Source organism: Microcaecilia unicolor, chromosome 4 (assembly GCF_901765095.1).
Source record: "Microcaecilia unicolor chromosome 4, aMicUni1.1, whole genome shotgun sequence".
Lineage (NCBI taxonomy): Eukaryota > Metazoa > Chordata > Amphibia > Gymnophiona > Siphonopidae > Microcaecilia > Microcaecilia unicolor.
The window spans coordinates 4831984-4976162 of NC_044034.1; the positions used below are offsets into that span (position 1 = coordinate 4831984).

At 46.9% G+C, this 144179-nt stretch overlaps 4 protein-coding genes across 11 annotated transcripts in view; all 4 read left to right on the forward strand.

Moving 5' to 3' along the window:
- LOC115468250 (E3 ubiquitin-protein ligase TRIM39-like) overlaps window positions 1-4045 on the forward strand; it is a 340997-nt gene extending 336952 nt beyond the window's left edge. For both annotated transcript variants that reach the window (XM_030199798.1, XM_030199799.1), the window contains exon 8: window positions 3417-4045. In XM_030199798.1, coding sequence (XP_030055658.1) covers window positions 3417-3943 — 527 coding nt within the window. In that variant the 3' untranslated portion in view covers window positions 3944-4045. The remainder of the gene's footprint in view (window positions 1-3416) is intronic.
- Window positions 1-21954, forward strand: part of LOC115468254 (E3 ubiquitin-protein ligase TRIM39-like) — an 872633-nt gene extending 850679 nt beyond the window's left edge. Inside the window, exon 9 of the transcript XR_003941838.1 lies at window positions 21659-21954. The gene's annotated coding sequence lies outside the window, so the exon portion shown is untranslated. The remainder of the gene's footprint in view (window positions 1-21658) is intronic.
- Window positions 21955-44260: 22306 nt separating this feature from the next.
- LOC115468251 (E3 ubiquitin-protein ligase TRIM39-like) lies at window positions 44261-97073 on the forward strand. Of its 3 annotated transcripts, none has more exons than XM_030199801.1 (8): window positions 44261-44710; window positions 46444-46539; window positions 53156-53386; window positions 54252-54274; window positions 59165-59274; window positions 68817-68840; window positions 69872-69901; window positions 96426-97073. In XM_030199801.1, exons 1-8 carry the CDS (start codon window positions 44297-44299, stop codon window positions 96950-96952), a joined length of 1455 nt encoding a protein of 484 aa, XP_030055661.1. In that variant the 5' UTR covers window positions 44261-44296; the 3' UTR covers window positions 96953-97073. The 3 variants fall into 3 exon arrangements, with proteins under 3 accessions (XP_030055661.1, XP_030055662.1, XP_030055660.1); XM_030199800.1 differs by lacking the exon at window positions 68817-68840 and adding an exon at window positions 68514-68519 and having other exon boundaries at window positions 44265-44710; window positions 96426-97072; XM_030199802.1 differs by lacking the exon at window positions 68817-68840.
- Window positions 97074-127953: 30880 nt separating this feature from the next.
- The window catches only part of LOC115468248 (E3 ubiquitin-protein ligase TRIM39-like), an 85426-nt gene continuing 69200 nt past the window's right edge, over window positions 127954-144179 (forward strand). For all 5 annotated transcript variants that reach the window (XM_030199796.1, XM_030199794.1, XM_030199793.1 and 2 more), the window contains exons 1-5: window positions 127954-128399; window positions 130137-130232; window positions 136964-137194; window positions 138060-138082; window positions 142900-143009. In XM_030199796.1, coding sequence (XP_030055656.1) covers window positions 127986-128399; window positions 130137-130232; window positions 136964-137194; window positions 138060-138082; window positions 142900-143009 — 874 coding nt within the window. In that variant the 5' untranslated portion in view covers window positions 127954-127985. The remainder of the gene's footprint in view (window positions 128400-130136; window positions 130233-136963; window positions 137195-138059; window positions 138083-142899; window positions 143010-144179) is intronic.

The window sequence follows — 144179 nt, forward strand, 5'->3', positions numbered from 1 at the left end:
TGGTTAATGTCATTGGAAATTTCCTTTAAATCTTGTTTGAATGGGATGTAGATCGTTACATCGTCTGCATATATGTATGGGTTGAGGTTTTGGTTTGATAGTAGTTTGGCTAAGGGTATCATCATTAAGTTGAATAGAGTGGGTGAGAGGGGGGATCCCTATGGGACTCCGCATTCAGGTATCCATGTGGTTGAAGTAGTCGAGTTAGATGTCACTTGGTATGATCATGTGGTTAGGAAACCCTTAAACCAATTGAGAACGTTACCTCCAATTCTGAAGTACTCAAGGATATGTAGTAATATTCCATGATTAACCATGTCGAAAGCGCTTGACATGTTGAATTGTAGGAGTAGTATGTTTTTTCCAGTTGCAATCGTTTGTTTGAATTTAGTCATAAGTGTAGTTAGTACTGTTTCAGTACTATGGTTAGACCTAAATCCTGACTGGGAGTCGTGGAGTATTGAGAATTTATTTAAATAGTTTGTGAGTTGTTTGGTCACCATTCCTTCCTTTAGTTTGGTTAATAAGGGAATGGATGCTACTGGTCTGTAGTTGGTTAGTTCACTGGCGTTTTTCTTTGGGTCTTTGGGTATGGGGGTGAGTAGAATGTTTCCTTTCTCCTTCGGGAAGATTCCATTTTGTAACATGTAATTCAGGTGTTTCGTTATGTCTATTATAAATTGTTGGGGAGCAGATGTCATAAGGTTGTTTGGACATATGTCTAGTTTGCAATGAGATTTGGCAAATCTTTTGAGCGTTTGAGAGATGATATCCTCTGATAGTGCTTCGAAGTTAGTCCATGTTCTGTCTGCTAGGGTATATGCCAGGGTCTGGGTCTAGACAGTCAAGGAGTTCAGCATAGTCAATACTACTGGCAGGTATCTTAAGTCGCAATTGTACGATTTTCTCATTGAAGTATTTCGCGAGATTGTCTGCTCCTGGTGTGTCTTTGCTGTTAGTTGTGATTGGTGTAATATCTATTAGTTTATTCACAAGCTGGAAGAGTTTATGTGTGTCCTTGTAGTTTGGTCCAATTACAGATTTGTAATATAGTCTTTTAGTTTGTCTTATGGTATATTTGTATTTCCTTTGGAGTTGTTTCCAGGTGTTAAGTGTGCGTTCATCTTTCTTTTTATTCCATGCACGTTCTAACCTTCTGACTTGTGTTTTAAGTTTTTTCAGTTCTTCATTGAACCATGGTATTGAATTCTTTCTGTGTGAGGTTCTAGTTTGGGTTGGAGCAATATTGTCTAATATGGATCTGCATCTCTCATCCCATTCTAGGAGGAATTGGTTTGTATCTGTTTTTATTGTCCATCCGTTATAGTAGATCTGTTGCCAGAATATTACTGGGTCTATTTTTCCTCTCATGCTATAGGTTTTTCGTTCTAGTTTGTTCGTTGAGTTTTTCGTTCGCCATTGGAGGGAAATGTTTGCTTTGTAGTGGTCAGACCACGGTGCGGGTGTCCATTTTGTGTCTGTTAGTGTAAGGTTTGAATTGAGATCGAATTTGTATGTGACGATGTCTAGTGTGTGTCCTTTGATGTGAGTTGGTTCCGTGTTTGTCCTGTGAAGATCCCATAGTTGTAGGAACTCTTATTCCTAATTCTAACATTTCTTTAACCTGTTTAATAATTTCTACTACTACTACTTAACATTTCTAGAGCGCTACTAGGGTTACGCAGCGCTGTACAAATTAACAAATAAGGATGGTCCCTGCTCAGAAGAGCTTACAATCTAAAGGATGAAATGTCAAGTTGGGGTAGTTGAGATTTCCTGAGAAGAGGTGTAGTGATTAGGTGCCGAAGGCGACATTGAAGAGGTGGGCTTTGAGCAATGATTTGAAGATGGGTAGGGAGGGGGCCCGGCGTATGGGCTCAGGGAGTTTGTTCCAAGCATGGGGTGAGGCGAGGCATTAAGGGCGAAGCCTAGAGTTGGCGGTGGTGGAGAAGGGTACTGAAAGGAGGGATTTGTCTTGAGAGCGGAGGTTACGGGTAGGGACGTAAGGGGAGATGAGGGTAGAGAGGTAAGGAGGGGCTGCAGATCGAGTGCATTTGTAGGTGAGTAGGAGAAGCTTGAACTGTATTCGGTATCTGATCGGAAGCCAGTGAAGTGACTTGAGGAGAGGGGTGATATGAGTATATCGGTTAAGGTGGAAGATAAGACGTGCGGCAGAGTTCTGAATGGACTGAAGGGGGGATAGATGGCTAAGTGGGAGGCCGGTGAGGAGTAGGTTGCAGTAGTCAAGGCGAGAGGTAATGAGAGAGTGGATGAGAGTTCGGGCGGTGTGCTTGGAGAGGAAGGGGCGAATTTTGCTAATGTTATAGAGGAAGAAGCGACAGGTCTTGGCTATCTGCTGGATATGCGCAGAGAAGGAGAGGGAGGAGTCGAAGATGACACCGAGGTTGCGGGCAGATGAGACGGGGTATCCTCACTGGTATCCGGTAGGGCCGTTGCCTGACTCTTTTCCCTGGCTCAGTAAAAATGTTGTGGGTGAATATATGTGTTTCCCCGGGCCTAGGGTTTAGGACATGCGGGAACTCCTCTAGAAAGCGCTCTACTAACTTCCTCTGCTCAGGCCTTAGGTCCTTCCCAATCACTGGTCGCCCTACCTCTAGGACCTCACTCACCTGGGGTCCCAACTCTTCCTCCAGGGTTACTGTCAGCCCCTTCCGTTCTATCCACGGACGCAGAACGCTTATATGGTAGGTCTGTACCCTCCCATTCTCATGTTTCACTCTATATGTCCAAGGACCCACCTTACCTATGATTTCACAGGGTCCCTTCCACTGGGAGGAGAATTTATGAGGATCTGAGGGCATGTTTGAAAATATAAGTGAGATTAAATAAAAATGCCACCAAGAATAAAGAATGACAAGGAGGATGCAGCAGCTCATATTTGCTTTGTTTTGAGAGTACAAGGATGATGGCTGAGTGGGGGAAGGGAAACAGATTAACCTAATTGGCTTCAATGTTTTGACGTCATCCCATGTCCTGAGTCAAATCTATGAGGCAGGAAAGTGACAATATCCAATAGCAGAGCTCCTGTCATAGAAAAAGTGATTGACTGAAGAACCAGCAAATGAGGGTTAGAGGTAGGTGCAGGAGCAGCCAATGAGGGTTAGAGCTGGGTGTGTGAGGAGCCAATGAAGGTTAGAGCTGGGAGTGTGAGGAGCCAATGAGGGTTAGCAGTGGGTGTGTGAGGAGCCAATGAGGGTTACCGGTGGGTGTGTGAGGAGCCAATGAAGGCTAGAGCTGGGAGTGTGAGGAGCAAATGAGGGTTAGCGGTAGGTGCAGGAGCAGCCAATGAAGGTTAGAGCCGGGTGTGTGAGGAGCCAATGAGGGTTAGCGGTGGGTGTGTGATAAGCTAATGAGAAGTGTTTGCTCATGTTTATTAATGTGTCTCCTCTCTGCAGTAAATGTGACTCTGGATCCTGAAACTGCTCATCCTAATCTCGTTCTGTCTGAAGATGGGAAAAGTGTCAGAAGGGGAAACACAGGACAGAAAGTGCCGGACACTCCTCAGAGATTTGATCTTTATCCCTGTGTGCTGGGGAGTGAGGGCTTCACCTCAGGGAGACATTACTGGGAGGTGGAGGTGGGGGGTATCGTTGGCTGTATATTAGGAGTGTGTAAAGACTCTGTGAGGAGGAAGGGGAGGATCACAGTGTCACCTGGGGAAGGATTCTGGACAGTGAGGCTGTGGAAGGAACAGAGATGCTCTGCCCTCACCTCCCCTCAGACCCAGCTCCCCCTAAGTGAGATCCCCCGGGCAGTGGGGATTCTGCTGGACTATGAGGCAGGAAAGGTCTCGTTTTATGATGTAGATAATAAATCTCATCTCTTCACCTTCACTGACTCCTTCACAGGTAAACTCCGACCTTTCTTCTGGACTGATTCTGATTTTCCTCTGAGAATCCGCCAGGTACCAGCCTGGAATTAAACAGCAGGACTCAGGATTAACATTCCTAGACTCTCTCTCTCTCTACTTGACAATTTGTAGTTATGTTACCAAACTCTTATGTACAAATAAATCTGGGAAGCTCTGCTGCTCTTCCTTATGATTTCATAAAATCCAGCTTCTGTCCTGATTTATTTCCTGAGGGCCCCTTTTACTAAGCTACGTAAGCGTCTACGCACGCACTACGTGCACCAAAATGGACTTACCACACAACTACCGTGTGGCGCTTGCAGTAATTTCATTTTTGGCGTGCAGCAGTTTTGATTTTTTTCTTCTTGCGCTGAAAAATAATTCTGCACGTGCCCCAAACCCAAGCCTACAGTACCACAGGCCACTTTTTACCGCAGATTAGTAAAAGGACCCCTTAATCTGAAGTCTCTGGCAGGATTGTGAGAGGTGGAAGATTTTTCAGATTTGTGTTAAACATGTTCAAATCGATCACTGCCACAGAAATAGTCAAGTTTGAGGATTTCTTTCTTTCCTGTACAGATGGAAACCAGAAAACTTTCAGAGTTTAAAACATGAAATTATCTATATAATAATTTGTACCTCAAGGTTCACTGACTGGCTGAGTTCGTAACATCCTGACGTTAGCTCGCCTCCAGCATTCCCTTCCCTCTCACAGTCCCACCCTTGCACAAAGACAAAATGACATCAGAGGAGGGTGGGACACTAAGAGGGAACGCTGAAGGCGAGCTAACGTCAGGATGTTACGAACCCAAGTGAAGGCAATAGAACGCTGGAGGCGACATAAGCCCAACCTGCCTGCAGGGAACGCTGGAGGCGACACGAAACCAACCTGCCTGCCGCCGCTGCGGTCTGAGGTAAGATGGACGGCTTACAGGCAGGGCAGCAGGAAGGACAGAGTCACTGGCTATGTAGGGGAGGGCAGGGTAGAAGCGAATCAATGGATATCAATGGGATGGGAGGCGAGGGGAGAATCACGTGGGAGGGGAGGGCAGGGGAGAGGAGATTCACTGGACATGGAGGGGAGGCCAAAATCACAGGACACGGAGAGGAGGGGAGGGCAGGGCAAAGGAGAGTCGCTGCACATAGATGGGAGGGGAGGGAAGAATTGCTGGATATGGAGGGGAGGGCAGGGGAGAGAGGAGAAGAAGAGGGACAGTCCAATGCACTGTACATCAGAAGCGATGAGAGGACAGGGCAGAGGCAAATCGCTGGATATCGATGAGATGGCAGGCAAGGGGAGAATCACGGATGGGAGGGCAGGGCAGAGGAGAATCACTGGACACAGATGGGATGGGAAGGGAGGGAAAAATCACTGGATATGCAGGGGAGGACAGGGGACAGATGAGAAGCAGAGGGACACTCCAACGTACTGTACATCACAAAAAAAAAAAACACTTCCAACACCATAGAGAAAACAATCCACATCCCCTACCCACACAGCATATTCCTCATTCTACACTCTTCCCAATTATTCCTTATCATCATAACACATTTGTCCTAATGGTTCCCTTAAAAACATAATCACCATTACATGATAACCTTGCTAGTGCCCGTTTCATTTTTATGAAACGAGCTTTGTTGCACTAGTAGTATAATATGAGGGACAGAGATTGGATCAGAACCTGTGAATGTCAGGTTTCAATTTAACAGTGAGAGTGACAGAGATGGGATTAGAGCTCATGAATGCGAGGAGAGACCTCAGTGGCACAGTGAGACTGGCAGAGATGGGTTTAGAGCCTATAAATGTAAAGAGGGGTTTCAATGGCATAGTGAAAGCAACAGATGGAATAAGATGTTGTGAATAAATAGTGAATAACATGAAAACCTACAGCTGGGGAATCAATAATCATGAGGTATATTAAGTAAGACAGTAAGCTACTACTACTACTACTACTTAACATTTCTAAAGCGCTACTAGGGTTACGCAGCGCTGTACAGTTTAACAGAGAAAGACAGTCCCTGCTCAAACAGCTTACAATCTAATAGACAAAAATAAAGTAAGCAAATCAAATCAATTAATGTGAACGGGAAGGAAGAGAGGAGGGTAGGTGGAGGCGAGTGGTTACAAGTGGTTATGAGTCAAAAGCAATGTTAAAGAGGTGGGCTTTCAGTCTAGATTTAAAGGTGGCCAAGGATGGGGCAAGACGTAGGGGCTCAGGAAGTTTATTCCAGGCGTAGGGTGCAGCGAGACAGAAGGCGCGAAGTCTGGAGTTGGCAGTAGTGGAGAAGGGAACAGATAAGAAGGATTTATCCATGGAGCGGAGTGCACGGGAAGGGGTGTAGGGAAGGACGAGTGTGGAGAGATACTGGGGAGCAGCAGAGTGAGTACATTTATAGGTTAGTAGAAGAAGTTTGAACAGGATGCGAAAACGGATAGGGACTCATTATACTTAGTTCTATGTATTGTGAGGGGTCTGAAGGGAGACTAGTTCCGGTAGGATCAAAACAGGGACAGGGAAGACATTTTCCCTTTAGATGTAATGACACTCCTACGCTAACTCCTTCTAGACAAAAAGTTCGCCCTCTAGTGGCCAAAGCGCCAGTGAAACCACTAGTTAGAGAAAGGAACTACCATCCCCAGAAACCACTGGGACACCAACAGGACTCTGAGGAAATGGAGGGAGGAATGAATGATTGGGAAATGAGCTCTGATCAAGGGAATGAGTAGCAGCTGGGGGAACCCGGGGTGGAGGAGGACATGGAATGGGAAGTAGGGGAAGGAGAGAGTGCATGGAGATCTCAGGTCTTGCTCAGACTCCAGGAGGAAAGGTAAAGGCTTTTGTAGCGTCAGTATGGCCTAAATTGTGGACGGATGGTGAAGAGAAAATAACGCAGTGGGGAAGGAACTGGTGGAGAAAGCTAACCCATTAACTATCTGAGAATAGAAGATAGTGCTGGTGAGGGTTATGCTATAAGTGGGAACAAGACAAGGATTTAATGCTTGTTGGTGTTCTGAATTAAGACTGAACTGTGTTGAGAAGGTGAATGTGAAAACCTGAACTGACTCTGTCATTGTTGGTAATGAAACAAAGTTAAGACTAAGGCTGTATTCAAAGGGTTCTGAGAAAATAAAACCCTGTGTTTTCAAGAACTATGAGAATGCTGAGAGTTTGTGTGACACTGTCGTGAACTGACCAAAAGGCTCAGGTCAGCCGGAGGGCGGCCAGACCGGGGCAAGTACCAGACAGAGGAGAAGTGGATTGGATCACATAACTGAAAGAGAGACAGCTAAGCTAAACAGGGCTAGCTCTGGCCCCACGTGGAAGGAGGACCCAGGTTACAGTATTCTGTCTTTTATGATCTGTCATAAATACTGATGGTCAGCAGTGGGTTCAGATCCTGGGGAACTGGGTTCAATTCCTTCTGCAGCTCTGTTGGCCCAGGTACAATATATAACTTAGATTGTGATCCCACTAGGGACAGTGCAAAGTACCTGCAATAGAAATTGTAAATCCCGTGGAGCAGGGGCATAGCTACGGGTGGGCCTGGGTGGGCCCAGGCCCACCCAATCACAGCTCAGGCCCGCCCAGTTTTCCCTACTCCTCCAACCAACCAGTGCACAGCCTTTCAGTCCTGCCATGGCAGCGTACCCGACAGGAAAACAGCACCGTCTCCCCGCTCCCGCCACAGACTGCAGTGATGCTGCGGCCACCATCACTCCCAGTCCCGAGCACCGCGAGCGCCAGCTTCCTCCTCCTGCACCGCATGGCCCAGAGCTGCAGCTCCTCCTCCCCGGTCAACCCCCGATGTCGCCTCCTCTCGGATCAAGGCCCTCACTGCTCCCATCTTTCTCTTCTTCCAGCATTGCAGCGCCATTGCTCCCCCCTCCCGAGTTCTCCAATCCCCAAGCCGCCGGCAGCAACGAGAAAGCAGTACACACGCTGCTTTAGACCTGCCAAAGAAACCTTTCTCTCTGCTTCAACTTCCTGTTCCCGTGTAGGAGGGAAACTGTAGGAGAGAGAAAGGCTTCCGGGTTAGGTCTAAAGCAGCATGTGTACTGCTTTCTTGTTGAAGCTGCTGGCGACTCGAGGGATTGGAAGACGTGGGGGGGGGGGGGGGTGCGATACCGGGCGCCACGGGGCTGGAAGGACAGAGAACTCGAAGACTCCAGTGCGGCGGTGGTGGTGGTGGCTGTGGGGGGGGGGGGGGGGTGCTGGAAGGAAAGCAAGAGAGAGACAGAGACAGGGGTGAGACCGGCTGGCGAAGGGTAAAAAAAAAATGAGACCACCGGGGGTGGGGGATGGGAAGAGAGTAAGAGTGAGATGGAGGAGTACAAGATGGGACTAAGGGGTGTGAGAGAAGGGAGAGGGAGCAGAAGATGGATGTGACTAGGGGTGTGGGGGGAAGGGGAACAGAGCAGATGAGTGGGACTTGGGGATTGAATGGAAAGGATGACAAGAGGAGAGACAAGAAATGGAAAAGCCAGCCTGGAAAAGAATTTAGAAGACTGACACATGGAAAGTGGAAGAGCAAGTGCTCAGACAACAAAGGTAGAAAAGAAAAAGATATTTTTATTTAATATTGTTTAAAGATTGAGATGTGCTTTGTGAAATGTACCTTTTTAAAAAATGTAAAATGTTTATTATTTTTTTAGTTTTGTATTTTGCAGAGTACAGGAGAAAAAAAACCCATGTATGTTTCTCTGTTACCCGTATTGCCCTGCTTGTAGAGACTGGCTTTCTTGGGTGGAGGGAAGGGGGGGGGGGTGTCTCCATTTCAGTTTTTGTCTGAATGTTTTTTGTGAGTGTAATGTTGGTGGTGGGCTTCTGGTTGGGGATGGGCTCTTTACTGCCTAGGGGAAAAAAGGTATATTTAACCTTTTTTACCTAGCCAGTGAAGAGCCCACCCCCACCCAGTAACTCACCAATAATGTTGGGGTAGGCTCATTGCACAAGTTAAAAAAACAAACAAACCTCTTTTTAAAAATTTTATGTTGGTGGGTTTTGGGGTAGGTATGGCCTCTGCAGTGCCCAGGTTTAAAATTTAAAAAAAAAACCCTTTATATTTAATGTAGGCAGGTTCCTGGATAGGGGTGATATTAAAAAACAAAAAGTTTTATATTTAATGCTGGTGTGCTTCAGGGTTGGGAGGGGGGTGCCAGACTATGGGGGATGGGTAGGGGATAGGACAGGACTGACGCTAAACTATAGGGAGGGGTGCGGGTTAGGGTGGGGCTGATGCATAGCAATGGGATGGATGATGAGGAAGGGAAGGGCTGATGCTGGGCTATGGGTGGGTGGGGGGGTAGAGAAGAGAAGGGCTGATGCCGGGCTATGGGACTGGATGGAGGGGTAGAGAAGCAAAGTTTGAAGGATAATATCATTGCTGTAATTATACCGTAGGATCCTGTCATGTGTGTTGAGATGTTTGCTGTTATAGTAGACTTACGCCTGGTCAAGGTTAAGATGTGGGATAATGTAACCATGTTTAAAAATATTGGTTTTTCCATATGTTGATGCAGGGCAGATGTTGGGCATACTACTTATTAATCCATCATCAAGTGCATTGTAATGCATTATTTTGTAACAAGAAACATTACTCATACCTACATACACAGTGCCCACCCATATTAGCTCTGGGCCCACCCAAAATGTTAGGTCTGGCTACGCCACTGCCGTGGAGGGGCATAATCGAAAGGGACGTCAAAGTTTTGATGAGGACATCCTCGCAAAACGTCCCCATCCAGGGTCGGGGAAACCTGTATTTTCAAAACAAGATGGATATCCATCTTTCTTTTCGAAAATACGGTAAGGGACACCCAAATCCTGAAATTTGGTCGTCCCTAGACTTGGTCGTTTCTGATTTTCGGTGATAATGGAAGCCAAGGATGTCCATCTCAGAAATGACCAAATCCAAGCCATTTGGTCATGGGAGGAGCCAGCATTCGTAGTGCACTGGTCCCCCTGACATGTCAGGACACCAACAGGGCACCCTAGGGGGCACTGCAGTGGACTTAATAAATTGCTCCCAGGTACATAGCTCCCTTACCTTGTGTGCTGAGCCCACCAAACTCCCCCCAAAACCCACTACCCCCAGCTGTACACCTCTACAATAGCCCTGATGGGTGAAGGGGGGCACCTAGATATGGGTAGAGTGGGTTTGGGGGGCGGTTTGGAGGGCTCCCATTTACCAGCACAAGTGTAACAGATGGGGGGGGGATGGGCCTGGGTCCACCTGCCTGAAGTCCACTGCACCCCCTAATAACTGCTCCAGTGACCTGCATACTGCTGCCAGGGAGGTGGGTATGACATTTGAGGGTGAAAATAAACAGTTGTGAAACGGCATATTTTGTGGTGGGAGGGGGTTTGTGACCACTGGGGGAGTCAGGGGAGGTCATCCCCGATTCCCTCCAGTGGTCATCTGGTCATTTAGGGCACTTTTTGGGGCCTTATTCGTGGAAAAACAGGGTCCAGGAAAAGTGCCCTAAATTCTCGCTAAAAAACGCATATTTTTCTTCCATTATCGGCGAAAGGTGCCCATCTCTGATCGCCCGATAACCACGCCCCAGTTCCACCTTCACCACGCCTTCGACACGCCCCCATCAACTTTGTCCACATCCGCGACAGAGTGCAGTTGAAAACGTCCAAATTCGGCTTTCCATTATACCGCTTTATTCGTTTTTGTGAGATAAACGTCTATCTCCCGATTTGGGTCGCAATAAAGGCGTTTTTCTTTTTTCAATTATAAGCTGGATAGCCAATTAACTGTGAATAACTGGAAGAACATTTTTAAGCTAGTGTGAGATAATGTCTGGAAGTAGACTTACTGCATATGATGAATTTAAGACAGATATTTAATGTGCACTAAATGCAAAGAAACCCATTATATTCCTCATTTTTAGCGCACGTTAAATCTGCTAGTAAAAGGGCCCTTAATAAGCTGAAGTTAACTGGGTGCCGGTCTGAATATCGATCAGCTCCCGGTTAAGTTCCGGATAACAGTTGAGACCCGAATACTCAATGCTAGGAGCCGTGCATGACCTGGCATTGAAAATCTGGGGTCAGTTCATCCCACAGCTTAGAGTGGCTCAGATGCCACTTACCAATATCAGGCAGATAGATTTTTTACCTCTTTTAGTCATGGATTCATTGCACTTTTGATGGCAACTTCTATGTGGCCTGCAAGCTGATAGACTTTCCATGTTCTTCAACAGGCCTCCTAGTGCCCAGGAAGTCCAGGGGAGGGGAGCAGAGTTGGCTTTGGTGGGTACAAAGAGGGACATTTTCAATATGACGTCTAAATCTGTCTTTAGACCTTTTGCTAAAAATGTTCAAAAATCAATTGGCCATTTTTGAACCTGAAAAATGTCTCTTTTTGTTTTGAAAATGGCTATTTCCTAGATGTTTTCTGGATGTTTTGTGCTTGGTGCATCTATCTTTTTCGACCATTAAAAAAAGAAATAGTTCAAGTGAAAAATGCAAAAAATCTAGTCGTCGGGATGTAGAAGGAGCCACACAGACATCCCAGCAGAGCAGTGGGACACCCTATGGGGTGCTGCAGTGACTTCACATAAAAGCTCTCAAGGATACATCTCACCTTTGCTACTACTAATACTAATTTTGTTTTGTTATATTTGTACCCTGCGCTTTCCCACTCATGGCAGGCTCAATGCGGCTTACATGGGGCAATGGAGGGTTAAGGCGACCCTCAGGGGGAGGAATGCTGGCTTTGGCCTAACCCCTGGTAAGCCTTTCCTCAGCTGAGAGGTGCCCACCTCTACCACCGGCTGCCTTTCAGGTGCTGTGGAGGACTTGCAGCTCATCTGCATATCCTACAGCCTTCTCCGGGGTGACACCCAGGTTCACTCCGATCCACTCAGGGCCTCCACTCTAGGTGCGCATTTTTCTCTTTACATCTAATCTTTTTCCAGTTGCCAAAGTACCTTAATCGTTTATGGCCCCTATTCACATTCTCTTCCTAGCTCTGTCCCTTCCTAATCTTTTCCCTCACCCCCTACCTCTCTCCGCTACAGGAACTCACTTCCCATCCATTGACTTCATCACCTCACCTTCTCTCCTACCCTCTTCCTCCCTCTTGGCTTTTAATCTCCGTCTCTTTCTTCCCTCCATTTTGCCTTCCCATTCCACCTAAATACCTCTCGCCTTCGACGCCTTCGTGGCCACACCTCTCCTACTCTCCTCCGCTCTCTTTTACTCCTTCTCTTACTCTCAGCTGGTGACATCAATCCCAATCCTGGCCCTCTTCACCAACTATTATCCAAACTCTACAGATCTCACCATGACCTCTCTAACCTCATCTCTATTCCTCTACTCCCCTCTCTCATCCTTGGTGACTTTAATATTCCTGCTAATGATCCCTCCAACTCTTATATTTCCAAGTTACTCGCTTTAACTTCGTCCTTTAATCTCCAACTATGCTCCACCTCCCCCACTCATCAAAATGGTCACTGTCTTGATCTCATCTTCTCCTCCAACTGTTCACCTTCTAGTTTCCTTGCCTCTGATCATCCCTCCTCTGATCACCATCTTATAACTTTCACACTTAAATCTCCTCCCTCCCAGTCCCGTCCTATCCTATCTAATTTATCTAGGAATCTTCACGATATTGACCCTTCATCTCTATCCTCCCATGTTTCAAACCTCCTCTCTACTGTGGCACCATCCACGTCTGTCAACGAGGCTGTTTCTTCTTACAACAATACTCTATCCTCTGCCTTAGACACTCTTGCACCTTTGATGACCCGCCCTGTAAGGCGTACAAAACCCCAACCTTGGCTGACTTCTAATATCCGCTACCTACGTTCCTGTACCCGCTCTGCCGAACGCCTCTGGCGGAAATCTCGGGCCCTTGCTGATTTCTTACACTTTAAGTTTATGCTGACCTCCTTCCAATCTGCTCTTTTACGTGCCAAACAGGATTACTATATCCAACTGACCAACTCTCTTGGCTCTAATCCTCGACTTCTCTTCACCACATTGAACTCTCTCCTCAAGGTGCCCCCTCCCCCAACTCCCCCTTCATTATCTCCTCAGACCCTTGCTGAATTCTTTCACAACAAGGTTCAAAAGATAAACCTTGCTTTCTCTACCTCACCAGCTCTCCCTCCATTAGTCCGTTCCCCTCTCTCTCCTTCCCCTCATTCCCTTTCCTCCTTTCCTGAAGTTACTATTGAGGAAACTACACTTCTCCTTTCTTCCTCAAAATGTACCACCTGTTCCTCTGATCCCATTCCCACCCACCTTCTTAATGCCATCTCTCCTACTCTTATTCCTTTTATCTGTCACATTCTCAACCTCTCACTTTCCACTGCGACTGTCCCTGCTGCCTTTAAACATGCTGTGGTCACACCTCTCCTTAAGAAGCCTTCACTCGACCCTACTTGTCCCTCTAATTACCGACCCATCTCCCTCCTTCCTTTTCTCTCCAAATTACTTGAGCGTGCTGTTCACCGCCGCTGCCTTGATTTTCTCTCCTCACATGCTATTCTTGACCCATTACAATCTGGTTTTCGCCCTCTCCACTCAACCGAAACTGCGCTTACTAAAGTCTCCAATGACCTATTACTGGCTAAATCCAGAGGTCAATATTCCATCCTCATTCTTCTTGATCTTTCCGCTGCTTTTGACACTGTCGATCACAGCATACTTCTCGATACCCTGTCCTCACTTGGATTCCAGGGCTCTGTCCTTTCCTGGTTCTCTTCCTACCTCTCCCTCCGCACCTTTAGTGTTCACTCTGGTGGATCCTCTTCTACTTCTATCCCTCTGCCTGTCGGCGTACCTCAGGGTTCTGTTCTTGGTCCCCTCCTCTTTTCTATCTACACTTCTTCCCTTGGTTCATTAATCTCATCCCATGGCTTTTCCTACCATCTCTATGCTGATGACTCCCAAATCTACCTTTCTACCCCTGATATCTCACCTTGCATCCAAACCAAAGTTTCAGCGTGCTTGTCTGACATTGCTGCCTGGATGTCTCAACGCCACCTGAAATTAAATATGACCAAAACCGAGCTTCTCATTTTCCCCCCCAAACCCACCTCCCCGCTCCCCCCGTTTTCTATTTTTGTTGATGGCTCTCTCATTCTCCCTGTCTCCTCAGCTCGAAACCTTGGGGTCATCTTTGACTCTTCTCTCTCCTTCTCTGCTCATATCCAGCAGACCGCCAAGACCTGTTGTTTCTTTCTTTACAACATCCGTAAAATCCGCCCCTTTCTTTCCGAGCACTCTACCAAAACCCTCATCCACACCCTTGTCACCTCTCGTTTAGACTACTGCAATCTGCTTCTTGCTGGCAGTCACCTCTCCCCTCTCCAGTCGGTTCAAAACTCTGCTGCCCGTCTCATCTTCCGCCAGGGTCGCTTTACTCATACTACCCCTCTCCTCAAGACCCTTCACTGGCTCCCTATCCGTTTTCGCATCCTGTTCAAACTTCTTCTACTAACCTATAAATGTATTCACTCTGCTGCTCCCCAGTATCTCTCCACACTCGTCCTTCCCTACACCCCTTCCCGTGCACTCCGCTCCATGGATAAATCCTTCTGTTCCCTTCTCCACTACTGCCAACTCCAGACTTCGCGCCTTCTGTCTCGCTGCACCCTACGCCTGGAATAAACTTCCTGAGCCCCTACGTCTTGCCCCATCCTTGGCCACCTTTAAATCTAGACTGAAAGCCCACCTCTTTAACATTGCTTTTGACACGTAACCACTTGTAACCACTTGCCTCCACCTACCCTCCTCTCTTCCTTCCCGTTCACATTAATTGATTTGATTTGCTTACTTTATTTATTTTTTGTCTATTAGATTGTAAGCTCTTTGAGCAGGGACTGTCTTTCTTCTATGTTTGTGCAGCGCTGCGTATGCCTTGTAGCGCTATAGAAATGCTAAATAGTAGTAGTAGTAGTAAGTGACTTGCCCAGAGTCACAAGGAGCTGCCTGTGCCTGAAGTGGGAATCAAACTCAGTTCCCCAGGACCAAAGTCCACCACCCTAACCACTAGGCCACTTTTCCACTGTTGCTACTATTTGAGATTCTACACGGAATGTTGCTATTCCACTAGCAACATTCCATGTAGAAGTCGGCCCTTGCAGATCACCAATGTGGCCGCGCAGGCTTCTGCTTCTGTGAGTCTGACGTCCTGTGAGTCTGACGTCCTGTTGCTAGTGGAATAGCAACATTCCATGTAGAATCTCCAATAGTAGCAACATTCCATGTAGAATCTCCAATAGTATCTATTTTATTTTTGTTACATTTGTACCCTGCGCTTTCCCACTCATGGCAGATTCAATGCGGCTTACATAATATATACAGGTACTTATTTGTACCTGGGGCAATGGATTTCTATAGTGCTACAAGATGTGGTCAGTGCTGTACACATTATATACAGGTACTTTCTCTGCTCCTGGAGGGTTCACAATCTAAGTTTTTGAACCTGGGGTAATGGATGGTGGAGGCTTAAGTGACTTGCCGAAGGTCACAAGGAGCTACACTGGGAATTGAACCCAGGTTGCCAGGATCAAGGCCTGCTGCACACTAACCATTAGGCTACTTCTAAGTGTCACCCCCTTGTATTATATAGTGAGCCCTCCAAACCCCACCAAAAACCTACTGTACCCAACTGTACCCCACTACAACAGCTGTTATGGCTGCAGGTATGACTTATGTGTGGGTACAGTAGGTGTTTGGTGGGTTTTGGAGTGATCACACTTTCCACAACAAGAGAGGGATATGGGCCTGGGTCCCCTTCTCTACTCCTGTTCTAATAGGACTAGCCATAACATCTGTCATAGAGGCTGGTATGTACTGTTTCTTTCACATCTTGGTGGGATGGGAGGGGGTCAGTTGCCACTGGGGAAGTAAGAGGGGGTGTCATTCCTTTATTCCTTCACATCTTTGTGGGATGGGAGGGGGTCAGTTGCCACTGGGGAAGTAAGGGGGTGCATTCCTTTATTCCTCCAGTGGTTATCTGGTCATTTAGGGCACTTATTCATTCTAAAAACAGGTCTCGCTCCAAACATCTTAGTCCTGGAGGTTTTTGTTTTGTTCCATTATGGCTGAAAAACATCCAAGTCTTAGGAACACTCAAATCCCGCCCTTAACACACCCGCTTGAGATTTTGACACACTTCAGGTGAACAGCATAGGAAAACGCCTGGAAAATGTGTTTTGAAAATACTGATTTGGACGTTTTTGTGAGAATAACATCCCAATGCTGTTTTATGACATTTTTTAGATGTTTTTTTGAAAATGAGCCCCAAAGTGTCCATCTCAAAGCACATGTTCCAGTGCATTTTCACCCTTCCTCTGCCCATGGCAATGGTGGGGCCAGATAAAATGACCAGTATTGTACCTTTTAGAGCATGGGAACCTTTACTCACAAGAAGGTCAATTTTTATCCTTGTAAAATCTTTTGAAAACGGATCCCTTAGGGACTACAGATACCAGAACCTACCGAGGACTGTCACTGAGGCCAGCATTGTAATCTGTAAATGCCGACCTGTCGCCATTATCCCTTGTGCTTCCTCATAATCCACAGAACCTGTGACCTCTCCCACCCTACTCAGACCAGTCTCTTCTCCACATGCACAGAAACAAAATGATTGAAATTCCCCTTTACTAGACACAGTAGAGGATTTGCTGAATTCTGGGGGTGCTCAAGAATCCACTGCACCCACAGTTGGCACCTATGAAGCAATGCAGCTCTACCCCCCCCCCCCCCCACCCCCAGTACCTGCCTGAGACCCTTCCTATAAATGCCATTGTCAAAAACTTATTTTTTGTGTCACCATCACCACCTCAAACCAACACCCACATAGCTCCTGATGTGCCCCTTGCTAGCCACGGTCATAAGCTGTACCACAGTGGTAATTTTAATTACAAAAAAAATGTACCGGGGAGGGACAGCAGTGACTTCCATCTCCCACTATAGCTGCATTGTTGGGGAAAAGGAAAGAAGTTAAAAAAAATCCAGGTTGATGTAACTTGCCATAACCTGGCAGAAATCACCACTGCTGAAATGGTCTCTGTGGCACCCCCCTCTCCCCCCCCCCCCCATCTCATGCCATCCTATAGAATTCCCTCTGTTATTTGAATCTGCCACATCGTGACACAGCCTACCTCTGCACAGACTTGATCTTCCCAGGGCCAGTGCAAGAGTACCAGGTGCCCGAGACAAACCTTCAGCCTTGTGTCCTCTTCAATTAGCTTTAAGCTTCTTACCCCTGTCCCCCCAAGAACAATCATGACATTGGCATTTCAGCCCCTTCTCCAGCTCACACACCTAAGTGCCCTCCTCACACATATTGGATCCAGAGGCGTAGCCAGGTTTTGATCCCAGGGGGAGCAGACTTTTATAAAATAGGCACCATTTGGTATCAGCTAGACAGCAGTGTCTGTGTTGTTGTTCAGGGGCTGTAGCGGGTAATGATTAATAAATTTTGTTTGATTAGACCTCCATAGAAAATAATGGCAAATTACAATTTCCCCAAAATTTTACTACCAAAACTTTAACCAAACAAGACCAAATTTTCCATGCGCTCCCAAGACTATGTTTTCAGATTTTAAAATTCCTATATTTAAACAGCGTAATTTAATGTTTCTCAAATAAACTCAATTTAAAATCCCAAACTTTCCCAAAATCTTTATAGAAAATTAAAGCACATTTTCCCCGAACACATTCTATCAAATATATTAAAAATAGACCATCCCAGACCCTCAAAATCCCCTAAAACATGAACTTCTGGTTTTCACTACTTTAAACATTTTTTTAAAACAAAATCACCCCCCCCCCAGCTCACCTAAAGAGGTTCTCAGGACCCCATAACCAAAAATAGAATTTAAATTAAATTAACCCCTTAGGTCCCAGCGAAAACACTCCAAAAAGCATAATTTAAAAACAAGCAAACCATTATCCCTTACCTATGTCCTCAGAGGCTCCCCATGCGGCGACCACCTTTTGTCCGTGTTATAAATAGCCCCCAGATAACCTGAGAACTTATACAAAAAGAACTCATGAAACCAGATTTGGTGAAACAAGTCTTAATTAATTTATTATTTCAAAATACTACTACTACTTAACGTTTCTAAAGCGCTACTAGGGTTACGCAGCGCTGTACAGTTTAACAGAGAAGGACAGTCCCTGCTCAAGGAGCTTACAATCTAAAGGACAAGTGTACAGTCAGTCAAGTAGGGGCAGTCTAGATTTCCTGAATAGTAGAGGCATAAGGGTTAGGTGCCGAAGGCGACATTGAAGAGGTGGGCTTTGAGCAAAGATTTGAAGATGGGTGTTTCTAGAAGCAATAGGCATATCCCTCCTTAATGTTTACAGGTTTTATACCCTTTCTTTTTGGTTACATTAAGTATCTGCCCCTAAGTTTCTCATTGGATATTGATCACATTTACCAACCCCTAATACATCATTGTTAATTATCATATGACAGTCCTGTAAAAATTTTCCATCACGCAAGCAGCTGAGCCTCTATCCATTGTTAGTTCTGCTTGGTTTGCATTTTCTTATCTTTAAACCTTTATGTGAGAGCTTTGCATGTTTCACCTCTCCATTTGTCCATAGTTTCACAGTTTCATGGTCTCAAGCTTAGATACAGGGCTGGTCTTAGGGAGAGGCGACCGAGGCGGCCGCATAGGGCCCCGCGTGGCGCGCCTGAACTCTGCCTCTCCCTGCTCGCTCGGAGTCGCCGTCAGCCACAACAACCACCAACCAACCGCGTCAAATCATCATGATCTGATGATCCCGCTGCTCGCTCCGGACCGTGATCATCGCTCGCTCCCGCCCCCCCCCCCCGACAGCTCCCCCCCCCCAGTCCCAGCCTGGGACAACGACGACGTCAACGACAGAGTTGCAAGCAACTTGCAGCGGCCCGCCCCGACCCAACAGACAGACAGTTGCAGCAGCCACAGGCAGCACAACGGCTTCGCTCACCCAGCTGTTCCCTTCCGCCTTCCCGCTCAATGTCCCGCATTCTGATGATGAGATACGTCCTGTTTGCGCGAGGGCGGGCGGGAGTCATTGAGCGGGAAGGAGCTGGAGAGTGTGGTCGGACTGAGCGGAGGTGAGCAGCCTGCAGCCATCGGGAAAAGGAACTGGAGCCAGGGAGCGTCGTGGTCTGGTCGGAGGCAGAGAGCGGAGGTGAGCAGCCATCCAAATTGGCTATGTGTCTTCAGTAAAAATAATAATGCTTGCTGTAGTCAGTGTTAACCCAAGTTTGCCTAACCAGGTTCAAGCATTGCAGCAAATCAGACTATGTGCCAGAAAAGCTGTGGCTCCTTCCTGCTTTCAGTGAATTTGACCAGTCATTGCACAGGTGCCCAGGGTAGAAATTTATTCTAGGATTGATTGATTCTAGGACATCTGACAGGCTGATCCAGGACTTGGTGGGTTAATTTCACTGCATCACTGGACAGAATTGTCTTGCTTTTTTGCTTTTATTAAGAAACAGGAATTACAAATCCATAGTTACTACATTAGGAAAAAAACAGGAGTGCAGTCAATTCTTCTGCCTTAACCTACCTAAAAGCCAGTCTTAGGTCACAACAGATTCTCCTAACGAGCCAGAATTTGCGAGAAAGAAAAACACACCCTGTTAAGCCTAAAGGTAAATAATAAGCACCTCTTGAAACTCATAAAACTTGTCTGTCGCTTGTCTAATTTAATAACAAGAAATTGCTATGCTATCAAGTGTAGATATTTGAAAAAACAGTCCCAAAGGAGACATGAGAAAATTATTTATTCGCTGAGAGAGTGGTTAATATGCTTGGTGGAGACTTGGAGTAACCAACTAGGAATCGAAAAATAATTTTCTTGTAGAAATATCTAATCTATGAGACTCCCCTGAACACCCCTGAACAAAACTATAAAATGTGGTACATATGCCAATTACTCGAATTGTTATAAATATTGTGATAGGTATAGAAGCCCTCAGTTAAAACCATGGCATCTAGCCCTCGGAAAATAGAGCAATGCCAATGAATATTGCCTCAATATCAGGAGAAACCTACTTGTAGAGGAAACACCAACCTGAACCATGTCCTAGACATAGATGGGCAGTGGACAGAGTGTACACTCTGACTCATGAAGGCACAAACCACTTCTCTTAGCCAATAAAAAAAAATTGATAGTGCTGCGTAGACAATCAAAATGATTATTAGCAAATCTTATTCTCCTTAATTGGACTGACCAGGGAAAAGGAGCTGGAGCGTCGTGGTCGGAGCGGAGGTGAGCAGCCATCCAAGGGAAAAGGAGCTGCTGGAGCGTCATGGTCGGAGGGAGGTGAGCAGGCAGAGGCAGCCATCATCGCTGGTGCCAGCAGGCAGCAGCAGTGCCGTGCCCATCCCATGCGTGCGAGTCGACTTAAAATAAAGATAACGGTCGTGTGGAGCGCCTGCCACCTCAGCCTGGCCTGGAGCAAGTTTGTGCATGCTGAGTCTGACTTCTTGAGATAATTTTCCAGTTCAGTATTTTGCCTTCATATCTGTTGTGTCATGTGTTTTTCATGTGTGATCAAGGTGCAGTGTTCTGCAGCGTGTAGTATTTGCAGCTCTTTTTTTGTCTTGTCTTTTTTTCCACTAAGTTGTGTACTGGTGTTTTAGAGCCCGGTGTTGCCTTTCCATGCATAAAGGTTGTAGCTCGTCCTGTCCTTGGAATTTGTGTTGTGCTGTTATGGTTTGTTAAGGTTATGAGTGTGTTTTTGCACAAGTTTCTATATAGTGTTTTGCAGTGGAGAGATTGTGTGTTGGCCTTACTAAGGTGGCACCAAAACATCAGAAAGGGTGTAGAGCCTAAATCATGACACACTACCTCTAAAAGGGTGTTTTGTGGCTCTACATGAGAATTGTGATATTATGATCCCTTGCTAGCTTCATATTGTTGACGGTCTGCATTTTCAGTCTATCTGTAATATAGCTGATTTATGGAAACATTTGGTACTGTAAATGTTTTGTGGTTTTGTCTTTAATGGGAACCTTGCACTTACCTCTTTTTTGGCTACTTGCCTCTCTGGTTTGATGGGTTACAGAGTAATAGGGGAATTTGAAAGTACTGAATCTTTTCTTAATATTTTTCCTTTATTCTCCTTTGTTATGAGAATTGGAACTACTAATTGTAGTGGTCTTGAACTGAATTATTTCTGGAGAGGGGAGGTTTCATGATAGCATTGTGCTTATTATTTCAATCAGTTTTTTTGTACAAGTTTAGCTTCATTTGTCTTTATTAGAAATTTCATAAATAAAATTTTTTTCTAAAAATGGAATAATCTTATCAATGGGGCGGAGCTACGGTGGGGCGGGAATAGGATGGGGCCCCACCAAATTGGTCTGCATAGGGCCCCGCACTTGCTAAGACCGGCCCTGCTTAGATACCTTGTTATTTCAGATCTTTGGGCTTCTTATCCCCTTCTCTCTCTCCCTGTCTCAGCACTTTTATCACTTTGCACACATTACTTTAAACCAACAGAGTTCCTTTTGTTAATGATTTGAGAAAGCTATAATATGGTGATTTCTGTTAGAAAGGGCCTACGGTAGTTATACTTCCATCCCTAAAGAGTTCCTTTCTACCAGGTCATAAGTTATTTTTGCAATTATGTTAAATGAAAAAGCAATATATTTACACCTTTCTCACAGTCCGGTTCCGAACGGACCCCCGACGACTCGAAACAGCCCAAAACTCCTAGAACTCTAGCTGGGCAGCTCAAAAATCAAGTTCCTGGCTTTGTTTGGGCCTACTTTTGCTGGCTCTGCTGGTATTTTGCGTGTGAGAGGTGGAAGATTTTACAGATTTGTGTTAAACGTGTTCAAAGAAATCATTCTTACAGAAATATTAAACTTTTAGGATTTCTTTCTTTCCTTTATAGAAATGAAGCTTATTTCTTTCTATCCCAGTGGATTAATATAGAAGCCAAAACACTTTCACAGTTTCAAACATGAGAGTATAATATGAGGAACAGAGATGGAGTCAGAGTCTGTGAATGTGAGGAGAGGTCTCAGTTTAACAGTGAGAAAAGTAAAGGAGCCTTCAAAAGCAGGACAAATCCTTTAAGTGTCTTGTATATCAATCTTTTTTTTGTTGTTGTTACATTTGTACCCCGCGCTTTCCCACTCATAGCAGGTTCAATGCGGCTTACATATTATATACAGGTACTTATTTGTACCTGGGGCAATGGAGGGTTAAGTGACTTGCTCAGAGTCACAAGGAGCTGCCTGTGCCTGCAGTGGGAATCGAACCCAGTTCCCCAGGACCAAAGTCCACCACACTAACCACTAGGCCACTCCTCCACTGTTGCTACTATTTGAGATTCCACTAGCAACATTCCATGTAGAAGTCAGCCCTTGCGGATCACCAATGTGGCTGCGCAGGCTTCTGCTTCAGTGAGTCTGACGTCCTGCACGTACGTGCAGGACGTCAGACTCACAGAAACAGAAGCCTACGCAGCCTTCTACATGGAATGTTGCTAGTGGAATAGCAACATTCCATGTAGAATCTCCAATAGTATCTATTTTATTTTTCTTACATTTGTACCCTGCGCTTTCCCACTCATGGCAGGCTCAATGCGGCTTACATGGGGCAATGGAGGGTTAAGTGACTTGCCCAGAGTCACAAGGAGCTGCCTGTGCCTGAAGTGGGAATCAAACTCAGTTCCTCAGTTCCCCAGGACCAAAGTCCACCACCCTAACCACTAGGCCACTCCTCCACTGTTGCTACTATTTGAAATTCTTCATGGAATGTTGCTATTCCACTAGCAACATTCCATGTAGAAGTCGGCCCTTGCAGATCACCAATATGGCCGCGCAGGCTTCTGTGAGTCTGACGTCCTGCACGTCAGACTCACAGAAACAGAAGCCTGCACAGCCATCTACATGGAATGTTGCTAGCAACATTCCATGTAGAATGTCGCTAGCAACATTCCATGTAGAATGTCCAATAGTATCTATTTTATTTTTGTTACATTTGCACCCTGCGCTTTCCCACTCATGGCAGGCTCAATGCGGCTTACATGGGGCAATGGAGGGTTACGTGACTTGCCCAAAGTCACAAGGAGCTGCCTGTGCCTGAAATGGGAATCGAACTCAGTTCCTCAGGACCAAGGTCCACCACCCTAACCACTAGGCCACTCCTCCACTGTTGCTACTATTTGAGATTCTACATGGAATGTTGCTATTCCATTAGCAACATTCCATGTAGAAGTCGGCCCTTGCAGATCACCAATGTGGCCGCGCAGGCTTCTGCCTCTGTGAGTCTGACGTCCTGCACATACGTGCGTGCAGGACGTCAGACTCACAGAAACAGAAGCCTGCGCAGCCTTCTACATGGAATGTTGCTAGTGGAATAGCAACATTCCATGTAGAATCTCCAATAGTAGCAACATTCCATGTAGAATCTCCAATAGTATCTATTTTATTTTTGTTACATTTGTACCCTGCGCTTTCCCACTCATGGCAGGCTCAATGCGGCTTACATGGGGCAATGGAGGGTTAAGTGACTTGCCCAGAGTCACAAGGAGCTGCCTGTGCCTGAAGTGGGAATCAAACTCAGTTCCCCAGGACCAGAGTCCACCACTCTAACCACTAGGCCACTCCTCCACTGTTGCTACTATTTGAGATTCTACATGGAATGTTGCTATGGGATTAGAGCCTATGACTGTAAAGAGGGGTTTCAGTGTCGTGGAGGGGCATAATCAAACGTGGGCGGCCATTTCTAAGGGCGACCATCTCTAACGACGGTGCCGCAAAGGGGTGGGGCAACCCATATTATCGAAACAAGACGGGCAGTCTCAGTTTTTGGCGATAATGAAAACCGAGTAGGCTCATCTCAAAATCGACCAAATCCAAGGCATTTGGTCATAGGAGGAGCCAGCATTCGTAGTGCACTGGTCCACCTCACATGCCAGGACACCAACTGGGCACCCTAGGGGGTAATGCAGTGGACTTCAAGCCCAGCACTCTGTCTCCGACAGCGGCCAATCCAGGCCCCAAGAACCTGGCAAAAAACCCAAAATGTAATAACGATCAATGGACTTTTCTTTCAGAAATCTGTCCAGACCCCCTTTAAACTCAGCAAGACCAGCTGCCGTCACTGTCGTTTATTATTATTATTTATTGCATTTGTACCCCACATTATCCCACCTTTTTGCAGGCTCAATATGGCTTACAGAGTGAGGTTATGATAAAATCAATACATGATTTAAAAACAGTTGATCATAAGCTGATGTAAAAGAGGTAGTAGATGGGCGGATGTTGGGTAGGTTGTGTGCGAAGTATTTTAGGTGTGTTCAGGTGATTTGGGAATGAATTATATCATTGAGGGTGACTTTTGTAGGCTTTGTTAAAGAGGTGTGTTTTCAGAGCTTTGCGGAAGCTGGTTAGCTTGGGTAGCGCATTCCAGAACTGTGTGCTTTTGTATGCAAAGGTCCTAGCATAAGCCTGTTTGTATTTCACTCCTTTGCAGCTGGGGAAATTCAGATTAAGGAATTTGCGGGCTGATCTTACATTCTTAAACAGTGACAATATGAATATTCAAAATAAAAGCTATTTTTCATTTGATTTTCTGTTTGCCGCTTTTTCATACTTCCACAGATTTTTCCTGGGAGTTCATCCCACAGTTTAGAGCGTCTGAATATCGGGCAGATAGATTTTAAGCTCTTTTGGTCAGGGATTCATTGTACTTTTGGAGGTAACTTCTATGGGGTCTGCAAGCTAACTTTCAAAAGAAAACTTCTGATAGACTTTCCATGTTCATCAACAGGCCTCCCAGTGCCCAGGAGGTCCAGGGGAGGGGAGCAGGGTTGGCTTTGGTGGGATCTGGGAACTAATCTGATGATGCAGCCAGCCTGCCTGTGTTTCCACCCCCACCCCTCTCACCCCCAGGGTCGGTGGGGTAAACACTGTCTTCTTCCTTTCGCTTCCCCACAGCCAGCTGAGAAAGAGATCACTGCAGAGGGTAAAGTTTCTGAATGTCCAGATGCCCTGACTACCACCATCTTCATTTCCCTCTGTGTCAAACACAGTTTAATAATAAATTATCATCTATTAATCTGAAATCAGACCATAAACTATTCTCAAAAGGAGCCGAATCAGCAATCAACTAATGTGATACTTTGAAGCAGGCAACCTGCACCTTTCATGCAAAGTAATTGGCTAAGAAAACCAGAGGACTAACACCCTTTGAGTCCCTAGTTATAGACTTCACAGAAATGCCCAGGAGCGGTAGGCTCCGACACCTCTTGGTCATGGTCTGCACTTTCTCTGGGTGGGTGGAAGCATACCCTACAGTCACAGAAGTAGCTCGAGCCCTCCTTAGGGATGTCATCCCCAGGTATGGACTGCCCCTTGCCATAGGCTCAGATAATGGTCCCGCCTTTGTTGAAGCCACACTTCAGGCCCTGTCCCGCGCATTGCGCATTACCTGGAAATTGCATTGTGCCTACTGTCCCCAGAGTTCAGGGCAGGTTGAGCGGGCAAACAGAACCTTGAAAAATAGCCTAGCAAAGATTTGTCAGGAAACCCAACTGAAATGGCCACAGGCACTGCCACTAGCCCTCTTCCGCCTCCGATGCACCCCAACTAAAGGAACGGCCCTCTCTCCCTTTGAAATTGTGTATGGGAAGCCCCCAGCCATTTTGCAGGGAATTAAGGGAGACATAGGGACTTTAGGGTCTGCCCAGGTGCAGGAGCAGGTAGCCCTCTTGGGCCGGATAATTTCTGAGCTTCAGTCTTATGTGAGAGAAATAAACCCTGTCCCCTTTCAGGCTCAGGTACATTCCTTCCTGCCAGGGGATAGAGTTTGGGTGAAAGACTGGAGGCTCCAGCCTTTGGGGCCCCGGTGGAAAGGACCTTTTACTGTTTTGCTTTCTACCCCTACAGCTGTGAAGGTCGCAGGGATAACTCCATGGGTCCATTGGTCTCGAATCAAGTCTGCTGACCAGACTGAGCCCAGCACGGATCAGACGGAGCCTAAACAGTGGAGAGCAGAAAGTGATCCCGCGGAGCCATTGAAGCTGCGCTTGACCCGAACCAAAGAATCTACTAGCTGAAAAGAAGGGTCAACTGCATACCGCAGGAGCTGCTGGACTTCGGCTTCATACTGAGACTCTTTCTTGCCTGATTCTGGCTTTCCTGGAATTTGAGAGCTTGATCCTTGTCAGTTGAGGTTCTATCCCAACTGGTATAAGAACTCAAAGACTGAGAACATTATATTAGAGTAATCTGTGACTAGCACAGACTGTTGGAATATTATTGTTTGATTAGTTTGCTGTATTTGTTTTAGATTAGGAAGAAAACTATAATCCCCAGAGTTTGAGTTGTGAGACTTATCTCTGCATAAGCTGATTTTAGTCTCAAAGGGGGGAATGAGGCAGCTTGGGCAAAAGAAATCAGATTAATTTGGTTCAGTCCTGCAAGTGATGGAAGAATGCCATCTGGTTTTAATTTACTCAAGAAGTCTAACTTTTGCTAGACTAAGAGGTTAGAAAGGTCAGTGAGAAATGAAACTCTCTTTGTCCCTTTTTGAGTGATGGGTATTATTTACCACATCTGGATACCATTATGAGCCAGGCATATTGCAGTTTTAAAATTAGGCTAATGCTGTCTAGAAGAAGATAGGGTAGGTTTAAATAATTCTAGATATTCTAGATGAGTTAGATTTGTCTTATAAGGAATTCTGATTTCTGCTTATTTTAGAATATGTTTTATTCTGTGTAATTAATAAGTTCTATTTCTATATAGAATATCTTTTCAATTCAGTGTTACTTTTCAAGTGAAGCTTTGTCTGCAGTTTTAAGAGGTCATCATCTGGTTTGAATTATCCACAGTCCTAGCGAGTTCTGTGTAGGAAGCTAATAGGTGAAAGAGGTCAGGGAAAGTCTTGATTAATTATAGGTAAGTGAAGGACTGGTTTTCTGAAAGTAATAAATGTAAGACTGGCCCCTTAGCCCCTCAATGAACCTAAGTTATGAAGTTAGCTGAGAATTTAATAATAATAAAATGCAAGAGATAGATGCCACAATGTCTAGTGTGAGAGGCCCCAGGTCATAGGTCAGTTTAGGAAATATCAAACCTATGTAACTGATATTTTTAAGTAATGTGTAAGTAATAATTGGTTCGAGGCAGGGTAATCAATCTATTCTTTACCATCTGGTGAGAAAGGGGGGCTAGAGAGGTGTAAGACCCTATATAACTGAGAGCAGAAGCAGCTTACGTTAGAAGAGAGACAACAGAAGAAGAGAAGGAGCTGAGACGAGAGAGAGAGAAGAGAGAGCTGAGAAAGAGAAGAAGAGACCTAGTGCTGATGTCCTACTTTGTTTGCTGGCAAATAAAGAAGACTTCTCTCTCATTCTGGTGTGTGGTGTTTGACTCTTGAAGTACCACAGATTCTGCTAACAATAGTGGTAATTCCTGCAACAATTCTTGGTGTCAGAAGTGGGATCCCGGACCCTGCATCAATTTCTGGCACCCAACTGCTTGAGGAATACTGGCCGGGTATGTATTCTGTATTCTGTATTGTAATCCTAGCTAGGAAACTGTAAACCAGCCCCTCAAAAGTTGAGGGAAGGGGAGTCTGATCAACTCTCAGCGAAGGCCTTAGTACCTTCTAGTCTACTGGGGATTAGTAGGGAAACCGCCAGAGCTTACCTGTATCTGAGAAATCTGAAATTGTTGGGTGGGATTTTTTGTACAGTATGTGTGTGATGAATGAATGTTAAATGAGTGTGGACTTCTTATAGCTGCGGTTCCAGTTAACGCGAGTTCAACTGGCCAGCGACGGAAGGAAGCGATTGTTGTTTGTTTACCTTTTTGTCTCTGGATCTGTGGACCCCTTACCACATTTCCAAAAATTCCCTTCCTTTCTGTGTGTTGTAACTGTAAGCATTATGGGAGGGACATCATCTAGACAAATTGATACTCCCCTAGATTGTATGCTTAAGAATTTTAAGAAAGGATTTTTACTTAATGATTATGGACAGACTTTAAGCTTAAGTACTCTAAGAACCTTGTGTGAAGTTGAGTGGCCATCTATGGGAGCGGGGTGGCCCCCTAGTGGCAGCTTAGATATTGAAGTAATCCGGAAGGTCTACAGCATAGTTGTAGGAGAACCAGAATATCTTGAACAACTCCCCTATATAGATTCCTGGGACAGCCTTGTGACTGACCCTCCCTCTTGGTCGAAAACTTATATGGGATCCCCGGTGAAGTTCATGTTGGGCCGCGTTCAAAGAAAGATTATTAGAAAATCTAAACTGGAGGAGGGAAAGAGCCCCAGGAAGCCTACCACCCAATCGGTGGCTTCCGCCCCTACTCTGTCCGAGAAACCCATACTCTCTGATGACCCCTCAGATCTTGAGCCACCACCTTATGGCCCATTGTTGGGGTTCCGTTCCACCCCCAGAGATCCACGGCGTCCAGCCCAAGCCTCACCAGTACAGGCTTCTCCGGATAGTTCCTCCCCTTCTGTGCAAACCCCGCTACATCCTAGGTTGGACTTTTCAACTAGTATCTACCCTCCTCTACCACATTCTCCCCTGCTAACCTCCCAAGACCCGCTTTGGGCTCCACCCCCTGACTCCTCAACTCCCGACAGCCCAGCCTTTCCCTCTAGTACCCCTACCCACTCATCAGGGGCCCAGCATCCCTTTCAATGGACTGAATCACCTGTGATCACCTCTCAGTCTATGAGTACCCCTCCCCATCCCTCAGGGGTTCAACACGCCTCCCCTGAATGGGTTAGACCTGTTGCAATCACCTTCGAGCATGATAAGAGGGTAGCTCCTAGCTCTACCTCAGGTTCCATTCCCACCTCCTCGCGAGCTCTGCCACTCCGCCAGGTAACCACCACTCGACCGGATCCTAATAATCAGGGTCAGGCACAGGCCTACCAGTATGTACCCTTCACAACCACCGATCTCCTGAATTGGAAGACGCATTACTCCTCTTATACTGAAAAGCCTCAGGCAGTGGTGGACCTAGTGGCTAGTATTATGGCCACCCATAACCCAACTTGGACTGATTGTCAACAACTTCTCCTGACCCTCTTCACAACTGAGGAGAGGCGGAAGATTTTACAAAATGCTGAGGCCATCACGCGAGCGCGTGCCCCTGAGGGGATACAGGACCCAGAGGAATGGGTTAGAACTCGGTTCCCTCGCGCAGCTCCAGCTTGGGATCCAAATAATGGGCAGCACTATGAACTGTTGTCTGGCTATTGCCGGGACTTGCTGGAAGGTATGAAGAAAGGCATAAAGAGGCCCATTAATCTGGCAAAGGTCTCTGAAATTCTCCAAGGGGCAACTGAATCCCCTGGGGCCTTTTTAGAGCGACTAATTGAAGCCTACAGAACATACACCCCATTTGATCCTGAGGCACTAGAAAACCAGAGAATGGTGAATAGTGCATTGGTGGCCCAGAGTATGCCAGATATCCGGAAGAAGCTGCAGCGTCAGGAGGGATTCGCAGGGATGAATACCACCCAGCTAATTGAGATCGCAACAAAGGTTTTCGTTAATAGGGATCAGGAGATGCGCCGAGAGGCTGACCGGAAGATGCAGAAGAAGGCCGACCTTTTGGCGGCAGCCATTACTAACTCCACCCTTAACCGAGGTCGACCTCTAGCCAATGGGAAGCCAAAGTGGGACCCCGGACCGCCAGCCAGGCCCCGAGATTCCTTCAATCAATCCCGGCCACAAGGGGAAAATCCCAGACCACGATTGGAGAGGGATCAGTGCGCCTACTGCAAGGAAAGAGGGCACTGGAAAGATGAATGCCCCCAGAGGCGCCAGGGACTGAGAAGGGGACCAGGAGATCGAGGAAGCCGAGGCAGAGTTCGAGAGGGAAGGTATGAGCCTTCTGAATCTGACATCATTGGGATAGCCGAGATGGCAGAATGGGATGAAAGGACAGACCGGGTTCCTACAAACTGGGCTCCAAGGAACCCATGGTCAAGTTAACCATAGGGAGCCGCTCAATTCCATTCATGATTGATACAGGAGCTGAACATTCTGTTGTGACGGAGTGATTAGCGCCTGTGTCTGGAAAACCTGTCCGAATGGTGGGAGCCACGGGGGTGCAGAACCGGAGGCCCTTCCTGATGACCCGTAGATGCCAATTAGGCTCACACACAGTCACTCATGAATTCCTGTATATGCCAGACTGTCCAATCCCTTTGTTAGGCCGGGACCTGCTGTCCAAGCTTAGGGCCCAAATTTCCTTTGACTCAGATGGCCAGACTTCAGTCTCCTTTCGGCCCCCGACATCCAGCCCTAAGGGCATATTGAGTTTCTGCTGCCCCCTTGAAGAAGAATGGCGGCTGCATCAGTCGCATGGCCAAGTTGACCTACCCCTGGCCGACAGCTTCCAGGTCAATGGGGTATGGGCAGAAGATAATCCCCCAGGGTTGGCCCGAAATATTCCCCCTGTTCATGTAGACTTACTTCCAAGTGCCCGGCCAATCCATCTTCGCCAATACCCAATTCCCCGAAAGGCTCTGGAAGGGATTCAAGCACATCTGAATCGTCTGTTATCCCATGGAATTATTCGACCTTGTCAGTCTCCATGGAATACGCCACTGTTGCCAGTCCAGAAGCCAGGGACTGAGGACTACCGGCCAGTCCAAGACTTACGAGTGGTCAACAAATCCACTATTTCATTACACCCTGTAGTGCCTAATCCATATGTCCTGCTTGGATTGATACCTTCTGGAGCTACCCATTTCACGACACTGGACCTAAAAGATGCCTTCTTTTGTATTCGGGTGGCCCCCGCCAGTCAACTGTTTTTCGCCTTTCAATGGGAAAACCCAGTAACAGGACGGAAGCTTCAGTATACATGGACCCGCCTGCCACAGGGGTTCAAGAACTCCCCCACCATTTTTGGGACTGCCCTAGGACAAGACCTTAAGACTTTTAAATCTGAGCCTTCCAGGCGAGTTTTACTCCAGTATGTAGATGACCTCCTGATTGCAGCAGTGACCCAGGAAGAGTGTTTCGAGGCTACCAGAGAATTGCTGGAGCTACTCTTGGATGCGGGCTATAAGGTCTCACGCTCGAAGGCCCCTCTGTCAGTCAGAAGTGAAGTATCTGGGCTTCTGCATTTCCCAGGGAAGTCGGAGACTGGATGTTAGTAGGAAGCAAGCGGTTGCTGCAATTCCCCAACCCAAGTCCAGAAGGGAAGTTAGGGAATTTCTGGGAGCAGCCGGATTCTGCAGAATTTGGATTCCGAATTTTGCACTGATGGCGAAACCCCTTTACCAGGCCACAAAGGGGGGTGAAAAGGAACCATTTGAATGGGGACCTATTGCTCAACAATCCTTCATCGCCATAAAGAAAGCCCTACTCCAAGCCCCTGCGTTAGGCCTTCCTGATGTGGAGAAACCTTTCTCACTGTATGTCCACGAGCGACAGGGGGTTGCTCTGGGTGTGCTGACCCAGATGATGGGATCCTGGCAGAGGCCTGTTGCATACCTGTCTAAACAGCTGGATGGAGTGGCTAAAGGATGGCCAGCCTGCCTGAGGGCCATTGCAGCAACAGCCTTACTGGTCCAGGAAGCTGATAAGTTGACCTTTGGGCAAGAACTGGTTGTTAAAGTCCCCCACGCAGTTCTCACCCTCATGGAGTACAAGGGCAACCACTGGTTTACAAATAGCCGCATGGTTAAGTACCAAGCCAGCTTATGTGAGAATCCACGGATACACCTGGAAACAGTGGCTACATTCAATCCCGCCACACTTTTGCCAGCATCTGAGGGACCACCGGATCATGACTGTATCCAAACCATGGATGAAGTGTACTCCAGTCGACCAGATCTTAAAGATGTTCCTTGGAGGGACCCAGATGTAATTTATTTCACAGATTGAAGCAGTTACGTGGAGAACTCTAAGCGATTGGCAGGCTATGCTATGGTGACAGAGGACAAGGTGATAGAAGCAAGGGCCCTGCCCCAAGGAACTTCAGCCCAGAAAGCAGAACTTGTGGCCCTCATACGAGCTCTGGAGCTAGCAGCAGGACTGGTGACCAACATTTATACTGATTCCAAGTATGCCTTCACAACTCTACACGCTCATGGAGCTTTGTATAAGGAAAAGGGACTCATAAATGCCGCAGGCCAACCTGTTAAGTATGGACCTGAAATACTTCAGTTGCTAGAGGCTGTTTGGGCACCTAAGAAGGTAGCTGTCATTCACTGCAGGGGACACCAAAGGACAGATACTCCAGTGGCCCGAGGGAATCGCCATGCTGATCGGGTGGCCAAGGAAGCTGCTCGAGGACCCCCAGCAGGTACTGTGACCCCCCTGTTTCAAATTTGACTGCAAGAATGGACGCCTATATACACCCAAACGGAAGAGAAATGGGCTCAAGAAGAAGGTGCAGTAAGGAGACCTGATGGCTGGTTACATCTCCCTGATACCAGAGTTCTGGTGCCACGCCACCTAGCTTGGCCGGTAGTGTCTCAAGCTCATGACCTATCACACTTAGGGAAAACAGCACTAGCCCGCCTACTCAGTCGAGTAGTGGTCTTGGAAGGATTGGATAGTCTGGTTGCCACTGCCTCTGCCCGATGTACTCTCTGTGCCCAGAATAATGCTCGTCAGGGACCCCGTATTCCACCAGGAGTTCAGTCTAGAGGACTAACACCCTTTGAGTCCCTAGTCATAGACTTCACAGAAATGCCCAGGAGCGGTAGGCTCCGATACCTCTTGGTCATGGTCTGCACTTTCTCTGGGTGGGTGGAAGCATACCCTACAGTCACTGAGAAAGCCACAGAAGTAGCTCGAGCCCTCCTTAGGGATGTCATCCCCAGGTATGGACTGCCCCTTGCCATAGGTTCAGATAATGGTCCCGCCTTTGTTGAAGCCACACTTCAGGCCCTGTCCCGCGTTACCTGGAAATTGCATTGTGCTTATCGTCCCCAGAGCTCAGGGCAGGTTGAGCGGGCAAACAGAACCTTGAAAAATAGCCTAGCAAAGATTTGTCAGGAAACCCAACTGAAATGGCCACAGGCACTGCCACTAGCCCTCTTCCGCCTCCGATGCACCCCAACTAAAGGAACGGCCCTCTCTCCCTTTGAAATTGTGTATGGGAAGCCCCCAGCCATTTTGCAGGGAATTAAGGGAGACATAGGGACTTTAGGGTCTGCCCAGGTGCAGGAGCAGGTAGCCCTCTTGGGCCGGATAATTTCTGAGCTTCAGTCTTATGTGAGAGAAATAAACCCTGTCCCCTTTCAGGCTCAGGTACATTCCTTCCTGCCAGGGGATAGAGTTTGGGTGAAAGACTGGAGGCTCCAGCCTTTGGGGCCCCGGTGGAAAGGACCTTTTACTGTTTTGCTTTCTACCCCTACAGCTGTGAAGGTCGCAGGGATAACTCCATGGGTCCATTGGTCTCGAATCAAGTCTGCTGACCAGACTGAGCCCAGCACGGATCAGACGGAGCCTAAACAGTGGAGAGCAGAAAGTGATCCCGCGGAGCCATTGAAGCTGCGCTTGACCCGAACCAAAGAATCTACTAGCTGAAAAGAAGGGTCAACTGCATACCGCAGGAGCTGCTGGACTTCGGCTTCATACTGAGACTCTTTCTTGCCTGATTCTGGCTTTCCTGGAATTTGAGAGCTTGATCCTTGTCAGTTGAGGTTCTATCCCAACTGGTATAAGAACTCAAAGACTGAGAACATTATATTAGAGTAATCTGTGACTAGCACAGACTGTTGGAATATTATTGTTTGATTAGTTTGCTGTATTTGTTTTAGATTAGGAAGAAAACTATAATCCCCAGAGTTTGAGTTGTGAGACTTATCTCTGCATAAGCTGATTTTAGTCTCAAAGGGGGGAATGAGGCAGCTTGGGCAAAAGAAATCAGATTAATTTGGTTCAGTCCTGCAAGTGATGGAAGAATGCCATCTGGTTTTAATTTACTCAAGAAGTCTAACTTTTGCTAGACTAAGAGGTTAGAAAGGTCAGTGAGAAATGAAACTCTCTTTGTCCCTTTTTGAGTGATGGGTATTATTTACCACATCTGGATACCATTATGAGCCAGGCATATTGCAGTTTTAAAATTAGGCTAATGCTGTCTAGAAGAAGATAGGGTAGGTTTAAATAATTCTAGATATTCTAGATGAGTTAGATTTGTCTTATAAGGAATTCTGATTTCTGCTTATTTTAGAATATGTTTTATTCTGTGTAATTAATAAGTTCTATTTCTATATAGAATATCTTTTCAATTCAGTGTTACTTTTCAAGTGAAGCTTTGTCTGCAGTTTTAAGAGGTCATCATCTGGTTTGAATTATCCACAGTCCTAGCGAGTTCTGTGTAGGAAGCTAATAGGTGAAAGAGGTCAGGGAAAGTCTTGATTAATTATAGGTAAGTGAAGGACTGGTTTTCTGAAAGTAATAAATGTAAGACTGGCCCCTTAGCCCCTCAATGAACCTAAGTTATGAAGTTAGCTGAGAATTTAATAATAATAAAATGCAAGAGATAGGTGCCACAATGTCTAGTGTGAGAGGCCCCAGGTCATAGGTCAGTTTAGGAAATATCAAACCTATGTAACTGATATTTTTAAGTAATGTGTAAGTAATAATTGGTTCAAGGCAGGGTAATCAATCTATTCTTTACCATCTGGTGAGAAAGGGGGGCTAGAGAGGTGTAAGACCCTATATAACTGAGAGCAGAAGCAGCTTACGTTAGAAGAGAGACAACAGAAGAAGAGAAGGAGCTGAGACGAGAGAGAGAAGAGAGAGCTGAGAAAGAGAAGAAGAGACCTAGTGCTGATGTCCTACTTTGTTTCCTGGCAAATAAAGCGAATGCTACATACCTGTAGAAGGTATTCTCCGAGGACAGCAGGCTGATTGTTCTCACTGATGGGTTGACGTCCTCGGCAGCCCCCTCCATCGGAATCTTTTCTAGCAAAGTCCTTTGCTAGTCCTCGCGCGCCCATGCGCACCGCGCATGCGCGGCCGTCTTCCCGCCCGAAACCGGCTCGAGCCGGCCAGTCTTATATGTAGCAATATAGAATACAAGGGAAGACACAACTCCAAAGGGGAGGCGGGCGGGTTTGTGAGAACAATCAGCCTGCTGTCCTCGGAGAATACCTTCTACAGGTATGTAGCATTCGCTTTCTCCGAGGACAAGCAGGCTGCTTGTTCTCACTGATGGGGTATCCCTAGCCCCCAGGCTCACTCAAAACAACAACCATGGTCAATTGGGCCTCGCAACGGCGAGGACATAACTGAGATTGACCTAAAAAATTTACCAACTAACTGAGAGTGCAGCCTGGAACAGAACAAACAGGGCCCTCGGGGGGTGGAGTTGGATCCTAAAGCCCAAACAGGTTCTGAAGAACTGACTGCCCGAACCGACTGTCGCGTCGGGTATCCTGCTGCAGGCAGTAATGAGATGTGAATGTGTGGACAGATGACCACGTCGCAGCTTTGCAAATTTCCTCCATGGTGGCTGACTTCAAGTGGGCTACCGACGCAGCCATGGCTCTAACATTATGAGTCGTGACATGACCCTCAAGAGCCAGCCCAGCCTGGGCGTAAGTGAAGGAAATGCAATCTGCTAGCCAATTGGATATGGTGCGTTTCCCTACAGCCACTCCCCTCTCGTTGGGATCAAAAGAAACAAACAATTGGGCGGACTGTCTGTGGGGCTGTGTCCGCTCCAGATAGAAGGCCAATGCTCTCTTGCAGTCCAATGTGTGCAGCTGACGTTCAGCAGGGCAGGAATGAGGACGGGGAAAGAATGTTGGCAAGACAATTGACTGGTTCAGATGGAACTCCGACACAACCTTTGGCAGAAACTTAGGGTGAGTGCGGAGGACTACTCTGTTATGATGAAATTTGGTGTAAGGGGCCTGGGCTACCAGGGCCTGAAGCTCACTGACTCTACGAGCTGAAGTAACTGCCACCAAGAAAATGACCTTCCAGGTCAAGTACTTCAGATGGCAGGAATTCAGTGGCTCAAAAGGAGGTTTCATCAGCTGGGTGAGAACGACATTGAGATCCCATGACACTGCAGGAGGCTTGACAGGGGGCTTTGACAAAAGCAAACCTCTCATGAAGCGAACAACTAAAGGCTGTCCTGAGATCGGCTTACCTTCCACACGGTAATGGTATGCACTGATCGCACTAAGGTGAACCCTTACAGAGTTGGTCTTGAGACCAGACTCAGACAAGTGCAGAAGGTATTCAAGCAGGGTCTGTGTAGGACAAGAGCGAGGATCTAGGGCCTTGCTGTCACACCAGACGGCAAACCTCCTCCATTGAAAGAAGTAACTCCTCTTAGTGGATTCTTTCCTGGAAGCAAGCAAGATGCGGGAGACACCCTCTGACAGACCCAAAGAGGCAAAGTCTACGCTCTCAACATCCAGGCCGTGAGAGCCAGAGACTGGAGGTTGGGATGCAGAAGAGCCCCTTCGTCCTGTGTGATGAGGGTCGGAAAACACTCCAATCTCCACGGTTCTTCGGAGGACAACTCTAGAAGAAGAGGGAACCAGATCTGACGCGGCCAAAAAGGAGCAATCAGAATCATGGTGCCTCGGTCCTGCTTGAGTTTCAACAAAGTCTTCCCCACCAGAGGTATGGGAGGATAAGCATACAGCAGACCCTCCCCCCAGTCCAGCAGGAAGGCATCCGATGCCAGTCTGCCGTGGGCCTGAAGCCTGGAACAGAACTGAGGGACTTTGTGGTTCACTCGAGATGCGAAGAGATCCACCAAGGGGGTGCCCCACGCCTGGAAGATCTGTCGCACTACTTTGGAACTGAGCGACCACTCGTGAGGTTGCATGATCCTGCTCAATCTGTCGGCCAGACTGTTGTTTACGCCTGCCAGGTATGTGGCTTGGAGCACCATGCCGTGACGGCGAGCCCAGAGCCACATGCTGACGGCTTCCTGACACAGGGGGCGAGAACCGGTGCCCCCCTGCTTGTTGACGTAGTACATGGCAACCTGGTTGTCTGTCTGAATTTGGATAATTTGGTGGGACAGCCGATCTCTGAAAGCCTTCAGAGCGTTCCAGATCGCTCGCAACTCCAGAAGATTGATCTGCAGATCGCGTTCCTGGAGGGACCACAATCCTTGGGTGTGAAGCCCATCGACATGAGCTCCCCATCCCAGGAGAGACGCATCCGTGGTCAGCACTTTTTGTGGCTGAGGAATTTGGAAAGGACGTCCCAGAGTCAAATTGGACCAAATCGTCCACCAATACAGGGATTTGAGAAAACTCGTGGACAGGTGGATCACGTCCTCTAGACCCCCAGCAGCCTGATACCACTGGGAGGCTAGGGTCCATTGAGCAGATCTCATGTGAAGGCGGGCCATGGGAGTCACATGAACTGTGGAGGCCATGTGGCCCAGCAATCTCAACATCTGCCAAGCTGTGATCTGCTGAGACGCTTGCACCCGCGAGACGAGGGACAACAAGTTGTTGGCCCTCGTCTCTGGAAGATAGGCGCGAGCCGTCCGAGAATCCAGCAGAGCTCCTATGAATTCGAGTTTCTGCGCTGGGAGAAGATGGGACTTTGGATAATTTATCACAAACCCCAGTAGCTCCAGGAGGCGAATAGTCATCTGCATGGACTGCAGGGCTCCTGCCTCGGATGTGTTCTTCACCAGCCAATCGTTGAGATATGGGAACACGTGCACCCCCAGCCTGCGAAGTGCTGCTGCTACCACAGCTAGGCACTTTGTGAACACCCTGGGCGCAGAGGCGAGCCCAAAGGGTAGCACACAGTACTGGAAGTGACGCATGCCCAACTGAAATCGCAGATACTGTCTGTGAGCTGGCAGTATCGGGATGTGAGTGTAGGCATCCTTCAAGTCCAGAGAGCATAGCCAATCGTTTTGCTGAATCATGGGGAGAAGGGTGCCCAGGGAAAGCATCCTGAACTTTTCTTTTACGAGATATTTGTTCAGGGCCCTTAGGTCTAGGATGGGACGCATCCCCCCTGTTTTCTTTTCCACAAGGAAGTACCTGGAATAGAATCCCAGCCCTTCTTGCCCGGATGGCACGGGCTCGACCGCATTGGCGCTGAGAAGGGCGGAGAGTTCCTCTGTAAGTACCTGCTTGTGCTGGAAGCTGTAAGACTGAGCTCCCGGTGGACAATTTGGAGGTTTTGAGACGAAATTGAGGGTGTATCCTTGCCGGACTATTTGAAGAACCCACTGGTCGGAGGTTATGAGAGGCCACCTTTGGTGAAAAGCTGTCAACCTCCCCCCGACTGGTAGGTCGCCCGGCACTGATACTTGTACTGCGGCTATGCTCTGCTGGAGCCAGTCAAAAGCTCGCCCCTTGCTTTTGCTGGGGAGCCGCGGGGGCTTGCTGTGGCGCACGCTGCTGACGAGAGCGAGCGCGCTGGGGCTTAGCCTGGGCCGCAGGCTGTCGGGAAGGAGGATTGTACCTACGCTTACCAGAAGCATAGGGACCAGTCTTCCTTCCCCCGAAAAATCTTCTACCTGTAGAGGTAGATGCTGAAGGCTGCCGGCGGGAGAATTTGTCGAATGCGGTGTCCCGCTGGTGGAGATGCTCTACCACCTGCTCGACCTTTTCTCCAAAAATGTTGTCCGCACGGCAAGGCGAGTCCGCAATCCGCTGCTGGAGTCTATTCTCCAGGTCGGCGGCACGCAGCCATGAGAGCCTGCGCATCACCACACCTTGAGCAGCGGCCCTGGACGCAACATCAAAAGTGTCATACACTCCTCTGGCCAGGAATTTTCTGCACGCCTTCAGCTGCCTGACCACCTCCTGAAAAGGCTTGGCTTGCTCAGGGGGAAGAGCATCAACCAAGCCCGCCAACTGCCGCACATTGTTCCGCATATGTATGCTCGTGTAGAGCTGGTAAGACTGGATCTTGGCCACGAGCATAGAAGAATGGTAGGCCTTCCTCCCAAAGGAGTCTAAGGTTCTAGGGTCTTTGCCCGGGGGCGCCGAAGCATGCTCCCTAGAACTCTTAGCCTTCTTCAGGGCCAAATCCACAACTCCAGAGTCATGAGGCAACTGAGTGCGCATCAGCTCTGGGTCCCCATGGATCCGGTACTGGGACTCAATTTTCTTGGGAATGTGGGGATTACTTAGTGGTTTGGTCCAGTTCGCCAGCAATGTCTTTTTGAGGACATGATGCATGGGTACTGTGGACGCTTCCTTAGGTGGAGAAGGATAGTCCAGGAGCTCAAACATTTCAGCCCTGGGCTCGTCCTCCACAACCACCGGGAAGGGGATGGCCGTAGACATCTCCCGGACAAAGGAAGCGAAAGACAGACTCTCAGGAGGAGAAAGCTGCCTTTCAGGAGAGGGAGTGGGATCAGAAGGAAGACCCTCAGACTCCTCGTCAGAGAAATATCTGGGGTCTTCTTCTTCCTCCCACGAGGCCTCACCCTCGGTGTCAGACACAAGTTCACGAACCTGTGTCTGCAACCTCGCCCGGCTCGACTCCGTGGAGCCACGTCCACGATGGGGGCGTCGAGAGGTAGACTCCCTCGCCCGCATCGGCGAAGCTCCCTCCGCCGACGTAGTCGGGGAGCCTTCCTGGGAGGTGGCCGCAGTCGGCACCGCACGCGGTACCGATGTCGGGGACCTCAACCTGGGCGATGGGCCAGCCGGCGCCGCGCTCGACGGTACCGGAGGCGCAAGCACCGCCGGTACCGGAGGGGTAGGGCGCAACAGCTCTCCCAGAATCTCTGGGAGAACGGCCCGGAGGCTCTCGTTTAGAGCGGCTGAAGAGAAAGGCTGAGAGGTCGATGCAGGCGTCGACGTCAGAACCTGTTCCGGGCGAGGAGGCTGTTCCGGGCTGTCCAGAGTGGAGCGCATCGACACCTCCTGAACAGAGGGTGAGCGGTCCTCTCGGTGCCGATGCCTGCTGGGTGCCGAATCCCTCGGCGACCCAGAGCTCTCGGTGCCGACGTGGGGAGGAGACCGGTGTCGATGCTTCTTCGACTTCTTTCGAAGCATGTCACCGGAGCTCCCCGGCACCGACGAGGAGGACGTAGAATCCATCCGTCGCTTCCTCGGGGCCGAGACCGAAGAGGGTCGATCTCGGGGCGGCTGTACCGCAGGAGCCCTCAGGGTAGGCGGAGACACACCCGAAGGCTCACCGCCACCAGCAGGGGAATGGACAGCCCTCACCTGCACTCCTGACGATGCACCTCCGTCCGACGACATCAGCAGACGAAGCCTCGGTACCACCGATGTCGATGCAGTCGCCCGATGCCTCGGCGCCGATGCAGAGGTCCGATGCCTCGATGCAGTCGATGAAGTGGCAGCCAAGGGCGATGGTCCGGACGCTGTCGACGTCGATGCACTCGATGCCTCCGGTGCCGATGTCGACGAAGAGCCCGAGAACAAAGAGTTCCACTGGGCCAATCTCGCTACCTGAGTCCGCCTTTGTAAGAGGGAACACAGACTGCAGTTCTGGGGGTGGTGCTGGGCCCCTAGACACTGAAGGCACGCAGAGTGCCTATCAGTGAGCGAGATTACCCGGGCGCACTGGGTGCACTTCTTGAAGCCGCTGGAAGGCTTCGATGTCATGGGCGGAAAAATCACGCCGGCGAAATCAAAAGCCGAAATGGCGAAAATGTAGCACCAAAATTTAGAGGGAGAAAAATCTCGACCGAGGCCAAAATGAGGCCTACCCCGACAACGAAAGAAAACTTACGGGGCGAAAACACAGAAAATACGGGAAAGGCAGAAAACCCGAACGGGTCTTCCGGAGGAATTCCGGAGCGCTTCCCAACTTTTTCCGAAGAAAAAAATACAAAGAACACGTCGAACGGACGCGCGAGGTCGACTCTCCGGGGCACGAACGGCGATACACGACCGTACCGAGCGCGGACGAAAGAAGACTGGCCGGCTCGAGCCGGTTTCGGGCGGGAAGACGGCCGCGCATGCGCGGTGCGCATGGGCGTGCGAGGACTAGCAAAGGACTTTGCTAGAAAAGATTCCGATGGAGGGGGCTGCCGAGGACGTCAACCCATCAGTGAGAACAAGCAGCCTGCTTGTCCTCGGAGAAAGAAGACTTCTCTCTCATTCTGGTGTGTGGTGTTTGACTCTTGAAGTACCACAGATTCTGCTAACAATAGTGGTAATTCCTGCAACAGTAGAAGGATCTTGGGCCAGATCTTGTACAATGCTAAAATGTTCATGTGAGCGGTTTATAGAATTTAGCAGCCACTGGGAATAAAACAGCTTTCCCTTGCCTCCAGAAAGAATAATAGGAGCAAGTCATAGAACTTCTCAAGACCACACTGATAATGACTCAATAATTGGAGAATCCTTCAACTCTGGTATTATAAACACCAGATCTGATGTCTGGCTCTTCTCATGACTTGGGACCTGGACAGTTTGATGGAACCCTAATAAGGACATTGCAAATAGGAAACATCTGGGACATATTATAAACCGCTTCGAATTTCAATGAGAAATTGTACTAATTTAGTTATCAAAGTTATATAAAACAACATTTAATTATCTTGAGCTATGTTGATGTTACTGACATTTTAGTGTTACTACCTAGCGATTTTTGCACGTTAAAAATGTTTGAGATAAAACACAATAAACAATACAAATACATTCAAACAATAGAATTAACGATCTGTCAGAATTTTGCAGTCACACTGAGAAAATTTCTTCACAATACTGAGCTTCTAGTTCTTGAGATGATTCGCAGCCATTATCGCCTTTGCCCTGAAGCTTAGTTCACACAGAGGGGCATAATCGAAAGGGACGCCCAAGTTTTCCTGGGGACGTCCTCGCAGGAAGGGGCGGGAAAACCCGTATTATCGAAATAAGATGGGCGTCCATCTTTCGTTTCGATAATATGGTCGGGGACGCCCAAATCTTGAAATTTAGGTCGACCTTAGAGATGGTCGTCCCTAGACTTGGTCATTTCTGATTTTCGGCAATAATGGAAACAGAGGGCACCCATCTCAGAAACGACCAAATCCAAGCCATTTGGTCATGGGAGGAGTCAGCATTTGTAGTGCACTGGTCCCCCTGACATGCCAGGACACCAACCGGGCACCCTAGGGCGCACTGCAGTGGACTTCACAAATTACTCCCAAGTGCATAGCTCCCTTACCTTGTGTGCTGAGCCCCCTAAAACCCACTCCCCACAGCTGTACACCACTACCATAGCCCTTATGGGTGAAGGGGGCACCTAGATGTGGGTACAGTGGGTTTCTGGTGGGTTCTGGAGGGCTCACATTTACCACCACAAGTGTAACAGGTGGGAGGATGGGCCTGGGTCCGTCTTCCTGAAGTGCACTGCACCCACTAAAACTGCTCCAGGGACCTGCATACTGCTGTGATGGACCTGAGTATGACATTTGAGGCTGGCACAAAATATTTTTAAAGTTGTTTTTTGAGGGTGGGAGGGGGTTAGTGACCATTGGGGGAGTAAGGGGAGGTCATCCCTGATTCCCTCTGGTGGTCATCTGGTCAGTTCAGGCACCTTTTTGAGGCTTGGTCGTAAGAAAAAAGGGACCAAGTAAAGTCGGCCAAGTGCTCGTCAGGGACACCCTTCTTTTTTTCCAATATGGGTCGAGGACGCCCATGTGTTAGGCACGCCCAAGTCCCGCCTTCGCTATGCCTCCGACACGCCCCCAGGATCTTTGGTTGTCCCCGCGACGGAAAGCAGTTGGGGACGCCCAAAATCAGCTTTCGATTATGCCGATTTAGGGAACCCTGTGAAAATGATGCCCATCTTCCGATTTGTGTCGAAAGATGGGCGCCTTTCTCTTTCGAAAATAAGCCTCACAGTGTCTGGATTCTCATTTTGTCCGTTACCGACACCTTGCCTGTGATTGCCAATCTGAAATGTTTTTAAATAAATTATCTGTAACTTATCTTATTATCAAATATAAATTATTCAAATTCAAAAATACAAATTATTCAAATTTAAATGATTGTTTACAAAATTGTACAGCACTATGATATCATTAACAGTAAGCTGGTACCCTGGGGGAGGGGGTTTCCAAATAAAGCGAGGTTACTAACCTGTAGCAGGTATTCTCCGAGGACAGCAGGCTGATTGTTCTCACGATTGGGTGACGTCCACGGCAGCCCCAGGATCGGAAGATCTTCCTAGCAACAGAAGTTTGCTAGCTCTCGCATGTCCCGCGCGAATTGCGCATGCACGACCGTCTTCCCGCCCGTAACACGAGCGTGCTCCTCAGTCAAGTAGAAAGCAAAGACAAGGGAAGACACAACTCCAAAGGGGAGGTGGGCCGGTTTGTGAGAACAATCAACCTGTTCTCCTTGGAGAATACCTGCTACAGATTAGTAACCTCGCTTTCTCTGAGGACAAGCAGGCTGCTTGTTCTCACGATTGGGGTATCCCTAGCCCCCAGGCTTACTCAAAACAACAAACATTGGTCAATTGGGCCTCGCAACGGCGAGGACATAACTGAGATTGACCTAAACAAGTACAAGTAACTGAGAGTGCAGCCTGGAACAGAATAAAAATAGGCCTAGGGGGGGTTGTCCAGGTTTGAGCCGACCTCCTGGAGCCAGTCCCAGTGGTCCTTCCGTATGGCCCGGGCTCTTTTTTTCAGCTCCTCAACCTGTAAAGCAAACATAAAATGGAAATAATACAGATTGTTAAAGAAAAAATAAGAAACAGAAAAGAATATTATAACATACATGTGTCTGACAAACGTACATATGTAATTATGTATAAACCATGCACTGGCACTGTCATGCTCCCTTGCTCCACCTCTACATTCTACCGGTAAATGATTTGGTCTAACCATCGGTATTGTTAGTGCATTCCGAATCGCCCCCATATTACAATGGTAGTTACTCTTTTGTATTCCGTTTTCGTTAGCTGCTTGCTTCGTCGGAAAAAGGCCTTTAATGCATGCAACGGTTAGGAATTTCCTACGTTAAAGGGTTGCTGCGAGTTTACTAACGTTGCTCGTTCGCTGCAGTTCCCTCTGCCCTGGAACAGGAATTAACCTGTTCTGGGGCAGAGGGAGCTGCAGCGAAGAGAGAAGTTAGCGAACTCTCGCAGCAGGCGCGTGCCGCGGCACCCCCCAGCGGCGTGCACCTGGGGCGGACCGCCCCCACCGCCCCCCCTTGGTACGCCACTGTGTTTAGTGCATCTAGCCCTGAAAGGGGTAGGGATTAAATGGGTCTCAGGGTAATTGCCCTTCCTCTGCCCCACTTTTGCAAAAGCTGCCCCCAGGCTCCAGGTTACACACAGGAAACCTCATGGGAAGAGGTTGCTGTTCTCCCTGCAGCTCCCAGACCCCTGGGTCTCTATAGCTGTGGATAAAAGGGAGGAACTAGGAGACGGGAAGGAGGGCAGACAGCCCTGGTGTCTTCAAATTACACAAAGTCCCTGACAAAGATCCTGTTCCACACAGACACTCCTTTATTTTGAAGATGTGAAACAGAAACTGAATTCTTACTCTCATTTCCTGTAAGAATCATGGCTGTTGCAAACCCTGCTGAGAGTCTGCGAGATGAAGCTTCTTGTTCTATCTGTCTGGATTATTTCACAGATCCAGTGACCATAGACTGTGGACACAACTTCTGCCGCTCCTGTATCACTCAGAGCTGGGAGGGGAGGGACACAGACTTCCCCTGTCCCCAGTGCAGGGCACTGTCTCTGCAGAGAAACCTCAGACCTAACAGGCAGCTGGCAAATGTGACAGAAATGGTGAAAAAGCTCAGTCAGACTTCAGTGAGACCAAAAGAGGAGAATTTGTGTGAGGAACATGAAGAGAAACTGAAGCTGTTTTGTGAAGAGGATCAGAGAGCAATCTGTGTGGTGTGTGACAGATCCAGGGATCACAGATCTCACACCGTGATCCCAATAAAGGAGGCTGTGCAGGAATACAAGGTTTGTGTCAGTATCTTTATTATAACAGTGTGTCCTGGAGTCACAGATATCACACTCTGATCCCCCTAGTGGAGGAGTAGCCTAGTGGTTAGTGCAGCTGACTTTGATCCTGGGGAACTGGGCTCAATTCCCACTGTAGCCCCTTGTGACTCTGGGCAAGTCACTTAACCCTCTATTGCCCCAAGTACAAATAAGTACCAAAATATACCAGTGGCGTTCCTAGGGGGGCGGACACCTGGGGCGGCGCCCCGCCCCCCCGGGTGCAGCGCCCCCCCCCGAGGCAGCGCGGACCCCCCGCGAAAGAGCCCCCCCCGGGTGCATGCCGCTGGGGGGGGTGCCGCAGCGCGCGCCTGCTGCGAGATTACTAACTTTGCTCGTTCGCTGCATCTCCCTCTGCCCCGGAACAGGAAGTAACCTGTTCCGGGGCAGAGGGAGCTGCAGCGAACGAGAGAAGTTAGCGAACTCTCGCAGCAGGCGTGCGCTGCAACACCCCCCAGCAGCGTGCACCCGGGGCGGACCACCCCCACCGCCCCCCCCCCCCCTTGGTATGCCACTGGAATATACTATGTAAACTGCTTTGAATGCAGTTGCAAAAACCACAGAAAGGTGGTAGATCAAGTCCCATTTCCCTTTCCTCCATAGTGGAGGCTGTGTAGGAATCCAAGGTGTGTGTCAGTATCTTTAGTATCACAGTGTGTCCTGGGGTCACAAATCTCACACCATGAACTCTATAGAGGAAGCTGAGAGAGGAAGGTGTGAGTATTTAGTGAAATTACTGAAAATTTACCTTTTCATTCCCATAAAACTAAACAGTGTTGAATTAGCAGCATTTTGAAGCATATGAGTAGTGAGATCAATCATCAAAACTTGAACCCTGGCTGCTGTCTATTCAGGCATCTTCCATATACATTCAGGGGTCAATATTCAGCCTGTGAGTTGTGGCTCCCAGAAGGAATACAGGTATTGCCAATACTCCATGCTGTGCCCAAGAACCTAAACAGATGAAAATAATAATAATGAATAATCTTATTGAATTACCCCCTCGTAATGCTGTTTCATCTTGTCTTACATTTCCCTATCTGTAAGAATGTGATATATAAAACAATTCACTCTGCTAATTTCTCCTATCAAAGCACCAAAATTCTCTTCCTAAATCAATCAAGTTTACAGCTGATTACCTAACTTTTACAAGTCTTCTAAAAGCACATTTCTTCAGTTTGGCCTTTCTGAATACAAAGAACTCTATTTGAATTTTGCCCACACCCATTTGTTAATCTCGTTTCCTATCTAGTCCTGCCTAATTATGCTCTCACCTATCCACCCTTGAGATAGTCTAAATCCCTGGTTAGGACACCTTGTTCATGGTTCAGTTTACCTGGTTAGATATGGGGTACTGGAAGTGAATATCACTGGTACCCACATATCTCTCAGTTCCACCCTGACTGCCCCCGAATCACCCCTCCCTCCACTGTCTGGACAGAACTTTTGCCAATATTCAGTGGCACTGTTGGGTTAAGTGCTGTTTAATATTGGCTCATGGCCAGTTCAGCACGATTTAACCAGGCAGGAGCCTATCCTGCCTGGTTATATCACTTTGAATATTGACCCATCAGAATTCTGTTATTTCAAAGAAACGATCTAAATTGGAAGGGACATCTCACATTTACAGTCAAGTCTGAAATTGTGGCTATAAAAATAATCACATGCTAATCAATGATGTTTAATGTTCACAGGAAAAACTTAAAATGCACCTGAAGCCTCTGAGAAAGAATCTGGAAGATCTTCTGAAGTTTACATCTACTGAAGAGAAGAAAGCTGAAGAGCTGAAGGTGGGTGTCTGTGTCTCCTTCTGAGCCAGTTTCTGTAGGGTTTTTGTTCCTTTCAGTACTTCAATCCCATAAATCACCTGAATAAGAGAATAATAGATTTCAGTCTGCTTCGTTACTTATAGTATGGAAACTATTGGTTCCTTATTGGCTGAGAACAGGCAGGTTCTGAATCTGTTTGTGGAAAAAAGTAGTTCTTAACGTTACTCCTAAGTCAATCACCTTGTAACCTCAATTCATGTCGTCTAGGTCTACCATCTCTGGAAAAGATTTGTTTGCATATTAATACCTTTCAAGTATTTAAATGTCTGTATTATATCTCCTAATTCCCTCTTTTCCTCAAAGGTAAACTTATTCAGTTCATCAGAACTAGAGTAAATAAACTGAGGTTACAGGGTGTTCGACTTAGGAGTAACATCAGGAAGTACTTTTTCACGGTGAGGGTGGCGGAGACACAAAAAAAAGGTAATAAACAAACTAAAAAGAGGTGAGTTAGGGTCTCAACAATATCAACACAATTATACCCACTCAAAATGTAAATAGTCTTTCAACACTGAGTCATAATCAAGTATGTTTCAGTGTCTTTTTCATGACTCTTCCCTGATGGAGTTTGCCAAAACACTGGCCACTGTCGGAAGTTCGTTTGATGCATCTGCACCGCTAAGATAAGTGTTGAAACACAGACACACATGATATAGATAAAAATTCCCTTTTTAGTATATGGCAAGTATTCTGAGGCTTATTACTTCCTTTTTATCTTGGAGCTATTACATTTTGAGAGGGTATAATTGATTGGAGACAAAAATGGTGACCAGAATTCAAACATTTCAATGAGTGGGGGCAGCAGAGACCTGTCAGCTATTCTTGGAAAAACATTCAGATCTCTGTGAAGGCAGGAAAATGCCTGTTAGTCAGTAATTTACCAGCTGAGATAGCAGAGAAAAAATAAGTTAGGACGAGAAGGAATTATATAGTCAATACTGAGGATCTTAAATCCTGAACAATTTACTCATCACACCTTTTGAGACTAGAATTAAAAAAAAGAGATAGTGAGACTGAAGAGAGAGATTAAAAAGGTTGAGTAATAACTTGAAAATATTAAGAATAATTTCTTCAGTGGGAAAGTTAGGGACTTTTAATTATATTTTTAAATAAAAGGAGTTAGATAACAAATTATTGAAGAAAAAAGATGCACAATAGAACATATAAATAATAGAAAGATAGGATTCTTGTATTTGTTATAGATAGGCTAGTAGGGGGAGAATAACAGAAGACGACCCTTTCATACTTACCTGAGGAGGAGGAGGAGGGGTATCTTTCAACACTGACCCATGCAAGAAGGATTTTCCTGGAAGACACTGAAAGATAAGAGATCAATGAGAAAAATACACAGACACTAGAGTGTGACATAAGGCTTAGGCTTGTCCTGAAATCATTAAATAAATGACATTAAGTGCACCCCATAGTTGTACCTCTCTCTTGGTACCAGTTCATAGAATTGACCCAAAGTGCTGTCTACTACTACTACTACTACTACTTAACATTTCTAGAGTGCTACTAGGGTTATGCAGCGCTGTACAAATTAACAATTAAGGACGGTCCCTGCTCAGAAGAGCTTACAATCTAAAGGACGAAATGTCAAGTTGGGGTAGTTAAGATTTCCTGAGAAGAGGTGTAGTGATTAGGTGCCGAAGGCGACATTGAAGAGGTGGGCTTTGAGCATTGATTTGAAGATGGGTAGGGAGGGGGCACGGCATATGGGCTCAGGGAGTTTGTTCCAGGCATGGGGTGAGGCAAGACAGAAAGGGCGGAGCCTGGAGTTGGAGGTGGTGGAGAAGGGTACTGAAAGGAGGGATTTGTCTTGAGAGCAGAGGTTACGGGTAGGGACGTAAGGGGAGATGAGGGTAGAGAGGTAAGGAGGGGCCGCAGATCGAGTGCATTTGTAGGTGAGTAAGAGAAGCTTGAACTGTATGCGGTATCTGATTGGGAGCCAATGAAGTGACTTGAGGAGAGGGGTGATATGAGTATATCGGTTAAGGCGGAAGATAAGACGTGCGGCAGAGTTCTGGATGGACTGAAGGGGGGATAGATGGCTACATGGGAGGTCGGTCAGGAGTAGGTTGCAGTAGTCAAGGCGAGAGGTAATGAGAGAGTGGATGAGAGTTCGGGTGGTGTGCTCGGAGAGGAAGGGGCGAATTTTGCTAATGTTATAGAGGAAGAAGCGACAGGTCTTGGCTATCTGCTGGATATGCGCAGAGAAGGAGAGGGAGGAGTCGAAGATGACACCGAGGTTGCGGGCAGATGAGACGGGGACTCTGCTGCACGTCTTATCTTCCGCCTGGACTGATATGCTCATATCACCCCTCTCCTCAAGTCACTTCACTGGCTTCCGATCAGGTACCGCATACAGTTCAAGCTTCTCCTTCTAACCTACAAATGCACACAGTCTGCAGCCCCTCATTACCTATCTACCCTCATCTCCCCTTACGTTCCCACCCGATACCTCCGCTCACAGGACAAATCCCTCCTCTCAGTACCCTTCTCCACTACCACCAACTCCAGGCTCCGCCCTTTCTGCCTCGCCTCACCCTATGCTTGGAATAAACTTCCTGAGCCCTTACGCCAAGCCCCCTCCCTGACCATCTTCAAATCCTTGCTCAAAGCCCACCTCTTCAATGTCGCCTTCGGCACCTAACCTTTATACCTATTCAGGAAATCTAGACTGCCCATATTTGATTGCCCCTATTTGACTGACTGTACATTTGTCCTTTAGATTGTAAGCTCCTTGAGCAGGGACTGTCCTTCTATGTTAAACTGTACAGTGAAGCATAACCCTAGTAGCGCTTTAGAAATGTTAAATAGCTGAGATAATCCGCTCGGTGAACTGTGACATTATAGTAAGGATTGATCTGGTGACACTCACTGACTGTTACATGTACATTTCTCCTAATTCAGGGATGGGTCTGTCCTGATGCCTTTTAGCTGAGTTCCAGGATACACATTTCAATCTGAAATAACTCCTGTGATGTGGAAGCTCATTTTCATCTAATTTAACCAGGGTGGGACCAGGCTGCTGGCATTTCAAAAGGAGATAGAGCAGCTTTTAAACTAGAAACGAAGGGAAGGCCGACAGTCGTTCAAAAGCGCATGGTTTGGGATAAGGTACCTTTCAAAAATATCACCAAAACAGGGAAGATACGGTATCCTGATAGTGAGGTTGCCAAAGAGACCATAGTAGATCAGGTGTCCTTAAATAAAAATCAGACAAAAGATTGCAAATTAATACTGTCAAGTACTAACTGAAAAATTAGACCTGGTGGAAGGAGGCTAACCAGTGGGACACTGTCATACCGGGGTACAAATTATATCGTAGAGATAGGGTGGATCGAATTGGTGGAGGGGTAGCATTGTATATTAAGGAGAGCCTTGAATCAAATACAATGAAAATTCTGCAGGAAACAAAACACATGATAGAATCCCTATTGAAATTCTATGTGTAAAGGGGAAAAGGATAGTGATAGGAGTGTACTACCTTCCGCCTGGTCAGGATGAACAGACGGATGCAGAAATGTTAAATCAAGAGCAGCTGCTACAGGAGCCAACGAGAGAAGGAAAAATTCTAGACCTAGTCCTTAGTGTCATGCATGATCTGGTGCGGGAGGTAGTGGTGCTTGGGCCGCTTGATAACAGTGATCATACTACTACTACTATTTAACAAGGTTTATTTATTGCACTTGTATCCCACATTTTCCCACCTATTTGCAGCCTCAATGTGGCTTACAAAGATCTGTTATGGTTCAGCGTTGGGAGTCACGGACCAAGAAAGGGATCTAGGTGTCATCATTGAATTGATGATACGTTGAAAACTTCTGCTCAATGTGCTGCTGTGGCTAGAAAAGCAAATAAAATGTTGGGTATCATTAGGAAAGGGATTGAAAAGAAAAATAAGGATATAATTCTGCCACTGTATCGCTCCATGGTGCAACCACACCTCGAGTATTATGTTCAATTCTGGTTGCCGCACCTCAAAAAAGATCTAGTGGAATTGGAAAAGGTGCAGAGAAGGGCGACAAAGATGATACAGGGGATGGGACGACTTCCCTATGAAGAAAGGCTGAAGAGGCTGGGGCTCTTCAGCTTGGAGAAAAGGTGGCTGAGGGGAGATATGATAGAGGTCTATAAGATAATGAGTGGAATGGAACGGGTTGATGTGGAGCATCTGTTTACGCTTTCCAAAACTACTAGGACAAGGGGGAATGCGATGAAGCTGCAGTGTGGTAAATTTAAAATGAATCGGAGGAAATGTTTCTTCACTCAACGCGTAGTTAAACTCTGGAATTCGCTGCCGGAAAAGGTGGTTAACTTAGCGGACTTCAAAAAAGGGTTGGTCGGCTTCCTGGAGGAAAAGGCCATAGAATGTTATTGAATGGGTGAGGGAATAATACAGTATTTCTAGGATGGGCGGGACAAACTGCTTGTTCTTTTGGCCACTGTCAGTGACAGGGTGCTGGGCTAGATGGACTCTTGGTCTGTCCCAGCATGGCGATGCTTATGTACTTATGTACTTAAGACCAAACGACAGCCGGCATGGTTAAAAAGTGAGGTGAAGGAAGCTATTAGAGCTAAAAGAAAATCCTTCAGAAAATGGAAGAAGGAACCGAATCAAAATAAGAAACAGCATAAGGAATGTCAAGTCAAATGCAAAGTGCTGATAAGGAAGGCTAAGAGGGAATTCGATTGCATTGGAGGCAAAAACACATAGTACATTTTTTTTTTAGGTATATTAAAAGCAGGAAGCCAGCAAAAGAATCGGTTGGACCGCTAGATGACCGAGGAGTAAAAGGGGTGATCAGGGAAGACAAAGCCTTAGCAGAGAGATTAAATGGATTCTTTGCTTCGGTCTTCACTGAGGAAGATATGGGTGGGATACCGGTGCCGGAAATGATACTCGAAGCTGACGAGTCGGAGAAACAATGAATTCTCTGTAAACCTGGAGGATGTAATGGAGTAGTTTTACAAACTGCAGAGTAGCAAATCTCTTGGACCGGATGGTATTCATCTTAGAGCAGTGGCGTAGGAAGGGGGGGCGGTCCGCCCCGGATGCACGCCGCTGGGGGCAGACCGTCTCTGCTTGTTCACTGCTCTCTCTGCCCCGGAACAGGTTACAGAGAGCAGGGGAACCAACGGAGCCGAAGCAGCTCCCAGCGATTGCACTCGGGGCGGAGCGATCCGCCCGCCCCCCCTTGGTAAGACTGCGCTCCGGGGGGGGGGGGGGGTTGCGCACAACCAGTTCCAATGCCAAAGTCCCGTGCTTCTTCAGCAGATGGAGGGATTCTCGCTCTGCCGGGTTGGATGCCCTATTGTTTGTTTGTTTTTTGTACCCCGCGCTTTCCCACTCATGGCAGGCTCAATGCGGCTTGGGGCAATGGAGGGTTAAGTGACTTGCCCAGAGTCACAAGGAGCTGCCTGTGCCTGAAGTGGGAATCAAACTCAGTTCCCCAGGACCAAAGTCCACCACCCTAACCACTAGGCCACTCCTCCACTGTTGCTACTATTGGAGATTCTACATGGAATGTTGCTAGTGGAATAGCAACATTCCATGTAGAATCTCCAATAATATCTATTTTATTTTTGTTACATTTGTACCCCGCGCCTCCCCACTCATGGCAGGCTCAATGCGGCTTACATGGGGCAATGGAGGGTTAAGTGACTTGCCCAGAGTCACAAGGAGCTGCCTGTGCCTGAAGTAGGAATCAAACTCAGTCCCTCAGTTCCCCAGGACCAGAGTCCACCACCCTAACCACTAGGCCACTCCTCCACTCCTCTACTCCTATTGTTAGTAATATGTAGTTTATCCTTAAAATCGAGCGTGGAACCGGAAGATTGGAGGGTGGCCAGTGTAATGCCGAATTTAAAAAAGGTTCCAGAGGAGATCAGGGAAATTATAAACTGGTGAGTCTGACGTCGGTGTCGGGCAAAATGGTAGAGACTATTATTAAGAACAAAATTACAGAGCTTATTCAAAAGCATGGATTAATGAGACAAAGCCAACATGGATTTAGTGAAGGGAAATCTTGCCTCACCAATCTGCTGCATTTCTTTGAAGGGGTGAACAAGCATGTGGCAAGATTGTGGGGTAGGAACGAGAAGGAAGCTGGGGCTAGATGAAGGAGAATGAGAAGAATGAGATGCTAATGAATACTGAGGAAGGGAGAGAATGGGGAGATGCAGAGAGTAGATGATGGGGAAAGTGAAATAGAGGCTGCTTGTAGTAAGGGGTAAGAACAGCAAAGGAAGGAGACCCCTCTTCTGCTCACTTAGAAACAATATGGGGACAACAGTGGTACCAGGGCGGGTACATTGCACATGGGCAGAGAGGCAGAGGGAGTTGCTGGGCAGGGGATGGAGGAGATTGTGAAAGGGGGATAAGCTTCTGAGTATGGTGAGAGAGGAAGGCTGGGAAAAGAGTGAGTGGTGAGAGGAGGAAGGCTGTGCTGGAGTCACTATTGTTCAAGGAGGAAGTGCTGTACCAGAGCCACCACTGAGAGGAGGGTAATGGAGCCACTGCAACAAAGTCACTCTAGTGGTACTGAGAATTCTCTCTCCTTGTTTAATCCAGAGTGAGACACAGATCAAACGACAGAAAGTGGAGTCTGAGTTTGAGGAGTTACAACAGTTTCTGAATAAGGAGAAGCAGATCCTTCTCTCGAAACTGGAGGAGGAAGAGAAGAAGATTCTCCAGAGAATCAGGGAAAATGAGACCCAGCTAGAACAGCAAAGCTTCGCCCTCAAGCAGCTGATCACCGAGATAGAAGAGAAGAGTCAGCAACCAGCCAATGAGTTACTGAAGGTAAGATTAGCAAATCTATTTCTAAGGAGGTTACAGATCTTCCAGGAGGAATCAGGGAATTCAAGTAGCAGATCAAAATATCTTACATAAGGGCTGATTTTTCAGCCAGCAGCTGCACTTACCAAATCAGAGCTTTTAAAATAATTTCATGGGTCTTAAATGGCTGAGTGAAAAGGTACCAAATGTGGGTTACAAATAACAGAGATAAAGGCTATAAAAGTTTGGAGGGGTAAATTGGGCAACTTTCAGTTTTGAAAGTTTTGTCTACTGTAGGGTCAGTAGAGAGGGATTATGAAACTTTTTCACAACGTTGATGTTTTTCATGTTCTACAGCCTAATAAACTGTGGGTAAACATTTCTCATTTTTTAAAGATGTAGTTAGTCCATTCCTGAGGCTGAAATTTTGAAGGATTCTACAGTTGATATCCCTCTGGTAGAAATAAGTCATTTACCCCACTTTTGATACCTTTTCACCCAGATATCACAACTCCACCTCTGCCCAAACCAGGCCCTTGAGAACCTCTACATGGAGATCATGGATCAGGGTTCAGTACTGTGCCCCATCCAAAAGTCTGATTGATTGGCATAAAGGACCTGTGTTTTATCTAAATACTTGAAAAGTTGCCCAAGTATCAATTACAACTTAGGAGATAAATGGTACGTTTGAAACAGGCTGATACACTTGTTTCCATAATGAGTTTGGGTGTTTCTTATAGATTTTTAGATGCTGATCATAGAAATGGCATCAAAATTTTGTAGCTGTTTGTGATTGAGCAGAACTGTGAGTAGAGTATCCTAATGTATAATGTGTTCTCATAAACTGTGAAATCTAACTAGAAATATTCTCTGTTTCATTTCCCTTTAGGATGTGAAGGATGCCCTGAGCAGGTACAAGTTAGTTTTCTGTCCTTTTCTATGTGGCTGGATGGATTTTGAGTGAGAGAGAAGGGAATTAATCGATTGGTGAAAGATAGAGGAGTAGCCTAATGGTTAGTGCAGTGGGTTTTGATCCTGTCAACCTGGGTTCAAGTCCCACTGCAGCTCTTTGTGACCTTGGGCAAATCACTTAACCCTCCATTGCCCCAGATACAAAAAAAACTCAGAATGTGAGCCCCCTAGGGACAGAGAAAGTACCTGTATATAATGTGTACAGTGCTGCGTATGTCAAGTAGTGCTGTAGAAATGATTAGTAGTAGACATGGAATTGAGAATGGGAGAAAGGAAGGTCAAGTAGTGCTATAGAAATGATTAGTAGTAGACATGGAATTGAGAGTGGGAGAAAGGAAGGTGGGATTAAGTGAGGAGAGGAAGCACTGAGAAATGAGGGGAAGAGATGGAGGATGGGGAGGAGAATTACAGATCTACTTTCCCTTCCCTCTGATTCTCCTATTTCCTCTCCCACCAACCTCCCTGTCCTCACCTATTTGGCCCTCCACGAATCCTCTCTTCATTCCCCACCAAACTCCACCCTGTGAATCTCCTTTCCGCCTCTACCCTGCCAGTTGTGCTGCCCCTCAACCCTAGTGCAGAAGGAGTTGCTGGCGATGGTCTCTGCTCTGACGCTGTCCATAACAAAGTAATTCTATATATTTCTTTGAAGGGTGAATAAACATGTGGATAATGGTGAGCCAGTTGATACTGTTTATCTGGATTTTCAGAAGACATTTGATAAAGTTCCCCATGAATTTATCCTGAGGAAACTCAAAAGTCATAGGATGGGATACAGTGTCGTATTGTGGATTATAAGAACATAAAAGTAGCCATACTGGGTCAGACCAATGGTCCATCTAGCCCAGTGGCCCATCCAGGTCACAAGTACCTGGCAGAAACCCAAATCGTGGCAACACTCTATGCTACAAATCCCAGGGCAAGCAGTTGCTTCCCATGTCTGCCACAATAGCAGACTATGGACTTTTCCTCCAGGAATTTGTCCAAACCCAGATACGCTAACCACTGTTACCACATCCTCTAGCAAAGAGTTTCAGAGCATAACTATTTATTGAGTAAAATAATATTTCTTCCTATTTGTTTTAAAAGTATTTCCATGTAACTTCCTAGAGTGTCCCTTAGTCTTTGTACTTTTGGAACGAGTAAAAAATCGATTTACTTCTACTCGTTCTACACCACTCAGGATTTTGTAGACCTCAATCATATCTCCCCTCAGTTGTCTCTTTTCCAAGAGCCCTAACCTCTTTAGCCTTTCCTCATACGAGAGGAGTTCCATCCCCTTTATCATTTTGGTCGCTCTTCTTTGAACCTTTTCAAAACAGAAAAACATGGAAAAAGTGGCATAAAGCAGCATTTGGATCTTTTTCTCACAAAAACACCCAAATCAGTATTTTCAAAACCTATTTTTAGACGTTTTTCTATGAAGTCTGTCAGAAGTGTGTCCACATCTCAATGGATGTGTCAGGGGCGTGTTCAGGCTGGGACTTATGCGTTCTTAAGACATAAGACGTTTTTCAGCCATAATGGAACAAAATAAAAACACCCAGGTCTAAAACTTAGAAGCTTTGAGCTAGAACTGTTTTCATAATGAATAAAGCACAAAAAATTGCCCTAAATACTCAGATGACCACTGGAGGGAATCAGGGATGACCTCCCCTTCTTCCCCTAGTGGTCACTAACCCCCTCCCACCCCCCAAAATGTGATAAAAAACATTACTTGCCGGTCTCTATGCCAGCCTCAGATGTTATATTCCTGTCCATTAGAACAGCATGCAGGTCCCTGGAATAGTCTAGTGGCTCAACCTCTGGGGAATGGAAGGAGACACAGGGGGAGCTCGGGGTTGGCCGACAGCTCGGTGGGGAATCTTTCTCTATCGGGCACAAGGGCTCACATCTCCACTTGACCTTCCTGATAGCATGCAGGTCCCTGGAGTAGTCTAGTGGTGGGTGCAGTGCACTGCCGACAGGTGGACCCAGGCTCCTACCTCCCCCTACCTGTTACACTTCTGGACGAAACTGTAAGCCCTCCAAAACTCACCAGAAACCCACAAAAAGGTGGCCCCTTCACCCGTAAAAGCTGTGGTAGTGCTGTACAGGTGGGGGTTTTGGGGGGGCTCAGCAGACAAGGTAAGGGACCAATGCCTTGCCTCACCCTTTGCCTGGAACAATCTTCCTCAACCCCTACGCCAAGCCCCCTCCCTACCCATTTTCAAATCTCTGCTTAAAACTCACCTCTTCAATGCTGCTTTCGGCACCTAACCTTTTGTGAATTATAGTATTCCCTATCAGACGGACTCTATACTCTATACTTGTTTTTAGATTGTACACCTGTCTTTTAGATTGTCTTTTAGATTGTAAGCTCCTTGAGCAGGGACTGTCCTTCTATGTTAAATTATACAGCGCTGCGTAACCCTGGTAGCGCTTTAGAAATGTCAAGTAGTAGTAGTAAGGGACCAATGGTGAGATGTGTACCTGAGAGCCAGTGGCGTACCGAGGGCGGGGCGGTCTGCCCTGGGTGCACGCTGCTGGAGGGGTGCAGAGAGCAGCCACACGCCTGTCGTCTCCGCTGGTTCCCTGCTCCCTCTGCCCCGGAACAGGTTACTTATCTACAATGACACTCAGATCTTTTTCTTGAGCGCTGACCCCCAAGATGGACCCTAGCATCAAGTAACTATGATTCGAACTATTCTTTCCAATGTGCATCACTTAGCATTCGTCCACATTAGATTTCATCTGCCATCTGGACACCCAGTCTTCCAATTTCCTCAGATCTTCCTAAAATATTTCACAGTCCACATGTGTTTTAACAACTGTGAATAGTTTTGTATCATTTACTAATTTGATCACCTGACTTGTCATTCCGATTTGTATATCATTTATAAATATGTTAAATAGTACCGGTCCCAGTACAGATCCCTGCGGCACTCCACTGTTCACCCTCCTCCACTGAGAGAAATGACCATTTATTCCTACCCTCTGTTTTCTGTCCAATAACCAATTCCTAATCTACACTGGTTAAAGATAGAAAACAGAGTAGGATTAAATGGTCAATATTCTCAATGGAGAAGGGTAAATAATGATAATGAGGTTCCTCAGGGTCTGTGCTGGGACCTCTACTTTTTAACTTGGTCATAAATGATTTAGAAATGGGAATAATAAGTGAGGTGATTAAATTTGCTGAGGACATAAGTTATTCAAAGTTCTTAAAACACAAGAGGATTGTGAAAAATTGCAAGAGGACCTTAGACAACTGGGAGACCAGATCCAAGTGGCAGATGACATTTAGATCTAGATTCTATAAATCTAAAACATCTAAGTGAAAAATGCACAAAATCAAGCCATTAGGACATATGTGGGCGAGTTCTTGGTAAGTTTTGGAGGGCTGATTCTGCAGTGCGCATAACAGAAAAGGTGTCAAACTCACCCGAGAGCCACATCAGAACCAGGGAAAGGCTGTCATAAGATAGAACACAGTCTGCTGTCATGGAGGTGGGTACGGCATTTGAGGCTGGCATATAGGCTGGCAAAAAAGGTTTTTAGTTTAATTTTTTTAGTATGGGAGGGGGTTGGTGACCACTGGGTGAGTATAGGGAGGTCATCCCCCATTCCCTCCAGTGGTCATCTGGTGAGTTGGGGCACCTTTTTGAGGCTTGGTTGTGAAAATAAAAGGATCAAGTAAACCCGGCAAAATATTGCTTTACGCCGTTTTTTTTTCCATTATCCGCAAAAGCTGGCCATCTGGTAGCCATGCCCATGCCTGCCCATGTCCCGCCTTCACTTCGCCGCCGAAACGCCCCTTTGAAGTTTCACCGGCGAGGCGATGGGAAAGCGGCGATGCTGTCAAAACAGCAGCTTTCGATTAAACCGATTTCGCCGCTTTTCCAAGATCGCCGGCCATCTCCTGATTTATGTCGGAAGATAGCTGGCGATCACTTTTGAAAATAAGCCTGATAGTAGTTATTAAATGTTGTTAACTCGCGACAGGATTGTGAAAAATTACAGAAGGAGCTTTCGAGTCTTGGAGACTGGGCGGCTAATTGGCAGATGACATTTAATGTGAGCAAGTGCAAGGTGATGCATGTGGGGAAAAAAGAACCCGAATTATAGCTACGTCATGCAAGGTTCCACGTTAGGAGTTACAGACCAAGAAAGGGATCTGGGTGTCGTCGTCGATAATACACTGAAACCTTCTGCTCAGTGTGCTGCTGCGGCTAGAAAACCCACCAGAAAATACTGTACACCTATATGTATCACCTATATGTAGGTACAGTAGGCTTTTGGTAAGTTTTGGAGGGCTGTCACTTTCCACCACAAGTGTAACAGAGTGAGATATGGGCCTAGTCCATATCTCTGACCACTAGGCTACTCCAGGGATCTGCTTGCGGCTATGTACTGTTTATTTTGGAAGGTGGGAGGGGGTCAGTGACCACTAGGGGAGTAAGGGGGGGCATGCCTTAATCCCTTCAGTAGTCATTTGGTCATTTAAGGCACCTTGTTGTGACTTAGTTGTGATAAAAACAAAACATCTAAATTGTAGCCCTGGATATTTTTGTTTTGTTCCATTGTGGCAGAAAAACATCCGAGTATTAGGAATGCCTAAATCCCACCCCTAACACATTCCCTTGCGTAGCAAAATGTTTACAAAATAGGTTTCAAAACAGCGATTTCCAAATGCCATTTTGTGCCACTTTTTGACTATTTTCCTATTTCAAAAATGAGTCCCATAATCACAGAAAACTGAGTGTTCATGGTATATTTTATTCCTTCCACTCTCTATCCCCTGGGTGTGAACATCTCCCAGAATAATCCCAGTGACTTTCTAACCCATAGGTGTCAGAAAATGAAGTTTCCAAAACCGGAGGCTGTTTCTACTGATCTGAAAATGGATTTCCAACTGAGCTACCCACAGCAGCTGAAGAAATGGATTACAAAATTTGAAGGTGAGGAATTGATCTCTTTAATTTGGTTTGTCCTCTTTTCAAATGCTCTGGATGATTCCACTAAAAATGTGCAGAAATAAAAGTATAAATCTGAGATTTTCAGTGCTGGGCTGTACCAAGATACTGAGTATATGGATATACATTGACCGAATAATAACCCAGATAAAGTTACCACATCCTTTTTGTTGTCCTAACTTTATCCAGATAGTTACCCAGTTACTAGACTGAATCTTGCCACTAATGAGGTAGCTTCTGACTCTTCCGATTCTGAACCTCCAAACCATCCTGGCATTGTGTCGAAAAGGCCAAGACAGACTGTCCAAATTTCAGCGCTATTATTGACCCTGAGATTAGCAAGTTTAGTGTGGGCAGTGGAAGGATAGACTGCTCAGAGTTGTTGCAGTATAGTGACGGGGTAACGTACCAAGAAACTATTATCTATTGGTGAAAATCTGAGAGAATTCTGACCACAGACAGAAACACTGAACATCTCGGTAGGTGGAGTCCATAAGCCCCATCCAGTCTGCCCATCTCACTTACCACAGACCTTCAACCATCATTTTGCAGACCCTGAGAGATTCTTTTGTCTTCCACAGATCCACCTTCCTTTCCATGAAAAACTATTTCCTCAGCTTGGTTTATGTTTACGCTTATTAACATTTTTTATACTGCTTAACTTTCACATACTCGTACTGCCACAGGCCACTTTTTCCCGCGCCTTGGTAAAAGGAGGGTGAATGTTGAAAATCAGAAAGAGTAACTAGAGCACCAGAGTGAATAAAGTGTAAAGAAAGAGATCAAAAATAACTCTAACGCCAGAGTAATTCATGTGTGAAAAATGAAAAGAAGCCGTCACAAACCTTTAAAAAGAGTATGAAGAAATCTTGGTGCTATAAAACAAATTAATAATCGAACATAAGACCACACTGGCTTTACTTGCCGCACGGCCATTTCCTGCAGGAAAGAAAGATTAACCCTTTTACACCAGCTTGGTAAAAGAGGTCCTTTATGAACAACCAAATCAAACAATACTTGCAGATGGTCGCCCCAAAATCATGCTTGGGGCTGGTTACATATCTAAGTGGAAATGGCGCTTCAAATAAGACAAATAGTACATCAGATGGAATTGACAGAGACATCCTATATAATAATTCTCACCTCCAACGTTCTAATGTGCCTGGTACCATGGCTCCCTCGGAGGTGGTCTGCTAGGCAGTTTAGAATGCACTGATGTCAGTGATGTCACTGACAGCTGATTCCAAGGCAAGGGGATGGAGTAGAGAAACACGCGGAGCGTGTTTCCCTACTCCTTCCCCTGCCTGGGAAACAGCTGTCAGTGTCCCCCCCTCGGCGCAACACCCAAGCCCCTCCGCCCCGGCATAGCACCCATGTCCCTACCCCCCTCAACACATCACCCAAAACCCTCCCCCTGGCGCATCACCAAAGCCCCTACCCCCCCCCCCCCTCGGGCACATCAACTCTCTCGCCACCCGCAGCCGCCAATGCTAACGCTGTCCGGCTGCTTCTGCTTCTCCTGTGGAGCAGCAGCGGCTGGTACAAAAAGAAAAAAGCCAAAAAAAAGATTTTTAACCTGAAACGCGGCTCCGTAGACAGCCATCTGGCATTGGCTGTCGTCACTGCAGCCGCTCCTCCTCTCCCCTCCACGTCACTGCCCCTGCAGGAAGACCCCGGAGGAGCGCAGCGACGTCAGAGGGGAGAGGAGGAGCGGCTGCAGAGATGACAGCCAATGCCAGATGGCTGTGTACGGAGCCGTGTTTCAGGTTTAAAATCTTTTTTTGGCTTTTTTCTTTTTGTACCGGCTGCTGCTGCTCAACAGGAGACACAGCAGTGGCCGGACAGCGTTAGTATTGGCGGCTGCGGGTAGCGAGGGGGTTGATGTGCCCAAGGGGGGGGGGGTAGGGGTTGGGTGATGCACTGGGGGGGGGTAGGGGTTTGGGTGATGCGCCGAGGGGGGAGGGGAGGGGAGGGTCGCTGGACATGGATGGCTGCGGGGGGGGGGGGGGGAGGGAAGTGGGAGGTGGGGAGGGGGTCCTGAGACCAGATGGGTGGCTGCAAGGGGGCAGGGGAGAGGAGGGTCGCTGGACATGGGTAGCTGCAGGGGGAGAGGAGGGTTGCTGGACATGGGTGGCTGCAGGGGGAGAGGAGAGTCGCTGGACATGGGTGGCTGCAGGGGGAACAGGGGAGAGAGGAGGGCCGCTGCACATGCGTGGCTGCAGGGGCAGAGGAGGGTTGGTGGGGAGGGGGTCCTGAGACCAGATGGGTGGCTGCAGGGGGGGCAGGGGAGACAGGAAGGGGGGGGATTAATTTGCCTACCGAAACGGGCCTTTTATACTAGTTACAAATAAAGCATAAATCTAAGCCGCTATGCCCAGAATCATTCTGATGCACTAAAGTAACATATAACCAAATTCAAAGACACAAGGTTGTCACGAAACACTTAGCCACCCACCTGGGGTTATCTTGCAGCAGCTTAAGGGGTCTATCCCCATAGGAGCCAACTTTTGAAAATGATTGGGGGTGCTGAAATTTTTTTTTTTTTTTACAGGCAGTGCGTCTCTCTCTCTCCCCCTCCCATCTTAAAATTCTGTCTACTGCAGTCTTCACCTGGGCAGTGGCAGCGCCACTTATAGGCTGCCTGCAACCTGCACCAGGACTTCTTCCCTTAACAGTCCCACCCCTCAGTCCCCCTGTACTGTGCAAATAGAAAGAGATGCAAATTTAAAAAACGGACATATTTCAATCACTATACTATAGGTTAACAAATACAAATAAAACAAAAAATGGAAAATATGATAATATTTTAGTGGACTAAATACATTTTTCAATTAGCTTTCAAAGGCCAAAACCTCTTTCCTCAGGTCAGGACAGTATACTGCTGTTATGATATTCTGTTCTGACATAAGAAAGGAGCATTTGGTCTCCAAACATTAGTCAAAAATGTATTAAAATTAGTCCAGTAAAGGTATCACCTTACTTCCATTTTCTGTATTTATTAACACAGCTACCACACTACTTTATCCTAAACTAAAAATAAAATTCATTTTTCCTACCTTTGTGGTCTGGCCGTTTACTGTTTCTAATTGTGTTGGTCCCAGTCTCTTGTTTCTTCTTTCCTCGATCTTTAACTTCCCCCCTTTCCATCCAGCGTCTACCCCCTCTCTCCCCCCTTTCCTTCCAGCATCTGCCCCCTCCCTTCCCCCTTTCCATCCAGCATCTGCCCCCTCTCTCCTTTCCATCCAGCGTCTGCCCCCTCTCTTCTCTCTTTCCTTCCAGCATCTGCCCCCTCCCTTCCCCCTTTCCATCCAGCGTCTGCCCCCTCTCTTCTCTCTTTCCATCCAGCGTCTGCCCCCTCTCTTCTCTCTTTCCGTCCAGCGTCTATTTTCTCCATCTATGTGTAGTTTTTCTCCTCTTCTCCCTTTCCCTCATCTCTGTCAGTATACATCTCCTTCCTCTTTCTTCACTCCCCTCCATCCATATGCAACTCCTTCCTCTCTCTTCCCTCTCCTCCATCCATGTCCACCATTTTTCCTCTCTCTCCGCCCCTCCATCCATGTTCATCTCACTTCCTCTCTTCCCCTCCATCCATGTCCAGCATTTTTCTTCTCTCCCCTCCATCCATGTGCATCTCCTCCTGTCTTCCCTCCCCTCCATCTATGTCCAGCATTTCTCCTCTCTCCCCGCCATCCATGTGCATTTCCTCCTGTCCTCCTTTTCCCTCCATCCATGTCCAGCATTTCTCCTCTCCCCTCCATGTGCATCTACTTCCTGCCTTTCCTCCACTCCATGTCCAGCATTTCTCCTCTCTCCCCTCCCCTCCGTCCATGTGCATCTCCTTCCTGTCTTTCCTCTCCTCCATGTCCAGCATTTCTCCTGCCCTCCCCTGCATCCATGTACAGCAACTCTCCTCTCTCCCCTGCCCTCTCCCCCCATCCATATCCAGTAATTCTCCTCTCTCCCCTGCCCTCCCATCCATACTACTAATACTTATCATTTCTATAGCGCTACAAGGCATACGCAGTGCAGTACACCATACACAAAAAGACAGTCCCTGCTTAAAGAGCTTACAATCTAGAACCAGATGCATCCATCATTCAGCCGGAAGTGTGAAGGGGGAGAGAAATCCGGTTTCCCCATGAGTGTCTGCCCCGCCCTCGCTCTCTCTGTAACACAAACAGTGAAGGAAAACACAGCAAAGCACTAAATCAAATCGCTCTCTCTGTAACAGTGAAGGACTCAGAGGGGGGAGGGGAGAGAGGGCAGAGGGCAGGGACAGAGATATCCGGTTTCCCCATGAGTGTCTGCCCCGCCCTCCCTCTCTCTGTAACACAAACAGTGAAGAAAAACACATCAAATCGCTCTCTCTGTAACAGTGAAGGACTCAGAGGGGGGAGGGGAGAGAGGGCAGAGGGCAGGGACAGAGATATCCGGTTTCCCCATGAGTGTCTGCCCCGCCCTCGCTCTCTCTGTAACACAAACAGTGAAGAACAACACATCAAATCGCTCTCTCTGTAACAGTGAAGGACTCAGAGGGGGGAGGGGAGAGAGGGCAGAGGGCAGGGACAGAGATATCCGGTTTCCCCATGAGTGTCTGCCCCGCCCTCGCTCTCTCTGTAACACAAACAGTGAAGGAAAACACAGCAAAGCACGAATCAAATCGCTCTCTCTGTAACAGTGAAGGACTCAGAGGGGGGAGGGGAGAGAGGACAGAGGGCAGGGACACACACACTCCCACATGCAAACAGAAGAAAACCTTGCTAGCCCCCGTTTCATTTGCATCAGAAATGGGGCTTTTTTACTAGTTTATTATAAATATTAAGACAAATAATATTCAAATCTGAGTTAATGTAAAACTCAAACAAGGAGACAGAGGTTTAGAACCATGGCCATTAACTGAAAAGAAAAAAAAATAACCCTAAACATGAGCCCTTAGGACACTTTAGTCTAACTTTCAAAGACACATTTTTTCACAAAATAAGAGGACGACACAAATTAAACTTCTTTCTACCTCCTGTTAGTTTAAAATCTATTACTTTGATTTACCTGACTGAACGGCAGTGAAAGCAGAGCAGAGCAGGCTCGCCTCTTCAGTCTTCTCCTTCCCTCTTTCAGCGTCCCGCCCTTGCGTAAACAGGAAATGAGGGCGGGACGCTGAGAGAGGGAAGGAGAAGACTGAAGAGGCGAGCCTGCTCTGCTTTCACTGCCGTTCAGTCAGGTAAAATCAGTTTTAAGCACTGGCTGAGCTGCAGGAAAGCAAGGAGGACAGGTTTCAAAATATTGGGGGTGCTCGAGCACCCACAGCACCCACGGAGTTGGCGCCTATGTCTATCCCCAACACAGCTCAGGTCTGCCTGCACCTGCTTCTTGTGCTCTACACTAGCACCCTCCTCCCACAGACTGATTCATAACTGCCTCTGGGCGAGTCTCCTGCTTTCAAGTTATTCCCAGTGATTTCTAGTTTACTTGGGCCACAGTCCCAGTGGTCCCACAGTTCCCAGAAAGCACTCACAGACCCAACACACAAACCACCAGATTTCTTTATCAGTCCAGACAAATGGGGCAAACAAACAAGTAGGTTAATTCTCTTAAAAATATTGAACAGTGGAACAAAATAGTGCAAATAGCAAACAATAACAGGTAACTGAAATATTGATTAATTATAACACTAACTAAACATGTGATATCTTTAGGGGCCTCCTTCTACCTTAATTTTCCTTGTAAATGTGTTATTAAATATTTGGGTCTTAAGTATTATTTCTACCAGCCTGAACAGTTGAAGGCATTTATAAATATGAAGAAACTTGGTAAACCGTAGGTCTTGATGAATAATAATTGTTAATAAGCTAGGTATACATGCAATGCATATTTCCTATTTAATTTTGTTCTACTTTGTGTAGTCTTCACATTTGCTTAGACTACCCCCCACTAATTGAGGTCTAAAGAAGATAATTTTGTTATTTTCTTGGTAAAAATGTTTTACTTAAATTTATATTTTTCTTTCTGTATTGCTTATTCAAATGTAACTGTATTGTTACATTTGATAAAAAAATTAATAGAGATTAAAATTAAAAAAAAATATTGAACAGTGGAACAAAATAGTGCAAATAGCAAACAATAACAGGTAACTGAAATATTGATTAATTATAACACTAACTAAACATCTGTATACTGCCTAAACAGTACCAGGGAAGATCAGGACATAGAATTCACAGAGCCTCAGCTGAAGTGAAAGTCCCACTTTTACTAGCTACTAGCACACACACACACAAAAGAAAACAGTCTCCCTCCAATACTTAAAGTTCAAAGGAACATTTGGGAACACTGATATTTAGAAAAAGTGGACAAATGGGAAAAGAGCAGCACCTGTCACGTAATAAATAATGCATAAGGCTGATGTCACATAATGGCACAAATTGGGCAACTAATGAAAAGAATAGCACATATCTCATATAAACAACACACAAAAAACTAGCATATTATCCAGTCAATATCACACTAATTATGCAGTGTTTTCTCATTATTATGGTTACTTAAAGGGTGGGGGGACGGAGTGAAAAAAGGAGTGTTTGGGGGTGGGAATATGGTTGTTTATATGACTGGATTCATATGTTTTTGTGGATTTGGCATTAAAATGAATACAAACAGGCTTATTTTCGAAAGAGAAGGGCGCCAATCTTTCGACACAAATCGGGAGATGGGTGTCCTTCTCTCAGGGTCGCCCAAATCGGCATAATCGAAAGCCGATTTTGGGTGCCCTCAACTGCTTCCCATCGCGGGGACGACCAAAGTTCACGGGGGCGTGTCGGAAGCATAGTGAAAGCGGGACTGGGGCGTGCTTAACACATGGGCGTCCTCGGCCGATAATGGAAAAAAGGACGCCCCTGACGAGCACTTAGCCGACTTTGTTTTCTTGCAACCTAGCCTCAAAAAGGTGCCCGAACTGACCAGATGACCACCGGAGGGAATCGGGGATGACCTCCCCTTACTCCCCCAGTGGTCACTAACCCCTCCCACCCTCAAAAAACAACTTTAAAAATATTTTTTGCCAGCCTCTATGCTAGCCTCAAATGTCATACCCATCTCCATTTCAGCAGTATGCAGGTCCCTGGAGCAGTTTCAGTGGGTGCAGTGCACTTCAGGCAGGCGGACCCAGGCCCATCCCCCCCTACCTGCTACACTTGTGGTGGTAAATGTGAGCCCTCCAAAACCCACCACAAATCCACTGTACCCACATCTAGGTGCCCCCCTTCATCCCTAAGGGCTATGGTAGTGGTGTACAGTTGTGGGGAGTGGGTTTGGGGGTAAGGGAGCTTTGCACCTGGGAGCTTTTTCTAAAGTCCACTGCAGTGCCCCCTAGGGTGTCCGGTTGGTGTCCTGGCATGTGAAGGTGACCAGTGCACTACAAATGCTGGTTCCTCTTATGACCAAATGGCTTGGATTTGGTCATTTCTGAGATGGGCGTCCTCGGTTTCCATTGTCGCTGAAAACCGGGGACGACCATCTCTAAGGGCGACCACCTCTAAGGTCGACCTAAATGTTGAGATTTGGGCGTCCTCTACCATATTATGGAAATGGAAGATAGCTCCCATCTTGTTTCGATAATACAGGTTTCCCTGCCCCTTCGCGAAGATGTCCTGCAAGGATGCCCTCAGGAAAACTTGGGCGCCCCGTTCAATTATGTTAAAATGTCTGATGTTCCAATTATCACTTTATTTGTATTTTGAAGGATTGTTAGCAGATTGTTGCCTAATGATATGCTGTATGTTCATTTTGAAGGATCATTAATAAAACTGTTGAAACATAAATCATTTTAACATTTTCTACTCCCTCCCACCCACTCTCCTAACCCCCCTCCCCTCCAAATTGAGCTTCAACAACTTTAATTATACAACAGTTTAAGGAACTGACAAGCTCAGAATATATTAAGTTGGGAAGAGATAGTCAGAGCTGGCTACCCAAAAACAGTCAGTGTCCATAAGCCCAACCCAAGTTTATGGTAGCATACCCCCCCTCCTATACTACCCCTAAGATCAATACCCCCTCCCCCCCCCCCAAGATAATACTAAGAACCAGGCTGATGAAGCCCGGATCACAAAAGATGTTGACAGTAGAAAAGGGAGATAGGAAACCCTTGCTCAGCCCCACCGTCTACCTAACCCACCAGGCAACAATCCAGAACAAGGACACCTATTGTGAAAATAACCCCCCACCCCCGAGCCTCCTATACGTGCCTATCGGAAAAGATTCAATAAACCCTCCCCTAGAGTTCTCCAGCCCCCCCACTCCATGTTATACCTTCTAACTCTATCTAATTGTAGTGAGGAAATCTTATTCCCTCCATAGCTACCAACCCTCATCCAGAGCCTGATAATTCACCAAGTTGGTTAAGAATAAAGCTGCGGGTCTGAGGTGCTACAGCTTGAATATACCTCTCCCAAGTTAAATAGAATTGTCGTTGTAATTTAAATTTGAAGTGTGAGTCTCGAAGTTGCACCATTGCCAATAAGAAGGAGCCTCAGGCTTTATCCAATTTACTAAAATACATTTTTTACCTATTAGAAATGCTTTATGAACTAATAAGGTTTGATGGACAGTACCCGCCCCCCAAAGGGGACAACAACTCCCAACAGAACACTTTCCGGCAAAACCAATATCTTCCACCCCATAATTCTCTCCAGAAAACGAATCACTTTTAACCAAAAAGCTTTGATCGCTGGGCAGGCCCATATAGCATGATAAAAAGTGCTCATAGGTCCTCTACATCTAATACATTGGGGCGAGTCTGCTCCACCCATTTTATGCAACCTTGATCGAGAGGTATAAGCCCTAAAAATCACTCTACCCTGACAGTCTCTAAGTTCAGCACTACTTGTCCTACTTGGGATTTGGCTCATGCTTCCCACCAAAATTCTTGTTGTGATCAGTTTCTGTAGGTCCTCCGACCATCGCAGAGCGAGAGGAACTAATTCCCTCTGAGGGCAGCTCAGCAATAGTCTTTTGTGAAGCATTGATATCGAAATAGCTTCGTTCGTGGCCATTTCATAAAGCTCTTGAATGCCTCTCAAAATGATTTAAACATAAAAACTGCTGACTGCTGTGGGCTGAATATGGGCTGGATAATGTTACGTTCTTACTTTATAACAGCTGTACCATCAGTTCTGCCCAAAGCAACGACCTTGCTTTGTCGATTGTCACTCCTATTTGAGTATAACCTGAAGAAGGAATGGGTGATAAGGCAAAGCTTGTTTTATTTTGCTGCATTGCACCCTGGAAGTCATGTGTTTCCTATGTCATAAGCTTATTCCTGGAATAAGCAGCAGAAAATCTTTTACTCTTTTGGGATCTTGCCAGGTACTTGTGACCTGGAATCACCACTGTTGGAAACAGGATACTGGGCTTGATGGACCTTCAGACTTTCCCTGGATGGCAGTTCTTATGTATGAATGTACTTATGAGATCATTGAAAGACATTTTTATAATTCAAAATCTCTAACATTTCTCTATTATTTTTTTTTTTTACAAAGTAAAATCACATCCTGCAGGAATGGGTAAGTTTTATTCAGTTAACAACTTATATATTTTAGGGGTGGGCAATTAATGCGTTAACACTATAAATGCATTAATATTTTAACGCATACCATGTTGTTTGATGCTGCCTGTTTTTTTTAATGCTGACCCAACCCTCCCCCACGCTTACCTCTACAGCAGGACTCGGGATTTTTTTCTCCTTCCTCGGAACTGCCTCAAACTCCTTCGCTTCCCCTGCACGGACAGGCAGTGCCGTAGCGCGGGTGCCTGACACCCGGGGCGGGTCATTGCTGCGCACCCCCCCCCCCCCCGGGTGCAGGCACAGCCCCCCCCCTCCGGAGCGCACGGCGCCCCCCCCCCCGAAAACGCACCCTCCCCCCGAAATGAAGCCTACCTTGTAGCGGGAGGGCCGATCCGCCCCCAGTGCACGTCATTGGGAGCTGCATCGGCTCTGCTGCTTCCCTGCTTTCTCTGCCCCGGAACTGGATGTAACCTGTTCCGGGGCAGAAAAGAGCAGGGAACCAGCGAGCCGACATCCCCCCCAGCGCGTGCACCCGGGGCGGACCGCCCCACTGCCCCCCCTTCCTACGCCACTGCGGACAGGCTCTGCAGATACTTGAGCTGCATGGTGCATGAAGTTGGGGAAAGTCTCTTGAGACTTGAAACTGCGAGACTTCCCCAAATTCCTGCACTGCGTGACTCAAGTATCTGCTGAGCCCAATCACTGTGCAGGGCGAAACAAGGAGTTTGAGGCAACGCTGAGTCTGAGCCCTGCTGTACAAGTAAATGTAGGGATTGGGGAAGAGAAACTTGGTGAAGGCTAGGCATTGGGGCATTAGAGAAACTGGGTGAAGGCTGTTTGAAACTTTATTCTTTAATGGCCAAAATGCAGTGATTTAGCGCACTTAATTGCATGATTACAATTTTTAATCGCATGATTGATTACTATTAAAATATTTAATCATTGTCCACCCCTAATATATTTTTTATATCATTGTACTTATTTCTCTTATCTGAGATTTGATCATTGTTCATCTTTATTTTAATGCAGATTGGTGGATGGAATTTGGCAGATATACAGGTAACTGAATCTGATATATAACTTATTATACCAAATCATCAAATCTACTAATGTGTCCTTTGAGTGTGATTTCGCTATTAACCTACAAATGTACTCGATCTGCAGCCCCTCCTTACCTCTCTACCCTCATTTCCCCTTACGTTCCTACCCGTAACCTCCGCTCTCAAGACAAATCCCTCCTCTCAGTACCCTTCTCCACCACCGCCAACTCCAGGCTCCGCCCTTTCTGCCTCGCCTCACCTCATGCCTGGAATAAACTCCCTGAGCCTATTTGCCAGGCCCCCTCCCTGCCCATCTTCAAAGCCTTGCTCAAAGCCCACCTCTTCAATGTCACCTTCGGCACCTAACTACCATACCTCTATTCAGGTAATCTAGACTGCCCCCACTTGACACTTGACATTTCGCCCATTAGATTGTAAGCTCTTTAGAGCAGGGACTGTCCTTTTTGTTAAACTGTACAGCGCTGCGTAACCCTAGTAGCGCTCTAGAAATGTTAAGTAGTAGTAGTAGATTTCGCTATACAGACACCTACAGCCAGTGTTAGGGATCATTTTCACCCCTGTGATAGAGAAGACAATGTGTGTTTCCCCTGATCAGGGTCAGGGAGTGATCCCTCGGGTTCAGACCTGGCAAATTTCCCACATTCATTGGGAGACTCTCGCTTTCTCGGGTCATCTCCGAAACTTCCACAAGGGAGTGAATGACCAGATTAGGACAAGAACTGTTTCCATCTGAATGATACAGTAGAATTTGCTTCTGGAAATGGCCACCAAGCATCCAGTGGGGTGAGTTACAAGCTACATGTACCAATCGTAAGAGAAAGAAACATGTGATGTGTCTTAGTGACAAAATAGGTGTGTTGGATAAGCTTCATTTCGGCATGTCTATTTCTCCCATTGGCTGCGAGTTAAAGTTTAATGAATCAACAATCATCCATCCAGCAAAGAAAGGAAGAGATTCAGTGGTCTGTTCGTGAAGCAGAACCAGAAAGTTCCAAAACTACATCTGTGCTTCGTGTTGAGTCAATAGAAAAGATGGAAAGGTGATTAAATTTGTGGATAATACAAATGGTGGATTAAAGCATAAATCACTGTGGACAACATTCCTGTGGGAATGAAAGCCAAACAGATTTATAAACACATCACCCAGGGTCAGGAAAGCGTGAAACCCTTTTCTGCTAATTCTGGCTGTCTTGTGTTGGGGTCTGCACCCACCTTAGCCAAACCCCAACTGATTACTGCTAGAACACCCACGTTCTTCGATTTGTTTCTTACACTAATTAAACAAATAATACTTACTCAGAAGTGAAATAAAAAGAAAGTTTATTCTGGAAACAAGTAAATAGTAGCTCAAGCAGAGGCTTATAGCAAGTCTGAAATACAGAAAATAAATTATTAGATAGACTTCCTTGGGTCCATGCCAGTTCACTGCCCTGGAAACAAGGAAGCCCAACCTACATAGATTTCCCTCATTTTTATACAATTGATTTAGTACATGTTATACAATAACCTGGAAACTAATTACCATCTTAGCACATCCCACTAACTAATCATCTACTTTCCTAATCCAACACATCTGACTTCTGTTCTATCAATTATCAGTTCATACCCTAATTCCTACATAGCAGTTACACCACTCCACCTGATCTGAGTCACAAAGCCATCTTCACCCACCTACTAGTAACTTCTCTCCCACTATACTTTCTGTCACAAATTCCAAGCCCAGCAGTTTTTTATATATCACATATCCAAACTATATAGCAGCTGACCTTGTGGTTAAGCTAGCAGACTGTTCCCAACTTCCCCTTTTCATTATCCAGATACAATGTGGTTTCAAACTGTATGAAACACAGGAAATCTTGACCCAATTAATACAAATCTAAATATCCACTAAAGTTATCTTAATTACATTGGACCATTCTATATGCATGTACTTATCTTCTAAAACCTTGTAACAAAATTCACAATCAATAATTTCTTAAGCTGCCTGGTACAGTATCTTGCCCTAGACATGACCTTAACACTGGTCAGAAAAATACAGAAAAAATACAGGAAAAAAAACACTGTCTCCCCAAGATCTTGTATAATCGTCTGTCACCCACTCACATCTGTATGTGTAAAAAGGTCCACTTCCCCTTCTCCCATTGTTTGCCCAACAAATCACACTAAATGCATAAACAGGTTTTGGGGTCCATTTAGTTAGAAGGAGTTTAGGTCACATGGGTGTCCTTGCACGATTTCAAAAGGTCTGATCTAGCTAGCAAGGCTTGAAATCAGCACACAGAATAATTAGAGGGATGAAATAAATCTTACAGGTAACCCTTGTTTTATTATCCAGAGGAGTGCCCTGAAAATATGAACATTAGGGGTCCTGACCCCCCCCCCCCCAAGTTCCCCACAACTCCTCCTCTCTCTAGCAAAAAAAACCATAACACTACCATTCTTCTGTGGTAGGGTGTGGTGGAGGGGAGAAGTGAAGGACAGGGTGTGAGGAGAGAGAAGGACCTGCCAACAAGGGTAGGAAAAAAGACAAAAAATAAAGTGGGTCATTGAGAAGAACATCAGAGAATGGATACAAGATATCAAAGGTACCAGGTTGGGCTTCATCATAGATGAACAAATCTTATAGGCAATCTGGGTTTATATCCTAAAACTAACTATAAAATGTACTTGGAGTCAAAAAATTCAAAAAGAAAAAAAATGTATACTAGCTGTTGGCCTTCTTCATCAGGATACTTAAGACCATCGTAGGGCTGTACAACTAAGATAGATTATGGAGACAACAAAAAGAAGTTAGGTGTTCAATAAACATCATAGAAGTAAACCAAGATCAAATAGAAGAGCCTGAATCCCAGGAAGAGGCAATGAAATATCACGTAAACTGAGGTTACTACTGATTGCAACATGTCTGGGGTTTGGTGCACCAGAATAGTCTGGGGAACTATCTTTTGTCTTAGCAAAATAAAAACAACAGTGTAACAGAACATTTATAACAGACAAACCAAGGAAAACTGCAACACCTAGAACAAGATGGTCTAGACATAACACACTAAATAGGAAGTTGCTCATTACTATTAATTCTATAATGGAAGGAAATGTCAATAAATCTGGTATTAAATAAGGTAGGAAAAGGAATAGAACATACACAGTGGGGAGAGCTTCCCACTAGCTGTCCCATTCAGGTCAAATAGAAATACAGAAGGAAAGAGACAGGGGCAATGAGAAACAAGAGGGTTTAGCAAGGGAATAAAGAAGTGCAGGGCAGATCATAGCTAAGAAATTAAAGATATATTGCAGGAGCCCATTACCATGTCCGGGAGTCTCAGAATACAGGTCAGGGAACATCAAGAGGTGTCCCCAAATCACTGCTCAGGGTAAGAGATGAAAAAGCAGGATAGAGAGAAAGAGAAAGGGAAAAACATACTACTGAAGAAAACATTCTGTATCTAAAAACAGGTGAAAAAGGTCTTCAGATGAGAGAAAAGGTAAATGGATCATACAAACAGGAGAAAAACAAAGGGCTGTACACAGAGTAGACTAGCTATCAAAAGACAAAATGAGAAGAAAAAACCCCAAATAAATGTGAATTTGAGGAAAAGGATGCTCAAGATGTATCAATTCTCAGCAAGAGTTCAGAGTTCAGTCCAGTGTCCATAATAATCACAAGAAGTGAGCTAAATGTCTCTTGGGTTGCAGGAATAGGGTAAGGGTCGGATCGTGGAAAGATGACGTCATCCAACATCTGTGTGTCACCACTGGAGATCTCTTGTATAGAGAGACAACCACCACTGGAAGCGCTTTTGGTATTTTGATATACACCCGAGCTCTGGAATGTAGACCATTACTGGGGAAGGAAAGTCTGAAGAATGATGCAATGGAACAAAAAAAGTGAGGGCAGCTGAAAGAGGATGTCAAGAAGTCTTTAATATAACAGCTAAAAAAACAACCCTTATCCTGTTTTATAGGCCACCAGGCAATTGGCAAGACTGCCAAACACATTTTATGGATTTCATATCGAATACATGTGCTTCTACCCAAAACCTTCTTATAGCAGGAGATATCAACCTTCACCTTGAGGATACTAACCTAACAAACATATATGAATGCAAGGACTTCCTCCAACTATGGAAGCTTCACTGGCCAATAATGCAACCCACCCATATTAAAGGACACACACTAGACATCATTACATACAAATTCTCATCAGAACTAAATCTCGCACTAACAGACACAAAATGGACAGCTATACCATGGTCCGATCACTACAAAGCAAACCTTTCCCTTCACTGGCGAACAAAAGATTCACAACATAAACGAGAACAACTAACCTACACCACGAGAGGCAAAATAGACCCGCTAACATTTTGGCAACAATTCTTTAACAACGAATGGACAGCACCAACAGACTCACCCCAATTTCTTCATGAATGGGACAACAGATGCAGAATCATATTAGACAATATAGCACCACTTCAAACCAGAACCTCACACAGAAAAAACTCAATACCACGGTTTAATGAAGAATTGAAAGAATTAAAAACACAAGTCAGAAGATTAGAACGAGCATGAAATAAGAAAAAAGACGACTCCGCACTCAACGACTGGAAACAACTACAAAGAAAATACAAATACAACATCAGACAAACTAAAAGCTCATATTATGAAACTAAAATCGGACCAGACTACAAGGACACACATAAACTCTTCCAACTCGTAAACAAACTACTACATAGTAACATAGAGGGGCATAATCGAACGTCGTCGGCCAAATAGATCGCCAGCGATCTATGTTGGCGGCGGCGCTACAGCTGGCTGGAACCGTATTATCGAAAAAGATCATTTTTTTCCAATGATACGGTTTAGCCTGGCCAAATGCCTTGGAGTTCGCCGGGTTTGAGATGGCCGGGTTTGTTTTTCAGCGATAATGGAAAGTTATGTCGGCCATCTCAAACCCCGGCCAAATTCAAGGCATTTGGCCGTGGGAGGAGCCAGCATTTTTAGTGCACTGGCCCCCCTGACATGCCAGGACACCAACCAGCCACCCTAGGGGTCACTGCGGTGGACTTTAGAAAAGCTTCCACGTGCATAGCTCCCTTACTTTGGGAGCTGAGCTCCCCAAATTCCCCCCCCCCCCCAAAACCCACTACCCACAAATGTACTGCACCCACTAAAATTGCTCCAGGGACCTGCATACAGCCTCTAGGACTTATTGCTGCTGACACCTGAAGACTAAAAGTCCTTTCTTGAAATAACCACGTTTACTCACAGTTAACTGCACATCAGAGTACCTTGGTACTAAGATTAGCAGTAGGTCAGAGCTGGCACAATGGTGTACAATGCCCTCTTTCAGCACCATTCAAGGTAAGAACTACGTTCTCTAACGTGGGTAACACAGGAAAGGGAACTAAAACTGGCTTACAAAAATGGCCACTACTGCATGGACTACAACAGGAAACAAAACAGGGCACACTCTGACCCAGTTAGCAGGGGAGAAAAACACTATGGGAGTAGAGCCCAGTACCCTACACCCACCACAATGCATTGCTAATGTGACACTGCAGGGCACCTAACAGAAAAGGTGTCACACTCACCCGAGAGCCACATCGCAACCAGGGAAAGGCTGTCGGAGGATACAACACATTCTGCTGTCATGGAGGTGGGTACGGCATTTGAGGCTGGCATACAGGCTGGCAAAAAAGGTTTTTAGTTTTATTTTTTTTAGTATGGAAGGGGGTTGGTGACCACTGGGGGAGTATGGGGAGGTCATCCCCCATTCCCTCCAGTGGTCATCTGGTCAGTTGGGGCACCTTTTTGAGGCTTGGTCGTGAAAATAAAAGGACCAAGTAAACCCAGCGAAATACTGCTTAACGCCGCTTTTTTTTTTTTCATTATCGGCGAAAGCTGGCAATCTGGTAGCCACGCCCATGCCCGCCAATGTCCCGCCTTCGCTATTCTACCGAAACGTCCCCTTGAACTTTCGCCGGCGAAGCGACGGGAAAGCGGCGATGCTGTCTAAAATGCCGCTTTGATTATACCGATTTCGCCGCTTTTAAGAAATCGCCGGCCATCTCCCGATTTGTGTTGGAAGATAGCCAGCGATCACTTTCGATTATAAGCTGGATAATAACATAGTAGATGACGGCAGAAAAAGACCTGCACGGTCCATCCAGTCTGCCCAACAAGATAAACTCATATGTGCCACTTTTTGTGTATACCTTACCTTGATTTGTATCTGTCTTTTTCCGGGCACAGACCGTATAAGTCTGCCCAGCACTAGCCCCGCCTCCCAACCACCAGCCCCGCCTCCCACTACCAGCTCTGCCACCCAATCTCGGCTAAGCTCCTGAGGATCCATTCCTTCTGAACAGAATTCCTTTATGTTTATCCCACGCATGTTTGAATTGCGTTACCGTTTTCATTTCCACCACCTCCCGCGGGAGGGCATTCCAAGCATCTACCATTCTCTCCATGAAAAAATACATCCTGACATTTTTCTTGAGTCTGCCCCCCTTCAATCTCATTTCATGTCCTCTCGTTCTACCGCCTTCCCATCTCCGGAAAAGGTTCGTTTGCAGATTAATACCTTTCAAATATTTGAATGTCTGTATCATATCACCCCTGTTTCTCCTTTCCTCCAGAGTATACATGTTCAGGTCAGCAAGTCTCTCCTCATACGTCTTGTAACGCAAATCCCATACCATTCTCGTAGCTTTTCTCTGCACCGCTTCAATTCTTTTTACATCCTTAGCCAGATACGGCCTCCAAAACTGAACACAATACTCCAGGTGGGGCCTCACCAACGACTTATACAGGGGCATCAACACCCCCTTTCTTCTGCTGGTCACACCTCTCTCTATACAGCCTAGCAACCTTCTAGCTATGGCCACCGCCTTGTCACACTGTTTCGTCGCCTTCAGATCCTCAGATACTATCACCCTAAGATCCCTCTCCCCGTCCGTACCTATCAGACTCTCACCGCCTAACACATACGTCTCCCGTGGATTTCTACTCCCTAAGTGCATCACTTTGCATTTCTTCGCATTGAATTTTAATTGCCAAACCTTAGACCATTCTTCTAGCTTCCTCAGATCCTTTTTCATGTTTTCCACTCCCTCCCGGGTGTCCACTGTGTTATAGATCTTAGTATCATCCGCAAATAGGCAAACTTTACCTTCTAACCCTTCGGCAATGTCACTCACAAATATATTGAACAGAATCAGCCCCAGCACCGATCCTTGAGGCACTCCACTACTCACCTTTCCCTCATCCGTGCGAATTCCATTAACCACCACCTTCTGGTGTCTGTCCGTCAACCAGTTCCTAATCCAGTTCACCACTTCAGTCACCACACCGGTTACTTCTAACAACATAGACACCCTATCAGCAAATAAGCTTGCGAACTACTTCAAAGAGAAAATTATAAAGCTACGACTCGATACCTACCAACACAACTGATTATGCAAACCTCCTTGAGTGTTTAGATCCAATACCTGGGGAACATCCAGCAGACTGATCATGGACCAACTTTGACACACTCTCGATCGATAACATCTCCCAATCGCTTGGAAGATACGCCAAGTCGCAATGCAAATTAGACATCTGCCCTAGTAACCTTATAAGATCTGCCCCTCAACAACACAAAACAGACCTCACGAGGCACCTGAACTACATGCTACAAAATGGCCTCTTCCCAATGGATAAAGGAAATATTCTACTTACTCCTTTACCTAAACACGCAAAGAAAAGTACAAATGACTTTTAATCAACTATCGTCCAGTAGCATCTATCCCGCTGATAACCAAACTTATGGAGGGGGTAGTGACGAAACAGCTCACTAACTACCTAAATAAATACTCAATTATTCACGAGTCTCAATCAGGATTTCGGTCGAACCACAGCACTGAAACAGTATTAGTGACTTTAATGAACAAATTTAAACAAACAATCGCAACTGGCAACAGCATATTTCTCTTACAATTTGACATGTCCAGTGCCTTCGACATGGTCAACCATGATATTACTACATATCCTAGAATACTTTGGAGTTGGAGGTAACGTTTAGAGGTTTCCTGACCACAAGATCATACCAAGTAACAGCCAACACGGCTATATCAGCCCCATGGACACCTGAATGTGGAGTCCCCCAAGGATCCCCCCTCTCACCAACCCTCTTCAACCTAATATAGTAACATAGTAGATGACGGCAGAAAAAGACCTGCACGGTCCATCCAGTCTGCCCAAGAAATGTGCCACTTCTTTGTGTATACCTTACCTTGATTTGTACCTGTCTTTTTCAGGGCACAGACCGTACAAGTCTGCCCAGCACTATCCCCGCCTCCCACCATCGGCTCTGGCACAGACTGTATAAGTCTGCCCAGCACTATCCCCGCCTCCCAACCACCAGCCCCGCCTCTACTACTACTAACTAGCATTTCTAAAGCGCTACTAGGGTTACGCAGCGCTGTACAATTTAAACATAGAAGGACGGTCCCTGCTCAAAGAGCTTACAATCTAAAAGACAAGAGAACAATCTAAAGGCAAGTGAACAATCTAGAGGACGAGTGAACAGTTAATCTGATAGGGTGGATAGATTGGGGCATTCTATCTATCTCGAGCGGTTAGGCGCCGAAGGCAGCTTTGAAGAGGTGAGTTTTAAGCAGAGATTTGAAGATGGGTAGGGAGGGGGCATGACGTATGGGCGAAGGAAGATTGTTCCAGGCATAGGGTGAAGCAAGGCAGAATGAGCGGAGCCTGGAGTTGGCAGTGGTGGAGAAGGGTACTGAGAGAAGGGCTTTGTCCTGTGAGTGGAGGTTACGGGCGGGAACATAGGGGGAGATGAGGGTGGCGAGGTAGTGAGGAGCCGCAGACTGAGTGCACTTGTAGGTAAGGAGGAGGAGCTTGAATTGTATGCGATATCTGATCAGAAGCCAATGAAGTGATTTGAGGAGAGGGGTGTTATGAGTATATCGGTTTTGGCGGAATATAAGACGTGCCGCAGCATTCTGAACTGATTGAAGGGGGGATAGATGGCTGAGTGGGAGGCCGGTGAGGAGTAAGTTGCAGTAATCAAGGCGAGAGGTAATGAGAGCGTGGACGAGAGTTCTGGTGGTGTGCTCAGAGAGGAAAGGGCGAACTTTGCTGATGTTGAAGAGGAAGAAGCGACAGGTCTTGGCAGTCTGTTGGATATGCGCAGAGAAGGAGAGGGAGGAGTCGAAGATGACTCCGAGGTTGCGGGCAGATGGGACGGGGAGGATGAGGGTGTTATCAACAGAGATAGAGAGTGGAGGAAGAGGAGAAGTGGGTTTGGGAGGAAAGACGAGGAGCTCGGTCTTGGACATGTTCAGCTTCAGGTGGCGGTTGGACATCCATGCCGCGATGTCGGATAAACAGGCCGATACCTTGGCCTGGGTCACCGCGGTGATGTCAGGTGTGGAGAGGTACAGCTGGGTGTCATCAGCATAAAGATGATACTGAAAACCATGAGACGAGATCAGCGAGCCCAGGGAAGAGGTGTAGATTGAGAAGAGAAGGGGTCCAAGGACAGATCCCTGGGGAACTCCAACAGATAGTGGGATGGGAGTGGAGGGAGATCCGTGGGAGTGTACCCTGAAGGTGCGGTGGGAGAGATAAGAGGAGAACCAGGAGAGGACAGGGCCTTGGAACCCAAAAGAGGATAGCGTGGCAAGAAGTAAATCATGGTTGACAGTGTCAAACGCGGCGGAAAGATCAAGGAGGATGAGGATGGAGTAATGACCTCTGGATTTGGCCAGGAGCAGGTCATTGCAAACTTTAGAGAGTGCTGTTTCTGTCGAGTGCAGAGGGTGAAAACCGGATTGAAGTGGATCGAGGATATCATGAGAGGAGAGAAAATCAAGGCAGCGGCGCTCAAGTAATTTGGAAAGGAAGGGTAAAAGAGAGATGGGGCGGTAGTTGGAGGGGCAGGTAGGGTCAAGTGAAGGTTTTTTGAGGAGAGGTGTGACAACGGCGTGCTTGAAGGTGTCAGGGACAGTTGCAGTGGAGAGAGAGAGGTTGAGGATGCAACAGATGGCGGGGGTGACAGTATGGGAGATAGTGTTGAGTAGGTTGGTGGGGATGGGATCAGAGGAACAGGTGGTGCATTTCGAGGAGGAAAGAAGGCGGGAAGTTTCATCCTCGGTGATCTCCCACTACCGGCTCTGTTATCCAATCTTGGCTAAGCTCCTGAGGATCCATTTCTTCTGAACAGGATTCCTTTATGTTTATCCTACGCATGTTTGAATTCCATTACCGTTTTCATCTCCACCACCTCCCGCGGGAGGGCATTCCAAGCATCCACCACTCTCTCCGTGAAAAAATACTTCCTGACATTTTTATTGAGTCTGCCCCCCTTCAATCTCATTTCATGTCCTCTCGTTCTACCGCCTTCGCATCTCCGGAAAAGGTTCGTTTGCAGATTAATACCTTTCAAATATTTGAACGTCTGTATCATATCACCCCTGTTTCTCCTTTCCTCCGGGTATACATGTTCAGGTCAGCAAGTCTCTCCTCGTATGTCTTGTAACGCAAATCCCATACCATTCTCGTAGCTTTTCTTTGCACCGTTTCGATTCTTTTTACATCCTTAGCAAGATACAGCCCCCAAAACTGAACACAATACTCCAGATGGGGCCTCACCAACGACTTATAAAGGGGTATCAACACTCCCTTTCTTCTGCTGGTCACACCTCTCTCTATACAGTCCAACAACCTTCTAGATACAGCCACCGCCTTGTCACACTGTTTCATCACCTTCAAATCCTCAGATACTATCACCCCAAGATCTCTCTCCCTGTCCGTACCTATCAGACTCTCGCTTTTTCTTCATCACTATCTACATAGCGGTTCGCAGTATCTTTTAGTCTCACAATTCCCTTTTTAGTCATTCTCCTTTCACTAATATACCTGAAGAAATTTTTGTCACTCCTTCTTACATTTCTAGCCATTTGTTCTTCCGCTTGCACTTTCGCCAGAAGTATTTCTCTCTTTGCTTCTTTCAGTTTCATCCTGTATTCCTCCCCATGTTCCTGTTCTTGAGTTTTTGTGTATTTCTGGAATGCCAACTCTTTAGCCTTTATTTTCTCAGCCACTTGTTTGGAGAACCATATCGGTTTCCTTTTTCTCTTGCTTTTATTTACTTTCCTTACATAAAGGTTCTTGGCCTTATTTATAGCTTCTTTCAGCCTTGACCACTGTCCTTCCACTTCTTGTACTTCCTCCCAGCCCATCATCTCCTTCCTCAGATATTCCCCCATTTTAGTAAAGTCAGCACGCTTGAAATCCAGGAGTTTGAGTTTTGAGTGGCCGCCCTCCACTACAGCCGTTATATCAAACCAAATCGTTTGATGGTCACTGTTGCCCAGGTGGGCACCCACTCGGATATTTGACACGCTATCTCTATTTGTGAGCACCATGCTCACTCCCTCGTGGGTTCCATCACCATTTGTCTGAGCAAAACACTTTGGAAAGCATCCACAATCTCTCTACTTCTCTCCGATTCCGCCGACGGAACCTTCCAATCTACATCCAGCAGATTGAAACCTCCCAGCAACAGCACCTCTCTCTTCTTTCTTAACTTTTGAATATCTGCGATCAGATCCCTATCTAGTTCCTCCAGAGGATACCCTTAGCCAAACTACTAGCCAACCAAAACCTCAACCCATACATATATGCAGATGCTGTCACGATCTACATCCCGTTCAAACATGACCTAAAGGAAATCACCAACGATATCAACCAAAGCTTCCAAATCATGCATTCCTGGGTGGATGCATTTCAGCTAAAATTTAACGCAGAAAAAACACAATGTCTTATACTCACCTCACAACATAATACAAGTAAATTCACTACCATAACCACACCAAACTTTTCCCTTCCCGTCTCAAACACTCTGAAAATTCTTGGAGTTACCATTGATCGAAATCTCACACTCGAAAACCACGTGAAGATTACAACTAAGAAGATGTTTCACTCCATGTGGAAACTCAAAAGAGTAAAACCTTTCTTCCCAAGATCTTTATTAGTACTGGCATTTTTCATATGGTGTCTATGTAAATTAAATCTCTTCTTTAGCATCTAACTGATTTCTCCAATGTAGCAGCCTTTGTTGCATTTTTTACACTGAATGATATATACCACATTGGAAGATGAGCATGTGAAAGATTCCTTAATGTTGAATATTTTTCCTTTGTGAATGACCGTGGGGTCCTGTGAAATATTTTGGCATAGTTTGCAGCTTGATATACTGTATTGCAAGGATGTGTGCCATTCTTTTCTTTTTGAGTCTGTGTTGGGAGCTTGTGTTTTAAGTTGGGTGGCTGTTGGAAGGCCAGCACTGGTGGGGATGGGAATATCTCTTTCAGTAATTCATCCTCCTGGAGTGGTATTAATATGAAATCAGTTTGACCTCCTGCAATCCTGACAAGAGGCTGCAGATCCTTTATGATTTTTCTTAATTTCTCCAGCTCCTGGTTGTATGTCACTATAAGGGGGATTCTGTCTGTGGCTTTTTTTTCTTTGTACTGTAGCAGATTTTCCCTGGGTGTTTTGAGGGAGGAGGCAATATTCTTGGAGATTATTTTGGGGTTGTAGCCTTTCTGTTCGAAGGATGCAGTCAGGGTTTTGAGGTGTATGTCTCTATCCTCTGGGTCCGAGCAGATACGGTGGTATCTTGTGGCTTGGCTGTAAATAATGGATCTTTTTGTATGTGAAGGGTGGAAGCGGGAGTTGTGGAGGTAGCTGCATCTGTCTGTGGGTTTCTTGTATATGGATGTTTTTATATAGTGTAAAGCCTCCCCTCGTTTCAGAGATCGCTTTTCTCCTGGGCTCAGCTCCTGTTTCCTCACACACTTGGTTAATTCAAAACAAAATCCTCTTTATTTCTGCTTTCCCTTTTAACCGAGTTCATAAAGTTCAAATCAAGAAGCACGTGACTCAGTTTGGCTGCTTCTCTTAAATGTCCAATCTTCCCATTCCATGTCACTTCTCCCTTCACTACTACCTTCCCCGCCTCCTCCATTCCCTATAGTCTTTTGGACGACAGGCCTCCCTTCCTCACAGGTGGCAGGGATTATATACTGATTCTTTACCCAGGGAAATTGGTCTTCCGGGCTCTTGCTCCCCCTGCTGGCTAAAGGCATCTCTGACATTCCCCTACTGCAACTGAGGGGCACCATTCCCGAGGAAGGAATCCCTACCGGGTTTTGATTCCCACCCCCCCCCCCTCTCTGATGGATTCTGGGTAAGGTAGTTCTGGCTTATAAGGCTTCCCGGGAGGCATAAGGGACCTCGTCCTATTACATACACCCTCCCTCAAAATATTGCGACTCCCGGCCTCTATAGAGGACTTTGCCGAGGAGTCCGCAATTCTTGATAGGGCATCTGCATTACAGTGAAGCTTTCCTGCCCTATGCTGTACATTGAAAGAGAATGCCTGTAATGCCAAATACCATCTGGTCAGTCGGGCGTTCTGCCCCTGCATCTGCTTTAACCATTTTAAGGGAGCATGGTCAGTAATCAAGGTAAAAAGGCTCCCTTGTAAATAGTACTTCAGGGAGTCCACTGCCCATTTTATCGCCAGGCACTCCTTTTCTATGACAGCCTAGTGCTGCTCTGCTGGATTCAATTTTCGGCTTAAGAAGAGAACGGGGTATTCTTCCCCTTGGAGTTCTTGAGATAGCACAGCCCCCAATCCTGTTTCAGAGGCATCCGTCTGCAATATGAACGCCTTTTCAAAATCTATCCCTTTTAGGACAGGCTCTGTACATAAAATGGCCTTTAAATCCTGAAACTCTTTCATTTCTGATATGTGGAAAAGGGGTTTTGGGAGAGACTTGTGAGTGGAAGAAAACCCTGCATATTTAAAAATAAATTACTTTGAAGAGAAAAGAAAGTAATTATATTGATCTAACATTTCAGTGAATGTAGAGAAACTGAGAGAAGTTCTGAATAGAGAACTTCAAGTTTTCTGAAGTTGCTTAGAAGTCTCAGTAGCTCAGATCACACTATTTTCAGAGCCAAGAGGGTTTTTTTTTTTTTAGGAAAGATAGAAATGCAGTGACAATGATAGACAAGGAAAGAAGGAAGAGATGCCCAGAGAAAACACAGCCAAAGGATAGGGATAACCAGGGATTTAGCCAGCACAAGCCTTAGCTGTCTATGGGCCAATGGAGGGAGGGGGTGAGTGTTTAAGAGTAAGTGGTTATTCCCAAAGTTAAAAATTGTTGTTCTAATTTACTGGCAAAACAAACAAAGAAAGTTGATTGAAATGCTATTTAAAGGGCTGTCTATTCTGAAAAGAAAATGGGAGATGTTGCTTTAGCGTTAAATATAATTCATGTTGGAACTGTTATTATACTTATGAGTAGAAACACTGGTAATCAAGGAGGTTAATAGAACGGAAACTGAGCCAGGAAGGAGATAGATTGGCTGTTTGGAAGGGAGGGGAGGAGTCTCATTCTTGAGGTGATCTACTAGGAGTAGCCCGCCACAGGCAAGCTGCGGATGGGCAATCCTCGCAAGAGGATGTATAAGAATACAAGGGATAATAGAGGGGGAGGGCAGGGGAGGGATGGGTTGGAAGGTAGGGGTGAGGAATTAGTTAGAGGGTTAGAGGGAGGGTATCAGCGGGTAGGAAGGGGGGGAGGGCAGAAGATAGGGCTGACTTCGACTCTGTGCGATCACACACTGAGAAACAGGCAAAAACAGGAGGGGGCGGTCCTTCAACCCCCCAGGGTGATGAGATCTACTAGTAGGAGGTACAGGGTGGGGTTAGAGGCTGGGCTGACCCCTCCCACAACGGATAAGATGGAATACATAAGAGAGAGAGTCTCAAAGGGAGAGGGATGAGACCACTAAGATTTATATCATGGAATGTGGGAGGGGTTACGTCCCCGATTAAACGGCAGAAAATTTTACAGCTCTTGAATAGACAAAAGGCTGATATAGTATTTCTCCAAGAGACCCACCTGTCCTCAGTGGAACATGCCAAATTTAAAAGATGGTGGGTGGGCCAGATACTAGAAGTGCCAGCTCAAAACCGAAAAGCAGGAGTGCTGATACTTTTTAGGAAAACCTTGGAGATTCAACCACAGGGCTGCTGGCGGGCGAGAGATGGAAGGTTTATAATAGCAAAAATTAAGATGAACCAACAGGAACTGTTGCTCGCAAATGTCTATGCCCCGAATGTCTATGATCAGGCCTTCTTTCGGTTGCTGGTCCGTACAGTTGGCAAACATGAGGGTGTCCCAGTAGTTATGGGAGGAGACTTCAACACGGTTCACGACCCCAGCCTAGATACATTAACAGGCCATAGGGCTGAGAAAGGAGTGAGAGCAAGAGGTATACCTATGCTTTGTGAATCTCTGGATTTAATTGATGTGTGGCGATTGTTACACTCTGATGAACGAGACTACACACATATCTCAAGGGCTCACTCATCTCAAGCGAGGATTGACTACTGGTTGTTATCTAGAGATCTTTTTTCCATGGTCCAGGAGGCGGGCATAGGCTCCTTTGGAGTATCCGACCACGCTTATGTGTGGTGGACTATGCAGACCCAGGGGGGTCCTCAATTTGCTTGGCGGTTCCCCACATATTTAATGCATGATAATAAATTCCGGGAACATATTGCCAAGCAGTGGATGGACTTTCAAAATAATAACGCAGCACACAGGATGGACCCAGTACTGTTTTGGGAAACAGCTGAGGCGGTTTTAAGGGTGGTAATTATAGCCTACACGAGTTATAAGAAAAAAACGAGGGATAAAGCGATTATCTGGTTAGAGCAGCAGATCAGAGAGGCTCGTCTGTACTGGGGAACTCACCCCACGGTAGAGAATAAAGAACATGTTCTGGTGTTGCAATCAGCTTTAAACAGTTTACTTCACACCCGAGCAATGAAATCCTTACAGTACTATAAATACCAACTTTATCTGCATGGCAACAAACAGGGGAGGATGTTAGCTGGCCTGATTAGACGCAAACAGGGAAAACAAAAGATATTGCAACTTAAGAACCCGGAAGGAGATTTGGTGAGATCGGATAGGGAAATAGCAGCCACTTTTCGTCATTACTATCGGGAGTTGTATTCCAACCCACAAACAGATGACTTAGAAAGTAAAATTTACTTGGAGGGAAGGGATCTACCATCCTTGACGACTGCACAAAAGTCTGGGCTAAACCAAGAAATTACAGAAGACGACATATATAGAGTGATACAACAAGGGTCTTTGTTCAAGGCTCCGGGACCAGACGGCTTTTGATATGAATTTTATAAAATACTGGGTCCTCAGATAGTGCCCTCTCTGACAGCCCTTTACAATAAATTTGTGGAGAAGGGAGAGTTATCGGATACACTAAGAGCAGTTCAGATGGTAGTGCTGCTGAAGCCAGGCCGGGACCCGATACAGCCATCGTCCTATAGACCGATCTCTCTACTAAACGTGGAAGCCAAGATGTTCGCTAAAATTCTGGCCAACAGATTGGCAGTGATATTACCGTCTTTGGTGGAGGAGAGCCAGGTTGGTTTTGTGAGAGGTCGGACTATAGCGAAGAATATGAGAAAAATACTTGCCTCTATGACGTGGGTGGAGAGGAACGAAACGCCTTCTCTCCTCATAAGTTTTGATGCGGAGAAGGCATTTGATAGAGTCAACTGGGATTTTTTATTTTCGGTTTTAGAGAGTTATGGGTTTGATGGATTCTGGGTCAAAGCAGTGCTGGCCTTATACGAAGCCCCAAGAGCGGTGGTTTTGGTGAATGGAGTAACCTCAGAGCCCATCAATATTCAACAGGGAACTAGGCAAGGCTGTCCATTGTCGCCTTTGCTATTTGTCTTAAGTATAGACCCCCTGATGAGAGAAATAATGTCAAACCCAGATATTACGGGGGTGGCGGTGGGTAGACAAGAGTTTAAGATCTCAGCTTTTGCTGATGACCTTCTAGTCCACCTGACAGATCCTGAGAGATCTTTACCAGCTTTGATGGATAGCATCGCTGAATTTGGGGATTTCTCGGGATTTAAGTTAAACCTAGATAAATCTCTGGCTTTACCAACGATTCCCTCGATGCGGCAAAGATGGGTAGGACCGTTTCCCTTGAAGTGGGCCTCAAGATTTTTTAGATATCTGGGCATTAAACTCCCCTATAGGGCTTTCCTGATCCACGATCTCAATGTCTCACATCTGTTGGAGCACAGTGAGCAGAGTATGTCCCTGTGGATGTCACTCCCAATCTCTTTGAGTGGCCGAATTCAGTTATTCCGTATGATTTTATTTCCCAAATGGTTATATACCTGACAAATATTACCGATCAGACTTTTGAAGAAAAATATCAAGGCTTTGAATAGGTCGATCTCCAAAGTTTTCTGGCAGGGGAAGAAACCAAGAACTTTGTTTAGACATCTGACGGGGACATGGCAACAAGGAGGTTTGGGCCTACCAGACATACAAACATATAACTGGGCCTGCTTACTACGACATCTGGGAGATTGGGTATTGGGGGAACAAATTTATACACCTATACACATGGAACAAGCAGTGCTGGGCAAATGGAGTATCTTTTCACTGATTCACTGCCCTACTGTGAAAATCCCGGTAGAATTGAGAGGGAATGTTGTGGTGAAGACGATCAGGGCAGCATGGATATACCTGGTGACCTTGCTTGAAGGGAACCCACAACAATCAGATCAAATACCCTTGGTTGGAAATAGGGAGTTTCTTCCAGGCAATGATAACATGTTTTTTTAAACGTTGGGAGCAAACCGGGATACGGTATGTTAAAGACCTGTTGGATGTCAAGGGATGATTACAGACATGGGAGGTGTTGTTGACTTTGGAGAAAGTAGAACATAGGGATCTGTTCGCATATAGGCAAGTGCAACATTATATTAACAATTTTGATAAAGGAAATCTGCAATTCTCCATCAGACAGAAGATACTAGATTTCTATGAACCTACCCATGACCGGGGAATATCGGTATCTAATTTAAAGGTAGCATTAGATGCGATACAGCCAAAGCAAGATAAAAGTGAACTGCAAACCAGGTGGAGCCGGGAGTTGGGCCTACCGGCCGCGTCATTGGATATGGTTCGGTTGGTGGGACGAATCCCATCAGGCTCGGTTAGCGCAGAGCTCTGGGAATGTAATTTCTGGGTGCTGCACAGAGCATATTTCACACAAGAGCGACTCTTTAAAGTGGGAGGGGTAGACTCCCTGACTTGTCCAAAATGTATGATGGGTATAAATTCCTTTCTACATGCATTTTGGGAATGCACACACATTCAGGCTTTCTGGAACGAGGTGACAGCATACTTGGAGGGTTTAGGAGGTAGACCTTTGAACAGATCAGCAACAGGGTTTCTGTTAGATAAATATGAGGATTTTGGGCCCCAAGATAAGCATTTTAAAATGTTGATTCGGAAGGCAGGAATGCTGGGGAAACGGATAGTGCTGGGTGTATGGACCAGCGACCAAGCTCCATCATATTGGCAATGGAGGAATAGGCTGCATGGCTTGCTTCTGTTGGAATTACAGTATGCACGTTTGACGTTTAAACGACGGAAATTGTTCCTGGAAGTATGGGATAAATATATCCAATCCCTGCCCCACAGAGCCCGCAGCCTTGTGTTGAACTCCTTTTCAGGATGAAGACGGAGATAATACTATGGATATAATACAACTTCAGAGGTCTGGGATTAACACGCCCTGGGGGGGGGTCGAGACTGTTCGTGCGTTTAGGACGCACAGAGTCGAGGAGGTGAAAGGAGGGGAGGAGAAAGGTGGGGGGGGGGGGGGGGAGAGGGGCAAAGAGGAGGCTTGATTTATGATAAAGGATAATGAAAGTGTTGTCTACAAAACTGACAAGAGTTTAACGGCCAATTAGACGGACCGGTAACAAGGCAACAAAGAACACAAAAAAGAGGGGGACTGGGGGGGGGGGAAGGGGGGGCTCAAAGGGTACAGACATCCCGGAATACAAGGGGGAGGGAAGGAGGGGAGGGGGGAAAAGGAAAAACCTATTGATGACTGTTTAGTGCATGATAATGTATGAACAACATTTGTACCACTACACATTTGGATATTGTATGGTTTGTTCTGTTTTATTACTTTCATCAATAAAATTGTTGAAACATAAGTGGGAGCCAGTGTAGTTTTTCTCATAGGGGTTTAGCGCTTTCATATTTTGTTTTTCCGAATATGAGTCTGGCTGCAGTGTTCTGGGCTGTCTGAAGTTTCTTGATTATTTGTTCTTTGCAGCCAGCATAGAGTGTGTTGCAATAGGCTAGATGGCTGAGCACCATTGACTGTACTAGGTTATGGAAGACGGTTCTTGGGAAGAAAGGTCTTACTCTTTTTAATTTCCACATTGAGTGAAACATCTTCTTGGTTGTGTTTTTTGCATGATTCTCAAGTGTGAGGTGTCGATCAATAGTGACTCCAAGAATTTTTAGGGTGTTTGAAATTGGAAGATTCAGATTTGGTGTGTTAATGGTGGTGAATTTGTGTTGTATTGAGAGGTGAGTACTACTACTACTACTACTATTTAGCATTTCTATAGCGCTACAAGGCATACGCAGCGCTGCACAAACATAGAAGAAAGACAGTCCCTGCTCAAAGAGCTTACAATCTAATAGACAAAAAATAAATAAAGTAAGCAAATCAAATCAATTAATGTGAACGGGAAGAAAGAGAGGAGGGTAGGTGGAGGCAAATGGTTACAAGTGGTTACGAGTCAAAAGCAATGTTAAAGAGGTGGGCTTTCAGTCTAGATTTAAAGGTAGCCAAGGAATGGGGCAAGACGTAGGGGCTCAGGAAGTTTATTCCAGGCGTAGGGTGCAGCGAGACAGAAGGCGCGAAGTCTGGAGTTGGCAGTAGTGGAGAAGGGAACAGATAAGAAGGATTTATCCATGGAGCGGAGTGCACTGGAAGGGGTGTAGGGAAGGACGAGTGTGGAGAGATACTGGGGAGCAGCAGAGTGAGTACATTTATAGGTTAGTAGAAGAAGTTTGAACAGGATGCGAAAACGGATAGGGAGCCAGTGAAGGGTCTTGAGGAGAGGGGTAGTATGAGTAAAGCGACCCTTGCGGAAGATGAGACGGGCAGCAGAGTTTTGAACCAACTGGAGAGGGGAGAGGTGACTAAATGGGAGGCCAGCAAGAAGCAGATTGCAGTAGTCTAAACGAGAGGTGACAAGGGTGTGGATGAGGGTTTTGGTAGAGTGCTCGGAAAGAAAGGGGCGGATTTTACGGATGTTGTAAAGAAAGAAACAACAGGTCTTGGCGATCTGTTGGATATGAGCAGAGAAGGATAGAGAAGAGTCAAAGATGACCCCAAGGTTTCGAGCTGAGGAGACAGGGAGAATGAGAGAGCCATCAACAGAAATAGAAAACGGGGGGAGCGGGGAAGTGGGTTTGGGGGGGAAAATGAGAAGCTCGGTTTTGGTCATATTTAATTTCAGGTGGCGTTGAGACATCCAGACAGCAATGTCAGACAAGCACGCTGAAACTTTGGTTTGGATGCAAGGTGAGATATCAGGGGTAGAAAGGTAGATTTGGGAGTCATCAGCATAGAGATGGTAGGAAAAGCCATGGGATGAGATTAATGAACCAAGGGAAGAAGTGTAGATAGAAAAGAGGAGGGGACCAAGAACAGAACCCTGAGGTACGCCGACAGGCAGAGGGATAGAAGTAGAAGAGGATCCACCAGAGTGAACACTAAAGGTGCGGAGGGAGAGGTAGGAAGAGAACCAGGAAAGGACAGAGCCCTGGAATCCAAGTGAGGACAGGGTATCGAGAAGTATGCTGTGATCAACAGTGTCAAAAGCAGCGGAAAGATCAAGAAGAATGAGGATGGAATATTGACCTCTGGATTTAGCCAGTAATAGGTCATTGGAGACTTTAGTAAGCGCAGTTTCGGTTGAGTGGAGAGGGCGAAAACCAGATTGTAGTGGGTCAAGAATAGCATGTGAGGAGAGAAAATCAAGGCAGCGGCGGTGAACAGCACGCTCAAGTAATTTGGAGAGAAAAGGAAGGAGGGAGATGGGTCGGTAATTAGAGGGACAAGTAGGGTCGAGTGAAGGCTTCTTAAGGAGAGGTGTGACCACAGCATGTTTAAAGGCATTGGGTTTTTTCTGCATTAAGTTTCAGCTTAAATGCATCCGCCCATGAATGCATGATATGGAGGCTTTGGTTAATGTCATTGGAAATTTCCTTTAAATCTTGTTTGAATGGGATGTAGATCGTTACATCGTCTGCATATATGTATGGGTTGAGGTTTTGGTTTGATAGTAGTTTGGCTAAGGGTATCATCATTAAGTTGAATAGAGTCGGTGAGAGGGGGGATCCCTGTGGGACTCCGCATTCAGGTATCCATGTGGTTGAAGTAGTCGAGTTAGATGTCACTTGGTATGATCATGTGGTTAGGAAACCCTTAAACCAAATGAGAACGTTACCTCCAATTCTGAAGTACTCAAGGATATGTAGTAATATTCCATGATTAACCATGTCGAAGGCGCTCGACATGTTGAATTGTAGGAGTAGTATGTTTTTTCCAGTTGCAATCGTTTGTTTGAATTTAGTCATAAGTGTAGTTAGTACTGTTTCAGTACTATGGTTAGATCTAAATCCTGACTGGGAGTCGTGGAGTATTGAGAATTTATTTAAATAGTTTGTGAGTTGTTTGGTCACCATTCCTTCTGTTAGTTTGGTTAATAAGGGAATGGATGCTACTGGTCTGTAGTTGGTTAGTTCACTGGCGTTTTTCTTTGGGTCTTTGGGTATGGGGGTGAGTAGAATGTTTCCTTTCTCCTTCGGGAAGATTCCATTTTGTAACATGTAATTCAGGTGTTTCGTTATGTCTATTATAAATTGTTGGGGAGCAGATGTCATAAGGTTGTTTGGACATATGTCTAGTTTGCAATGAGATTTGGCAAATCTTTTGAACGTTTGAGAGATGATATCCTCTGATAGTGTTTCGAAGTTAGTCCATGTTCTGTCTGCTGGGTATATGCCAGGGTTTGGGTCTAGGCAGTCAAGGAGTTCAGCATAGTCAGTACTACTGGCAGGTATCTTGTCGCAATTGTACGATTTTCTCATTGAAGTATTTCGCGAGATTGTCCGCTCCTGGTGTGTCTTTGCTGTTAGTTGTGATTGGTGTAATATCTATTAGTTTATTCACAAGCTGGAAGAGTTTATGTGTGTCCTTGTAGTTTGGTCCAATTACAGATTTGTAATATACAGTGGTGGAAATAAGTATTTGATCCCTTGCTGATTTTGTAAGTTTGCCCACTGACAAAGACATGAGCAGCCCATAATTGAAGGGTAGGTTATTGGTAACAGTGAGAGATAGCACATCACAAATTAAATCTGGAAAATCACATTGTGGAAAGTATATGAATTTATTTGCATTCTGCAGAGGGAAATAAGTATTTGATCCCCCACCAACCAGTAAGAGATCTGGCCCCTACAGACCAGGTAGATGCTCCAAATCAACTCGTTACCTGCATGACAGACAGCTGTCGGCAATGGTCACCTGTATGAAAGACACCTGTCCACAGACTCAGTGAATCAGTCAGACTCTAACCTCTACAAAATGGCCAAGAGCAAGGAGCTGTCTAAGGATGTCAGGGACAAGATCATACACCTGCACAAGGCTGGAATGGGCTACAAAACCATCAGTAAGACGCTGGGCGAGAAGGAGACAACTGTTGGTGCCATAGTAAGAAAATGGAAGAAGTACAAAATGACTGTCAATCGACAAAGATCTGGGGCTCCACGCAAAATCTCACCTCGTGGGTATCCTTGATCATGAGGAAGGTTAGAAATCAGCCTACAACTACAAGGGGGGAACTTGTCAATGATCTCAAGGCAGCTGGGACCACTGTCACCACGAAAACCATTGGTAACACATTACGACATAACGGATTGCAATCCTGCAGTGCCCGCAAGGTCCCCCTGCTCCGGAAGGCACATGTGACGGCCCGTCTGAAGTTTGCCAGTGAACACCTGGATGATGCCGAGAGTGATTGGGAGAAGGTGCTGTGGTCAGATGAGACAAAAATTGAGCTCTTTGGCATGAACTCAACTCGCCGTGTTTGGAGGAAGAGAAATGCTGCCTATGACCCAAAGAACACCGTCCCCACTGTCAAGCATGGAGGTGGAAATGTTATGTTTTGGGGGTGTTTCTCTGCTAAGGGCACAGGACTACTTCACCGCATCAATGGGAGAATGGATGGGGCCATGTACCGTACAATTCTGAGTGACAACCTCCTTCCCTCCGCCAGGGCCTTAAAAATGGGTCGTGGCTGGGTCTTCCAGCACGACAATGACCCAAAACATACAGCCAAGGCAACAAAGGAGTGGCTCAGGAAGAAGCACATTAGGGTCATGGAGTGGCCTAGCCAGTCACCAGACCTTAATCCCATTGAAAACTTATGGAGGGAGCTGAAGCTGCGAGTTGCCAAGCGACAGCCCAGAACTCTTAATGATTTAGAGATGATCTGCAAAGAGGAGTGGACCAAAATTCCTCCTGACATGTGTGCAAACCTCATCATCAACTACAGAAGACGTCTGACCGCTGTGCTTGCCAACAAGGGTTTTGCCACCAAGTATTAGGTCTTGTTTGCCAGAGGGATTAAATACTTATTTCCCTCTGCAGAATGCAAATAAATTCATATACTTTCCACAATGTGATTTTCCGGATTTAATTTGTGATGTGCTATCTCTCACTGTTACCAATAACCTACCCTTCAATTATGGGCTGCTCATGTCTTTGTCAGTGGGCAAACTTACAAAATCAGCAAGGGATCAAATACTTATTTCCACCACTGTAGTCTTTTAGTTTGTCTTATGGTATATTTGTATTTCCTTTGGAGTTGTTTCCAGGTGTTAAGTGTGGGTTCATCTTTCTTTTTATTCCATGCACGTTCTAACCTTCTGACTTGTGTTTTAAGTTTTTTCAGTTCTTCATTGAACCATGGTATTTAATTTTTTCTGTGTGAAGTTCTAGTTTGGGTTGGAGCATTATTGTCTAATATGGATCTGCATCTCTCATCCCATTCTAGGAGGAATTGGTTTGTATCTGTTTTTATTGTCCATCCATTATAGTAGATCTGTTGCCAGAATATTACTGGGTCTATTTTTCCTCTCATGCTATAGGTTTTTCGTTCTAGTTTGTTCGTTGAGTTTTTCGTTCGCCATTGGAGGGAAATGTTTGCTTTGTAGTGGTCAGACCACGTTGTGGGTGTCCATTTTGTGTCTGTTAGTGTAAGGTTTGAATTGAGATCGAATTTGTATGTGACGATGTCTAGTGTGTGTCCTTTGATGTGAGTTGGTTCCGTGTTTGTCCTGTGAAGATCCCATAGTTGTAGGAACTCTTATTCCTAATTCTTACATTTCTTTAACCTGTTTAATAATTTCTACTACTACTACTTAACATTTCTAGAGCGCTACTAGGGTTACGCAGCGCTGTACAAATTAACAAATAAGGACGGTCCCTGCTCAGAAGAGCTTACAATCTAAAGGACGAAATGTCAAGTTGGGGTAGTTGAGATTTCCTGAGAAGAGGTGTAGTGATTAGGTGCCGAAGGCGACATTGAAGAGGTGGGCTTTGAGCAATGATTTGAAGATGGGTAGGGAGGGGGCCCGGCGTATGGGCTCAGGGAGTTTGTTCCAAGCATGGGGTGAGGCGAGGCAGAAAGGACGAAGCCTAGAGTTGGCGGTGGTAGAGAAGGGTACTGAAAGGAGGGATTTGTCTTGAGAGCGGAGGTTACGGGTAGGGACGTAAGGGGAGATGAGGGTAGAGAGATAAGGAGGGGCTGCAGATCGAGAGCATTTGTAGGTGAGTAGGAGAAGCTTGAACTGTATGCAGTATCTGATCGGAAGCCAGTGAAGTGACTTGAGGAGAGGGATGATATGAGTATATCGGTTAAGGCGGAAGATAAGACGTGCGGCAGAGTTCTGGATGGACTGAAGGGGGGATAGATGGCTAAGTGGGAGGCCGGTGAGGAGTAGGTTGCAGTAGTCAAGGCGAGAGGTAATGAGAGAGTGGATGAGAGTTCGGGCGGTGTGCTTGGAGAGGAAGGGGCGAATTTTGCTAATGTTATAGAGGAAGAAGCGACAGGTCTTGGCTATCTGCTGGATATGCGCAGAGAAGGAGAGGGAGGAGTCGAAGATGACACCGAGGTTGCGGGCAGATAAGATGGGGTATCCTCACTGGTATCCGGTAGGGCCATTGCCTGACTGTTTTCCCTGGCTCAGTAAGAATGTCGTGGGTGAATATATGTGTTTCCCCGGGCCTAGGGTTTAGGACATGCGGGAACTCCTCTAGTAAGCGCTCTACCAACCTCCTCTGCTCAGGCCTTAGGTCCTTCCCAATCACTGGTCGCCCTACCTCTAGTACCTCACTCACCTGGGGTCCCAACTCTTCCTCCAGGGTTACTGTCAGCCCCTTCCGTTCTATCCACGGACGCAGAACGCTTATATGGTAGGTCTATACCCTCTCCATTCTCATGTTTCACTCTATATGACCAAGGACCCACCTTACCTATGATTTCACAGGGTCCCTTCCACTGGGAGGAGAATTTATGAGGATCTGAGGGCATGTTTGAAAATATAAGTGAGATTAAATAAAAATGCCACCAAGAATAAAGAATGACAAGGAGGTTGCAGCAGCTCATATTTGCTTTGTTTTGAGAGTACAAGGACGATGGCTGAGTGGGGGAAGGGAAACAGATTAACCTAATTGGCTTCAATGTTTTGACGTCATCCCATGTCCAGGGTTGCCAGGTAGAAATTTTTTTTCCAGCCCAATCCAGGCCAGAAACCAGCCCAAAACCCGCCCAAACACAAACCCCGCCCCTGACACCCCCACCCCCGCGTCACCGGCCCCGCCCCCGCCGTCACCGGCCCCGCCTCCCACGTCATCGGGCCCGCCTCCCCGTCATCAGTCCCGCCTCTGACGTCATCGGGCCCGCCTCCCCGTCATCAGCCCCGCCTCCCCGTCATCGGCCCCGCCTCCCACGTCATCGGCCCCGCCTCCCACGTCATCGGCCCCGCCCAAAACGTCACTAACCCCGCCCAAAAACGTCACTAACCCCGCCCAAAAACGTCACTAACCCCGCCCCCCGCGGCCGAAAAAAATCAAAAAGCCGCCCAAAAAGCCGCCCGGAAGCCCAAAAAACCGCCCAAAAAACCGCAACCCGCCGCGGGCAAAAATTTCCCGCGGCGGGTCGCGGAAAACCGCCCAATTGGGCGGTAAAACCGCCCACCTGGCAACACTGCCCATGTCCTGAGTCAAATCTATGAGGCAGGAAGGTGATAATAGCCAATAGCAGAGCTCCTGTCATAGAAAAAGTGATTGACTGAAGAACCAGCAAATGAGGATTAGAGGCAGGAGCAGCCAATGAAGGTTAGAGCTGGGTGTGTGAGGAGCCAATGAGGGTTAGCGGTGGGTGTGTGATAAGCTAATGAGAAATGTCTGCTCATGTTTATTAATGTGTCTCCTCTCTGCAGTAAATGTGACTCTGGATCCTGAAACTGCTCATCCTGATCTCGTCCTGTCTGATGATCGGAAAAGTGTCAGAAGGGGAAACACAAGACAGAATGTGCCGGACACTCCTCAGAGATTTGATACTTATCCCTGTGTGCTGGGGAGTGAGGGCTTCACCTCAGGGAGGCGTTACTGGGAGGTGGAGGTGGGGGATGTGAGGAACTGGACATTGGGAGTGTGTAAAGACTCTGTGAGGAGGAAGGGGAGGATCACACTGGCACCTGAGGAAGGATTCTGGACAGTGGGGCTGTGGAATAAACAGAGATGCTTGGCCCTCACCTCCCCTGTGACCAAGCTCCCCCTGAGTGAGATCCCCCGGGTTGTGGGGATTCTGCTGGACTATGAGGCAGGAAAGGTCTCGTTTTATGATGCAGATGATAAATCTCATCTCTTCACCTTCACTGACTCCTTCACAGGGAAACTCCGACCTTTCTTCGGGACTTATTCTGAAATTCCTCTGAGAATCCGCCAGGTACCAGCCTGGAATTAAACAGCAGGACTCAGGATTAACATTCCCAGACTCTCTCTCTCTGCTTGACAATTTGTACTTATGTTACCAGAGTCTTATATACAAATAAATCTGGGAAGCTCTGCTGCTCTTCCTTATGATTTCATAAAACCCAGCTTCTGTCCTGATTTATTTCCTGAGGGCCCCTTTTTACTAAGCTGCGTAAGCGTCTACGCACGCACTACGTGCACCAAAATGGACTTACCAACCAACTACCGTGTGGCGCTTGCAGTAATTTCATTTTTGGCGTGCAGCAGTTTTGATTTTTTTCTTCTTGCGTTGAAAAATAATTCTGCACGTGCCCCAAACCCATGCCTAAAGTACCACAGGCCACTTTTTACCTCAGATTAGTAAAAGGACCCCTTAATCTGAAGTCTCTGGCAGGATTGTGAGAGGTGGAAGATTGTTCAGATTTGTGTTAAACATGTTCAAATCGATCACTGCCACAGAAATATTAAAGTTTGAGGATTTCTTTCTTTCCTGTACAGATGGAAACCAGAAAACTTTCACAGTTTAAAACATGAAATTATCTATATAATAATTTGTACCTCAAGGTTCTCTGACTGGCTGAGTGTGTAACATCCTGACGTTAGCTTGCCTCCAGCATTCCCTTCCCTCTCACAGTCCCACCCTTGCACAAAGACAAAATGACATCAGAGGAGGGTGGGACACTAAGAGGGAACGCTGAAGGCGAGCTAACGTCAGGATGTTACGAACCCAAGTGAAGGCAACAGAACGCTGCCTGCAGGGAACGCTGGAGGCGACACGAAACCAACCTGCCTGCCGCTGCTGCGATCTGAGGTAAGATGGACGGCTTACAGGCATGGCAGCAGGAAGGACAGAGTCACTGGCTATGGAGGGGAGGGGAGAATCCCTGGACATGGATGGGATGGGAGGGCAGGGTAGAAGCGAATCGCTGGATATCAATGGGATGGGAGGCGAGGGGAGAATCACGAGACACAGGTGGGAGGGGAGGGCAGGGCAGAGGAGATTCACTGGACATGGAGGGGAGGCCAAAAGAGTGCATTGAGATCTCAGGTCTTGCTCAGACTCCAGGAGGAAAGGTAAAGGCTTTTGTAGCGTCAGTATGGCCTAAACTGTGGACGGATGGTGAAGAAAAAATAATGCAGTGGGGAAGGAACTGGTGGAGAAAGCTAACCCATTAACTATCTGAGAATAGAAGATAGTGCTGGTGAGGGTTATGCTATAAGTGGGAACAAGACAAGGATTTAATGCTTGTTGGTGTTCTGAATTAAGACTGAACTGTGTTGAGAAGGTGAATGTGAAAACCTGAACTGACTCTGTCATTGTTGGTAATGAAACGAAGTAAAGACTAAGGCTGTATTCAAAGGGTTCTGAGAAAATAAAACCCTGTGTTTTCAAGAACTATGAGAATGCTGAGAGTTTGTGTGACACTGTCGTGAACAGACCAAAAGGCTCAGGTCAGCCGGAGGGCGGCCAGACCGGGGCAAGTACCGGACAGAGGAGAAGTGGATTGGATCACATAACTGAAAGAGAGACAGCTAAGCTAAACAGGGCTAGCCCTGGCCCCATGTGGAAGGAGGACCCAGGTTACAGTATTCTGTCTTTTATGATCTGTCATAAATACTGATGGTCAGCAGTGGGTTCAGATCCTGGGGAACTGGGTTCAATTCCTTCTGCAGCTCTGTTGGCCCAGGTACAATATATAACTTAGATTGTGATCCCACTAGGGACAGTGCAAAGTACCTGCAATAGAAATTGTAAATCCCATGGAGGGGCATAATTGAAAGGGACGTCAAAGTTTTGATGAGGACATCCTCGCAAAACGTCCCCATCCAGGGGCGGGGAAACCCGTATTTTCAAAACAAGATGGTCGTCCTTAGACTTGGTCGTTTCTGATTTTCGGTGATAATGGAAGCCAAGGATGTCCATCTCAGAAATGACCAAATCCAAGCCATTTGGTCATGGGAGGAGCCAGCATTCATAGTGCACTGGTCCCCCTGACATGTCACCCTAGGGGGCACTGCAGTGGACTTAATAAATTGCTCCCAGGTACATAGCTCCCTTACCTTGTGTGCTGAGCCCACCAAACTCCCCCCAAAACCCACTACCCCCAGCTGTACACCTCTACAATAGCCCTCATGGGTAAAGGGGGGCACCTAGATATGGGTAGAGTGGGTTTGTGGTGGGTTTTGTAGGGCTCGCTGTTTCCTCCACAGACGTAACAGGTAATCCTCCCTCTCCCTGCCCCTTCATTTTGGCCCCCAGTTCCAGCCCCATTATCCCACCTGCCCCTAGTTGCAGCCCAAGCCCATATCTCCCACCTGCCCCTCCTTTTCAACCCCCAGTTTCAGCCCCACTATCCCTTCAGCCCCCAGCCACTTCTCCCTGTCCCCTTTTCAGCCCCCAGTCCCCACAGTTTCAACCCCTGCCCCTTTTCAGTCCTCAGTTCCAGTCCCCTTCATTATTATTATTATTATTAACATTTGTAGAGCGCTACCAGATGCACGCAGCGCTGCCTTAGGGCCCCCCTTTTCAGCCCCAGATCCATTCTCCCACCTGCCCCAGGAATGGCCCCATTCTCACTCCTGCTCCCTTCTCCCACCTGAGCCCCTCCTCCCACCTGAGCCCCCCCAGTCTCAGTCCCCTCCCATCTGATCCCCCCCAGACCCAGTCCCCTTCTCCCATCTGAGCCCCCCCAGACTGTCGCCTTCTCCCATCTGAGCTCCTCCCCCAGACCCAGTCCCCTTCTCCCATCTGAGCCTCCCCCCTCCCTGACCCAGTTCCCATCTGCCTACCAGCTCCTTTGACAGACTACCCTCTTTTCCTGCCACCCGGCCGGCATCCAGCCTTTAAAACAAATCTGTGAAGCGCCTCACGTCTGCTCTGCTGTAAATGAAGCAAATCGCCTTGTCGCGTCAGCCCTGCCCTCACTGTGTCCCGCCCTTGCGGAAATAGGAAGTTACATCAGAGGGCAGGACACAGTGAGGGCAAGGCCGACGCGACGAGGCGATTTCCTTCATTTACAGCAGAGCAGATGTGAGGCGCTTCAGAGATTTGTTTTAAAGGCTGGGTGCCAGCCGGGTGGCAGGAAAAGAGGGTCGTCTGTCAACGGAGCTGGTTGTAGGCAGGTGGGGACTGTGGCGCCAGCGGAGCACACCCCCCACCACCACCTGCTGACACCTGGGGCGGACCACCCCCACCACCCCACCCCAGTGGCGTACCAAGGGGGGGCGGTGGGGGCGGTCCGCCCCGGGTGCACGCCGCTTGAGGGGGGGGGTGCCGCGCGCCTGTTGGCCGAGTCTGCTCGTTCCCTCCCTGCTGCACCCTCTGTGCGGAACAGGTTACTTCCTGTTCCGGGGCAGAGGGAGCAGCAGGGAGGGAACGAGTGGACTCGGCCAACAGGTGCGTGGCACCCCCCCAGCAGGTAAAAATGCACCCGGGGGGAGGGTGTAATTTCGCCGGGGGGGGGGGGGGGAGGGTGTAATTTCGCCGGGGGGGGGGGGGGGGGGGGGCGCAGCGGCGATCCGCCCCAGGTGTCAGGCAGCCTAGGAACGCCACTGCCCCACCCTTGGTGCGCCACTGCTAAAAGGTCAAGTAAGTGACCTTTATTGTGAGAGATATGGCTGAATGGTTGTGTGAGTTGCCAGTAGTTTAAAAAGTCAAATAAATTTTTTTGTATTACTGTCATTCTGATTATCTAGGTGTAAATTGATGTCCCCTATTAGTAGGACATTATCAAATTTAGTGCATATGTTAGATATTTTCTGTTGATTGCCACCTCCCTGGTGGGCGGTGAAAAAGGATGATGTAGATAGGATCAGATAGACTGTCGTTGATTTTTTCGAGAGTAGGGGGGTTAATATGAGATATCAGTTCTACTTTGAAAAAGGATTTATTGATTATGGCAATACCTCCTCCTTTTTTCCCTTTTCTAGCTTGGTGAAGAATTTTGTAACTTGGGGGTCATAGGTCATTTAATATTGGATCGCCTTGCGCATGTAACCAGGTTTCAGTAATCAATAGGAGGTTTAATTGTTTTTCTTCTGATTATCTGTGTTTTGTTTATTGTCGATCTGGCATTAACATATCCAATTGGGACTGGTGTAAATGAGAGTGAATTATGAGTGTTGCATTTAACGTTTATGAGATGTTTTCTTGTTGAGAAAGGGTTATGTTTTGTTTTTGAGTAGGGTGTCTTTGAGTCAGGTGTTTTTTGATTGATGCTGTATGTATGATTTAGTTGATTACAATAATTGAATTTGTCATACTGTGTGTTGTGGTTTCCTGCTTTAACTTTAAACCTGATAGAAATAATGACTGGGATATGAAAGTAGGTTTCTAAAGCGATGGAGGGAGAACCAGTTAAAATTTGACATAGAATAGTAATACATGGAGGGGCATAATCGAACAAAAATGTCTATCTCCATGGGCGTTTATCTCCGAGAACGGGTCCGTGAAGGGGCGGACCGAACCGTATTTTCAAAAAAAAAATAGACGTCCATGTTTTATTCAACAATTTGTGAGCTGGGCGTTTTTGTTTTTCAGAGATAATGGAAAATGAAAGCGCCTAGCTCAAAAACGAATAAATCCAAGGCATTTGTTCGTGAGAGGGGCCAGGATTCGTAGTGCACTGGTCCCCCTCACATGCCAGGACACCAACCGGGCACCCTAGGGGGCACTTTTACAAAAACAGGTAAAAGAGCTCCCAGGTGCATAGCACCCTTCCCTTGTGTGTTGAGTCCCCCAAATCCCCCTCAAAACCCACTGCCCACAAGTCTACACCATTACTATAGCCCTAAGGGGTGAAGGGGGGCACCTACATGTGGGTACAGTGGGTTTGGGGGGCGGTGTGGAGGGCTCCCATTTATCAGCACAAGTGTAACAGGTGGGGGGGATGGGCCTGGGTCTACCTGCCTGACGTCCACTGCACCCCCTAATAACTGCTCCAGTGACCTGCATACTGCTGCCAGGGAGGTGGGTATGACATTTGAGGGTGAAAATAAACAGTTGTGAAACGGCATATTTTGTGGTGGGAGGGGGTTTGTGACCACTGGGGGAGTCAGGGGAGGTCATCCCCGATTCCCTCCAGTGGTCATCTGGTCATTTAGGGCACTTTTTGGGGCCTTATTCGTGGAAAAACAGGGTCCAGGAAAAGTGCCCTAAATTCTCGCTAAAAAACGCATATTTTTCTTCCATTATCGGCGAAAGGCGCCCATCTCTGATCGCCCGATAACCACGCCCCAGTTCCACCTTCACCACGCCTTCGACACGCCCCCATCAACTTTGTCCACATCCGCGACAGAGTGCAGTTGAAAACGTCCAAATTCGGCTTTCCATTATACCGCTTTATTCGTTTTTGTGAGATAAACGTCTATCTCCCGATTTGGGTCGCAATAAAGGCGTTTTTCTTTTTCAATTATAAGCTGGATAGCCAATTAACTGTGAATAACTGGAAGAACATTTTTAAGCTAGTGTGAGATAATGTCTGGAAGTAGACTTACTGCATATGATGAATTTAAGACAGATATTTAATGTGCACTAAATGCAAAGAAACCCATTATATTCCTCATTTTTAGTGCACGTTAAATCCGCTAGTAAAAGGGCCCTTAATAAGCTGAAGTTAACTGGGTGCCGGTCTGAATATCGATCAGCTCCCGGTTAAGTTCCGGATAACAGTTGAGACCCGAATACTCAATGCTAGGAGCCGTGCATGACCTGGCATTGAAAATCCGGGGTCAGTTCATCCCACAGCTTAGAGTGGCTCAGATGCCACTTACCAATATCAGGCAGATAGATTTTTTACCTCTTTTAGTCATGGATTCATTGCACTTTTGATGGTAACTTCTATGTGGCCTGCAAGCTGATAGATTTTCCATGTTCCTTCTGATAGACTTTCCATGTTCTTCAACAGGCCTCCTAGTGCCCAGGAAGTCCAGGGGAGGGGAGCAGGGTTGGCTTTGGTGGGTACAAAGAGGGGCATTTTCAATATGATGTCTAAATCTATCTTTAGACCTTTTGCTAAAAATGTTCAAAAATCAATTGGCCATTTTTGAACCTGAAAAATGTCTCTCTTTGTTTTGAAAGGTAAAATTATGTATCATACCTGATAATTTTCTTTCCATTAATCATAGCTGATCAATCCATAGACTGGTGGGTTGTGTCCATCTACCAGCAGGTGGAGATAGAGAGCAAACTTTTGCCTCCCTATATGTGGTCATGTGCTGCCGGAAACTCCTCAGTATGTCGATATCAAAGCTCCATCCGCAGGACTCAGCACTTAGAGAATTACACCCACAAAGGGACAGTCTGCCCACCTCACCACCGCCGAAACGGGGGAGGGGAATTAACCCAGCTCATCCCCACACAAGTGGGGGAGGGGAATCCGCCCAGCTCATCCCCGCGGAGCGGGGGAGGGACACCACACCCGCCGATGCGGGGGGATCTGGTTTATCCTGCAACCGCAACCGCGGGAGGAGCTGACTGACCCTAACACCACCGAAGCGGGAGGGGTACAAAGCTGCCCTACAGCCGCACAAAGCGGGAGGGAGTGCCGGCAGAATTTAAGTCTCAATCCAGCCCCGTAAAACGGAGGGGAGAGGAATGCAGCAGCTCACTGTAACACAAACTCGTCTCAACTCTTGAAGAATCCAAGTGAAAAAACTTGAACATGAAGTCCTCCTGAAGTAACTGAAGACTAAATTTGAACCTAAACTTCAACCAGAATATAAACAGTACAGATATCTGGGAGGGGCTATGGATTGATCAGCTATGATTAATGGAAAGAAAATTATCAGGTATGATACATAATTTTACCTTCCATATCATCATGCTGATCAATCCATAGACTGGTGGGATGTACCGAAGCAGTACTCACCCAGGGCGGGACATAGAAATCCCTGACCGCAACACTGAAGCTCCAAACCGGGCCTCCGCCCGAGCAGCCACAGTCAAGCGGTAATGCCTGGAAAAGGTATGGGCCGAAGCCCAAGTTGCCGCCTTGCAAATCTCTTCCAAGGAGATGGACCCGGCCTCTGCCATCGAGGCCGCCTGAGCTCTAGTGGAGTGAGCCTTCCGCTGGATAGGCGGCACCTTCCCCGCGGCCACATAAGCCGCTGCAATGGCTTCCTTGACCCATCTTGCCACTGTAGGCTTAGCAGCCTGCAGACCCTTACGAGGACCTGCAAACAGGACAAACAGATGATCCGATTTCCGGAAATCATTGGTCACTTCCAAGTATCTGATGATGACTCGTCTCACATCCAGATATTTGAGAGCAGAGTATTCCTCTGGGTAGTCCTCCCTACGAAAGGAAGGGAGACAGAGCTGCTGATTCACATGGAAGCGAGAAACAATCTTGGGCAGGAAGGAAGGCACTGTGCGAATAGTCACTCCTGCCTCAGTGAACTGCAGAAAAGGCTCTCGACATGAGAGTGCCTGGAGCTCGGAAACTCTTCTGGCTGAAGTGATAGCCACCAAAAAGACTGCTTTCAACGTCAGGTCTTTCAGAGATGCCCTCGACAAGGGTTCAAAAGGCGGCTTCTGCAATGCTCTTAGCACCAGGTTGAGATTCCACGCAGGCACCACTGAGTGCAGAGGAGGGCGCAGGTGATTAACTCCCTTGAGAAAGCGCACCACATCTGGCTGCGAAGCCAGGGAAGCACCCTTCAGGCGGCCCCTGAAGCAAGCCAGAGCCGCTACCTGGACTTTAAGGGAACTGAGCGACAGGCCTTTCTCCAGACCTTCTTGCAGGAACGCCAACACTGAAGAAATTGGAGCAGTGAAGGGAGAAAGTGAGCCTGCTTCACACCACGCTGCAAAGATACGCCAAACTCTGGCGTAAGCAGTAGAAGTAGAGCGCTTCCTCGCTCTCAGCATAGTGGCGATGACCTTGTCTGAGAAGCCCTTCTTTCTCAGACGCTGCCGCTCAATAGCCAGGCCGTAAGACCAAAGGGGGAGGGATCCTCCATCACCACGGGACCCTGATGTAACAGGCCCTGCTCCACTGGCAGCCGCAGAGGATCGTCGACTGAGAGCCTGATCAAGTCCGCATACCAGGGACGTCTGGGCCAATCCGGACCCACCAGGATTATCCGGCCTGGATGCTTTGCCACCCGGTCTAGCACCCTGCCCAGCATGGGCCAGGGCGGGAACACATAGAGAAGCTCTTGTGTCAGCCACTGTTGGAGAAGAGCATCTACTCCCAGGGATCGAGGGTCCCGTCCTCTGCTGAAAAAGCGCGGCACTTGGCAATTGGCCGATGACGCCATCAGATCTAGGCTCGGCTGGCCCCAGCGCTTCGTGATGTCCAAGAACGCCTGAGCAGATAGCTGCCACTCTCCGGGCTCCAAGGTATGGCGACTGAGAAAGTCCGCCTTGACATTCATGACTCCGGCAATGTGGGCCGCTGACAGCTGTTCCAGGTTCGCTTCCGCCCACTGGCATAGATTCATAGCCTCCTTGGCTAGAGGGGCGCTCTTGGTACCTCCCTGGCGGTTGACATAGGCCACAGCCGTGGCATTGTCCGACAGGACCCGTACTGGCTTCAACGCCAGTACCGGGATGAAATCCAAAAGCGCCAACCGAATGGCTCTGAGTTCCAGGAGGTTGATAGACCACTTTGCCTCTGCAGGAGACCAGAGCCCCTGCGCTGTCCTTCCCAAGCAGTGGGCTCCCCAGCCCGACAAAGAGGCGTCCGTCGTGACAACAATCCACTCCGGGGTCACCAGAGGCATTCCCGCAGACAACTTGTCTGTCTGCATCCACCAGCTCAGCGCCTTGCGCACTGCTGGGTCCAAGGGAAGGCGCACAGCATAATCCTCCGACATCGGAGTCCAGCGCTGCAGCAGAGAGTGTTGCAGTGGTCTCATATGAGCCCTGGCCCAGGGCACTACTTCCATCGTGGCCGTCATAGAGCCCAACAGCTGCACATAGTCCCAAGCCCGAAGAGGAGAGGCTACTAGGAACTGGTCCACCTGAGCCTGAAGTTTGACAATCCGATTGTCTGGCAGGAACACTCTGCCCACTTGGGTGTCGAATCCAACTCCCAGATACTCCAGGGACTGAGTCGGGCGCAGCTGGCTCTTCTCCCAGTTGATGATCCATCCCAGGGAGCTCAAAAGAGCAACTACCCGGTCCACAGCTTTGCCGCACTCTGCATAAGAGGGGGCTCGGATCAACCAGTCGTCCAGATAAGGATGGACTTGTACTCCTTCCTTTCGCAGGAAGGCCGCTATGACCACCATTACTTTGGAAAAGGTCCGCGGAACAGTAGCCAACCCGAAAGGGAGGGCTCTGAACTGGAAGTGTCGTCCCAGGACTGCAAAACGCAGAAAGCGTTGATGAGGAGGCCAGATGGGAATATGCAGGTACGCTTCCTTGATGTCCAAGGAAGCCAAGAACTCTCCTGCCTTCACTGCCGCTATAACAGAGCGGAGAGTCTCCATGCGAAAGTGCCGCACTTTCAAGGCCCGATTGACCCCTTTGAGGTCGAGGATAGGCCGGACAGAACCTCCTTTCTTTGGTACCACAAAGAAAAAGGAGTAACGTCCCTTGCCAAGCTGATTTTCTGGCACCGGAACGACCGCCCCCAGGCGGATCAGATTGTCCAAGGTCTGCTGCACTGCCACAGCTTTGACCGGAGACTTGCAGGGAGAGAGTACAAACCCGTCTTTTAAGGGTCGGCAGAACTCTAGCTTGTAGCCGTCTCTGATGACTTCCAGCACCCAAGCGTCTGAAGTTATTGTGGTCCACTCGCCCATAAACAAGGACAGCCGTCCTCCAATGTGCACTGGGGCGTGGACCAAGGCCCCGTCATTGGGTACGAGACCCTGGGGGAGAACCGGAGGGAGCACCTCCGGGACGGCGGTCTCTGCGAAAGGAATGCTTCTTGGGGGAGATGTTCCTCTTGAAGGAAGAGGGGGCAGTCGTTGGGATGTAGAAGGAGCCACACAGACATCCCAGCAGAGCAGTGGGACACCCTATGGGGTGCTGCAGTGACTTCACATAAAAGCTCTCAAGGATACATCTCACCTTTGCTACTACTAATACTAATTTTGTTTTGTTATATTTGTACCCTGCGCTTTCCCACTCATGGCAGGCTCAATGCGGCTTACATGGGGCAATGGAGGGTTAAGTGACTTGCCCAGAGTCACAAGGAGCTGCCTGTGCCTGAAGTGGGAATTGAACTCAGTTCCTCAGGACCAAAGTCCACCACACTAACCACTAGGCCACTCCTCCACTGTTGCTACTATTTGAGATTCTACATGGAATGTTGCTATTCCACTAGCAACATTCATTGTAGAAGTCGGCCCTTGCAGATCGGCCGCGCAGGCTTCTGCTTCTGTGAGTCTGACGTCCTGCAGGACGTCAGACTCACAGAAACAGAAGCCTGCGCAGCCTTCTACATGGAATGTTTCTAGTGGAATAGCAACATTCCATGTAGAATCTCCAAAAGTATCTATTTTATTTTTGTTACATTTGTACCCCCACACTTTCCCACTCATGGCAGGCTCAATGCGGCTTACATGGGGCAATGGAGGGTTAAATGACTTGCCCAGAGTCACAAGGAGCTGCCTGTGCCTGAAGTGGGAATCCAACTCAGTTCCAAAGTCCACCACCCTAACCACTAGGCCACTCCTCCACTGTTGCTACTATTTGAGATTCTACACGGAATGTTGCTATTCCACTAGCAACATTCCATGTAGAAGTCGGCCCTTGCAGATCACCAATGTGGCCGCGCAGGCTCTGCTTCTGTGAGTCTGACGTCAGACTCACAGAAACAGAAGTCTGCGCAGCCTTCTACATGTAGATCCTTCAAGAGGTAATGTGTCATGATTTAGGCTCTATACCCTTTCTGATGTTTTGGTGCCACCTCAGTAAAGCCAAAACACAATCTCTCCACTGCAAAACACTATACACAAACTTGTGCAAAAACCCACTCATAACCTTACCAAACCATAACAGCACTAATTCCAAGGACAGGACGAACTACAACCTTATACGTGGAAAGGCAGCACTATAATTACACCGGGCTCTAAAACACCAGTACACAACCTAATGAAAAACAAAACAAAAAGGGCTGCAAATACTACACACTAGCAGAATACTGTACCTTATCACACATGAAAAACACATGGCAACAGATATGACACAAAGAACTAGAAATAAAAAAAAATTTGAAGGCAAAATACTGAACTAGAAAGTTACCTCAAGAAGTCAGACTCAGCATGCAGCAATACTAGAAAAATTGAAACTTGCATGAAAAATATCAAAGATACACATTTCCAAAAGCTGACATATTCCAATTAATAAATTCTGAATAAAATACTTTTTTCTACCTTTGTTGTCTGATCATAGTTTTTCTATTCGCTTTGGTCCCATCTTCTGTTTTATGCAGTGTCTTCTTTCCATTTGATATTTTTTCTCTCACCATCCTCCTGTGTCCTTATGCGTCCTGTCTACCATCTGTAGCCCTGTCCCTATCCTTCCTCAAGTTTCGGCATCTGTCCTGAAAGTGTTCCGATCCAGCCCTTAAATTGAGCATTTCTCCTCACTCTCCTCCCCTCCATCCATGTACATGTATTTCCTGTCTTCCCTTCCCTCCATCCATATCCAGCATTTCTCCTCTCTTCCTTTTCCCTCCATCCGTATGCATCTCCTTCCTTTGTCTTTCCTTCCCTTCATCCTTGTCCATCATTTCTTCTCTCTTCCCTGCCCTCCACTCCATCCATCTATGGTCAGCATTTCTCCTCTCTTCCCTTCCCTCCATCCATGTGCATCTGCTTCCTGACTTCCCTCCCCTCCATCTATCCATGTCCAGCAACTCCTCATTCTCTCCTGGCCTCTCCTCCATCCAACCATGTCCAGTAAATTTCCTCTCTCCCCTGCCCCCTCCAATCATCCATCCATGTTCAACAGTTCTCCTCTCCCCTCTGCCCTGCCCAGCAATCTCTTCTCTCCCCCCCGCCCTCTTGTCCAGCGATCTCTTCTCTCTCCCTCCTGCCCTCTTGTCCAGCAATCTCTTCTCTCTCCCCCTGCCCTCTTGTCCAGCGATCTCTTCTCTCTCCCCAATGCCCTCTTGTCCAGCAATCTCTTCTCTCTCCCCCCTGCCCTCTTGTCCAGCAATCTCTTCTTTCTCCCCCCCCCTCTGAGATCCAAGGCCTGCCCCCCTCCGAGATCCAAGGCCTACCCCCTCCCTCCAAGATCCAAGGCCCTTCTACTACTGCTTATCATTTCTATAGCGCCACTAAACTCCCTCTCTCCCTCCCTCCCAGATCCAAGGCCCCCCTCTCCTTCCGTCCATCCGACTGAATTCCAAGGCCCCCCTCCGTCCCTCCCTCCGAATTGCAAAAGCGATCTTGTTCTTACTTCGTTGGGGGTTGGCGAGAGCAGCATGCAGAAGAGAACGCAGGGAAAAGCGTGCAGGCTCCCGCTTCAGCCTTCCCTCGTTGTCTGTGGTCCCGCCCTCAAAGGCGGGACCAGAGCTGAGAGACAGACAACGAGGGAAGGCTGAAGCGGGAGCCTGCACGCTTTTCACTGCGTCTGCGTGCTGCTCTCGCCGTAACCCCCGACGGAGGGAGGGACGGAGGGCAGGCCCTGGGAGTCGGACGGAGGGAGGGAGGGACCTAGGAGTCGGACGCAGGGGCGAGCACCCACGGACTCGGCGCCGGGCCCCCCTGGAGGCCCGGGCCCGGGGACTTTTGTCCCCCCTGTCCCCCCCTCTCGGCGGCCCTGGTTCTAATAGGACTGGCTATAACATCTGTCATAGAGGCTGGTATGAACTGTTTCTTTCATATCTTTGTGGGATGGGAGGGGGTCAGTTGACACTGGGGGAGTAAGAGGGGGTGTCATTCCTTTATTCCTTCTTCTCCAGTGGTTATCTGGTCATTTAGGGCACTTTTTTGTGGCTTATTCATTGTAAAAACAAGTCTAGCTGCAAACTTCTTAGTCCTGGACGTTTTTGTTTTGTTCCATCATGGCTGAAAAACATCCAAGTCTTAGGGAAAGCTCAAATCCCGCCCCTAACACCCCCCCCAACACGCCCACTTGAGATTTTGACACACTTCGGGTGAACAGCATAGGAAAACGCCTGGAAAATGTGTTTTGAAAATACTGATTTGGACGTTTACATAAAAATGTACCGGGGAGGGACAGCAGTGACTTCCATCTCCCACTATAGCTGCATTGTTGGGGAAAAGGAAAGAAGTTAAAAAATCCAGGTTGATGTAACTTGCCATAACCTGGCAGAAATCACCACTGCTGAAATGGTCTCTGTGGCACCCCCCTCTCCCCCCCCCATCTCATGCCATCCTATAGAATTCCCTCTGTTATTTGAATCTGCCACATCGTGACACAGCCTAACTCTGCGCAGACTTGATCTTCCCAGGACCAGTGCAAGAGTACCAGGTGCCCGAGACAAACCTTCAGCCTTGTGTCCTCTTCAATTAGCTTTATGTTTCTTACCCCTGTCCCCCAAGAACAATCATGACATTGGCATTTCAGCCCCTTCTCCAGCTCACACACCTAAGTGCCCTCCTCACACATATTGGATCCAGAGGCGTAGCCAGGTTTTGATCCCAGGGGGAGCAGACTTTTATAAAATAGGCACCATTTGGTATCAGCTAGACAGGGGCTGTAGCGGGCAATGATTAATACATTTTGTTTGATTAGAACTCCATAGAAAATAATAGCAAATTACAATTTCCCCAAAATTTTACTACCAAAACTTTAACCAAACAAGACCAAATTTTCCATGCGCTCCCAAGACTATGTTTTCAGATTTTAAAATTCCTATATTTAAACAGCGTAATTTAATGTTTCTCAAATAAACTCAATTTAAAATCCCAAACTTTCCCAAAATCTTTATAGAAAATTAAAGCACATTTTCCCCGAACACATTCTATCAAATATATTAAAAATAGACCATCCCAGACCCTCAAAATCCCCTAAAACATGAACTTCTGGTTTTCACTACTTTAAACATTTTTTAAAAACAAAATCACCCCCCCCCCCCCACCAGCTCACCTAAAGAGGTTCTCAGGACCCCATAACCAAAAATAGAATTTAAATTAAATTAACCCCTTAGGTCCCAGCGAAAACACTCCAAAAAGCATAATTTAAAAACAAGCAAACCATTATCCCTTACCTATGTCCTCAGAGGCTCCCCATGCGGCGACCACCTTTTGTCCGTGTTATAAATAGCCCCCAGATAACCTGAGAACTTATACAAAAAGAACTCATGAAACCAGATTTGGTGAAACAAGTCATAATTAATTTATTATTTCAAAATACTACTACTACTTAACATTTCTAAAGCGCTACTAGGGTTACGCAGCGCTGTACAGTTTAACAGAGAAGGACAGTCCCTGCTCAAGGAGCTTACAATCTAAAGGACAAGTGTACAGTCAGTCAAGTAGGGGCAGTCTAGATTTCCTGAATAGTAGAGGCATAAGGGTTAAGTGCCGAAGGCGACATTGAAGAGGTGGGCTTTGAGCAAAGATTTGAAGATGGGTGTTTCTAGAAGCAGTAGGCATATCCCTCCTTAATGTTTACAGGTTTTATACCCTTTCTTTTTGGTTACATTAAGTATCTGCCCCTAAGTTGATCACATTTACCAACCCCTAATTCATCATTGTTAATTATCATATGACAGTCCTGTAAAAATTTTCCATCACGCAAGCAGCTGAGCCTCTATCCATTGTTAGTTCTGCATTTTCTTATCTTTAAACCTTTCTGTGAGAGCTTTGCATGTTTCACCTCCTCCTTTGTCCATAGTTTCACAGTTTCATGGTGTCAAGCTTAGATACAGGGCCGGTCTTAGGGAGAGGCGACCGAGGCGGCCGCATAGCAGCCATCCAAATTGGCTATGTGTCTTCAGTAAAAATAATAATTCTTGCTGTAGTCAGTGTTAACCCAAGTTTGCCTAACCAGGTTCAAGCATTGCAGCAAATCAGACTATGTGCCAGAAAAGCTGTGGCTCCTTCCTGCTTTCAGTGAATTTGACCAGTCATTGCACAGGTGCCCAGGGTAGAAATTTATTCTAGGATGATTGATTCTAGGACATCTGACAGGCTGATCGAGGACTTGGTGGGTTAATTTCACTGCATCACTGGACAGAATTGTCTTGCTTTTTTGCTTTTATTAAGAAACAGGAATATCCATTGTTAGTTCTGCATTTTCTTATCCTTAAACCTTTCTGTAAGAGCTTTGCATGTTTCACCTCCTCCTTTGTCCATAGTTTCACAGTTTCATGGTCTCAAGCTTAGATACCTTGTTATTTCAGCTCTTTGGGCTTCTTATCCCCTTTCTTCTCTCTCTCCCTGTCTCAGCACTTTTATCACTTTGCACACATTACTTTAAACCAACAGAGTTCCTTTTGTTAATGATTTGAGAAAGCTATAATATCAGGTGATTTCTGTTAGAAAGGGCCTACGGTAGTTATACTTCCATCCCTAAAGAGTTCTTTTCTACCAGGTCATAAGTTATTTTTGCAATTATGTTAAATGAAAAAGCAATATATTTACACCTTTCTCACAGTCCGGTTCCAAACGGACCCCCGACGACTCGAAACAGCCCAAAACTCCTAGAACTCTAGCTGGGCAGCTCAAAAATCAAGTTCCTGGCTTTGTTTGGGCCTACTGTATTTTGCGTGTGAGAGGTGGAAGATTTTACAGATTTGTGTTAAACGTGTTCAAAGAAATCATTCTTACAGAAATATTAAACTTTTAGGATTTCTTTCTTTCCTTTATAGAAATGAAGCTTATTTCTTTCTATCCCAGTGGATTAATATAGAAGCCAAAACACTTTCACAGTTTCAAACATGAGAGTATAATATGAGGAACAGAGATGGAGTCAGAGTCTGTGAATGTGAGGAGAGGTCTCAGTTTAACAGTGAGAAAAGTAAAGGAGCCTTCAAAAGCAGGACAAATCCTTTAAGTGTCTTGTATATCAATCTTTTTTTTTTTTGTTGTCGTTACATTTGTACCCCGCGGTTTCCCACTCATAGCAGGTTCAATGCGGCTTACATATTATATACAGGTACTTATTTGTACCTGGGGCAATGGAGGGTTAAGTGACTTGCTCAGAGTCACAAGGAGCTGCTTGTGCCTGCAGTGGGAATCGAACTCAGTTCCCCAAGACCAAGGTCCACCACTCTAACCACTAGGCCACTCAATGTGGCCACGCAGGCTTCTGTTTTGTACGTGCAGGACGTCAGACTCACAGAAACAGAAGCCTACGCAGCTGATCTGCAAGGGCAGGCTTCTACATGGAATGTTGCTAGTGGAATAGCAACATTAACATTCCATGTAGAATGTCAAATAGTAGCAACAGAATCTCCAATAGTAGCAACATTCCATGTTGTTGTTACATTTGTACCCCGCGGTTTCCCACTCATAGCAGGTTCAATGCGGCTTACATATTATATACAGGTACTTATTTGTACCTGGGGCAATGGAGGGTTAAGTGACTTGGCCAGAGTCACAAGGAGCTGCCTGTGCCTGCAGTGGGAATCGAACCCAGTTCCCCAGGACCAAAGTCCACCACACTAACCACTAGGCCACTCCTCCACTGTTGCTACTATTTGAGATTCCACTAGCAACATTCCATGTAGAATCTCCAATAGTATCTATTTTATTTTTCTTACATTTGTACCCTGCGCTTTCCCACTCATGGCAGGCTCAATGCGGCTTACATGGGGCAATGGAGGGTTAAGTGACTTGCCCAGAGTCACAAGGAGCTGCCTGTGCCTGAAGTGGAATCAAACTCAGTTCCCCAGGACCAAAGTCCACCACCCTAACCACTAGGCCACTCCTCCACTGTTGCTACTATTTGAGATTCTTCATGGAATGTTGCTATTCCACTAGCAACATTCCATGTAGAAGTCGGCACTTGCAGATCACCAATATGGCCGCGCAGGCTTCTGTGAGTCTGACGTCCTGCACGTCAAACTCACAGAAACAGAAGCCTGCACAGCCATCCACATGGAATGTTGCTAGCAACATTCCATGTAGAATGTCCAATAGTATCTATTTTATTTTTGTTACATTTGCACCCTGCGCTTTCCCACTCATGGCAGGCTCAATGCGGCTTACATGGGGCAATGGAGGGTTAAGTGACTTGCCCAGAGTCACAAGGAGCTGCCTGTGCCTGAAGTTGGAATCCAACTCAGTTCCTCAAGACCAAAGTCCACCACCCTAACCACTAGGCCACTCCTCCACTGTTGCTACTATTTGAGATTCTACATGGAATGTTGCTATTCCACTAGCAACATTCCATGTAGAAGTCGGCCCTTGCAGATCACCAATGTGGCCGCGCAGGCTTCTGCTTCTGTGAGTCTGACGTCCTGCACATACGTGCGTGCAGGACGTCAGACTCACAGAAACAGAAGCCTGTGCAGCCTTCTACATGGAATGTTGCTAGTGGAATAGCAACATTCCATGTAGAATCTCCAATAGTAGCAACATTCCATGTAGAATCTCCAATAGTATCTATTTTATTTTTGTTACATTTGTACCCTGCGCTTTCCCACTCATGGCAGGCTCAATGCGGCTTACATGGGGCAATGGAGGGTTAAGTGACTTGCCCAGAGTCACAAGGAGCTGCCTGTGCCTGAAGTGGGAATCAAACTCAGTTCCCCAGGACCAGAGTCCACCACTCTAACCACTAGGCCACTCCTCCACTGTTGCTACTATTTGAGATTCTACATGGAATGTTGCTATGGGATTAGAGCCTATGACTGTAAAGAGGGGTTTCAGTGTCGTGGAGGGGCATAATCAATGTGGGCGGCCATTTCTAAGGGCGACCATCTCTAACGACGGTGCCGCAAAGGGGTGGGGCAACCCATATTATCGAAACAAGACGGGCAGTCTCAGTTTTTGGCGATAATGAAAACCGAGTAGGCCCATCTCAAAATCGACCAAATCCAAGGCATTTGGTCATAGGAGGAGCCAGCATTCGTAGTGCACTGGTCCACCTCACATGCCAGGACACCAACTGGGCACCCTAGGGGGTAATGCAGTGGACTTCAAGCCCAGCACTCTGTCTCCGATAGCGGCCAATCCAGGCCCCAAGAACCTGGCAAAAAACCCAAAATGTAATAACGATCAATGGACTTTTCTTTCAGAAATCTGTCCAGACCCCCTTTAAACTCAGCAAGACCAGCTGCCATCACTGTCGTTTATTTATTATTATTATTATTTATTGCATTTGTACCCCACATTATCCCACCTTTTTGCAGGCTCAATATGGCTTACAGAGTGAGGTTATGATAAAATCAATATATGATTTAAAAACAGTTGATCATAAGCTGATGTAAAAGAGGTAGTAGATGGGCGGATGTTGGGTAGGTTGTGTGCGAAGTATTTTAGATGTGTTCAGGTGATTTGGGAATGAATTGTATCATTGAGGGTGACTTTTCTAGGCTTTGTTAAAGAGGTGTGTTTTCAGAGCTTTGCGGAAGCTGGTTAGATTGGGTAGCGCATTCCAGAACTGTGTGTTTTTGTATGCAAAGGTCCTAGCATAAGCCTGTTTGTATTTCACTCCTTTGCAGCTGGGGAAATTCAGATTAAGGAATTTGCGGGCTGATCTTACATTCTTAAACAGTGACAATATGAATATTCAAAATAAAAGCTATTTTTCATTTGATTTTCTGTTTGCCGCTTTTTTATACTTCCACAGATATTTCCTGGGAGTTCATCCCACAGTTTAGAGCGTCTGAATATCGGGCAGATAGATTTTAAGCTCTTTTGGTCAGGGATTCATTGTACTTTTGGAGGTAACTTCTATGGGGTCTGCAAGCTAACTTTCAAAAGAAAACTTCTGATAGACTTTCCATGTTCATCAACAGGCCTCCCAGTGCCCAGGAGGTCCAGGGGAGGGGAGCAGGGTTGGCTTTGGTGGGATCTGGGAACTAATCTGATGATGCAGCCAGCCTGCCTGTGTTTCCACCCCCACCCCTGCCTCTCACCCCCAGGGTCGGTGGGGTAAACACTGTCTTCTTCCTTTCGCTTCCCCACAGCCAGCTGAGAAAGAGATCACTGCAGAGGGTAAAGTTTCTGAATGTCCAGATGCCCTGACTACCACCATCTTCATTTCCCTCTGTGTCAAACACAGTTTAATAATAAATTATCATCTATTAATCTGAAATCAGACCATAAACTATTCTCAAAAGGAGCCGAATCAGCAATCAACTAATGTGATACTTTGAAGCAGGCAACCTGCACCTTTCATGCAAAGTAATTGGCTAAGAAAACCAGAGGACTAACACCCTTTGAGTCCCTAGTTATAGACTTCACAGAAATGCCCAGGAGCGGTAGGCTCCGATACCTCTTGGTCATGGTCTGCACTTTCTCTGGGTGGGTGGAAGCATACCCTACAGTCACTGAGAAAGCCACAGAAGTAGCTCGAGCCCTCCTTAGGGATGTCATCCCCAGGTATGGACTGCCCCTTGCCATAGGCTCAGATAATGGTCCCGCCTTTGTTGAAGCCACACTTCAGGCCCTGTCCCGCGCATTGCGCATTACCTGGAAATTGCATTGTGCCTACCGTCCCCAGAGTTCAGGGCAGGTTGAGCGGGCAAACAGAACCTTGAAAAATAGCCTAGCAAAGATTTGTCAGGAAACCCAACTGAAATGGCCACAGGCACTGCCACTAGCCCTCTTCCGCCTCCGATGCACCCCAACTAAAGGAACGGCCCTCTCTCCCTTTGAAATTGTGTATGGGAAGCCCCCAGCCATTTTGCAGGGAATTAAGGGAGACATAGGGACTTTAGGGTCTGCCCAGGTGCAGGAGCAGGTAGCCCTCTTGGGCCGGATAATTTCTGAGCTTCAGTCTTATGTGAGAGAAATAAACCCTGTCCCCTTTCAGGCTCAGGTACATTCCTTCCTGCCAGGGGATAGAGTTTGGGTGAAAGACTGGAGGCTCCAGCCTTTGGGGCCCCGGTGGAAAGGACCTTTTACTGTTTTGCTTTCTACCCCTACAGCTGTGAAGGTCGCAGGGATAACTCCATGGGTCCATTGGTCTCGAATCAAGTCTGCTGACCAGACTGAGCCCAGCACGGATCAGACGGAGCCTAAACAGTGGAGAGCAGAAAGTGATCCCGCGGAGCCATTGAAGCTGCGCTTGACCCGAACCAAAGAATCTACTAGCTGAAAAGAAGGGTCAACTGCATACCGCAGGAGCTGCTGGACTTCGGCTTCATACTGAGACTCTTTCTTGCCTGATTCTGGCTTTCCTGGAATTTGAGAGCTTGATCCTTGTCAGTTGAGGTTCTATCCCAACTGGTATAAGAACTCAAAGACTGAGAACATTATATTAGAGTAATCTGTGACTAGCACAGACTGTTGGAATATTATTGTTTGATTAGTTTGCTGTATTTGTTTTAGATTAGGAAGAAAACTATAATCCCCAGAGTTTGAGTTGTGAGACTTATCTCTGCATAAGCTGATTTTAGTCTCAAAGGGGGGAATGAGGCAGCTTGGGCAAAAGAAATCAGATTAATTTGGTTCAGTCCTGCAAGTGATGGAAGAATGCCATCTGGTTTTAATTTACTCAAGAAGTCTAACTTTTGCTAGACTAAGAGGTTAGAAAGGTCAGTGAGAAATGAAACTCTCTTTGTCCCTTTTTGAGTGATGGGTATTATTTACCACATCTGGATACCATTATGAGCCAGGCATATTGCAGTTTTAAAATTAGGCTAATGCTGTCTAGAAGAAGATAGGGGTAGGTTTAAATAATTCTAGATATTCTAGATGAGTTAGATTTGTCTTATAAGGAATTCTGATTTCTGCTTATTTTAGAATATGTTTTATTCTGTGTAATTAATAAGTTCTATTTCTATATAGAATATCTTTTCAATTCAGTGTTACTTTTCAAGTGAAGCTTTGTCTGCAGTTTTAAGAGGTCATCATCTGGTTTGAATTATCCACAGTCCTAGCGAGTTCTGTGTAGGAAGCTAATAGGTGAAAGAGGTCAGGGAAAGTCTTGATTAATTATAGGTAAGTGAAGGACTGGTTTTCTGAAAGTAATAAATGTAAGACTGGCCCCTTAGCCCCTCAATGAACCTAAGTTATGAAGTTAGCTGAGAATTTAATAATAATAAAATGCAAGAGATAGGTGCCACAATGTCTAGTGTGAGAGGCCCCAGGTCATAGGTCAGTTTAGGAAATATCAAACCTATGTAACTGATATTTTTAAGTAATGTGTAAGTAATAATTGGTTCAAGGCAGGGTAATCAATCTATTCTTTACCATCTGGTGAGAAAGGGGGGCTAGAGAGGTGTAAGACCCTATATAACTGAGAGCAGAAGCAGCTTACGTTAGAAGAGAGACAACAGAAGAAGAGAAGGAGCTGAGACGAGAGAGAGAAGAGAGAGCTGAGAAAGAGAAGAAGAGACCTAGTGCTGATGTCCTACTTTGTTTGCTGGCAAATAAAGCGAATGCTACATACCTGTAGAAGGTATTCTCCGAGGACAGCAGGCTGATTGTTCTCACTGATGGGTTGACGTCCTCGGCAGCCCCCTCCATCGGAATCTTTTCTAGCAAAGTCCTTTGCTAGTCCTCGCGCGCCCATGCGCACCGCGCATGCGCGGCCGTCTTCCCGCCCGAAACCGGCTCGAGCCGGCCAGTCTTATATGTAGCAATATAGAATACAAGGGAAGACACAACTCCAAAGGGGAGGCGGGCGGGTTTGTGAGAACAATCAGCCTGCTGTCCTCGGAGAATACCTTCTACAGGTATGTAGCATTCGCTTTCTCCGAGGACAAGCAGGCTGCTTGTTCTCACTGATGGGGTATCCCTAGCCCCCAGGCTCACTCAAAACAACAACCATGGTCAATTGGGCCTCGCAACGGCGAGGACATAACTGAGATTGACCTAAAAAATTTACCAACTAACTGAGAGTGCAGCCTGGAACAGAACAAACAGGGCCCTCGGGGGGTGGAGTTGGATCCTAAAGCCCAAACAGGTTCTGAAGAACTGACTGCCCGAACCGACTGTCGCGTCGGGTATCCTGCTGCAGGCAGTAATGAGATGTGAATGTGTGGACAGATGACCACGTCGCAGCTTTGCAAATTTCCTCCATGGTGGCTGACTTCAAGTGGGCTACCGACGCAGCCATGGCTCTAACATTATGAGCCGTGACATGACCCTCAAGAGCCAGCCCAGCCTGGGCGTAAGTGAAGGAAATGCAATCTGCTAGCCAATTGGATATGGTGCGTTTCCCTACAGCCACTCCCCTCTCGTTGGGATCAAAAGAAACAAACAATTGGGCGGACTGTCTGTGGGGCTGTGTCCGCTCCAGATAGAAGGCCAATGCTCTCTTGCAGTCCAATGTGTGCAGCTGACGTTCAGCAGGGCAGGAATGAGGACGGGGAAAGAATGTTGGCAAGACAATTGACTGGTTCAGATGGAACTCCGACACAACCTTTGGCAGAAACTTAGGGTGAGTGCGGAGGACTACTCTGTTATGATGAAATTTGGTGTAAGGGGCCTGGGCTACCAGGGCCTGAAGCTCACTGACTCTACGAGCTGAAGTAACTGCCACCAAGAAAATGACCTTCCAGGTCAAGTACTTCAGATGGCAGGAATTCAGTGGCTCAAAAGGAGGTTTCATCAGCTGGGTGAGAACGACATTGAGATCCCATGACACTGCAGGAGGCTTGACAGGGGGCTTTGACAAAAGCAAACCTCTCATGAAGCGAACAACTAAAGGCTGTCCTGAGATCGGCTTACCTTCCACACGGTAATGGTATGCACTGATCGCACTAAGGTGAACCCTTACAGAGTTGGTCTTGAGACCAGACTCAGACAAGTGCAGAAGGTATTCAAGCAGGGTCTGTGTAGGACAAGAGCGAGGATCTAGGGCCTTGCTGTCACACCAGACGGCAAACCTCCTCCATTGAAAGAAGTAACTCCTCTTAGTGGATTCTTTCCTGGAAGCAAGCAAGATGCGGGAGACACCCTCTGACAGACCCAAAGAGGCAAAGTCTACGCTCTCAACATCCAGGCCGTGAGAGCCAGAGACTGGAGGTTGGGATGCAGAAGAGCCCCTTCGTCCTGTGTGATGAGGGTCGGAAAACACTCCAATCTCCACGGTTCTTCGGAGGACAACTCCAGAAGAAGAGGGAACCAGATCTGACGCGGCCAAAAAGGAGCAATCAGAATCATGGTGCCTCGGTCCTGCTTGAGTTTCAACAAAGTCTTCCCCACCAGAGGTATGGGAGGATAAGCATACAGCAGACCCTCCCCCCAGTCCAGGAGGAAGGCATCCGATGCCAGTCTGCCGTGGGCCTGAAGCCTGGAACAGAACTGAGGGACTTTGTGGTTCACTCGAGATGCGAAGAGATCCACCAAGGGGGTGCCCCACGCCTGGAAGATCTGTCGCACTACTTTGGAACTGAGCGACCACTCGTGAGGTTGCATGATCCTGCTCAATCTGTCGGCCAGACTGTTGTTTACGCCTGCCAGGTATGTGGCTTGGAGCACCATGCCGTGACGGCGAGCCCAGAGCCACATGCTGACGGCTTCCTGACACAGGGGGCGAGAACCGGTGCCCCCCTGCTTGTTGACGTAGTACATGGCAACCTGGTTGTCTGTCTGAATTTGGATAATTTGGTGGGACAGCCGATCTCTGAAAGCCTTCAGAGCGTTCCAGATCGCTCGCAACTCCAGAAGATTGATCTGCAGATCGCGTTCCTGGAGGGACCACAATCCTTGGGTGTGAAGCCCATCGACATGAGCTCCCCATCCCAGGAGAGACGCATCCGTGGTCAGCACTTTTTGTGGCTGAGGAATTTGGAAAGGACGTCCCAGAGTCAAATTGGACCAAATCGTCCACCAATACAGGGATTTGAGAAAACTCGTGGACAGGTGGATCACGTCCTCTAGACCCCCAGCAGCCTGATACCACTGGGAGGCTAGGGTCCATTGAGCAGATCTCATGTGAAGGCGGGCCATGGGAGTCACATGAACTGTGGAGGCCATGTGGCCCAGCAATCTCAACATCTGCCAAGCTGTGATCTGCTGAGACGCTTGCACCCGCGAGACGAGGGACAACAAGTTGTTGGCCCTCGTCTCTGGAAGATAGGCGCGAGCCGTCCGAGAATCCAGCAGAGCTCCTATGAATTCGAGTTTCTGCGCTGGGAGAAGATGGGACTTTGGATAATTTATCACAAACCCCAGTAGCTCCAGGAGGCGAATAGTCATCTGCATGGACTGCAGGGCTCCTGCCTCGGATGTGTTCTTCACCAGCCAATCGTTGAGATATGGGAACACGTGCACCCCCAGCCTGCGAAGTGCTGCTGCTACCACAGCTAGGCACTTTGTGAACACCCTGGGCGCAGAGGCGAGCCCAAAGGGTAGCACACAGTACTGGAAGTGACGCGTGCCCAACTGAAATCGCAGATACTGTCTGTGAGCTGGCAGTATCGGGATGTGAGTGTAGGCATCCTTCAAGTCCAGAGAGCATAGCCAATCGTTTTGCTGAATCATGGGGAGAAGGGTGCCCAGGGAAAGCATCCTGAACTTTTCTTTTACGAGATATTTGTTCAGGGCCCTTAGGTCTAGGATGGGACGCATCCCCCCTGTTTTCTTTTCCACAAGGAAGTACCTGGAATAGAATCCCAGCCCTTCTTGCCCGGATGGCACGGGCTCGACCGCATTGGCGCTGAGAAGGGCGGAGAGTTCCTCTGTAAGTACCTGCTTGTGCTGGAAGATGTAAGACTGAGCTTCCGGTGGACAATTTGGAGGTTTTGAGACCAAATTGAGGGTGTATCCTTGCCGGACTATTTGAAGAACCCACTGGTCGGAGGTTATGAGAGGCCACCTTTGGTGAAAAGCTGTCAACCTCCCCCCGACTGGTAGGTCGCCCGGCACTGATACTTGTACTGCGGCTATGCTCTGCTGGAGCCAGTCAAAAGCTCGCCCCTTGCTTTTGCTGGGGAGCCGCGGGGGCTTGCTGTGGCGCACGCTGCTGACGAGAGCGAGCGCGCTGGGGCTTAGCCTGGGCCACAGGCTGTCGGGAAGGAGGATTGTACCTACGCTTACCAGAAGCATAGGGACCAGTCTTCCTTCCCCCGAAAAATCTTCTACCTGTAGAGGTAGATGCTGAAGGCTGCCGGCGGGAGAATTTGTCGAATGCGGTGTCCCGCTGGTGGAGATGCTCTACCACCTGCTCGACCTTTTCTCCAAAAATGTTGTCCGCACGGCAAGGCGAGTCCGCAATCCGCTGCTGGAGTCTATTCTCCAGGTCGGCGGCACGCAGCCATGAGAGCCTGCGCATCACCACACCTTGAGCAGCGGCCCTGGACGCAACATCAAAAGTGTCATACACTCCTCTGGCCAGGAATTTTCTGCACGCCTTCAGCTGCCTGACCACCTCCTGAAAGGCTTGGCTTGCTCAGGGGGAAGAGCATCAACCAAGCCCGCCAACTGCCGCACATTGTTCCGCATATGTATGCTCGTGTAGAGCTGGTAAGACTGGATCTTGGCCATGAGCATAGAAGAATGGTAGGCCTTCCTCCCAAAGGAGTCTAAGGTTCTAGGGTCTTTGCCCGGGGGCGCCGAAGCATGCTCCCTAGAACTCTTAGCCTTCTTCAGGGCCAAATCCACAACTCCAGAGTCATGAGGCAACTGAGTGCGCATCAGCTCTGGGTCCCCATGGATCCGGTACTGGGACTCAATTTTCTTGGGAATGTGGGGATTACTTAGTGGTTTGGTCCAGTTCGCCAGCAATGTCTTTTTGAGGACATGATGCATGGGTACTGTGGACGCTTCCTTAGGTGGAGAAGGATAGTCCAGGAGCTCAAACATTTCAGCCCTGGGCTCGTCCTCCACAACAAGGGGATGGCCGTAGACATCTCCCGGACAAAGGAAGCGAAAGACAGACTCTCAGGAGGAGAAAGCTGCCTTTCAGGAGAGGGAGTGGGATCAGAAGGAAGACCCTCAGACTCCTCGTCAGAGAAATATCTGGGGTCTTCTTCTTCCTCCCACGAGGCCTCACCCTCGGTGTCAGACACAAGTTCACGAACCTGTGTCTGCAACCTCGCCCGGCTCGACTCCGTGGAGCCACGTCCACGATGGGGGCGTCGAGAGGTAGACTCCCTCGCCCGCATCGGCGAAGCTCCCTCCGCTGACGTAGTCGGGGAGCCTTCCTGGGAGGTGGCCGCAGTCGGCACCGCACGCGGTACCGATGTCGGGGACCTCAACCTGGGCGATGGGCCAGCCGGCGCCGCGCTCGACGGTACCGGAGGCACCGCCGGTACCGGAGGGGTAGGGCGCAACAGCTCTCCCAGAATCTCTGGGAGAACGGCCCGGAGGCTCTCGTTTAGAGCGGCTGAAGAGAAAGGCTGAGAGGTCGATGCAGGCGTCGACGTCAGAACCTGTTCCGGGCGAGGAGGCTGTTCCGGGCTGTCCAGAGTGGAACGCATCGACACCTCCTGAACAGAGGGTGAGCGGTCCTCTCGGTGCCGATGCCTGCTGGGTGCCGAATCCCTCGGCGACCCAGAGCTCTCGGTGCCGACGTGGGGAGGAGACCGGTGTCGATGCTTCTTCGACTTCTTTCGAAGCATGTCACCGGAGCTCCCCGGCACCGACGAGGAGGACGTAGAATCCATCCGTCGCTTCCTCGGGGCCGAGACCGAAGGGGGTCGATCTCGGGGCGGCTGTACCGCAGGAGCCCTCAGGGTAGGCGGAGACCCACCCGAAGGCTCACCGCCACCAGCAGGGGAATGGACAGCCCTCACCTGCACTCCTGACGATGCACCTCCGTCCGACGACATCAGCAGACGAAGCCTCGGTACCACCGATGTCGATGCAGTCGCCCGATGCCTCGGCGCCGATGCAGAGGTCCGATGCCTCGATGCAGTCGATGAAGTGGCAGCCAAGGGCGATGGTCCGGACGCTGTCGACGTCGATGCACTCGATGCCTCCGGTGCCGATGTCGACGAAGAGCCCGAGAACAAAGAGTTCCACTGGGCCAATCTCGCTACCTGAGTCCGCCTTTGTAAGAGGGAACACAGACTGCAGTTCTGGGGGTGGTGCTGGGCCCCTAGACACTGAAGGCACGCAGAGTGCCTATCAGTGAGCGAGATTACCCGGGCGCACTGGGTGCACTTCTTGAAGCCGCTGGAAGGCTTCGATGTCATGGGCGGAAAAATCACGCCGGCGAAATCAAAAGCCGAAATGGCGAAAATGTAGCACCAAAATTTAGAGGGAGAAAAATCTCGACCGAGGCCAAAATGAGGCCTACCCCGACAACGAAAGAAAACTTACGGGGCGAAAACACAGAAAATACGGGAAGGGCAGAAAACCCGAACGGGTCTTCCAGAGGAATTCCGGAGCGCTTCCCAACTTTTTCCGAAGAAAAAAATACAAAGAACACGTCGAACGGACGCGCGAGGTCGACTCTCCGGGGCACGAACGGCGATACACGACCGTACCGAGCGCGGACGAAAGAAGACTGGCCGGCTCGAGCCGGTTTCGGGCGGGAAGACGGCCGCGCATGCGCGGTGCGCATGGGCGCGCGAGGACTAGCAAAGGACTTTGCTAGAAAAGATTCCGATGGAGGGGGCTGCCGAGGACGTCAACCCATCAGTGAGAACAAGCAGCCTGCTTGTCCTCGGAGAAAGAAGACTTCTCTCTCATTCTGGTGTGTGGTGTTTGACTCTTGAAGTACCACAGATTCTGCTAACAATAGTGGTAATTCCTGCAACAGTAGAAGGATCTTGGGCCAGATCTTGTACAATGCTAAAATGTTCATGTGAGCGGTTTATAGAATTTAGCAGCCACTGGGAATAAAACAGCTTTCCCTTGCCTCCAGAAAGAATAATAGGAGCAAGTCATAGAACTTCTCAAGACCACACTGATAATGACTCAATAATTGGAGAATCCTTCAACTCTGGTATTATAAACACCAGATCTGATGTCTGGCTCTTCTCATGACTTGGGACCTGGACAGTTTGATGGAACCCTAATAAGGACATTGCAAATAGGAAACATCTGGGACATATTATAAACCGCTTCGAATTTCAATGAGAAATTGTACTAATTTAGTTATCAAAGTTATATAAAACAACATTTAATTATCTTGAGCTATGTTGATGTTACTGACATTTTAGTGTTACTACCTAGCGATTTTTGCACGTTAAAAATGTTTGAGATAAAACACAATAAACAATACAAATACATTCAAACAATAGAATTAACGATCTGTCAGAATTTTGCAGTCACACTGAGAAAATTTCTTCACAATACTGAGCTTCTAGTTCTTGAGATGATTCGCAGCCATTATCGCCTTTGCCCTGAAGCTTAGTTCACACAGAGGGGCATAATCGAAAGGGACGCCCAAGTTTTCCTGGGGACGTCCTCGCAGGAAGGGGCGGGAAAACCCGTATTATCGAAATAAGATGGGCGTCCATCTTTCGTTTCGATAATATGGTCGGGGACGCCCAAATCTTGAAATTTAGGTCGACCTTAGAGATGGTCGTCCCTAGACTTGGTCATTTCTGATTTTCGGCAATAATGGAAACAGAGGGCACCCATCTCAGAAACGACCAAATCCAAGCCATTTGGTCATGGGAGGAGTCAGCATTTGTAGTGCACTGGTCCCCCTGACATGCCAGGACACCAACCGGGCACCCTAGGGCGCACTGCAGTGGACTTCACAAATTACTCCCAAGTGCATAGCTCCCTTACCTTGTGTGCTGAGCCCCCTAAAACCCACTCCCCACAGCTGTACACCACTACCATAGCCCTTATGGGTGAAGGGGGCACCTAGATGTGGGTACAGTGGGTTTCTGGTGGGTTCTGGAGGGCTCACATTTACCACCACAAGTGTAACAGGTGGGAGGATGGGCCTGGGTCCGTCTTCCTGAAGTGCACTGCACCCACTAAAACTGCTCCAGGGACCTGCATACTGCTGTGATGGACCTGAGTATGACATTTGAGGCTGGCACAAAATATTTTTAAAGTTGTTTTTTGAGGGTGGGAGGGGGTTAGTGACCATTGGGGGAGTAAGGGGAGGTCATCCCTGATTCCCTCTGGTGGTCATCTGGTCAGTTCAGGCACCTTTTTGAGGCTTGGTCGTAAGAAAAAAGGGACCAAGTAAAGTCGGCCAAGTGCTCGTCAGGGACACCCTTCTTTTTTTCCAATATGGGTCGAGGACGCCCATGTGTTAGGCACGCCCAAGTCCCGCCTTCGCTATGCCTCCGACACGCCCCCAGGATCTTTGGTTGTCCCCGCGACGGAAAGCAGTTGGGGACGCCCAAAATCAGCTTTCGATTATGCCGATTTAGGGAACCCTGTGAAAATGATGCCCATCTTCCGATTTGTGTCGAAAGATGGGCGCCTTTCTCTTTCGAAAATAAGCCTCACAGTGTCTGGATTCTCATTTTGTCCGTTACCGACACCTTGCCTGTGATTGCCAATCTGAAATGTTTTTAAATAAATTATCTGTAACTTATCTTATTATCAAATATAAATTATTCAAATTCAAAAATACAAATTATTCAAATTTAAATGATTGTTTACAAAATTGTACAGCACTATGATATCATTAACAGTAAGCTGGTACCCTGGGGGAGGGGGTTTCCAAATAAAGCGAGGTTACTAACCTGTAGCAGGTATTCTCCGAGGACAGCAGGCTGATTGTTCTCACGATTGGGTGACGTCCACGGCAGCCCCAGGATCGGAAGATCTTCCTAGCAACAGAAGTTTGCTAGCTCTCGCATGTCCCGCGCGAATTGCGCATGCACGACCGTCTTCCCGCCTGTAACACGAGCGTGCTCCTCAGTCAAGTAGAAAGCAAAGACAAGGGAAGACACAACTCCAAAGGGGAGGTGGGCCGGTTTGTGAGAACGATCAACCTGTTCTCCTTGGAGAATACCTGCTACAGATTAGTAACCTCGCTTTCTCTGAGGACAAGCAGGCTGCTTGTTCTCACGATTGGGGTATCCCTAGCCCCCAGGCTTACTCAAAACAACAAACATTGGTCAATTGGGCCTCGCAACGGCGAGGACATAACTGAGATTGACCTAAACAAGTACAAGTAACTGAGAGTGCAGCCTGGAACAGAATAAAAATAGGCCTAGGGGGGGTTGTCCAGGTTTGAGCCGACCTCCTGGAGCCAGTCCCAGTGGCCCGGGCTCTTTTTTCAGCTCCTCAACCTGTAAAGCAAACATAAAATGGAAATAATACAGATTGTTAAAGAAAAAATAAGAAACAGAAAAGAATATTATAACATACATGTGTCTGACAAACGTACATATGTAATTATGTATAAACCATGCACTGGCACTGTCATGCTCCCTTGCTCCACCTCTACATTCTACCGGTAAATGATTTGGTCTAACCATCGGTATTGTTAGTGCATTCTGAATCGCCCCCATATTACAATGGTAGTTACTCTTTTGTATTCCGTTTTCGTTAGCTGCTTGCTTCGTCGGAAAAAGGCCTTTAATGCATGCAACGGTTAGGAATTTCCTAAGTTAAAGGGTTGCTGCGAGTTTACTAACGTTGCTCGTTCGCTGCAGTTCCCTCTGCCCTGGAACAGGAATTAACCTGTTCTGGGGCAGAGGGAGCTGCAGCGAAGAGAGAAGTTAGCGAACTCTCGCAGCAGGCGCGTGCCGCGGCACCCCCCAGCGGCGTGCACCTGGGGCGGACCGCCCCCACCGCCCCCCCTTGGTACGCCACTGTGTTTAGTGCATCTAGCCCTGAAAGGGGTAGGGATTAAATGGGTCTGAGGGTAATTGCCCTTCCTCTGCCCCACTTTTGCAAAAGCTGCCCCCAGGCTCCAGGTTACACACAGGAAACGTCATGGGAAGAGGTCACTGCTGTTCTCCCTGCAGCTCCCAGACCCCTGGGTCTCTGTAGCTGGTAAAAAAAAGGGAGGAACTAGGAGACAGGAAGGAGGGCAGACAGCCCTGGTGTCTTCAAATTACACAAAGTCCCTGACAAAGATCCTGTTCCACACAGACACTCCTTTATTTTGAAGATGTGAAACAGAAACTGAATTCTTACTCTCATTTCCTGTAAGAATCATGGCTGTTGCAAACCCTGCTGAGAGTCTGCGAGATGAAGCTTCTTGTTCTATCTGTCTGGATTATTTCACAGATCCAGTGACCATAGACTGTGGACACAACTTCTGCCGCTCCTGTATCACTCAGAGCTGGGAGGGGAGGGACACAGACTTCCCCTGTCCCCAGTGCAGGGCACTGTCTCTGCAGAGAAACCTCAGACCTAACAGGCAGCTGGCAAATGTGACAGAAATGGTGAAAAAGCTCAGTCATACTTCAGTGAGACCAAAAGAGGAGAATTTGTGTGAGGAACATGAAGAGAAACTGAAGCTGTTTTGTGAAGAGGATCAGAGAGCAATCTGTGTGGTGTGTGACAGATCCAGGGATCACAGATCTCACACCGTGATCCCAATAAAGGAGGCTGTGCAGGAATACAAGGTTTGTGTCAGTATCTTTATTATAACAGTGTGTCCTGGAGTCACAGATATCACACTCTGATCCCCCTAGTGGAGGAGTAGCCTAGTGGTTAGTGCAGCTGACTTTGATCCTGGGGAACTGGGCTCAATTCCCACTGTAGCCCCTTGTGACTCTGGGCAAGTCACTTAACCCTCTATTGCCCCAAGTACAAATAAGTACCAAAATATACCAGTGGCGTTCCTAGGGGGGCGGACACCTGGGGCGGCGCCCCGCCCCCCCGGGTGCAGCGCCCCCCCCCCCCCCCCGAGGCAGCGCGGACCCCCCGCGAAAGAGCCCCCCCCGGGTGCATGCCGCTGGGGGGGGTGCCGCAGCGCGCGCCTGCTGCGAGATTACTAACTTTGCTCGTTCGCTGCATCTCCCTCTGCCCCGGAACAGGAAGTAACCTGTTCCGGGGCAGAGGGAGCTGCAGCGAACGAGAGAAGTTAGCGAACTCTCGCAGCAGGCGCGCGCTGCAACACCCCCCAGCAGCGTGCACCCGGGGCGGACCACCCCCACCGCCCCCCCCCCCCCTTGGTATGCCACTGGAATATACTATGTAAACTGCTTTGAATGCAGTTGCAAAAACCACAGAAAGGTGGTAGATCAAGTCCCATTTCCCTTTCCTCCATAGTGGAGGCTGTGTAGGAATCCAAGGTGTGTGTCAGTATCTTTAGTATCACAGTATGTCCTGGGGTCACAAATCTCACACCATGAACTCTATAGAGGGAGCTGAGAGAGGAAGGTGTGAGTATTTAGTGAAATTACTGAAAATTTACCTTTTCATTCCCATAAAACTAAACAGTGTTGAATTAGCAGCATTTTGAAGCATATGAGTAGTGAGATCAATCATCAAAACTTGAACCCTGGCTGCTGTCTATTCAGGCATCTTCCATATACATTCAGGGGTCAATATTCAGCCTGTGAGTTGTGGCTCCCAGAAGGAATACAGGTATTGCCAATACTCCATGCTGTACCCAAGAACCTAAACAGATGATAATAATAATGAATAATCTTATTGAATTACCCCCTCGTAATGCTGTTTCATCTTGTCTTACATTTCCCTATCTGTAAGAATGTGATATATAAAACAATTCACTCTGCTAATTTCTCCTATCAAAGCACCAAAATTCTCTTCCTAAATCAATCAAGTTTACAGCTGATTACCTAACTTTTACAAGTCTTCTAAAAGCACATTTCTTCAGTTTGGCCTTTCTGAATACAAAGAACTCTATTTGAATTTTGCCCACACCCATTTGTTAATCTCGTTTCCCATCTAGTCCTGCCTAATTATGCTCTCACCTATCCACCCTTGAGATAGTCTAAATCCCTGGTTAGGACACCTTGTTCATGGTTCAGTTTACCTGGTTAGATATGGGGTACTGGAAGTGAATATCACTGGTACCCACATATCTCTCAGTTCCACCCTGACTGCCCCCGAATCACCCCTCCCTCCACTGTCTGGACAGAACTTTTGCCAATATTCAGTGGCACTGTTGGGTTAAGTGCTGTTTAATATTGGCTCATGGCCAGTTCAGCACGATTTAACCAGGCAGGAGCCTATCCTGCCTGGTTATATCACTTTGAATATCGACCCATCAGAATTCTGTTATTTCAAAGAAACGATCTAAATTGGAAGGGACATCTCACATTTACAGTCAAGTCTGAAATTGTGGCTATAAAAATAATCACATGCTAATCAATGATGTTTAATGTTCACAGGAAAAACTTAAAATGCACCTGAAGCCTCTGAGAAAGAATCTGGAAGATCTTCTGAAGTTTACATCTACTGAAGAGAAGAAAGCTGAAGAGCTGAAGGTGGGTGTCTGTGTCTCCTTCTGAGCCAGTTTCTGTAGGGTTTTTGTTCCTTTCAGTACTTCAATCCCATAAATCACCTGAATAAGAGAATAATAGATTTCAGTCTGCTTCGTTACTTATAGTATGGAAACTATTGGTTCCTTATTGGCTGAGAACAGGCAGGTTCTGAATCTGTTTGTGGAAAAAAGTAGTTCTTAACGTTACTCCTAAGTCAATCACCTTGTAACCTCAATTCATGTCGTCTAGGTCTACCATCTCTGGAAAAGATTTGTTTGCATATTAATACCTTTCAAGTATTTAAATGTCTGTATTATATCTCCTAATTCCCTCTTTTCCTCAAAGGTAAACTTATTCAGTTCATCAGAACTAGAGTAAATGAACTGAGGTTACAGGGTGTTCGACTTAGGAGTAACATCAGGAAGTACTTTTTCACGGTGAGGGTGGCGGAGACACAAAAAAAAGGTAATAAACAAACTAAAAAGAGGTGAGTTAGGGTCTCAACAATATCAACACAATTATACCCACTCAAAATGTAAATAGTCTTTCAACACTGAGTCATAATCAAGTATGTTTCAGTGTCTTTTTCATGACTCTTCCCTGATGGAGTTTGCCAAAACACTGGCCACTGTCGGAAGTTCGTTTGATGCATCTGCACCGCTAACATAAGTGTTGACACACAGACACACATGATATAGATAAAAATTCCTTTTTTAGTATTCTGAGGCTTATTACTTCCTTTTTATCTTGGAGCTATTACATTTTGAGAGGGTATAATTGATTGGAGACAAAAATGGTGACCAGAATTCAAACATTTCAATGAGTGGGGGCAGCTGAGACCTGTCAGCTATTCTCTGGAAATACATTCAGATCTCTGTGAAGGCAGGAAAATGCCTGTTAGTCAGTAATTTACCAGCTGAGATAGCAGAGAAAACATAAGTTAGGACGAGAAGGAATTATATAGTCAATACTGAGGATCTTAAATCCTGAACAATTTACTCATCACACCTTTTGAGACTAGAATTAAAAAAAAGATAGTGAGTGAAGAGAGAGATTACATAGGTTGAGTAATAACTTGAAAATATTAAGAATAATTTCTTCAGTGGGAAAGTTAGGGACTTTTAATTATATTTTTAAATAAAAGGAGTTAGATAACAAATTATTGAAGAAAAAAGATGCACAATAGAACATATAAATAATAGAAAGATAGGATTCTTGTATTTGTTATAGATAGGCTAGTAGGGGGAGAATAACAGAAGACGACCCTTTCATACTTACCTGAGGAGGAGGAGGAGGGGTATCTTTCAATACTGACCCATGCAAGAAGGATTTTCCTGGAAGACACTGAAAGATAAGAGATCAATGAGAAAAATACACAGACACTAGAGTGTGACATAAGGCTTAGGCTTGTCCTGAAATCATTAAATAAATGACATTAAGTGCACCCCATAGTTGTACCTCTCTCTTGGTACCAGTTCATAGAATTGACCCAAAGTGCTGTCTACTACTACTACTACTTAACATTTCTAGAGTGCTACTAGGGTTATGCAGCGCTGTACAAATTAACAATTAAGGACGGTCCCTGCTCAGAAGAGCTTACAATCTAAAGGACGAAATGTCAAGTTGGGGTAGTTAAGATTTCCTGAGAAGAGGTGTAGTGATTAGGTGCCGAAGGCGACATTGAAGAGGTGGGCTTTGAGCATTGATTTGAAGATGGGTAGGGAGGGGGCACGGCATATGGGCTCAGGGAGTTTGTTCCAGGCATGGGGTGAGGCAAGACAGAAAGGGCGGAGCCTGGAGTTGGAGGTGGTGGAGAAGGGTACTGAAAGGAGGGATTTGTCTTGAGAGCAGAGGTTACGGGTAGGGACGTAAGGGGAGATGAGGGTAGAGAGGTAAGGAGGGGCCGCAGATCGAGTGCATTTGTAGGTGAGTAAGAGAAGCTTGAACTGTATGCGGTATCTGATTGGGAGCCAATGAAGTGACTTGAGGAGAGGGGTGATATGAGTATATCGGTTAAGGCGGAAGATAAGACGTGCGGCAGACTTCTGGATGGACTGAAGGGGGGATAGATGGCTACGTGGGAGGTCGGTCAGGAGTAGGTTGCAGTAGTCAAGGCGAGAGGTAATGAGAGAGTGGATGAGAGTTCGGGTGGTGTGCTCGGAGAGGAAGGGGCGAATTTTGCTAATGTTATAGAGGAAGAAGCGACAGGTCTTGGCTATCTGCTGGATATGCGCAGAGAAGGAGAGGGAGGAGTCGAAGATGACACCGAGGTTGCGGGCAGATGAGACGGGGACTCTGCTGCACGTCTTATCTTCCGCCTGGACTGATATGCTCATATCACCCCTCTCCTCAAGTCACTTCACTGGCTTCCGATCAGGTACCGCATACAGTTCAAGCTTCTCCTTCTAACCTACAAATGCACACAGTCTGCAGCCCCTCATTACCTATCTACCCTCATCTCCCCTTACGTTCCCACCCGATACCTCCGCTCTAAGGACAAATCCCTCCTCTCAGTACCCTTCTCCATTACCACCAACTCCAGGCTCTGCCCTTTCTGCCTCGCCTCACCCTATGCTTGGAATAAACTTCCTGAGCCCTTACGCCAAGCCCCCTCCCTGACCATCTTCAAATCCTTGCTCAAAGCCCACCTCTTCAATGTCGCCTTCGGCACCTAACCTTTATACCTATTCAGGAAATCTAGACTGCCCCTATTTGATTGCCCCTATTTGACTGACTGTATATTTGTCCTTTAGATTGTAAGCTCCTTGAGCAGGGACTGTCCTTCTATGTTAAACTGTACAGCGAAGCATAACCCTAGTAGCGCTTTAGAAATGTTAAATAGCTGAGATAATCCGCTCGGTGAACTGTGACATTATAGTAAGGATTGATCTGGTGACACTCACTGACTGTTACATGTACATTTCTCCTAATTCAGGGATGGGTCTGTCCTGATGCCTTTTAGCTGAGTTCCAGGATACACATTTCAATCTGAAATAACTCCTGTGATGTGGAAGCTCATTTTCATCTAATTTAACCAGGGTGGGACCAGGCTGCTGTCATTTCAAAAGGAGATAGAGCAGCTTTTAAACTAGAAACGAAGGGAAGGCCGACAGTCGTTCAAAAGCGCATGGTTTGGGATAAGGTACCTTTCAAAAATATCACCAAAACAGGGAAGATACGGTATCCTGATAGTGAGGTTGCCAAAGAGACCATAGTAGATCAGGTGTCCTTAAATAAAAATCAGACAAAAGATTGCAAATTAATACTGTCAAGTACTAACTGAAAAATTAGACCTGGTGGAAGGAGGCTAACCAGTGGGACACTGTCATACCGGGGTACAAATTATATCGTAGAGATAGGGTGGATCGAATTGGTGGAGGGGTAGCATTGTATATTAAGGAGAGCCTTGAATCAAATACAATGAAAATTCTGCAGGAAACAAAACACATGATAGAATCCCTATTGAAATTCTATGTGTAAAGGGGAAAAGGATAGTGATAGGAGTGTACTACCTTCCGCCTGGTCAGGATGAACAGACGGATGCAGAAATGTTAAAGGAAATTAGGGACGCTAACAAACTGGGCAACACAATAATAATGGGTGATTTCAATTACCCCAATATTGACTGGGTAAATGTAACATCGGGACACGCTAGGGAGGTAAAATTCCTTGATTAAATCAAGAGCAGCTGCTACAGGAGCCAACGAGAGAAGGAAAAATTCTAGACCTAGTCCTTAGTGTCGTGCATGATCTGGTGCGGGAGGTAATGGTGCTTGGGCCGCTTGATAACAGTGATCATACTACTACTACTACTATTTAACAAGGTTTATTTATTGCACTTGTATCCCACATTTTCCCACCTATTTGCAGCCTCAATGTGGCTTACAAAGATCTGTTATGGTTCAGCGTTGGGAGTCACGGACCAAGAAAGGGATCTAGGTGTCATCATTGAATTGATGATACGTTGAAAACTTCTGCTCAATGTGCTGCTGTGGCTAGAAAAGCAAATAAAATGTTGGGTATCATTAGGAAAGGGATTGAAAAGAAAAATAAGGATATAATTCTGCCACTGTATCGCTCCATGGTGCAACCACACCTCGAGTATTATGTTCAATTCTGGTTGCCGCACCTCAAAAAAGATCTAGTGGAATTGGAAAAGGTGCAGAGAAGGGCGACAAAGATGATACAGGGGATGGGACGACTTCCCTATGAGGAAAGGCTGAAGAGGCTGGGGCTCTTCAGCTTGGAGAAAAGGTGGCTGAGGGGAGATATGATAGAGGTCTATAAGATAATGAGTGGAATGGAACGGGTTGATGTGGAGCATCTGTTTACGCTTTCCAAAACTACTAGGACAAGGGGGAATGCGATGAAGCTGCAGTGTGGTAAATTTAAAATGAATCGGAGGAAATGTTTCTTCACTCAACGCGTAGTTAAACTCTGGAATTCGCTGCCGGAAAAGGTGGTTAACTTAGCGGACTTCAAAAAAGGGTTGGTCGGCTTCCTGGAGGAAAAGGCCATAGAATGTTATTGAATGGGTGAGGGAATAATACAGTATTTCTAGGATGGGCGGGACAAACTGCTTGTTCTTTTGGCCACTGTCAGTGACAGGGTGCTGGGCTCGATGGACTCTTGGTCTGTCCCAGCATGGCGATGCTTTTGTACTTATGTACTTAAGACCAAACGACAGCCGGCGTGGTTAAAAAGTGAGGTGAAGGAAGCTATTAGAGCTAAAAGAAAATCCTTCAGAAAATGGAAGAAGGAACCGAATCAAAATAAGAAACAGCATAAGGAATGTCAAGTCAAATGCAAAGCGCTGATAAGGAAGGCTAAGAGGGAATTCGATTGCATTGGAGGCAAAAACACATAGTACATTTTTTTTTTAGGTATATTAAAAGCAGGAAGCCAGCAAAAGAATCGGTTGGACCGCTAGATGACCGAGGAGTAAAAGGGGTGATCAGGGAAGACAAAGCCTTAGCAGAGAGATTAAATGGATTCTTTGCTTCGGTCTTCACTGAGGAAGATATGGGTGGGATACCGGTGCCGGAAATGATACTCGAAGCTGACGAGTCGGAGAAACAATGAATTCTCTGTAAACCTGGAGGATGTAATGGAGTAGTTTTACAAACTGCAGAGTAGCAAATCTCTTGGACCGGATGGTATTCATCTTAGAGCAGTGGCGTAGGAAGGGGGGGCGGTCCGCCCCGGATGCAAGCCGCTGGGGGCAAACCGTCTCTGCTTGTTCACTGCTCTCTCTGCCCCGGAACAGGTTACAGAGAGCAGGGGAACCAACGGAGCCGAAGCAGCTCCCAGCAATTGCACTCGGGGCGGAGCGATCCGCCCGCCCCCCCTTGGTAAGACTGCGCTCCGGGGGGGGGGGGGGGGTTGCGCACAACCAGTTCCAATGCCAAAGTCCCGTGCTTCTTCAGCAGATGGAGGGATTCTCGCTCTGCCGGGTTGGATGCCCTATTGTTTGTTTGTTTTTTGTACCCCGCGCTTTCCCACTCATGGCAGGCTCAATGCGGCTTGGGGCAATGGAGGGTTAAGTGACTTGCCCAGAGTCACAAGGAGCTGCCTGTGCCTGAAGTGGGAATCAAACTCAGTTCCCCAGGACCAAAGTCCACCACCCTAACCACTAGGCCACTCCTCCACTGTTGCTACTATTGGAGATTCTACATGGAATGTTGCTAGTGGAATAGCAACATTCCATGTAGAATCTCCAATAGTATCTATTTTATTTTTGTTACATTTGTACCCCGCGCCTCCCCACTCATGGCAGGCTCAATGCGGCTTACATGGGGCAATGGAGGGTTAAGTGACTTGCCCAGAGTCACAAGGAGCTGCCTGTGCCTGAAGTAGGAATCGAACTCAGTCCCTCAGTTCCCCATGACCAGAGTCCACCACCCTAACCACTAGGCCACTCCTCCACTCCTCCACTCCTCTACTCCTATTGTTAGTAATATGTAGTTTATCCTTAAAATCGAGCGTGGAACCGGAAGATTGGAGGGTGGCCAGTGTAATGCCGAATTTAAAAAAAGGTTCCAGAGGAGATCAGGGAAATTATAAACTGGTGAGTCTGACGTCGGTGTCGGGCAAAATGGTAGAGACTATTATTAAGAACAAAATTACAGAGCTTATTCAAAAGCATGGATTAATGAGACAAAGCCAACATGGATTTAGTGAAGGGAAATCTTGCCTCACCAATCTGCTGCATTTCTTTGAAGGGGTGAACAAGCATGTGGCAAGATTGTGGGGTAGGAACGAGAAGGAAGCTGGGGCTAGATGAAGGAGAATGAGAAGAATGAGATGCTAATGAATACTGAGGAAGGGAGAGAATGGGGAGATGCAGAGAGTAGATGATGGGGAAAGTGAAATAGAGGCTGCTTGTAGTAAGGGGTAAGAACAGCAAAGGAAGGAGACCCCTCTTCTGCTCACTTAGAAACAATATGGGGACAACAGTGGTACCAGGGCGGGTACATTGCACATGGGGAAAGAGACAGAGGGAGTTGCTGGGCAGGGGATGGAGGAGATTGTGAAAGGGGGATATGCTTCTGAGTATGGTGAGAGAGGAAGGCTGGGAAAAGAGTGGGTGGTGAGAGGAGGAAGGCTGTGCTGGAGTCACTATTGTTCAAGGAGGAAGTGCTGTACCAGAGCCACCACTGAGAGGAGGGTAATGGAGCCACTGCAACAAAATCACTCTAGTGGTATTGAGAATTCTCTCTCCTTGTTTAATCCAGAGTGAGACACAGATCAAACGACAGAAAGTGGAGTCTGAGTTTGAGGAGTTACAACAGTTTCTGAATAAGGAGAAGCAGATCCTTCTCTCGAAACTGGAGGAGGAAGAGAAGAAGATTCTCCAGAGAATCAGGGAAAATGAGACCCAGCTAGAACAGCAAAGCTTCGCCCTCAAGCAGCTGATCACCGAGATAGAAGAGAAGAGTCAGCAACCAGCCAATGAGTTACTGAAGGTAAGATTAGCAAATCTATTTCTAAGGAGGTTACAGATCTTCCAGGAGGAATCAGGGAATTCAAGTAGCAGATCAAAATATCTTACATAAGGGCTGATTTTTCAGCCAGCAGCTGCACTTACCAAATCAGAGCTTTTAAAATAATTTCATGGGTCTTAAATGGCTGAGTGAAAAGGTACCAAATGTGGGTTACAAATAACAGAGATAAAGGCTATAAAAGTTTGGAGGGGTAAATTGGGCAACTTTCAGTTTTGAAAGTTTTGTCTACTGTAGGGTCAGTAGAGAGGGATTATGAAACTTTTTCACAACGTTGATGTTTTTCATGTTCTACAGCCTAATAAACTGTGGGTAAACATTTCTCATTTTTTAAAGATGTAGTTAGTCCATTCCTGAGGCTGAAATTTTGAAGGATTCTACAGTTGATATCCCTCTGGTAGAAATAAGTCATTTACCCCACTTTTGATACCTTTTCACCCAGATATCACAACTCCACCTCTGCCCAAACCAGGCCCTTGAGAACCTCTACATGGAGATCATGGATCAGGGTTCAGTACTGTGCCCCATCCAAAAGTCTGATTGATTGGCATAAAGGACCTGTGTTTTATCTAAATACTTGAAAAGTTGCCCAAGTATCAATTACAACTTAGGAGATAAATGGTACGTTTGAAACAGGCTGATACACTTATTTCCATAATGAGTTTGGGTGTTTCTTATAGATTTTTAGATGCTGATCATAGAAATGGCATCAAAATTTTGTAGCTGTTTGTGATTGAGCAGAACTGTGAGTAGAGTATCCTAATGTATAATGTGTTCTCATAAACTGTGAAATCTAACTAGAAATATTCTCTGTTTCATTTCCCTTTAGGATGTGAAGGATGCCCTGAGCAGGTACAAGTTAGTTTTCTGTCCTTTTCTATGTGGCTGGATGGATTTTGAGTGAGAGAGAAGGGAATTAATCGATTGGTGAAAGATAGAGGAGTAGCCTAATGGTTAGTGCAGTGGGTTTTGATCCTGTCAACCTGGGTTCAAGTCCCACTGCAGCTCTTTGTGACCTTGGGCAAATCACTTAACCCTCCATTGCCCCAGATACAAAAAAAAACTCAGAATGTGAGCCCCCTAGGGACAGAGGAAGTACCTGTATATAATGTGTACAGTCCTGCGTATGTCAAGTAGTGCTATAGAAATGATTAGTAGTAGACGTGGAATTGAGAATGGGAGAAAGGAAGGTGGGATTAAGTGAGGAGAGGAAGCACTGAGAAATGAGGGGAAGAGATGGAGGATGGGGAGGAGAATTACAGATCTACTTTCCCTTCCCTCTGATTCTCCTATTTCCTCTCCCACCAACCTCCCTGTCCTCACCTATTTGGCCCTCCACGAATCCTCTCTTCATTCCCCACCAAACTCCACCCTGTGAATCTCCTTTCCGCCTCTACCCTGCCAGTTGTGCTGCCCCTCAACCCTAGTGCAGAAGGAGTTGCTGGCGATGGTCTCTGCTCTGACGCTGTCCATAACAAAGTAATTCTATATATTTCTTTGAAGGGTGAATAAACATGTGGATAATGGTGAGCCAGTTGATACTGTTTATCTGGATTTTCAGAAGACATTTGATAAAGTTCCCCATGAATTTATCCTGAGGAAACTCAAAAGTCATAGGATGGGATACAGTGTCGTATTGTGGATTATAAGAACATAAAAGTAGCCATACTGGGTCAGACCAATGGTCCATCTAGCCCAGTGGCCCATCCAGGTCACAAGTACCTGGCAGAAACCCAAATCGTGGCAACACTCTATGCTACAAATCCCAGGGCAAGCAGTTGCTTCCCATGTCTGCCACAATAGCAGACTATGGACTTTTCCTCCAGGAATTTGTCCAAACCCAGATACGCTAACCACTGTTACCACATCCTCTAGCAAAGAGTTTCAGAGCATAACTATTTATTGAGTAAAATAATATTTCTTCCTATTTGTTTTAAAAGTATTTCCATGTAACTTCCTAGAGTGTCCCTTAGTCTTTGTACTTTTGGAACGAGTAAAAAATCGATTTACTTCTACTCGTTCTACACCACTCAGGATTTTGTAGACCTCAATCATATCTCCCCTCAGTTGTCTCTTTTCCAAGAGCCCTAACCTCTTTAGCCTTTCCTCATACGAGAGGAGTTCCATCCCCTTTATCATTTTGGTCGCTCTTCTTTGAACCTTTTCAAAACAGAAAAACATGGAAAAAGTGGCATAAAGCAGCATTTGGATCTTTTTCTCACAAAAACACCCAAATCAGTATTTTCAAAACCTATTTTTAGACGTTTTTCTATGAAGTCTGTCAGAAGTGTGTCCACATCTCAATGGATGTGTCAGGGGCGTGTTCAGGCTGGGACTTATGCGTTCTTAAGACATAAGACGTTTTTCAGCCATAATGGAACAAAATAAAAACACCCAGGTCTAAAACTTAGAAGCTTTGAGCTAGAACTGTTTTCATAATGAATAAAGCACAAAAAAGTGCCCTAAATACTCAGATGACCACTGGAGGGAATCAGGGATGACCTCCCCTTATTCCCCTAGTGGTCACTAACCCCCTCCCACCCCCCAAAATGTGATAAAAAACATTACTTGCCGGTCTCTATGCCAGGCTCAGATGTTATATTCCTGTCCATTAGAACAGCATGCAGGTCCCTGGAATAGTCTAGTGGCTCAACCTCTGGGGAATGGAAGGAGACACAGGGGGAGCTCGGGGTTGGCCGACAGCTCGGTGGGGAATCTTTCTCTATCGGGCACAAGGGCTCACATCTCCACTTGACCTTCCTGATAGCATGCAGGTCCCTGGAGTAGTCTAGTGGTGGGTGCAGTGCACTGCCGACAGGTGGACCCAGGCTCCTACCTCCCCCTACCTGTTACACTTCTGGACGAAACTGTAAGCCCTCCAAAACTCACCAGAAACCCACAAAAAGGTGGCCCCTTCACCCGTAAAAGCTGTGGTAGTGCTGTACAGGTGGGGGTTTTGGGGGGGCTCAGCAGACAAGGTAAGGGACCAATGCCTTGCCTCACCCTTTGCCTGGAACAATCTTCCTCAACCCCTACGCCAAGCCCCCTCCCTACCCATTTTCAAATCTCTGCTTAAAACTCACCTCTTCAATGCTGCTTTCGGCACCTAACCTTTTGTGAATTATAGTATTCCCTATCAGACGGACTCTATACTCTATACTTGTTTTTAGATTGTACACCTGTCTTTTAGATTGTAAGCTCCTTGAGCAGGGACTGTCCTTCTATGTTAAATTGTATAGCGCTGCGTAACCCTGGTAGCGCTTTAGAAATGTCAAGTAGTAGTAGTAAGGGACCAATGGTGAGATGTGTACCTGAGAGCCAGTGGCGTACCGAGGGCGGGGCGGTCTGCCCTGGGTGCACGCTGCTGGAGGGGTGCAGAGAGCAGCCACACGCCTGTCGTCTCCGCTGGTTCCCTGCTCCCTCTGCCCCGGAACAGGTTACTTATCTACAATGACACTCAGATCTTTTTCTTGAGCGCTGACCCCCAAGATGGACCCTAGCATCAAGTAACTATGATTCGAACTATTCTTTCCAATGTGCATCACTTAGCATTCGTCCACATTAGATTTCATCTGCCATCTGGACACCCAGTCTTCCAATTTCCTCAGATCTTCCTAAAATATTTCACAGTCCACATGTGTTTTAACAACTGTGAATAGTTTTGTATCATTTACTAATTTGATCACCTGACTTGTCATTCCGATTTGTATATCATTTATAAATATGTTAAATAGTACCGGTCCCAGTACAGATCCCTGCGGCACTCCACTGTTCACCCTCCTCCACTGAGAGAAATGACCATTTATTCCTACCCTCTGTTTTCTGTCCAATAACCAATTCCTAATCTACACTGGTTAAAGATAGAAAACAGAGTAGGATTAAATGGTCAATATTCTCAATGGAGAAGGGTAAATAATGATAATGAGGTTCCTCAGGGTCTGTGCTGGGACCTCTACTTTTTAACTTGGTCATAAATGATTTAGAAATGGGAATAATAAGTGAGGTGATTAAATTTGCTGAGGACATAAGTTATTCAAAGTTCTTAAAACACAAGAGGATTGTGAAAAATTGCAAGAGGACCTTAGACAACTGGGAGACCAGATCCAAGTGGCAGATGACATTTAGATCTAGATTCTATAAATCTAAAACATCTAAGTGAAAAATGCACAAAATCAAGCCATTAGGACATATGTGGGCGAGTTCTTGGTAAGTTTTGGAGGGCTGATTCTGCAGTGCGCATAACAGAAAAGGTGTCAAACTCACCCGAGAGCCACATCAGAACCAGGGAAAGGCTGTCATAAGATAGAACACAGTCTGCTGTCATGGAGGTGGGTACGGCATTTGAGGCTGGCATATAGGCTGGCAAAAAAGGTTTTAGTTTAATTTTTTTAGTATGGGAGGGGGTTGGTGACCACTGGGTGAGTATAGGGAGGTCATCCCCCATTCCCTCCAGTGGTCATCTGGTGAGTTGGGGCACCTTTTTGAGGCTTGGTTGTGAAAATAAAAGGATCAAGTAAACCCGGCAAAATACTGCTTTACGCCGTTTTTTTTTCCATTATCCGCAAAAGCTGGCCATCTGGTAGCCATGCCCATGCCTGCCCATGTCCCGCCTTCACTTCGCCGCCGAAACGCCCCTTTGAAGTTTCACCGGCGAGGCGATGGGAAAGCGGCGATGCTGTCAAAACAGCAGCTTTCGATTAAACCGATTTCGCCGCTTTTCCGAGATCGCCGGCCATCTCCTGATTTATGTCGGAAGATAGCTGGCGATCACTTTTGAAAATAAGCCTGATAGTAGTTATTAAATGTTGTTAACTCGCGACAGGATTGTGAAAAATTACAGAAGGAGCTTTCGAGTCTTGGAGACTGGGCGGCTAATTGGCAGATGACATTTAATGTGAGCAAGTGCAAGGTGATGCATGTGGGGAAAAAAGAACCCGAATTATAGCTACGTCATGCAAGGTTCCACGTTAGGAGTTACAGACCAAGAAAGGGATCTGGGTGTCGTCGTCGATAATACACTGAAACCTTCTGCTCAGTGTGCTGCTGCGGCTAGAAAACCCACCAGAAAATACTGTACACCTATATGTATCACCTATATGTAGGTACAGTAGGCTTTTGGTAAGTTTTGGAGGGCTGTCACTTTCCACCACAAGTGTAACAGAGTGAGATATGGGCCTAGTCCATATCTCTGACCACTAGGCTACTCCAGGGATCTGCTTGCGGCTATGTACTGTTTATTTTGGAAGGTGGGAGGGGGTCAGTGACCACTAGGGGAGTAAGGGGGGGGCATGCCTTAATCCCTTCAGTAGTCATTTGGTCATTTAAGGCACCTTGTTGTGACTTAGTTGTGATAAAAACAAAACATCTAAATTGTAGCCCTGGATATTTTTGTTTTGTTCCATTGTGGCAGAAAAACATCCGAGTATTAGGAATGCCTAAATCCCACCCCTAACACATTCCCTTGCGTAGCAAAATGTTTACAAAATAGGTTTCAAAACAGCGATTTCCAAATGCCATTTTGTGCCACTTTTTGACTATTTTCCTATTTCAAAAATGAGTCCCATAATCACAGAAAACTGAGTGTTCATGGTATATTTTATTCCTTCCACTCTCTATCCCCTGGGTGTGAACATCTCCCAGAATAATCCCACTGACTTTCTAACCCATAGGTGTCAGAAAATGAAGTTTCCAAAACCGGAGGCTGTTTCTACTGATCTGAAAATGGATTTCCAACTGACCTACCCACAGCAGCTGAAGAAATGGATTACAAAATTTGAAGGTGAGGAATTGATCTCTTTAATTTGGTTTGTCCTCTTTTCAAATGCTCTGGATGATTCCACTAAAAATGTGCAGAAATAAAAGTATAAATCTGAGATTTTCAGTGCTGGGCTGTACCAAGATACTGAGTATATGGATATACATTGACCGAATAATAACCCAGATAAAGTTACCACATCCTTTTTGTTGTCCTAACTTTATCCAGATAGTTACCCAGTTACTAGACTGAATCTTGCCACTAATGAGGTAACTTCTGACTCTTCCGATTCTGAACCTCCAAACCATCCTGGCACTGTGTCGAAAAGGCCAAGACAGACTGTCTAAATTTCAGCGCTATTATTGACCCTGAGATTAGCAAGTTTAGTGTGGTCAATGGAAGGATAGACTGCTCAGAGTTGTTGCAGTATAGTGACGGGGGTAACATACCAAGAAACTATTATCTATTGGTAAAAATCTGAGAGAATTCTGAACACAGACAGAAAGACTGAACATCTCGGTAGATGGAGTCCATAAGCCCCATCCAGTCTGCCCATCTCACTTTCCACAGATCTTCAACCATCATTTTGCAGACCCTGTGCGATTCTTTTGTCTTCCACAGATCCACCTTCCTTTCCATGAAAAACTATTTCCTCAGCTTGGTTTATCTTTATGCTTATTAACATTTTTTATACCGCTTAACTTTCACATACTCGTACTACCAAAGGCCACTTTTTCCCGCGCCTTGGTAAAAGGAGGGTGAATGTTGAAAATCAGTGATAAAGAGTAACTAGAGCACCAGAGGGAATAAAGTGTAAAGAAAGTGATCAAAATTAATGCCAGAGTAATTCAAGTGTGAAAAATGAAAAGAAGCCGTCACAAACCTTTAAAAAGAGTATGAAGAAATCTCGGTGCTATAAAACAAATTAGACCACACTGGCTTTACTTCCCGCACGGCCATTTCCTGCAGGAAAGAAAGATTAACCCTTTTACACCAGCTTGGTAAAAGAGGTCCTTTATGAACAACCAAATCAAACAATACTTGCAGATGGTCGCCCCAAAATCATGCTTGGGGCTGGTTACATATCTAAGTGGAAATGGCGCTTCAAATAAGACAAATAGTACATCAGATGGAATTGACAGAGACATCCTATATAATAATTCTCACCTCCAACGTTCTAATGTGCCTGGTACC

What these genes read in the sequence shown, in the direction of transcription:
- LOC115468251 (XM_030199801.1), top strand. Translation starts at nt 44,297, where the DNA reads ATGGCTGTTGCAAACCCTGCTGAGAGTCTGCGAGATGAAGCTTCTTGT. An exon ending in AGGCTGTGCAGGAATACAAG is followed by an intron (nt 44,711 to 46,443) that starts GTTTGTGTCAGT and finishes TAATGTTCACAG; the next exon opens with GAAAAACTTAAAATGCACCT. An exon ending in GTGAAGGATGCCCTGAGCAG is followed by an intron (nt 54,275 to 59,164) that starts GTACAAGTTAGT and finishes TCTAACCCATAG; the next exon opens with GTGTCAGAAAATGAAGTTTC.